This window comes from Solanum stenotomum, chromosome 12 (genome assembly GCF_019186545.1).
Source record: "Solanum stenotomum isolate F172 chromosome 12, ASM1918654v1, whole genome shotgun sequence".
NCBI classification, from domain to species: Eukaryota; Viridiplantae; Streptophyta; class Magnoliopsida; order Solanales; family Solanaceae; genus Solanum; species Solanum stenotomum.
Window position 1 is genome coordinate 15,708,263 of NC_064293.1, and position 144,179 is coordinate 15,852,441.

Genomic DNA, 144,179 nt, shown 5'->3' on the forward strand with positions numbered 1-144,179 from the left:
AAATTCGAATAAATGTGATGGGTAAAGGAGAAGAAAAGGGAAGAAAGACGTAAGAGAAAGATGACTAGTGTTTGTAATGCATAACTATTATATTGTGGGTCTCATTTTTTAGCCGGAAAATTATGCCGTTGAACCGTTCTTCACTGACCAACAACAACGCTTTTCTCGCAAACTGTCTCCGCCTCACACAATCCTTCATTTATGGAATCCGACAATCATATTTTTTTACTTGTGTTCAATTCATTAAGCATAAAATTTAATTTGTCATATAAAATAGTAAGGTAATTAGAGTTAGTTATAAATCATTTAATTAAAGCACAGTATTACTAAATAAAGAAGGATACTCCATATTTATTTTTCTTACTAAAGGGCTCATATTTATCCCTTATTATATTCTTTTTGTTACTTATATTATTCTTTGTCATTCAATTTTAGCCACAGTTTTTCCTATAACTTAGAGATTTCTGTCAGGAACTTCGTTCATCTGTTTTTTTTTAAAAAAAAAGTTATTCCCTTTATAGGAATCTACTAGTTTGTCAAATAAATACAGTAAAATCTTACTAAATTAAATAGAATTTAAATTAACAATTTCTCTAAAATAATATTTTCTTTCAGTTTCGACTCAAGATAATAGAAAAAATCATTCATTTCGATAAGATAATATATTTCCAGAAGACCCTTTTATAAATATATGGTGCCATTAGTATTATAAATTAATAATTCTTTAAAAGTACAAATATATCTAACACAATTTAGTGAAATATAATTCTACTGTATTTTATTTTTTTGTTAAAATCTAAATGTAGTTGAAGCTCATATCTAACTTCTCTTATTGTATCCAAAAGTTTTGGTGTTGTCTCTTCGAGCCGCATCATAAAATTGTGAGTTCTAGATGTGATGAGTGTTCCTTATACGTAACTGGTTCCTAAGGTAAAAAAAATATATTACAATGAATTATACAAATACATTGTACGGTATGTATAATATTTTTTTTAATGTAAATTCAATAATTTTGATACCTAATTTAGTAAGATACAAATTTTGATGTATCCATTGTACTTTATGAATAATAAATTTATTTTTTATGTGAACTCAAAAAATATGATATATAAATTAGTAAGATATCATGATTTTGATATAATCAAAATTGACCTTTATTGAATAATACCTCTATAAAATAATAATATTTCATGGTTTCACCTATATTCATTTAAGAGTTAATATCTTAAAAGGTCATTGAACTATGAGAAATTATTTAGCAAAGTCATTAAGTTTTGTTTTGTTTCAATAAAATCACTTAACTTAAAGATTTTATCTTTAAAAATCACTCAACATTAACATAAATTTGACATGACAAAACTAATTATTTTATATACCATGTAAATATGGACGTCATGACAAATAAACAAAATTTTAAAAGATCTCCTTCTTAATTTATCTTTGCTTCTTAATTTATCATTGAGATACATCTGACATGATAAATAATTTTTTTTTTACCATATAAATTTGAATCCCATAAATTAAAATTTTGTATTTTTTAATCGGCTCGCCCAGTATAAATTCGACTTATACCCACATTGCTTCAATTTTCAATTTCTACATTGAGCCATTGTTCGTAGAAGATTATTTATTTATTTTTTAATTAAAGTGATCATTATATATTGGTTACTTTAGTTAGATACTCCAGTACATATATGTTGATTCAAATAAATGAGTAATAATGTATACGCCAAAATACAAGTAATAATGTGCAACCCTAATGCGATTTATAGAATTTCATTGCATATATTCGCTAGCTAGTTGTAATGTGATATTGAATCTCTTATGAATTTGAATTTCATATTCAAAATTTGATAATAAAAAAAGAACGGGAGTATTGATAAGCGGGATAATTTATTTTTTTATATATTTATTTATTGGGTCCATGTAATTTATATGGCATAAAAAGTAATTTATTTTGCTATGCCAAATTTATTTTAATGATAAATGTAATTGGTGATTTTTGTAGATAAATATCTTAAGTTGAGTGATTTTCTCTTATTATATAAGAGGGAGTTTATGATGGGACATTGTAATGTCCAATCATAAACTCCCTATATAATATATAATATAATAAATCATTTTTTCTACCATATAATATATATTTATTTTTCTACTATAAGAGAGTTTATATAATATATAATAATATAATATAATAAATCATTTACAAATGACTTAAAATATTTCATATTTAAAGGATATATAATAAAATAGGTTCACTCTCAAAATTCTATCCGGGTCACATATATTGGGACAGAAAAAATAACATATATCATTTCAAAATTACCAAAAAAGTATTATAAATAATAATAATTAACAACTTAAAATATCTGAAAGACATTTTAAAAGGGTTAATTTTGTAAGTTTATCCATATCACATAAATTAGGACAAAGTGACCAGCAATGTAAGTTATTTGAAAGTTACATAAAAATATTATAAATCACAATAATTAATAACTTAGAACATTTTTTTTTTAAATGCAAATTTGGATGACTCTTCAAATTTCATTTGTGTCACATAAATTGAGACAACAAAAATAACATATATTGCGTCCATTTTAATTTATTTGTCTTAATTTTTTTTTATATTTAAAAATTGCGTAAAAATACTATAAATCATGATAATTGACAACATAAAATATTTCAAAAATAAATACATATAAAAAAATTCGATTAATTCTTGAAATTAATCTATCGTTAAAAATTATGTATAAAATACAATAAATCGTGATTTTGACCACTTAAAATATTTATTAAAAAAACAGAAAAAATAAATTGACTGATTCTTAAAATTAATCTATCAATGTCACATAAAATGAGACAAAAGTAGTAATATGTATTGTTTAATGTGAAATTATTGAAAACTACGTAAAATGTATTATAAATGTTAACAATTAACAACATTTGATTGAATCTTGAAATTTTATCAATGCTACATACATTGAGACAAGTGGAGTAATATATATTAAGTATTTAAAAATTACGTACAACCATATTGCTTTCTGTAGGCTTCGAATTATCGTGGTCATTTTTTAGGCTGATACAAGTTTTGTACTTTTTTTTTAATATTATAAATCGCAATAATTAATAATTTAAAATATTTTTAAAAATATATTAAAAATTTAGTTGGTTTCGGGAATTTTATTTATACTATATAAAATGGGACAAAGGAAGCAACATATATCATTTACAAATGACTTAAAAAAAATTAAAAATTACAATAATTACCAATTTAAAATATTTAAAAGCTATATAATAAAATAGGTTCACTCTCAGAATTCTTTCAGGCTCACATATATTGGGACAGAAAAAATAACACATATCATTTTAAAATTACCAAAAAAGTATTATAAATAATAATAATTAACAACTTAAAATATCTGAAAGACATTTTAAAAGGGTTAATTTTGTAATTTTATCCATATCACATAAATTAGGACAAAGTGACCAGTAATGTTGATTATTTGAAAGTTACATCAAAATATTATAAATCACAATAATTAATAACTTAAAACATTTTTTTAAAAAAAATTCAAATTTGGATGACTCTCCAAATTTTATTTGTGTAACATAAATTGAGACAATAAAAATAACATATATTGGGTCCATTTTAATTTATTTGTCTTATTTTTTTTTGGGTTTTTTATATTTAAAAAATGCGTAAAAATACTATAAATCATGATAATTGACAACATAAAATATGTTTTGAAAAAAAATACAAAAAATTCCACTCATTCTTTAAGTGAATCTATCATAAAAATACTATAAATCATGATAATTGACAACATAAAATATTTCAAAAATGTTGTATGTGGGTAGTCTTATTGTGCCTTGAATAGCGTCAAAGAAAGTACAAGTTTGTGATAAAAAAAACTTATTCCTTTATCCATGCAAACAATCGCTTCAAAATCTCCATTATTAGCCCCAAAACATACCATTTATATTATTGGGCCCGTGCCCGTGCATAGCACGGGCAACATTATAGTTATTGATATAAAACAAAGTTTCATGACTTTGCTAAATAATTTTTCATAGTTCAATGACCTTTTAAGATATTAATTCATTAATTTAATGAGGTTTTACTGTAAACCAATATACCAATATCTAAATGATTGCAATTTGCATGTTTGTTTAGTATGGTTTGGTATGAGATCTATTTAGCTTGAGACCATGATAACTTGCTAACATGTCTTGTTCAACTAATTGATAAACTATATATAGGCCTAATGTTATTTTACTTTAGCATGAAAAAAATGCATTTCGTCTCTTTCACAGTAATGGTATTTGGTTTAGGTGGCTGTGTTATCTGTCAAAAGGCAGTCTTAAGTTCTTTAAAATAATTTTATTTTTTTATAATGACAACTTTTTTCTTGAAATTTATACTTATGTTTTTTTGGGAGAATATTGGTAATGTTATACATATAAAGATACCACCAGAAAGTTAATATTTTGTTCAAAGATAAAACATTAGAGTGTCTAGATATTCAAATTTACTTTTTTTATTTTAATTTCAAGTATTAAGTAAATTTAGTTTGTTATTTATTGTCCCTTAATTCAATTGAAATTACTCCAGCAAGTGTTACTATCCAATCGTGGCGGAGTCAGAATTTTCAGTAAGAAGGTTCAAAATATGTATAATTAGACACACGAAGTATTCAAAGGGGATTCAACATCTACTATATATACATAAAAAAATATTTTAACCATGTATAAATAATATAATTTTCGGAAAAGAAATGTATGATCAAAATTGAAAAGAAATGTATCAAGGAAGAAAAGGCTAAGAGCCTGTTTGAATTGGTCTTTAGTTTTTGACTTATAAGTTAAAAAATTTAATTGATGATTTTTGACTTATTTTTATCATTTTAACTTAAAATCAAATGCTTATAAACACTTTTATAATTTATGCAAACACTAAAAAAGTGCTTATAAATTATTTTGACTTGAAAAACACTTTAAATAAGTCAATTTAAATCGGCTCTCAAAACAAGTGCTCAAAAACACTTTTTAATCTTATTCAAACACTTTAAAATTAAAATACTTAAAAACTATTTTAACTTAAAAAGAACCTTAAACAAGCCGATCCAAACAGACTCTAATTAAGAATCATACATTCTTGACATATAATAAGGTATGGCAAAAATAAAGAATGCGATTATCTTAGGGTAGCGTGAAAGAAACAACATAAAAAATCAATGAAGGATAGTTCTTAATTATATTTGTTCGAAAGTTAATTTAACTTTGGTATCATAACACATATTGTGGATAGATTTTAATGCAACAAGTCATGTAGTGTGTCTATGCAGTAGTTTGAAGAATATGTGAATATTATGATTTATGACAAAGGTACTGCTCGACTATAAGGGCAATAAAACATGTGCAATTAAATTTAAAAAGAATTAGAATTCTTTGGGATGAAAATATAATAAATTTATTTTTTACTTTTTTAATGTGCGATTTGTTGTAATGATTGAAAAATGAAGTAATTTTTATGTAATTATAATATATATATGTATATATATATATATATATATATTTATTTATTTATTTTGTTACCTTATTTATGTTTTGAAAACTAACATGAACCCATTATTATTTTTATATTTTTTTTTTATTCTCACTTTCACAATTTTTATTATCTTATATTATTAAAATATTCAAAAATAAATTCCAAATGGTCAAACCTAGGGATGTACATGACTGAGTTGGTTTGAATTCTTCAAATATCAAATCAAGCGATTTGTGTTAGAATTTTAAATTCATAAATCAAATCAAATTAATAAAACTCAATTTTTTAACCTCGACTTTTTTTTGGATTTTTCTAATAAAATATTCATACAAACATATAATTAACTTGTGCTCCAAATATTTCTTTAGTCCGACAAAAATACAACTATATAAGGTGTTTTTTAAAAAAAATATATATATATGAGATAGGTGATGACACTAAAATATTCAACAAAAAATAATAATGAAATCGCATAAAATAAATATTACAAATTAATAAGTCATAATAAAAATGATCATAATTTAAAACTATGTACTACATCATGCTAAAATAAGTCTAATAAGTATTACATGATTAAACATTAAAGAAAAATTAAAATTAGGTTATATATTTTAAATGTCAAAACCAATGTAAAGCTAAAGAACAAATATTCAATATTATTGTTATTTTTAGTGTTGAATCAATTTTGTTTTGTTAGCATTAGCATTGATTCGATTTTGAATTGAGCTTTATTAATAGCATTACTAATATCTATGAACTATAATCTTTATTGGACCATTCAAAATTGTAAGTCTCAAAAAACTTGAAATAATATGTTAAAAAAATAAAAATTATGAAAAAGTATAAGAAATATTTAGAAATTATATCAACATATTTATGTATTAGATAACATTAAAAAATTATATATATAATGTGGGGTTGGTTTGGTCTCAGGTTGACTTCTTTTAGATAAAATCAAACCAACCCAAGTATAGTCCGTTTTTTTCCAATATCAAATCAAGTCAAATCAAATGATCATTAGTCAGATTTTTTTCGATTCGACTCAATTTGCGATTAGATTAGATTCAATTCTCAATTTGATTTTGTACATCACTAGTCAAACCTTCTGCATTCTGCAAAATCTATTGTTATCTATACAAACACATCAAAATTTGCTTTTGGTGTCCTCTTTAAAATTATAAGTATTGCAATAAGTAATCAAATTATATTGAAGCAGAACAATACAACTTAAATATTATTATATCAACTTTTCAAATTTTTAAATCACGTTATTCTTACTTTGTAAGAATTATATACATCTTACCTTCCACATATACCTAATTGTAACATTAGGTTGAATAGGTTATTATTGATATTGTTGTTTAATTTATACACGTGAAGTTAAAAAAGAAGAAGATGTTAATAGAACTTACTTTTCACCCCAATCTAATATTTTGCCAAGTTATATATTATATGTATGACTAGCTTGCAGTTTTTTAAAGAAACTTAGGCCCGTTTGGCCATAGATTTCCCAAATAATATTTGGGGGAAAATTTGGCAAATAGTGTTTGTCCATATAATTTGCCATTATTTGGCAAATATTTTTGCCAAATATCCCAAATTCCCAAATACTAGTTTTTTCTAGTATTTGGGCCAAATCTCATTATTTGGGATCTTTTGAAAATTGAAATTTTACACCAAATTTTTATCTTTTACAAAAACACCCTCCATAGTAATGTTTACGTTGTATTACATATTTTTTTACGTGAACACCAAAGTAGTGATGAAATATTCAGTGAATATGACAAGTGATTATATGGTTATTGATGAAAATGATGAACAATCGGGTCATGGTAGCAAAGTCATGTGTTTTGTTGCTACTTCACGATGTATGGAATGATGCTTGTTGCACTCACTCCAAACTACCACATTGCTCTAGTGTTATGGACACTACTTGTTATTTGTTGCAACGAAGATTCAATTGACTTGTAATACAAATTTATGGTTAGTTTTGATAGTTTTTAAACTTATGGGTATAAATCATATTTTTCTGAAAAAGTAAAATATATTTCCCAAATACTATGACCAAACACATGGTGAAATTTCACCCAAATTTTCACCCAAATAATATTTGCCAAGAATATTTGAAAATCTATGGCCAAACGCTAGCTTAGTATGCCATCAATCATTCTATTTAAAGTTTGTCGGTTTTGGTGACACTAACACATCCGCCCTTAACTTTAACTTGTACTACATCCGTCCACTTTTAATCCGTCAATTTTTAATTGTAATAGTTTTTTCTTTTGAAGTTAAAATTTAAAAAAATTTAATTAATATTTTTCGATATATTTTTTCATCATATTGATATGTAAAAAATTGAAATTTATAATACTTTTCGTATAGTTTTTGAATATCTAAATTTTTTATTTAAAATATCGAATTAATGTAATCTAATTTAACTTTGAAAATTAGTCAAATTAACTTTCGAAAAGCATAACATGACAACTAAAAGTAAACGTAGGGAATAATATTTTTTTTGTAGTTCCAGGAAATTTCAAAGTTGGAAATTTCAATAGAACAACAATTTTGACTTTGAATAAACTGGCAAGCCACATAATATAATAGCTAGCCCAACAATTTTGAATTTAATGAGACAAAAGACACTATATATAACTAGATCAACTAATAATGCAATATCCATCAGTATTAATTCCTTCCAACTGAAAAATAATGGAGATTCAATTCACTAACTTAGTTGCATTTTTGGTATTTCTCTCAACCATATTTCTTCTATTCAAAAAATGGAAAACTCAAAAGCTAAATTTGCCTCCTGGTCCATGGAAATTACCTTTTATTGGAAGCTTACATCATTTGGCAGTGGCAGGCCCACTCCCTCATCATGGTCTAAAAAATCTAGCAAAACGCTATGGGGCGCTCATGCACTTACAACTCGGAGAAATTCCTACCATCATCATTTCTTCACCACGTATGGCTAAGGACGTACTAAAAACTCATGACTTGGTTTTTGCAACGAGGCCGAAACTTGTAGTGGCCGACATCATCCACTATGATAGTACGGATATAGCATTTTCTCCTTATGGTGAATATTGGAGACAAATTCGTAAAATTTGCATACTTGAACTCCTTAGTGCCAAGATGGTCAAATTCTTTAGCTCGATTCGTCAAGACGAGCTATCGAAGATGGTTTCGTCTATACGAACGATGCCTAATAATCTTCCGGTCAACCTTACAGATAAAATATTTTGGTTTACAAGTTCGGTAACTTGTAGATCAGCTTTAGGAAAAATATGTTGTGACCAAGATAAATTGATAATTTTTATGAGGGAAATAATAGCATTGGCAGGTGGATTTAGTGTTGCTGATTTTTTCCCTACATGGAAAATGTTACATGACCTTGGTGGTTCGAAAACTAGACTGGTGAAGGCACATCGTAAAATCGATGAAATTTTGGAAAATGTAGTGAATGAGCACAAACAAAATCGAGCGGATGGTAAAAAGGGTAATGGTGAATTTGGAGGTGAAGATTTGATCGATGTTTTGTTAAGAGTTAGAGAAAGTGGAGAAGTTCAAATTCCCATCACGGATGATAATATTAAATCAATATTAGTCGTAAGTTTTATATATCAAGCTTGATATGGTAACCTGAATGATATCATAGTTGTTTTATTCACATTTTTTTCATCATGTAGGACATGTTCTCCGCGGGATCTGAGACATCATCGACTACTATAATTTGGGCATTAGCTGAAATGATGAAGAAACCGAATGTTTTAGCAAAGGCACAAGCTGAAGTGAGACAAGTCTTGAAAGAGGAGAAAGGTATTCAACAAATTGATCTTGATGAGTTAAAGTACTTGAAGTTAGTAATCAAAGAAACTTTAAGGATGCACCCTCCAATTCCTTTGTTAGTCCCTAGAGAATGTATGGAGGATACAAAGATTGATGGGTACAATATACCTTTCAAAACTCGAGTCATAGTTAATGCATGGGCAATTGGACGAGATCCTGAAAGTTGGGATGACCCTGAAAGCTTTTCACCAGAGAGATTTGAAAATAGTTCTGTTGATTTTCTTGGAAGTCATCATCAATTTATCCCGTTTGGTGCTGGGAGAAGAATTTGTCCAGGAATGCTATTTGGTTTAGCCAATGTTGGACAACCTTTAGCTCAATTGCTTTATCACTTCGATTGGAAACTCCCTAACGGACAAAGTCACGAAAATTTGGACTTGACAGAGTCACCTGGAATTTCTGCAACAAGAAAGGATGATCTTGTTTTGATTGCCACTCCTTATGATCCTTGAGTTTATTGAAACAGTAGTAATTGTTTGGGGACTGGGGTATTATATTATAAATAAAGGTTTTTGATTTTTACATATGTATTTAAATGTTTGTATAAGACAAACTTCTGAATGAAAAAAATAAATCTAATCGAGAACTCATTTCTGCAGTTTATAGTATCAGCTAACCTTCTTGTATTTATCTATGGATTTGGCTAAAGGGAATTTTGTAGAATGATTTATGTTGTTGTTCTGTTTTTACAAGGGCAACTTATTTATACTCACTGTGAATCAGTTGATTGGAATTGCAAGATGTTATACTAATCCCACGATGCATGCAAACATGAGACACATTGATAGAGAATACGAGTAAGTGGAAGTAGTGAACACTATAATAGCTCAATTTACAGGTAAGTAATAGTCTACAACAACCAAACTTGAAAAAGCACATACTTGCCACTAAATACACAGGTTTCCTTGAAAATTGGAGCAAGTGAAGAAAGACAGCTAAGGAAACCATACAAGCAAGTATGAAGAACTTATATAACCTTGGTATAGTTTATGGAGCAATTACAGATCCCTTCTGCACATTGGGCAAGAGCCATGTCTCAACAGCCATGTGTCGATGCATGGCAAGTGAAACATGTGATGACATTGTGGCAAACATCTAACAGTTTCTCCCAGTTGAAAGTCCTGTATGCATACAATAGCGAAAAGGATTCAGGATCAACAAGTAATGCAGTATCAGGACGAATAGCAAACAAAAGGTGTAAATGTATTTCACCTGAAGGCAGACGGAACAAGAGACTCTCTCTCCAGAATCATCCAAGTTGTTACCTTTTGTGATTACAATCTTGGGGATCTTTTCAACAGAATCTCCATGCAAGCCTTTAGCCGCACCCGTATCAAAAATGTTAGGGACCTCGTCATATGCAAGTTCAACAGCTCCCATCTGATCAACAAGAAAGAGTCAAGACAATGAAGGGAAAGTACGTTGCTGGCAATATTTTAGATGGCCAACAGTCATGTAGCATATATGACATACCTGACTCTGGACTGCACTTAGCATTGCTGGGCCAATCCTCTCGCGAACCAATCGACCATTTAACAGGCTTGTGAGTACATCAATCTGTTTAGTTTAAAAGTTTCATTTTTTTTGAGATAAAGGTAACAAGTTTAAAAGTTTCATCAATCAAGGATAAACCTTAGAGCCACAAAAATGATCTTAAGATTGTAATAATGCTCTCTCTCTTCGCTTCCTCATTTGATGGGAGGGGGGGGGGGGAGAGAGGATTTCTACAAGACAAGTGTCATATAAATGTTGATGTTAAAATAGCACACATAAAGGAGTAGAAGAAAGGTCACTTGAAATATTTTGGGACCTAAAACTGTCTCTAGAGATCTACAATCTCTGAATCCATAAAGACTAAGGGAAGAACATAACAGAATGGAAGCAAAAAGTACTAGTTGGGATTTAGGTTTTAGTCGGGTTGGTACACTTGCATTAGATCCATATTTGCGAAGTGTCCTCTACATTATCTAGAGATTTGAATGTCAGTATATATATGGATAGATGTGAGATATAGAGAATTTTTGGTGTCAGCAAATGCCTAAATTTTCTTATAAGATAAAATTATTAAATAGGAATGAAAGCGGTCCAATTGAAGCTTCATGGATATAAATGATTCATATAGCTGACCTTAACTAGTTTGGGACTATGGTGTCGTAAGTTGTTGGTTTGTAGCTAAGTTGTGCGGATTCTTCACTTTTGATGCTGCACCCGGGTCGGATTCTCCAAAAATACAATACTTTTGGAGAATCCGATACGCACCCGCTAACATTTTTGAAGAGTCCGAGCAACATAGGTTTGCGAGAGTCAGATGTAGATTGACGCCAATATTGGATCAGGACATGATTTGCCCATCTATTATTATCCCATATACTCAAGTTATAATATTAGAGAACCAATTCTCAGCATTATCAGTGAGAAAGAATCTATATTGCTTACCAAGTAAACAAGACATGTTATTCCAGATTCATCCGACTGCCATAGTAACAGAGATGACTCAAAGACTTCAAGAGAGAAAACAGCACCAGAGATGGCACCAACTGCAGCACCTCTGACAAATCCACTCTCCGTCTCCTGGCCAATCAAAGCTCCAGTCAATGCTCCTAATAAGGTGCCCACTGCAAGAAGCCAATCTATCTCTGATTAATTCCAGCTATCAATAAGTAGAGAAAGATAAAACCCCATATTTTTTAATCTAAACAAGTCCGTAAACATTTGGAAGACAATAACATATCTATCAGTCAATCAATCATTCAATTCAACCTAAATCCTAAACAGAGTTGGGGTGGTTATATGAATGCCTATAACCATTCTGGTCTAACAACGGTATCAAACCCTTTGCTCATTTACTTCTAAACCAGGGTGCGAACGTAGCACGCCTAGGAGAGTATATCTCAACCAATTCATTAAAGAGAGCTTAATATCTTTTCCATACTTTGGAAATCAAAAAGGTACAATTGTCACGTCACGCTATGCATAGAAACGCCAAAAAAGATTGTTTTTTCTGCTGCTCATAAGAACAAGCACCCTGAATTATCATAGCCTAGTTTCAACAAGGCAACACACCCCCCTGATTAAACATATGCAAACCCCCAATACAGAGCATAGATACATACATCAAGAATTATACACATGCTAAAAAGCTAAATCAAATTGTGGTAGAAATTTAACAAATTGGAAGAAGGGAAAGCTATACCCAATACTCACCTAATGCAAAGAAGAAGGTGAAGATTGCAGATAAGACGCTGCCAATGATTGCAGAAACCGCAACGGTAAAGAAATCTTTAGCCCTATCAACCAAATCCCTTATAGAAAACGAACAAATAGAAGAGGAAAGAGGGAAAACACGAGATGGGTATGAGTAGAATTCCATTTCCATGGATTCTTTTGAACGATCAACAACAAAAGACTTGGTCTTTTCTGATTTACATGAATCAACTGCTTGTGTATGCAGGTGAAAATAAGGAATCATACAAAAGAAAAGCTCGTTCTATTTCTTCCAAAACAAGGAAAAGAAAAAGTCTTGATCGAATGAATCTGTCTTTATTTTTCAAGAAAAAAAATGGAGTTTTGATGTTTGCTCGAGAGTTGGAATGATCTACAAATTACCAAAGCGCTTTAGATGATCACTCGTTTTTCTCCACAGCCATAGGGGACAAAATCGATTTGAGGGTAGACATAACTTGTATTTCCAATAAATTGTGATTTCGATATTCGCTAACGAAGCAAAAATGATAGGTTGTAATTTTCACCTTTCTTTCGATGGTTTGTTACTTGTTTCTATGCTGCTATTATTTACATTATTTTTTTTTTATTGTTACTTAAATTCTTATTTTTTAAGTATAAAAATTTCATTTTGTATAAAAACCAACTTGATGTGATCGTCTTCTTATTTTAATATTTTCTTTCTCATTTTGTTTTCTACCTTTTTATAGCAATTCTATTCGTACCCTTTTATTCTTTTGTAAATTTATCTTTCAAATTATTAATGTGTGACATTATATAGTTATATTCATTAAAACAATATAAAGGTATAATATAATATATTATGAAATAAATACAATATAATATATTATGAAATAATACGTAACAACTATCCAAACAGAATGAAATGATTCACTAGTGAAGCAAAAAGGCATAGAAATTCTGCATAAGGGTATTTTTTTTTTCAAAAAGAAAAACACTTTAGGTAAATAGAAAAAAATGAAGTTAAAAAGAAAACAGAAAATCATTTCAAAAAATGAAATTTTATATAGAGATTTACTCGCAAGAATTTAATTATTTCATCTCTTACACGGTATACAACAACAACAACAACATATCCAGTGAAATCCCACTAGGTGGGGTCTGGGGAGGGTAGAGTGTATGCAGACCTTGCCACTACCTCGTTGAGGTAGAGAGGCTGTTTCCGAAAGACCCTCAGCTCAAGTACAACAAATCCAAGTAAAATGAAAAGGGAAACAGTGTATAAAGCATCAATAAAAAAAATATGTATTATTACTTATATAAAATTTAAATATATAAAATTCTCCATAAGTTAAATATGTATTATATAAAAATTTAAATTATAAATTAAATATAATATTACTTTTATACAGAGTAAAATAAAAACATAATATTACTTATATAAAATTTACCTCTTGGCCGACTATCAAGTCGCTATTGAGTTGGTGAAGGGCAGATAATAGATGGGGAATTTATAGTTGGGAAGAGATATTTTGTGAAGAAGGTAGATAGGTCATAAGTAAATTAGGTAGTATTATTTTATTTAATTATAAGGATTCAGTGGGATCCAAAGTCCATCCAATATTCTGCCCATCAAAACAAGGCATTGTTTCTTTCTTATGTATCAACACAAAGCACCACGTGCCCTTTTTCATTGGCTACTCTCGTCGTATTGTTATAATTTATTTTTTAGAGTCAACATTTAACTAATATTTTATGATATTTTTTTAATCATATTGATATGCAAAGAAGTAGAATTTGTATGTAGCGTTTTTCGTATAGTTTTTGAATATCTAAATTTTTTATTTAAAATATCGAATTAATGTAATATAATTTAACTTTAAAAATTAGTCGAATAGACTTTCAAAAAGCATAACATGACAATAAAAAATGGATAAAAGGAGTATATAATAAAATATAATATAATATAATATACTCCATATGTCCCTAATTACTTGTCCACATTTTCTTTTTTAATTGCTCTAATTACTTGTCCATTTTGACAAATCAAAGAAAGACAATTTTTTTACTTATTATACCCTCAATTAATTACTTTGAAAAAGGTAAAACTTCCTGAAAATCTTAAAATTCATCCACTTCATAATTAATAGGAGTAAAATGATAAATTCACTATGTCAATTATTATTTTCTTAATAAGTATATCAATTCAAAAGTGAACAAGTAATCAAAGAGAGAGTAATAATTACTATAAGAGAAAGGAGAAAATCCTCGTACTTGCAATATTCTCCATGTCCCCTTCAACTTTTCTTAGTTCCTTCACATCTCACTTTAATCTTTCTGCTATATACAACTTGTATACATCAATCAGAGTTGTTATGGAGGAGTAAGCACTTTTTTATTATTAATTAAAAGTTTTGAGTTTGAGGATATGGAGACATTTTTATAATTAGGAAGTGTGCTTTCCATTTAATGTGAGATGTTTTGAAATATATTAAGATTTAATTGAATTTCAATGTCGATATTAGACATTTAATAGGATTTTTAAAAAAAAAACTTTTATACAATTTATACTAGACTTCTAACATTGAAAGAGGAGGAATACTTTATTAGTTGAAGTTTAAGTGCATTTTAATATTAAAATTATAATATTAAAATGCTATTTCTTGTCATGTTTGTAGCTATAAAACCGGAGCAATTTAATCAAATTAATGGCCCTAAAATCAAATGTTAATGAGAGGTTTTCAATATTTTTTTTAAAAAAAATATATAATTTTATTTAAAATTTATTTTTAGCTTCTCTAGATACAAATTATTGATTAATTTTTTATAATTATTTTTCAATCATTTATAAAGCCAATGCATTACTCTTGAGATAGTAGGCAATTTTATTTTATTTTTGAGAATCTCTATTAGCCTTTTCACTATTTCATCTTCGGGTTGGATTTTATTAGCATCTAACTCAACTAGATTGAGTCTTTTAAAGAATTTTAATCCATAGAAATAACACAAATGGGATCTGGAGAGGGTAGATTGTATGCAAATCTTATTACTATCTCTTAGAGGTAGAGAATCTAGTTTTCGGAAGATCACTTTGTTTTGATTCTGCTCAACTTGAATCCCTTAGACTCCAGCGTTTGTCTCCTCACTTCTAGGCTTCAGCCTAGTATTAACTCCATTGTGTGTCTCATTAATCAGTACTATATCATCTACAAATAACAATGATATTAGTTTTCTCTCCATTAATTTAGGGCTTGATTTTAAGTTCTTGCAATTTTGTTGGTATCCTTAGATTTTGAGTTCAATGTTGATGTGTTACTATATTTAGGCTAGTTTACATTCATTAATTTAGTGTTTTATCACATTATTGATGCGTATGAACTTGTATTAGTGATAAATCAGAAATTTTGTTTGCCAAAAAATGTGTAGTGATAGCTTTTGACTTTTAATTTTTTTTTCAAATAATGATATTTTATGATTATTGTCAATATGAATGTGTTAGTTAATTTAGTATCTGTAAATTTTAGGTTTTTGACATTGTTAACTTGTGGCTTTGTTAATTATTAATTTGTAGATGCATCTTCAACACTTTGTTTATTTGAAATTTATAGATTTTGAATAATTTAGGTTTTGACATTGAAAATTTGACAGTTATAATAATTAAAAGAATACTTAAATTGACATTGAGCGATTTTTTAGTTTTATTCATCTTAAAAATACATCTACAAAGTCATTAAATGAAGAGATCTACTATTTATATTTAGACCATTCATTGAGTAGATCAAATACAAGGATAAGATTATTGGAGCAAGTAATATGTAAAGAGAAATTAATAATCTTAAAACTTTTGATTCTGAAAGATAATCCTGGCATATTGTATACATTTCTTGCTAATTGCAATCGACTTTTATAACACTATTGCAAAGAAATATCATGATGTGAATAATATTAATTATTTTTTTTTGACATTTTTGTCATTGTTTTAAGGGGAAAGGGCTTGGCATACCCCTCAACTGTGTCATTTAGAGTCGATATATTCTTTGTTATGAAAGTGGTTCATATACACCATACACTCTTCCTTTAACGGAAGTGAAAAAAAAATATTTTTAAATTAATATTTATTAAAAGAATAATCCATGTAGGGATATATTTGATGCTTCTCACACATATTTTTTTACTTTTTCATTCAACGGCTAATATTAATTTATTATTTTGAGGGCCAGACTTATTTTTTTTTACTTATTTTCTTGTAAAATTTATTATTGATGCCCCCAAATGTTTTATACAAATACAAAAACTAAATTATAATATAGTCGCAAAAAATTAGTTTTAATTTTTTTATTTTTTCATTCACACTTCTTTCTTTTTGTTTCTCTTATTTTTACTCTAAGGAATGAAAGAAAAAATAATTACAAAAAAGAATAAGAAACTCAAATAATAATAATAATCAAAGAAGTCAAAAAATAATTTGTCTGAAAAAGATTAAATGCATGTTTTTTTTTTGAAAAAAATGATTTTTAAAAAAAATTAATTTAAAATTAACTTTATCATTTTTCATAACTATAGGTGTATTTGAAACTCAAATAATAATAATAATCAAAGATGTCAAAAAAAAATTAAGTGTGAAAAAAGATTAAATACGTGGGTTGTTAAAGAATGAAAAATTAATTTTATCTTTTTACATATGAGTCTCTTTTGTAATGGTAAGGGGTTGTGAGCCAATTTTGTAACGGTAGGGTATATGTGTGTCACTTTTATAACGATGATATATCAGCTCTAAATGACAAAATTGAGGGGAATATTAGACCCTTTTCCCATGTTTTAAATATTATTTGGAGGCTCTTTTAAGCATGGGTAAATACTATAAGATGGTCAAGCTGAAAAATGAGATAAGTGTCAAAAACACAACTAAACTATCATTTTTTTGAGTTTCATACCTAAACTATTGAAAATATGAGTTTCATACCTAAACTATTAGTTCATACGGAAAATGAATTAAATCATAAATTTGAACTTAAAAAGGCCTAATAATAGTTGTTAGGGATCTTATCTTAGGATGATATACAACTTTATTCTTTATTCTCGTCAATTATTCATATATTGAGAATTCTTGCAAATTATGGCGTCAATTATGAGGTCATCCATGCCATATATTGAATTTAATATTGAAAATTGTGACAATTACATATGATTTTGCAAAGAAAATATCAGGATATTATTATTGTTATGAAGCTTGTTGATTTCATAAGAAGACAATTGTAATAGATGAGGAAACCTAAATGTGTCCATTCTTAGGTAGAAAACATCTTCTTATTTTGTGAAAAGAATGATATTATGAGTAGTGTTACACGTCTATGAGGGATTGAGGGTGATATTAAGTTCACTTTGAATAATAAATGTGTAATAGGTCGCCATGATAGTTTAAATGTGTCTTCAATTTTTTGGGACAAATTTAGAAGTTCCCTTCATTATTACAAAGATATTCTTGATCATAGTTGCTTGGAGGATGATAAAATGCATATATAAATAAAATATTAAAAAATATGTTGAAGTATATAAAATTAAAAGGACATATATACTTGAAAATGAAATATTTTTTACCTTCATTTCATATACTTCTTTTTTATTACATGTTAATTACTCACGAACCAATTTAATGAAGAAGAAAAATGATAACCTCGAATGTAAATCTGTATGAATTTAAATATGAATTTATATATACCTAAAATAGAGAAATGCCATAAGATATTATATACTTACAAATTATAGTTTGAACGTCATGAACATGAAAATTATGAGAGTTATGATATTTTTAAAAGTAAAATTAAAGAGGTGTAACTCATGGATAATCAAGGTAAAAAAAAGAGAATACAGAAATAATTTGATTAAGATTAGAAATTAAAGAGATATGAGTTATGGAAAGTTACTCCTTGTAAATATTATTACAAAAGACATAAAATTAGTTAACGGTTATATACTTCTATATTACGTGTGAATTTCTAATAACATATAAAAATAGTTTCCAATCCTAAAAAAAGTCGGAATGTTTGCACGCTTTCTCTCTATACATAGCAAAGGGATTCGATAAATACGCAAAGGGCAAGTTGCAGTATTAATTTTGTTTTCGGTAAAATATGGAGATGAATTTAGACGATGAACAACTTATGATCTCACTTCTCAAATTTGTTAGTGGTAGTAGCTCTGTTCAATTTCAAGTTGTCGACTTGTATGGCAACAATAAACCCTCTCATCGATACCACCACTACTACTGCTACTGAATATCATGTTTTTACTCAGTTAAAGAAAAAAAAAAGGGAATGGTAAGAACTTCAACAGGGGAATTGTTGTGGAAAGGAGTTGACAATAGTAGACCAGTTTACGACAAGAAGAAATCGGTGATTGGGTTAAAGAAAACTTTCCGTTTTGAGGAAAATAATCATGTCTGGATTATGAAAGAATATCGTCTCTGTGATAAAATACTCAAGGCCTTAAGACTACGTGGTCATACTCGACATGAAGAGGAATTTGTTGCATGTCGCATTACGAGGAGCGTCAATTCTTCTAAGGTTATCATCCCTTCAGATCACAATGTAGAGAATTTCTTGATTCTCTACTGATTTCTTCATCGCAATGTCAAGAAACTTGTGGAATCCTTTCCTCAGTATCAGTTTCAAGAAAATCAAGATTTGGGACATTCCAGTGCTGCCTTTGCCCAGAATAGGTTTCAAGAAAATCAAGATTTGGAACAATTAAGTACAGCTAATGTAATTCCATCTGATAAGTTAAAAAATATTTTGAATGGGAACATGATCACCCCAGTTAGTTTAGTCTTCAAAGAATCAAAATTGCCTGCTGCAATAGAAGAGGAATGCTCTGTTCCTGTGGTTAATCAAGAAGCTCCCTCTATTAGCTAGTCCCAATAGAAGAAGAATGCTCTGTTCCTGTGGTTCATCAAGAAACTCCCTCTATTAAAGAAGTAGAATGCTCTGTTGGTCATGATTATGACATTGCTAATTACCACAAAGAACTTGATGCATATGCTGCCTCTGTACTCGAAACAATGGTTCTTTACATTCCGCAACAGCAAGAAGATGAAGCTGATTCTATCCCACCATTTTACGAAGATTTTATATGGCTTACACAGATCTCTGGAGTTGAGAGTTGGTGATAGTTGATACAACTTAAGTCTTACAATTATGTTTGCCCAATTGTATTTTATCTGTCAATGCACTTTCACTTTTCCTTTTACACCCGTCCTTTACTTTGTGATTTAGAATTATTTTTTTATGACAATACTGCACTGCATGGAAAAAAATGCGATTAATGGTTAGTTGCAAATAAACTCAGTTGGTTAGAGCGTCGTGCTAATAACGTGAAGGTTGCAGGTTCGAGACCTGTCATCTTATTTTTTAGCTTAATTAATTTTGATTGAAAGATGGAGGGTAAGGTGTATTACCATATGAATGTCTCTTTGTGTATATAGCCTCTTTTTGGTTCACAGGCTTGTATAGATGATTTGTAACTTTTGTAGAGAAACAAACATGCTTCTCTACTTTTTGGTATACTGCCTGCCTAGAGGAAAGAATTTTCCCAATAATTCATATATACCTTGGATCTGACAAAGGAAATGCGACTAATTTTGATGCGGTCTCACTGTACTCCTCCACATTAGGCATCAATACACTGCACATCTCTCTTCCGATCCAACACCTCCTCCATCTTCTCCCACTTTAAAACCATCTCCTTTGCCACCACGGTCGTTTGAAATCCCAGTGATATTTGCGGATTCTGGAAGTAAAGGGACAGATAATGGATCTACTATGCACAAGGACCGTCTCCCCGGTTCATCATCTCATCCTCAACCTCCAACACTGTCCCAGGAAAAGTTGTCATCATATTCAGAGTCTGAACAAGGTCCTGATTCCAATGAGCAAGAAATTATTCATCAACCGTACTCTGTCAGAAAGGTTTTTACCTTTGATATTCACTCTTCAGAAAATCTGCATTACCAGGTTTACGATGAATTCTATATATACATCACGTCAAAACTAACTCTTCCTTCTAGTGTGGCTGCCTGGACCACAACGAAGCCACTCTGTTTCACTGTCTCTCAAGCTAACATCTATTGCACCTCATCAGTATCTTTAGCTTGATTATTATGTATCGTCTCAAATGCATGTGTCCGTCCACACATTGGTGATTTCTGTTGGCAAACCCACCTGTAGATTATTCTTTTGTACTAATAGTTTTCAGGTCAACTTGTGTGTGTGTAGCTTGACTATTCCAACGGGAACTTGTTGCCTCTCACCAGTATAGATATCGACTGAGTAGAGTCTGCAGATTATTCAATGTCATCATCCGTGTTATTATCACTGCCTAATTTGTCATACTTTGGCCTTGTCAACCTCAGCCTTTGCTCCTCTCTCAACCATGATCCCAGGGTTCTTGCATTTTGTGCTAGTAGAGGTTTTAGGTATAGAAAAAGTAGAATTCCTTGGAATGCTACTTTTTATCTGGAGCATTGTGTACTGAAAGTTGCCAATTTGGTATTGTGGTGGTTTCAAGGTTTTGATTCATGCCCCAAATTGATATACGCGTGGGAGTATGTTATTCATTACAATTTTTTATTTCACAGTGAAATACCTAAAAAAAAAATCATGGTCGGGAAGGAGGGAAATAATTACAGCAGCCAAAGCCATTGAAATTTTTATTTTATGCATTGGAAAAATCCGTTTTGTTATTAATAGACTAGGAATGGGGAAATTAATAACAGAAAGAAACCAGTCAATTAGTTATTCGTCAAATTTTTATTTAATCAATGACCAGATTTAAACGAGGATATATAACTTGGAGACATAGAATAAAAATTCATTTATTTGCATCAAGCTTTCGAGGGGCTCATTCAAGGCTTACTAGAACTATTACTCAATAGAAAATAATAGCTTTAGATTCAGCTCATTGGGATAGGGATAGAAAAAAGAGAGATTTTCATCGTTTGTGGTGTTGGGATGTATACTATTAACCATAAGTTAAGATATAATATTTATTATAGAATAAATATTGCTCAGTTTTAATATATCATATATTCGTTTATGGTGTCTGTTTACTTATATAGTAGATGATTTAGTGTGTAGAGTTTTAGCTTATATACAGAAAATTAAATCATCGGTTCTTATAAGTATGAAGTTTTTTGTTCACAATCTAGGATGAAAATTGGACATGCCATCGGTACAATTGTAGCACAAGATTATATGTAATATATCTTGATTATGGGAACAGTATAGTTCCAACTTCTTGTGCTAGTGCATTTTGTATGTATTGAACGGGACCGAGTAAAGATAGTTTTTTAGACTGGCTGACAAAAACATATTCTCTAAACTATTAAATGTACTTATATTCTTAATCTTGATATAACTATTATAATATGTATATATTAATTATCGTTTTGATTTATTAAAAGGTTAGATTCTGAGATGAGTCAATATGCCTGGTAGATTGGATAATAATAATATATATTGGTGAAATAATAAGTTAGTTGATGGATTTCATGTCTCTCTATAGAGATTGATTGATATGCCTTTTTTGAGAAACTTATAAGTTTTCATCATGTCAAACCTTGCAAGTAGTTTTATGAATCTGACACATGAAATAAGTTAAGTAGTGCTCTAAAGGAAATTAATCATTAAATTAAAATCGTCAGTAATTTAATTTATTGATTAGTATATGTAATCTTAACATGGAGAATTACATAAGTGTTTAATGGAGAATTTTGAAATATAAATAGAGGAGTGCAGTTGGAATGATTTGTAATTTATTATGGTAAGAATAAATTCAAATTAATTATTTGAATTATTTTCATAATAGGAAGCCTCAGTACCTATCGTGCCCATATTTAACTAGAACTCAGAATCCTATTTCTTAGGAAAAAAGGAGTCAGGCGTGTGTTTTCTTGTTTTTTCAAGAAAGCTGGATTTTCCTCTCCTTTTTGAATTGGGGAGAAATCTCTATAAATAGAGATTCTCTGTAATGACCTCTGATGGAAATTTTGACTGCGCCGTTGAGTCTGAAATATCGAATTTGGTATGGTTGCATATCTCGTTTGCGNTTTCAACAAGTTTATGTGTTTTAACATAAACGGTATTGGTTATCTATTATTCATGTAAGTAACATGATTCCGCTGTGCATATAGTTTACCAACACGTGGATCACTAGGTAATACACAATAATTTGCGAAAGGCGAGTATTAGATCAATATACGATCCGTACAAAAGACAGTTATTTCTTAATCGTAAAATTGAGGGTTTGCATCAAAATCACATTAATTTATCAAGGTTAAGCAATAAATTAAGGTGATAATAAATATATTTATCAATCATGACTAGTACAAAGACACCTGTATAGGATTAGATTAAAGTTAAATTAATCCATAATGTTAATTAGGCTCCCTTACTCAAAGTCAAAGTAGTGTCTTGAAAATTCTAAGCAGTGATATCTCCCAGCCTTTATAATTTTATTGTTTGATAGATAAAATACTATATTACATTACATTACATTATTACATTACATTACAATATATTAGAAGAGAGAGTTTCGGACAGTTTCAACTTTTCAACAATTGGCAAATAGGGGTATTCTTCTCATTCTGATTTTCCATCTGAAAGTGATAACCCAGGCAGCGAAATTATTGCCATTTCAACTTGTCAAAGGCTGCATTGTCTGTGCACGTGTCTTCTCTCTATATAATTCATCAAACATGTACTCTTCTTCAATTGAGCTATAATTTTGAAGGCTTTGGCCTCATCTCCATTTTGTTTTCTCTGCCATACTTTTTGTTTCTGCTTTTGCAACAATAACCACACAGTTATTATTATTATTTTTTTTGGTTTGGTTTGGTTTTAGAAATTTTAAAAACCGATAAGATTTGTTTAATTTTAATCAAAATAACTGATCTAAATCGAACCACGAACATCCCTACGTATATGTGACTGTTTATAAAAAGCAAGATTAATATTATTATTATTATGAGAAATAAGGTTAGATACATACTATAACTTTTCAACAATTGGCAAATAGGGGTATTTTTGTCATTCTGATTTCCTATATGAAAGTGATAAGGCAGGCAGGGAAATTATTGTTATTTCAACTTGTCAAAGGCTGCATTGTCTTGCACGTGTCTTGCTCTCTATACATTCATCAAATATCTACTCTTCTTCAATTGACGTATAATTTTGAAAGATTTGGCCTTATCTCCATTTTCTTTTCTCTGCTATGCTATATACTTTTTGTTTCTGCTTTTGCAACAATAATTAAATCGACGGTTATTTTTTTGTTTGGTTTCGTTTCGTTTTAAAATTTAAAAAAATTCAGTAGATTGATTTAATTTTAATTTTAATTAATAACCGATTCAAATCAAACCACGAACATTTCTGCGTATAAATAACTCTTTATAAAAAGCAAGATTAATATTAATATAATATGAGAAATAAGGTTAGATCATATTATAACATGCGTTAACAAATATATATATATAGCCTTCCAACATCTCTGCTATTGGTCATTCAATTGCCAAGGATATTTTTGTCATTCTGATTTCTGAAAGTCATAAGGTCAATAGGGGTATTATTGTTATTTCAGCTTCTTAAAGGTTGCCTTTTGTCTATATTACTATTGCTCTCTGTAAATTCATCAAACACGTACTCTTCTGTAATTCAGCAATAATTTTTAAGACTTTGGCGGTCACCTCCATTTTCTTTTCTCTGCTTTTTGTTTCTGCTGTTACTTTTTACTTTCTTGTTGCTTCCTTGTATATACCACAAAAAGGGAAAATTGTTGTGTGTTTTGTATAATATAGAAGAAAAGCTTGCCTTTCTGTCGAAGCTGCTTTGTTTATACTATTGTTATCAAGTCTGCAATTTCAAGTTGTTGTTTTTTCCTTTTTTAATTCAATTAGATTTCCATATTTGTTTGTGCTAAAATTAGGTTGGATTATAAATTCCGTGTGGTTAACCTCTATGCTATACCGAATTATGTTTTTGGAATTTCAAGTTTGTTTGATTTTATTTGGGGACTGCTAATTTTTGCAAGCTCTTGAAATTACAGATGAATCGGACTTTAACATTTTGCCTCTGTATGCGTTGCAACGACAAATCCCTTTTCATTGATTAAGCTGGATGAAGCTTATGTGTTTGTGTCTGAGTTGTTGATGGGTTTTGGATGAATTGATATTATTCATTGGATTTGGTTTATGTTTCCTGGATCTTAATGTGTTGAAAAAAATGAAAAAAAGTTGCTACGTTTATGATGGAACTTTGATTGCGTACTCTTCTATAGTTGGACTGTGTATATGATAGAATGAGGATTTTTCTTACTGTTAAATCACAGAGAATGATGGAATTTCGATTTTTTTGGAATGAAGCTTGTATTTTTAATGTTGATTTTGGACATGATTTTCTACTATTTTTAATAGTTCTCCTGTAACTACATAAATGGAACAAAATAACCAATTATTTAAGTGCTTCTGTTTTGTCTTTTTATAGTTCGCAGAGAGAGTTACTTATTTTGTTATCTTCTTTTTGCATATCAATGACCAATTTTAATACTTTAGAAAACTATTACAAAAATTTCATTAGTAGTTGTACACTAATCTCTGGTGAAAATGGTATTGGTAATAGAAGAGAAGTGAGCTTAGTTTCTGGATTTGCTGGTAAAAAAAGAAATAGACAGATTGGATATTCTTGATGATGATATGTAGGTGAGTGTATTTAGTGGTTCTTGAACTTCAAATCTGTTATCACTTTGCATAAGGATAAATAAGAAGATCAACAAAAATGAGATATAATTGGTAATTACTATTATATAGTGGCTATACAGTCATATGTTGTGAATAACTTGAAATTAGCTGTATATATCAAATGCACAAACTTCTAACTCGCTTAAGTGGTAGGGAAATAATTCACAAACAATAGGAGCTGAGGTTAGTTTGCAGATCATGCAGACTGAAATTTATCCCACCGCGTCTAAGTTTTCCACTTTCCCTTTCGATTGAAATTGCAGAACAAAGTCCAATAATTTGTATAATGATACACTTGAGATTTCTTCTGTGTCAACTGTTATTGCTGCTACATTTTATTGCACACTTGAGATTTAATAGTTATTACTGTTACTTATTAGAGGATTTACAATGTCAATAATGTCCAAGTTTGAACAAATTAATAATGTAGAATAATAGGGATGAGGAAGTGATCAAGTATTTTTAATTCAAAATATTAATAACAAAAAAATAAATAAGAGCGGCGATTTGCAAACAACTCCGAGAGGGACGCCTCATACACCTAGATTTTAAAAATGCAACTTCTGTGGGAATAGGATGAAACGTCGTCATGTTGCATGATTCATTGAATGTTCCAATAGGCTTGCATCAACTCTCACCAGGTTTATGTTGCTGTTTGGGAAAAAACTTTGTTTTTAAGTATTGTACAAAGTCTATATATTCACTTTTGCCATTGGTAGCTAATAGTTTGATCTCCTTCTTTTGGTCTGCCCTTTTTGTAATACAGCTTCTTCGTTCTCGCTTTGTGTTCGTGCGGTTGTATAGGCTTCTACCTACAAGGTAATGCTTTCCCTGCCAAAAATAAATTTATGTCAGCATTACGTGCATTTACAACTTTATAATATCAATACTTCTTGCTGATATATTTATTATTCCGTGTGATTATTAATAACTGACAGAAACATACTATTGAAATGCCGAATAAAAAAAAACAAGCACATCCACACTCTGACAAAGCAGAGGGCAGTGAAAAACCTCGACGTCATGACTTATATAAAATGAAGCGCCTTACCAAAAAAGAAGTTGTCTTGCCGAGAACCCAAACCAATTAAACTGGATTGAGCAGACAACATTTCACTGCTGACTCAACCATCTCTACATCTTCCCTCACGCAGCTACATTCTGCTGAACAACATCCTATTCAGCGAGAAGATTGCTTATATCAATTTGAATTAGGTCAGAAAATTATATTGATATTTCTTTAGAAAAATATATTATATAGATATATGCTAAATACATGTACATGACAGGCTCCACATCAACTGCTGATGAACATTGTAATGAAAACACTATAATGACACAAACATCCATAAATTACCATATGTTGAAACCCGTTCCAAAATGTAATTTTTGTGGTGCAAAAAGATTTGAATATGAATCAGTGGGTTTCTATTGCGCCAAAGGTGCTATTAAACTAATTTCTCACCAACTTCCATCAGACTTGCAAAATCTTTACCTACAATATAACGAGAAATCAAAGCTTTTCCGAACTTATATAAGAACCTACAATAACATGTTTGCATTCACATCTCTTGGAGTAAACTACGATAAAGATTTAGCGAAAAGAAATAAAGGCATTTATACATTTAGAGTTCAGGATAAGATGCACCATTTTATAGATAATCTAATACCAAGTGGTGAAAAAATGAAAAATCTTCAGCTATACTATTTTGACAGAGAAAATGAATTGAAAAACCGAATGGCATGTTCTGATAAACTAAATCAACAAATTGTCGAAACTTTAATGGAAATATTACAAGTTAATCCGTATTCTATATTCTTAAAATCTTTAATAAATATTCCACAACTATCTGATTTCTATATTGCTCTTAAATATGATGCTGGTCTAAATCAACGTATATATAACTTACCAACTACATCAGAGGTTGCAGGAATATGGTTAGAACAAAATATTAACAACCATGTTTCCACACCTCATATCAGAATATATACTAAAAGTGATACAAGTCAATTAGTACATTATTATTATGGATTTTATGATTCATTACAATATCCATTATTGTTTCCTCATGGTGAAAATGATTGGCACTGTGGTATTAAAAAAATTAAACCTCTAAGTCCTCATTCGACTACACAAACACACTGTTAAAATGAACAACTACCAAATGTTAACAATATGGCCTCGATTGATGGATTTTTAAATTGAGAAGATGAAATTATGCAAAAAGGTAAACAAAAAAGAGAAACTGTTTCTTGTCGTGAATATTATTGCTATAAACTTCAAATGAGAGATGATGAAAGCATAATTCTGCATTCGGGTAGATTATTCTAACAATATGTTGTAGATGAATGGATCAAAATCGAAACTCAAAGACTTGATTTTACTTATTTTAACCAAGACTTCATAAGAACTGATGTATTAGGAGGGCTTCTGGATGTTCTACGCCGTGGCAAAAGATATGCTTCCCAAGTAGGTAGAAATAGAATAATACCTCCTAGTTTTACCAGTGGTTCTAGAGATATGCGGCGTCGATACATGGCTGCTATGACTTTGGTTCAGCGTTTCAGAAAGCCTGATCTGTTTTTAACTATCACTTGTAATCCCTCTTGGTCTGAAATTAAAGAAAATTTACTGCCAATTGATGAAGCACAAAATAGACCTGATCTAATTTGCAGAGTATTTCGAGCAAAGTTAGAGGAATTAAAAAAAAAATATTGACTGCGCATATATTTGGTAAAGTTGTTGCATATATGTACACAATAGAATTTCAAAAGTGAGGTCTTCCTCATGCTCATTTTCTTATTATACTTGAAGAAAAATACAAAATATTAACACCTGAAGCATATGATCAATTTGTTTGCGCTGAGCTACCAGATCCGAAAAGAAATCCTCATTTATTTGAGCTTGTTCGTTTACATATGATACATGGTCCATGTGGTGCATTAAACCCAACATGCCCTTGTATGAAAAAAAAAAAGGGTTATTGCAAATTCAAATATCCAAAAAACTTTTGTGCACAAACAACTAAAGGCAAAAGTTCATATCCAATCTACAGAAGATGAAATACAGGACAATCTGTAAAAATTGAAAGTCATATTCTTGATAACTCATGGGTGGTTCCTTACAATCCTTATTTGCTCAGCAAATTCAATTGTCATATAAATGTTGAGATTTGTTTTGACATTAAAATTGTAAAATATATTTATAAGTATATATGCAAAGGACACGATAAAATTGCATTTAATTTACACACCAATAATGCAAATATATAAATTGATGAAATAAAAGAATATCAATCAGCTAGATGGGTATCTCCACCTGAAGCTACATGGCGTATATATGCTTTCCCTATTAGTGAATTAACCCATGTGTATACCATCTTCAACTTCATCTTGATGGACAACAACTTGTATCTTTTAAAAGCACATACAATATTGATAAAGTTATAAATAATCCTATGATAAAAAAAACTATGTTGACTGATTTTTTTGCAATGAACAAAGTCAATAAAGAAGCTATCACTTTAAATTTATTATATAGAGAATTTCCAGAATTTTTTGTATGGTCAACTTTATATAGAATGTGGACACGTCGCAAACAAAGAAATGTGATTAGTTGTGTCGTAACCTATCACCCAACTGAGGGAGAAAGATATTATCTTAGGCTGCTTTTAATGAATGTAAGAGCACCTAAATCATATGAAGATTTGCTGACTTTCAATGGAGAATATTGTAGTACATTCAGAGAATCAGCAGAGAAAAGAGGATTGTTACTTTGTGACAACAATTTAACAGAATGTATGTCTGAAGCGGCGGCTTATCAAATGCCATCTAGCTTAAGACATTTATTTGGTGTGTTGCTAGCTTACTGTAATCCAAATAATCCTAAAGAGTTATGGAAAAAATTTGAAAATTCAATGTCTGAAGATTTCAACAAATACCCAGGTCTATCTTCAAAAGAAGTTCGTTATAAAGTACTAAATCATATTAATGATATTCTTTATTCAATGGACCGTGATATTAATGAATTTGACCTAATTTCAGAAATTAGAAAACCTTCTGCAATGGCTAAAGAGGCTAAAGATGTACTTTCCGAAAGAAATATAATTGTTAGTGAAAAAGATTTGCTATTACAAAGGCAATTAAATATAGACCAACAAATAGCCTACAATACAATTCTGAATAGAGTTTTTTCGAATAAACCAGGGGCTTTCTTTATTGATGGCCCAGGTGGAACCGGTAAAACTTTTTTGTATCGTGTGTTGCTGGCTACTATGAGACATCGAGGATTTGTTGCTTTAACAACAGCAAGTTCTGGTGTTGCAGCCTTGCTTCTTCCAGGAGGTCGAACAGCACATTCCCGTTTTAAATTACCTATAGAAATTGATGGAAATTTTAGTTGCAATATAAGTAAACAAAGTTCATTAGCGTCTTTAATTCGAGATGCAAAATTAATAGTATGGGATGAAATTTCAATGGCAAAAAAAGAAATGATTGAGGCACTAGACTGAAAGATTTAATGGAAACAAATATTCTATTTGGTGGAAAAGTTATTGTATTTAGTGGCGATTTTAGGCAAACTCTGCCTGTTGTTCGTGGTGGTAAAAGAGAAGATTTTGTTTCTGCAAGCTTACTTTGCTCTAAAATTTGGAATGAACTTGAAAAACTACAACTGTCCGAAAATATGCGAGCAAAAATAGATCCTGCCTTCAGCCAATATTTGATGAGAATTGGCCATGGAAAAGAAAAAATAAATAGCCAGGGAAAAATTGAAATTCCACGTTCTTTTGTTCTTCCTATTACTGATGAAAAGGATTCCTTAAATATTTTATTCAAACTTGTTTATCCCAATCTATATACATCTGCTTCAAACATTTCTTTCATTACTTCCCGCGCTATTCTAACAACCAAAAACGATTTTGTTGACGAAATAAATGACATGTTGATTATGCAATCTCCATCTAATATTAAAGTATATATTGTTGTTGATGAAACTCTAGACCCAAAAGATCAAAGTGAATATGAAGACTTTATGCATACTTGTTGACACCCGATTTTGACCCTCCCCGATAATAATTAATCTCGAGCTTCTTACAAATGATTTAAAGTAGTTAATTTTAGAAATTTCGAAAAAAAAATATATATAATAGAATAATTTGCGAGTTATTTCAAATAATTTCTCACTTGTTATAATTGTTAAATAATAATATGCTTTTTATATAATTATGTATATAATTAGTGCATTTTATAAATATTGGAAAATAGTCTCAAAAATATTTTGTTTAATTAGATATTTGGTTAGTTTGTTTAGTTATCTAAATAGTTTACAATTTTGAGTTGATTAGTTAGTTTATAATTAAGTTAATTATTATATAATTATGTGTCTAATTAGTATATTTTACTAATGTTTGAAAATTGTCTCGAAAGGATTTTAGCTTTATTTAAATATTTGGTTATTTAGTAGTTTATATTTTTGAATGATCATTTTGTTAAGTTAATTATTTTATTTTATTAAAATTAAGAAGCTCGTTAGTTAATTATATTAATTCATCTTATTTAATTACTAGTCGAATTTACTAATTGACCCAATTTGACTAAATGGTTAACTAACTCTCTACTACATGCCAATTCTCCCAAACCTCACCAAAACCGACCCAATTCCCTAAATGCTCAACCCACCTTTTCTCAATGCTTGCAACAACAATATATATATATATATATATATATTTATATATATTTCCAGCAACAATGCAACAACAGCAGTACCAAAACAGCCCAACCAAGTCAATTTGCCAACTTTCCAGCCCACTCCAACTTTCCCCCCTGACCCAGCCCAAAACAAAAAAATAAATAAATAAATAAATAAAATAAAAACAGACCACTACCAATACATACTAACAATACACAATACATTCAACAACTCCAAACAACGTACAGCCCATAACCGAGTATATACATTGCACACATACAACACTAAACCGACAAACCCCGGCCCACATTTTAAACCCCACTCAGCCCTTTCTAATTCGCAAAAGAAAATTAGAAGAGATTTCCAGCAGCCCCAACGTTCTAAAGCAGCTGGCGGACGGTGTCTTCACATTTTCCGTCAATTAGACGGAAAGCGGTAGCGGCATCAGTGTGCAAAAAACGTACCCTGCGATTTTTTTTGTCTCCTTATTCACGTCCCTCTCAATCCGTACAACACGAGTTTTCTCCCCTTTCCGTTTTCGGAATGGGGCAAAAATTTCAGAAAAAGGATGTTTATCCTTAATGGTGAAAGGATTTTTAGGGATTTTTGAATTTCGAAATGGGCTCTTTGAACCCGAAAATCAGCCCTTTCCCCCCATTTTTTCCGAACCCTAGTTTCTTCTATATATTCCCTTTATTCATTGTAGAGAAAGGGGGTTTTTTTTTTTTTGAGTTGGAAAGTTTTAAACTAAAGCATAGAGAATAGCTTAAGCAAATAGATATAAAATACATACAAAAATACATCTGAAAAGGGGAGAGAAGAGTTGGTTCGGTCAGAGTCTCATTCTTCTATCTTGTTCATCATTGTCCCTTAAGTTGGTTCGAATTCGAGTTGCTGCCTAAGTCTCTTGTTTGTTGTTCATACTCAACTTTTGTGGTGGTGGAAGCTCTGCTGGAGTTCGTTGTCTCAGTTCACTGCCCGAAAAGAGGTAAACTCTTTCTTAGTTTTGTTTACTTCATAGTTCTTTTATGTTTTTCTACTCATGTGTTCCTTGACTAAGTTAGATTTTGTGGTTAGTTCTTCGCTATTCTTCTCGCTGCATTACTTAGTTCATTCTATTTTTGACGAATGTTTAACCTGTTTTGGTGTGGAATTACTATCTTTTGGTTTTTTTTTTTCTGTAGCATCGACAGTTGCTTTATGCGATAGAATTGAGAATGTTTCATATTTTGTTTGCCAAAATTGATCTCTGTCCATGTGTGATTTAATTTAATATAAAATAGAAATAAAGGTCAATGCACCTCAAGCTAGTTCTCTTCCCGTTCTTTTTTTTTATTTATTTATTTGAATTATGTCAATGCTAATTTATTTACTGGTTCCCCTGGTTTCTGTTTTCTTTCGAAATACGGGAAAATTGTCGGAGCTTTGTTAAAGTGATCTTTGCTTTATTCTCGGGGTTAGTGTTCAATGTCTTAAAATGTCTCAAAGTCTGTTTGTATACATGGATTAGCTGTTGTATGCTTTCTTGGCGTTGGTCATAGCCTTCGCATATCTCCTATGTTATGTAAATTAGTCCAGTTGCATACTTAAAACTAGATAGTTAATTATTTTCCCAGTTCTTGCACATAATGAAAACATGAATCAGTGTTTCTTTGCTATCCAAACCATTTCTTTCCTTGAAGTTCATTTAGAATTACTCTTACATATTTTTATTGTCAGGTTTAACTTGAATAAGATGGTAACCTGAAATTTGAGCATAAAATGATTTGTTTCGAATTGTAGTTCACTGATTTTATTTAAGTCTAGTTAGTTTCTTTCTATTTTATTCAACTGTTCTCCCTATTTGTATATTATAAAATGAAGCCTTAGAGTTCTCCATTAAACTTTTCTTCAATTTATATGGGGTTTGCTCAAGTTCTGCGTCCATTTCGAATTAAGAGTTCTTTCCTTTTATTTATTTATTAATTATTGATATGTCAAGAATTCTAGATGTCTGCCTTGTTTGATAGCAAAGCGTATTGTTATTTAGATATGGTTACTTGTATAAGATGTCTACTTATCCTTTTCTTTTCTTTCTTTTACATGAACACACTCTCGTTTGAGTCCAATTGGACTCCCCATCTCTTTGATATTCACCTCTTCGAGTCAACCTCCTTTAAGCCGACTGAAATGGAAGCTATTTTCATTGGGTTTGAGCCTGAGAGACAGCAACAAAAGGCTGAAAATGAGTGGCAGAAATGGGCCAAAAGTCCAAGTTTTGTATTTGTGTTGTAATTGGGCCAAAGGCCTATCTTTTAGTATTATTCTGCTAGTTTTAGGACAGGTGAAATTGGGACCAAAAGCTCAAAGAAAAATTAGCATCTATGTTAGTTTAGGACAGGTTGAAGTGGGCTAAGAATCCCAAATCCGAACTAGGCCCAAGTGTTGGTCCAGGCGAACAGAAAAACCAAACTTGGGCCCGAGTCTCTTTCCCTTTCTATTTTATTGTGTTTGTGTGCTTATTGATATTTGCCACTAATCTTAAGGTCGAAAAATTCAAATCCCCGAAAGACGCTCATTTTGATTTAACAACTTAACTAAATCAGTCGTCATTTAACAAAACTTAAAGAATAAATGTTGCAAATTATCTCACTTAGGTAGTATTCCTGTATTCCCCCTTGTTCAAATCAAATTAAGTCAAACGAATTTAGCCAAATAATTAATTGTCGGATAACCACATTAGTGGACATTCTAGGTGCTTTTAAAACCTTCCTAGAATGTTAATAAGAACCTCGAACCCTTTTTAAGTTTTCACTAGATTTCTGTTTGTCTTTTGAAAACAACAGTTTTCTTGATTTTTCTTAAAAATTAAGTGGCGACTCTCTAAACCAATCAAAATATATTTTCCTTATAAAACAATACTTTAAACCCTCCAGGGTTGCCTCCTTACAAATTTTCTTTAAAAAAACAATGTCCAATTATATTACTAAGAAATCTAAATCCTTCGGTGGGTTTGTGTAATGGAACACGATCAACATGCGATGACTTTAAATCAAATATTATCCGTGCCACAATTTTTAATGGTGATTTCACAGATACTCATGTATTTATTCCAAGAATACCACTATTAACATCACAAGATGAAAAGATACCCTTTCAATTTAAGAGAACACAATTTCCAATACGCTTATGCTATGCTATGACTATTAACAAAGCTCAAGGTCAAACACTAGATTTTGTTGGAATTTATATGAGAGAACTTGTTTTTTCTCATGGCCAACTATATGTTGCATTATCGAGAGCTAAAAGTTCTAACTGTGTTAAAGTATTAATAAGACCGCCAACAGTTGAGGATAAAAATGATTGTTATACACATAATATAGTTTATGATGAACTTATCACAAAATCTTTACTCTAAATTGATACTGCAACAATTTACGGTAAAAACCTCCCCTTATTTGCTTTGACAATTTTACCTTTCAATCATCTTATATTATGTTATGCAATTTTGTTACTATCTATATTCTATTTGCTCATATTCTTATTATGCACTAACAACATCACAATATTATAATCGCAGATCATCTCATGGCAGAAAGATTAACCATAAATGCCGTTACCAGCGAAACCAAAGAATGGACAGTTAAGGTGCAAGTCGTTGATAAGGGCCGACCTAGAGATAACCTGCAAAAAACCAATAAGTATCAACTCATGATTCTTCAAGATGAAGAGGTATGACATTGCTTTCATCACTTCAACTTACATTTTCCTTAATCTTCTTTATCTAGAACTCAATCCTCACTTAAATTAGCTTCACAATTACATTTATCCATGCCTAAGACATTTGCCATTCTCCATTGGTCTTCTCACTGCCTTCTTTTATAGCTCTGTTATTTTTAGCTCACTCATTTTTTCATGAGTAAAGCAAACGCAAGCTCTATTAGTTGTCAAAAATCATAGCCTGCAACCAAAATGGAAATACAATTCAAGTAGAATCCTCTCATTATTCCTGCAGACAATACTAACACTTCAGATTTGACAATTTATTTGAAAATGCTCTTTGCCTTCTGAAGACTATATTTACTTTTACTATCACTTAATATATACCTTCATGTTGCTGGCATACCTCGATGCTTTTCAATCATAAGGTCATATGCAAAATCAGTGAGATGAAATGAGTTTAATTTTACTAATAACATATACATTACTCTTTAAACTTTGTTCATTTACTTTCAACTTCAGACCCCACTCATGGGATCAAATAAGGTATATGATTTTGTCGTCGTCAAATTAGTAATGTTTTGCTCCATTTTGAACATTCTTATTTTTTAATTTATTCATATGATGTTTCTTATATTGTGTTCCACAAGGTCTGATTCAAGTGCTAAGACATCTATTTCAAAATTTCTTACACAAGACAGACACAAAGCTTGAATTTCATAAATAAAATTTTCAAGCTTTAAACTTATTTTATTACACTTTTGAGATGCATCTTCATTCCAATTAATATGGAATGATGTTAGAAAGCTAAATGCATTGTCAACTATATAAAGCTCTCAACATGTAAAGTCGTTGTTGAGAACTCAAATAATAGCATCCACAGCTAAAACAAATAAAAACAATATGTTTATTTGTTGAAAACAACTTTACCTATTAGCACTTCGATTATTATTTTTGCCTTTAAAGCAGTGGAAAACAACTTTATCACATGTTGTTTTATATTTTTTAAATTGAAAATTACCAAAAGCTAAAAAATAGATGTCAAAACAAAATGTGTGGAGAAATGACCCTCGGGCCTTTTGGACAAACTTGATTCTGAAGAAGAAGAACCAGGGGGATGTCTAGACATTTCGATTTGAAAAATCTAATGCCAAGTCACTGTTGGTCAAACTGTCTTAGAATATATGTGCATTCTTCTTCCTTTTCGAGTTCTTGATTACATCCATTATCCCTTCTACAATATCCATAATGTATTTGATATTCTATCATGTTGGTGTCAACTTGAGCTGCTCCAACCTGGCTGTTTTGGTGACAAAACGTAAAATCTTGCAACCATGCCATTGATATGAGTTGTACATTCTTGCATCAAATCTTGCAGATAGTAATGCTAATTTCTCTTTTCTTTCTACACAAGCTTGGAATGAGACTATTATCTTGACTCGCTTTTGGTGGGCATTGTAGTGAACAACTTTTCCTGATTGTTACTGGAATAACTATTCCATAGTAGTGGAAATTGTAAGAAAATTTCTCTTTATATGGGATCATATTTATTCCTAATTGAGCTTGTAAATTACTATCTGCCATCTTTTATAGAATTAAATAATCTCATTGATTCTTAAGTTCTTATATAATTGACCATACTTAATACCAATCGTCATTAAGTGCATAATTATTTATTGCATTATCTGATCTTTTTTTTAATGTGTTTAATTTTTATAATAACTTTTGTGCTCAGTTTTAGAAGAAGAATTTGTGTTCTTCAAATTGTTTACTTGATCCAAAGTGTATTGGTTGAATCTCATGATTTATGATACTCTATTCATCCTAGATATTTCAAATCATTCCGCAGAATTCTCCTTAACATTGTCGTGCATTTGGCATAAACAAAAGATATGAGGTTACATAATCTGTATCACTAATGATCTTTACAGAAAAGTCATTAGTCCAGAAGAGCCAAATTTTATTATTAATGTTAGAATAAAATCCCTGTAGCAGTCTCATGTAGTAATCTACTTGACTTGCTTGGACAAAAAGTTCTTGGAGACTAATAAAAGTAATATTTTACTTATTTTTGATAGTTATGAGCCTTCCAAAAACTGTCAAAATTATTGCACTCCTTGTGTTTCATCAGATTGTATTTATAACTGGAAACTAGCAGCGTTAGACCTATTCATATCTCTTTAACTTCCTTTTTATCTCTCTACATAGGAGTATCTTTATGAGTTAAAGATATTCATTTATTGATGTACATTCTCAGCAAAATTCACCGAATCTTGAATGATTTACCTCTGTTCCCCAAGTAATTTAAATGGTATTTATGTAGAAACCAACACCTGCTTTGTATAGCTTAGCCATTTATGTAGTATTTTTTCTCAACAGTACTAGCCTCAATGAATATTATGTTTGTTCACACTAATTTGTACTTGCAAACAAATAAAGTTCAATAATAGTGTTGCCATGATTAATCATCTGAATACAACAATCGTCCCTTTCTTTATCTACAACACTTCTGCCTGCTACCATCCCTTCCCAGAAATTTTATTATGTGTCATAAATTGACTATCTTCAGACGACATTTGTCCAATGTGTAGCATGCCCCTTTTATGCATCTTTAAGCTATATTCATTGCTGGCACACACATTTTGAAGTTAAAACTTTAAAATTTAAGTTTTGGAAATAACCATGCTTTCTACTTGGAAAAAATTCAACTTCTGCAACTAAAAAAAAACCTTACAAATTTTAAATTAAACACAAATTTGCTGGCCACAAAATAATATAATATGTGAGATTTAACTGACTCAATTGTATTTTCTCTTTTCCATAGGAAACACAAGTCCAAGGAATTATGTATGGCAGCGATATAAAGAGTTATGCTGAATTGTTTCTTCCACACCATGCCTATTTGATATCAGTTGCAAGTGTTACCGAATCAAACCATGCATATGGAATTCCAATCAACACTTTCCTTTGGACAATTGACAAAGGCACTCTCATTGAACCAATAGAAGAAGTTGAGCCACCAGAAGATTCACTGCCACCACCAACACGACTTACTCTTACAATGTTCGACAACTTCCACCATCAACCTGAAGGATTAGAATTTGGTATTACAAAAGTTAACAACTTATACTTCTCATTAACTATAATTGTCTAACAACCTCAATTCTTTTCTAATTTATACACTACTTTTCTCCAAGAAGTCCTTGCCATTGTGGTTAACGTCGCCTTGCCAACATGTGCAGCTAATGGATCAAGAATTTAAGAATTGATTATAATGGATAATCAGTAAGTATACATTTATTATTATTTTCAATTTTTCTGTTCTTCTTTTGAAACTTTTATAACAAATTAACTCCCTTACAAATTCATCCTGACGGCTCTTCTAAAAGAAAAGTCACTCTTAATCAAATCTTTTTACATTTGAATGAACAATACAGAAGGTAAGCTTCAATGAAAAACAACTTTGAATTCTCCATATGCTCACGTCTCAAACTCTAATGGAATCAACTTTTAATATATTTTTTTTCCTCTATTGTAAGATGAACAGTAGCTCTCTTCTCTTTCTATTAGAACACCACCATAAGTTTTTCTCTCTTTTTTCTTTTTATTGTCCAGTCTTCTCAGACATCAAACTGTTAATTTAAGTTAAATTCATTAACTAAGTTATTGAAAAAAAAACTAATCTTTAGGCTGAAAAAATTGATTTGAGTTGCATTTGTAAAATAATTGTTCAAAAAAAAAAACCAATCTTCAGGCTGAAAAAATTGTTTTGAGTTGCATCTGTGAAGTGACTATTGGGTAAAAACCTTAATCTTTTGGCTTAAACAACTATTTGAATTACATTTCTAAAGTAACTATTTGAAAAATACTTATCTTTACGCTGATTGCATACGAAATGATCTCTCTGCCAGCTCATATATAAGTCTGTTCCTTAGCTAAATAGATAAAAATTGTCTTTCTTTCGGTTAATGTCATTTATGAGCTCTTTCATTTTGCACTATGGTTGTATTATGCTTACATTCTCCCAATTTTCCTCCTCCAATGGCTTTTTACCTCATTCAATTTGATTGCAATACTATTCTCTTTGTAAAAAAACAATACAACAGCTGCAATCTTTTTTTATTCTTTTTACCCCAGGAAGAAACCCAAAAAGCTTACACTTTGGGAAAGCTTCATTGATCATGTTGGAATATATATTGCGGAACAACTTAATCAATATCCAATCATCCTGGCCAGAAAAATTGCAAAATCAAAATCATATGCAGGTAAACTCACACACTAATATCATATTCTTACAAATATCAAAGCACTTAACTTACATTCAACCATTCCAATATATAGGATTAACAAGCAGGTTTGCCACAACAATTCAAATCAATCCTCCATACCCACAGGTTGTTGCACTCAGAAAATGGTATTTACTTCCACAAAAATTAACTACCAGCAAATACATATGCATATCCATAAACTCACATTTACTTGTTTAAATTTATATTCCTGGGGCCACATCAAATGAACAATTGTTGATCGCATACACCAAAAAGAATATAACTTCAACGGGTTCTCTTCAGCTTATTCCTTTTGAAGATGAGATCATATCAATTGCCGATGCACATCAACATCTTCTGGTAAGAACAAATGCAAATTCCACAGATCATCATGTTGTATGTTTCTTCACACTTTCCCACAATCTTCCAGGGCCAAATAGTTTGCATACAAGCTGAATTTTCGCTATTGGATGAAAATCAACAATTCTATATTTTTGCCTGTTCAACATGCAAACAAATCTTTACTAGGCTTCGTTCACAGAGGAGATTCTATTGTGCAACTTGCCGCCGTTCCGCAAATCTTATTCCAAGGTATAACAATCACTAAGATATCTTTAATAAAACTTCAAGCAGTGCATGTTCAATAAAAAAACATTTTTTCCCTCTTACTATCCACGTTTATTATCATCACTAACCTGCAGACAAATATCTTCTATTTCTAAACCATTCAATTCTATTTTTCACTTACTATAGAAGTTTATCTGCACCCTAAATTCTTCTTTTTGCCTTTCCACCTAAATGCATTTTTATATGCTTTACTTCCCGACTAACAGCTTTAAATCATCCTCTTATCTACTCTTACAACAGATGCCAATTTGACATCACCATCACAAACAACAGTGATTCAGCAACAGCACTAATCGCAGACGAAGCTGCTGAAACAATGTTTCATCTCACTTCAGAAGAAATCTACGACATTCGCTGCACTAAGGTATATATTACAGCTAATTAAAATAAATACAATATAAATGCCTATTGTTAACTAATCTTTTCTCATCCATCAAAATTCAAACGCCTCCCAGAAACAAATGTTGCCTCTTGCAAATGTGACAAGACAATTAACTGGAGAGACATTCACCATTCAAGTCAAAAAGTCATTTGCTAAAACTATGGATGGAACTCTTGCAAAATTAATTATCTTGTCGTATGTGGAAAAAGAAAACATCATCACCAGCTCCAATGAACACAGCAGCAAGCAGCAAAAGGAAAACTGGAAAAGACAAGGAAGAAGCTACTTCCCATCGTAGGCATGCTCCAGAGCCCAAAACTCCCCCTCCAAAACACTATAACAAGGTATATAAACTTCTGCATAAAACTATGCCATTTTAACTTTTCAGAACTCCTACTTCCTACTTTCAAAACTTCAACTAACAGCTGCATTTTAATTTTTTTATCAGTGAAAAACCATGCCACCTGCGTTTTGCAATATGGTTGGAGCCATTTTCTATCGCTGCAGCAACCATATCCATAACAAATAGCTTTCCTTTTGCCTATGTAAATAAAATGTACATACCTATATTATAGAACTTGGCTCCAACACCTAATATATAATTTTGGTTGTGCCACAGTTGTTATATATTTAATATGCCATCTTCATATATGTGCCTCCCTTGAAATGTTGGGCACGTACCACCCACTTCTAGTATGTTAATACAACGCTGTTAATATCTCACTTTTATTTGTTGTTTAATAGATAAAATGTGATTTTTCAACGTTTCTTGTTAATATCTCACTTTCGCTCTCTTCTTCTCTGTTTTCTACTCCTCTGTTTCTTTTCTTTTCGATAAAAATATGGGGATGAATATTGATGATGAACAGCTCCTCAAGTATCTTATCAATTTTGTTACTGGTATGCATGTTCAATGCTATGAAATTCGTCTTGTAGACTTGTATGGCAACAAGAAGCCATCTCAGTTATTCGTGACAACGACTACTTTTAATCATCATCATCATGTCTTCACTCAATTAAAGAAAAAAACTAAGAACTTCAACAGGGCAATTGTTGGCTCATGGAAAGGAATCGAAACCAGTTTACAACAAGAAAGGATTAAAGAAAACCTTCCGTTTTGATGAAAAAAAATCATGTGTGGATTATGAAAGAATATCGTCTTTGTGAGACTACGTGGTCAAATTCGACATGAGGAGGAATTTGCTGTATGTCGCATTACCAGGAGTGTCAATTCGGATCAGAATTTTGTGTCCCAATTTCTTCATCACAATGTCAAGAAATTGTGAAATCCTTTCCTCAAGAAAATCAAGATTTGAGACGATCCAGTGTAAATCCATCTGATCAGTTAAACCGTACTCAAGTTAGTTTAGTTTTCAAAGAATCAAATGTGACTGCTGCAAAAGAAGATGAATGCTCTATTCCTCGTCCTGATTATTACAAAAAACTTGATGCATATGCTGCCTCTGAACTTGAATCAATGGTTCCTTACATTCCGGAACTTGAAGCTGATTCTATCTTACAATTGTTAGCTGCAAATGAATCTTGTATCACACTTTTGTAATCTAAAAGGGGAACTTAGTGAATAAAATGAGTTACTGTTAGAGAACGATGTTGAGCACACTAAAGGATGCTCTCTTTCTTGGGATTTCAAAAACAAGGAAGACAAGACAAGTTGCCCTTCTAGCAGTATTATCAAAACCGTGCTTAAGTCCTGAAGTGAGGCTCAAACGTGTTAGCACTTAGTCTCGCTTAATGTACGCTTTAATGTCATCATTAAGATGCTAAGACATATTTTTCCTTACCAACCACTTCTAAAGAGGCAACACTAAACTATTAGATCATATATTTGTCATTCATGCTTATAATTATTAGTCTTAGACTATACATATATATTTGTATTTTTTTTCTCCTCCTGCGCCTCTTTTCATTAAAGAAAACGTTTTCTTTACGCTTTTTTCTTTTGATAACGCTGCCCTCACTCTTACATAAGGAAGGAGAGAAGTAGAAAAACTTTTGAAGGAATTGAAAATAACTTTGTATATTTGAGGTAGTCTCTTGTCTTTAACCTCTTTTTGGTTCACATGCATGTATAGATGATTGTGTAACTTTTGTAGAGAAACATTTTTATAGTGGATTCTCTACTTTCTGGCATACTGCTTGCATACAGGATTTTTTCCAAAATTAATCTATACCTTATCAACCAAAGAAAATAATGCGACTACTTCTCTAATTGTTTGACATATGTTTCCTCTACAATTTGCCAGCACACATAATTCATGAAAACAAGTGCACATCATCAGTGATAGAAATTAGTTACACTCAGAGGAACCAACGTCATTGACCACTAGACCACACCCTATCCTTCTAAATCTGTCTCTTGCTTATTGTAATCAATTAGATAAGGAAATAACTGATATCTTATTCCATGAAGTAACAAAATTATATGTATAAAATACAGAAACCCCAACAATTTAGGTGCTAATTACATTCTTTCCTGAAAGTTTCTCAAATTACAATAATTTCGGATTTTTCAGAACTCGCGGATACATTGCTCCTTCACCCGATACATAACAAGTGGTAGAAATTTTTAGAGATTATGTTATCTTATATCGTGTCAATATATATTACAAGGAATATAACTATATTCATTTTTCAACACTCCCCCTCCAGTTGGAACATAAATATTGATCATGTCTAACTTGTTGCAAAGATACTCAACTCGAGTTTCATTTAAAGCTTTTGTGAGCAATTCTATCAGTTGCTCTCCCGTCTTCACATAACCAGTGAAAAGTTATCCTGAATCTTCTAGCGAATAAAATGACATTCAACCTCAATATATTTAGTTTTTTCATGATACATTAGAGCAACTTGATTATCACTAATCACATCAAAGTTTTGTCGGTGTATAATGCTTCAACTCAATTTCAATTAAAAGATGATGTTTCCAGATAATCTCATACATAGACTACCACATAGCATTGTACTCGAATTCTGCACCGGATAGAAATATGACATTTTGCTCCGTATTCCTTTATAATACTATGTTCCTTCCAATAAAGACACAATAGCCAATAGTAGGTTTTCTATTAATTTTGAATCCAATCAATCCAGTCAATATTTTGCAAAACACTCAACACGAGTATGAGCGTGGTTCCTATACAATATGCCAAATTCATAAGCTCCTTTCTCCTTTGGTCTAAAAATACCATCAACCCAAATTTAATTTAATTGAACTCCTTTACTACTAATTAGTCAATTCATTTATTTGTTCTAAAAGACAAATTATTTTTTTTACAAATTCTTAATTTTAGCTCATCCCAAAATATTTAAATCATATTTGAAATGAAAAATAAATTATTCATGTTATCACACTTTTTAGTAACAAAAACTAAATAAAATAAATCAAATTTAGCTAATTAATATATTCATAGACTTCACCATTTATCATAACACTAACTAAAGAAAATTTTACTTACTATACTAAAACAATAAAAGGCATATTTTTAGTTAACGGTCACTAACTAAAAATTATGTGTGAGTTTCTAAAAATGGATTCCAATCCTAAAAAAACTCGCTTAATCCATTAATTTACACGGTTTGTCTCACTATACATACCAAAGGGCCAGTTGGATTTTTTTCTTAAATATCCGTTTCTTCTTTGTTTGTTTTTGGTAAAATATGGGGATGAATTTTGATGATGAACAACTCATGATCTCTCTTCTAAAATTTGTTAGTGGTAGCTCTGTTCAATTTCAAGTTGTCGACTTGTATGGCAACAACAAACCCTCTCAGTTATTCGATACCACCACTACTACTGCTACTGAATATCATGTTTTTACTCAGTTAAAGAAGAAAAAAACAGGGAATGGTAAGAACTTCAACAGGGGAATTGTTGGTGGTGGCGGCTCATGGAAAGGAATTGACAATAGTAGACCAGTTTACGACAAGAAGAAATCAGTTATTGGGTTCAAGAAAACTTTCCGTTTTGAGGAAAAAAATCATGTCTGGATTATGAAAGAATATCGTCTTTGTGATAAAATACTCAAGGCCTTAAAACTACGTGGTCATGCTCGACATGAAGAGGAATTTGTTGTATGTCGCATTATGAGGAGCGTCAATTCTTCTCAGGTTATCATCCCTTCAGATCACAATGTAGAGAATTTTCTTGATTCTCTACTAATTTCTTCATTACAATGTCAAGAATCCTTTGCTCAGAATCAGTTTCAAGATTTGGGACAATCCTTTGCTGAATATCAGTTTCAAGATTTGGGACAATTCGTTTTTGCTCAGAGTCAGTTTCAAGAAAATCAAGATTTGGGACAATTAAGTACTCCTAATGTAATCCCATCTGATGAGTCAAACAGTATTTTGAATGGGAACCAAATTGGTCCAGTTAGTTTAGTGTTGAAAGAATCAAAATTGTCTGCTGCAATAGAAGAGGAATGCTCTGTTCCTGTGGTTCATCAACAAACTTCCTCTGTTAGCTTACTCCCAATAGAAGAAGAATGCTCTGTTTATGACATTGCTACTTACCACAAGCAACTTGATGCGTATGCTGCCTCTGTACTCGAATCAATGGTTCCGCAAGAAGATGAAGCTGATTCTATCCCACCATTTTACGAAGATTTTTATATGGGTTACACAGATCTCTGGAGTTAAGAGTTGGTGATAGTTGATACAACTCAAGTCTTACAATTTTGTTTGCCCAATTGTATTTTATCTGTCAATGCACTTTCACTTTTCTTTTTACACCAGTCCTTTACTTTGTGGTTTAGAATTATTTTTTTTATGAAAATATTTTCTTGTACATGAAAAGAAAACTGCACTGTTTGGAAAAGAATGCGATTAATGGTTAGCTGCAAATCAACATCTACGCCCATCAGTGATTAATTTAATTGAAAGAAGGAGGTGAGGTGTATTACCATATGAATGTCTCTTTGTGTATAGCCTCTTTTTGGTTCACATGCTTGCTTGTATTATGTATGTATAGATGACTAGAAAGGCCATACCTTTTGATCCACTTCAATCTATCTGCATTCTGCAGTAACATCTCCACACCACAAAATACCCTTTTCATCCAGCTCCTTCAATATATAATTCCTCCTCTCCCTTGGAACCAAACCAATATAAATTTGCAAGATTATCACTCGAACAAATCTGTTGAATAGCTATTTCACCATTTTGTTGAAGATCATGTGTGAAAAAGAACTTATGTAAAATATATTTTGTTCAATCTCCTATGATGAATCTTTCCTTCAATTGAGCTATGCAAACGATACTATCTTCATACAACATTGTTGAAATCTTTGTTTTTAAAGAAAGACCATATAATTGTAAAGTATGTTGAGTTATTGACCTTAACCATACACACTCTCGGTTGCCTTTAAAATAAAACATACTACATAAATAAGAACCTTAACTTGGCTTCAAATTTTAATTTTGACCTTAAACTTTCAAAGTGCACGAAGAGACACTTTAACTATCCAACTTTAAAATCACATAAATATGCAATATTAAAAAAATATTTACCATTTATGGCAATATAATTTTTCTAACTAAATATAACAAGAATTAAAAAATTGTACTGTTTATCTACCTTCGCCTCTTTCTCTGCCCTTTTTCTCTTCCTCCTCTTCTTTTTTTATTTTTCTTCTTTGTCGTCTCTTTCTGTGTCATTCTTTCTCTTCCTCCTCTTTTTTTTTTATTCTTCTTCTTCTTCTTTTTTGAAATTTTCATTTAAATAACTGTTTTTAAATCAGTTTTTGCCCATATTTCATTATTTTTATCCAAAAACACGACGAAAAGAGGAATAGAAAAATCAAAAAATTGTACAATATCATGTTCTCAAATAGAAATTTCAAATCTTTAAAATTATAGAAACAAGAGTTCACCATTGATGGTCATTATAAAGCTTCAAATTTTGAATTCATTAGTTGAATTTTACGAATTTGTGATTAGTTTGGATATGTTGTTCTTACAAATAATTGTAAATGTCGTTTGGAGTTTATATCTCAATTTTAAGAGGGTTTGGTTAAGTTTATAATTGATTTTAGGAGAAATATTAGATTGAAACTCGAAAAAGGTGAAGTTTATGAAACAGTATCACGATTGTATTAAAGTTGTATTAGATATGTTTCATAATTGTATTAAAATCACGAACAATACATTTATAATACAAATTACAAACTTCACTCCTTTTTTAGTGATATCAACCAAAATAATTTAAGTAACACACTTGTAATACATTTATAACATATGCACAATACATTTGTAATACATATTGCAAACATCACTCATGTTCTTAGTGATACAAACTAAAATAATTTATAAGACACGTATAATACATGTTTTATTCATGAATAATACAAGTTTAATTCAGTCTATAGATTATTGTCTTGTCTTTCGTTAGTTACATTTTTCATTTATTGTTAATTTTCTCTTCTAATTCAACTTTAATATTGTGTAATACACTTTTAATGCAAATTTAATTCATTTTGTAGGTTATTATTTGTTACTATTAGATTACTTGTTTAATTCATTATTGATATAAGTTTAATTCACTCTATTGATCATTGTTTGGTGTTTCATTAGTTACATTTTTTATCCATGCTTAATTCAACTTTAATATTTGTGTAATGCACTTTTAATACAAGTTAATTCATTTTGCAGTTTATTGGTTGATTTGTTATGATTGAATTACTTGTTTAATTCATTATAGATACAAGTTATATTCAGTTTACAAATCACATAATGCTCTTTCGTTTGCTACATTTTGCATTCATGTTTAATTTGCTTCTAATTCAACTGTAATATGTGTGTAATACATTTTTTATTCAAGTTTAATTCATTTGACAGTTTATTATGGTTCTTCATCTGTTACAATTAGATTACTTGTTGTCACGACCCGATTTTTCAAGTCATGATGGCACCTACTATAACCCACCAGTAGGTAAGCCAACCCGTAACCCGGAACAACAAGTAATGGGTCTGAGGGTAGAAACTAAACAAGAGTAGGCAAATAACAATATAAATAGGCGGAAACAAACCAAAAACATATATACAAATAAAGATCCCTCCCAGAACCTGGAAGTCACTAGTACAGAGCTACTAACAAAATGAGTACAAGTCCCAAAAGTGGACAACAAAGACTGGACTGTCTCAAAAGGTAAAAGACAAGTCTATATATACAGATGGAGACTGAAATAGTACAAAACGTCGTGTGCTCACTCCCATCTCCGGATCAGCCTGCTCCAAGCTCGATCAACGCTAGCTACTAGTGCCCGGACCTGTATCACGAAATAGATGCAGAGCGTAGCATGAGTACCAAAACAATAGGTACCCAGTAGGCATCATAGGCCGATTGAACTTGAAAAGTAAAGGCAATATGAAAAGAAGGAATAATACAAACCGAGGGTCAAGAGCGGAAATCTTAGTAACAATGGAATGCACACGAGTGTACAAAGAACTAACTAAAGTAATCTATAAGCTAACTACACCTAACTGGACCCCCATAAGCCCAGAAGGTACACTCGTGCGCAAGTTAAATAAAAACCTGAACGGACCCCCATAAGCTCGACGAGTACATAGAATAACTATAACTAAAGAGAATTGCATAAAAGAACCCAAGAACGAAGAACATCGAACCAGAACCTCAACCCTAATTAGTAGAATCTGACAGTACGAAGGCCGGACCTCGAACTGGATGCTCACCAGAAGTACCTAAGTAACCAATCACAAGTATCAAGTATGAGGCCGGAACTCTAACCGGATGCTCTGTATAGGTATCTGAGCAATAGAGGCCGGAACTCTAACCGGATGCTCTATATAAGTGTCTGGGCAAAAGAGGTCGGACCTTAAACTGGATGCTCTATAAAGGTGCCAATGTAGCTGCTGAAAAAGTCCTAATCGATCCACACTCATAAATGTCCGTGGAACGCCGTCCATACTTATCCAATCATTGTAAGTCCTTGAACCAAATCAAAAATCAAATTCAAACCGAGAAGTAGAACTAGTGTCGCCGATGTAACTCGTGAAGCCGTAACATCGGGGAAAATAAGGATAACTATAGTCGGAGAAAGAGTATCGCCTAACTAAGGCCCAAACTATCAGACTCAAGTCTGCTACACCAGTCTACAGGGATCTAAGCCGGTCGAGCGATGTCAGGGCAAAACTAAGGCCTATCGGATCCGAATCATGTATTTCTAAGGCAAGCCCTAGTCAAACCTAAACTAAGGCCCAACATGCTTCAAATAAACAATAATTAAGCATGCAAGCACTCTATATAGCGAGGAGGGTCCCTTAATAACACAAAGCATGCTCACAGCTATCCGATAATTCCCGAAATAGGTCGAAAACATGATTTCTTAACACCTATGCAAGATTCAATAACTACCCAACCCAAATCCCAACTAATCAACATGCATTCACATTCTCAAGCTCAATCTAAGAGAGGAAAAACCGTAGCCTACCTGTAGGCCGATCACACGCGCTCTAAAATCACTCCTTCAGAGCTTTCCCTTTCCGAACGGTCTCGAAACGCTGCCCCGCTATCAAAAATAGAGTCACAATGTTAATACGGTCATTTAGACACCAAAATCACAACAAACGGAGACGGGTCAATTTTTGGAGTCAAAACGGGAATCGTGGGACCCGCGCAGAAAATTCCGAAATTAACCCCAAAAGTGGGTCCTAACCATTTCCCCCAGCTCATGTCCCAAAATGGGACACAATTCGGGGCTCGGGAACAACACAATATCAACATGCAACTAAAACCCAAATTTTCTCAAAAATTAGAAATGGGACAGCAGTTGAATCAGTGTATTTACCAAAAACGGGAGATCTACCGTAAAATCTGACAACACCACAATGTTCTCCTTGAAAAACCACTCAAGATAGCCTCAAAAATCACTGAAATCGGACCTAGAATGGCTGAGAAAACAAGTCTAAAAAATTTCCAAAATCAAGCTCACAAAAAGGGGTGTGGCAGCAGGTATTTTTCGAAAATTACCTCAAACGGGGACTCCAAATCACTATCCGAGCTCACCAACACGTTGTCCTCAAAAAATCTCACAACTTTGCCTTTTGAATCGCCCAAATCGGTTGAAAGATGAGAGAGTTATGAGGGTTTGAAGTTTGGAAATATGTTGCTGTTTTTCTGCATTTATTGCAGAAAATCTGCAATTTCCCAAAAACTAAAAACTCCGACGGGGTCCTCCGAACTCGTTTGGAACCCCGTGCACGCAAACGAGATATGCAACCATACCAAATTTGATATTCCAGACTCAACGGTGCAGTCGAAATTTCCATCAGAGGTCATTTCTATAAAAAGTGGGTCCCACTTCCAAAAGTCATTTTAAGTCAAAACCCACAAAAGGGCTCGAAAGATATCGAAAACCTCCAGACACAAAAGAAGGGTCAATCTAGACCAAACTCGACATTTCGGAGCTAACCACGCTGACGGAATTCTCATCTGAGCGCGTTTACTCAGAATGTTGACCAAAGTCAAACTTAGGCTTAAACTTAAAGTTAAAACGCCTAATCGCACCGACACACACTGAAAACCTCGGGAGTCATGACGACCATGCTACTAGTCTAAAATGACCCTTCCGGAGCTGATGGAATCGTCAGAATTGGATTCCGATGTCATCTTCTTGAACTTTTGATCGAAAATGATCGTTCAAGGTTCATAAGCTCCAAAACACAAAAACTCGCACCAAGACCAAACGAACGACCAGGTGACCGAACTGTCAGTCCCAGCAAATGACTTGGGGTCGCTATAGGAACGCTCTAAACGACACAAAGAAGGCAAGACACAGAAATGACCAAGAGGGTCATTACTCTTGTCTAATTAATTATCGATACAAGTTTTATTCAGTCTACGAATTATTGACTGCTCTTTCGTTTGCGATTAATTTGGATAGGTTGTTCCTACAAATAATTAAAAATATCGTTTGTAGTTTATATCTCAATTTTAAGAGGGTTTGGTTAAGTTTAGAATTGATTTTAGGAAAAATATTGGATTGAAGCTCTAAAAGGATGAAGTTTACGGAATTATATCGCGTTTGTATTAAAGTTGTATTAGATATATTTCATAATTGTATTAAAATCATGAACAATACATCCTACATTTATAATACATATTGGAAACCTCACTCCATTTTTAATGATATCAGCTAAAATAATTTAGGTAACACGTTTATAATACATTTATAATACATGCACGATACATTTTTAATACATATTGCAAACATCAATCACGTTCTTAGTGATACAAACCAAAAGTAATTTATAAGAAACATATAATACATGTTTTATTCATGAATAATACATTTATAATACGTAGTGCACACTTCACTCATTTCTTACGGATACCAACAAGAATAATTTAGGTAGCACACTAATAATACATTTATAAGACATGCACAATATATTTTTAATACATATTGCAACCATCGCTTATTTTCTTAGTGATAAAAGCAAAAATAATTTATAAGATACATATGATATAAGTTTTATTCATGAATAATATGAGTTTAATTCAATTTATAGGTTGTTGTCTTGTCTTTTGTTAGTTACGTTTTTCATTCATTCTTAATTCTCTCTTCTAATTCAACTTTAATATTGTGTGATACAATTTTAAAGCAATTTAATTTATTTTGCAATTTTTTGATTTATTTGTTACTATTGGATTACTTGTTTAATTCATTATTAATATAAGTTTAATTTACTCTATAGATCTAGTCTTTCATTAGTTACGTTTTTTTATTCATGCTTAATTCTCTCTTCCAATGCAACTTTAATATTTGTGCAATACACTTTTAAATACAATTTTAATTCATTTTGCAATTTATTGGTTGATTTGTTACGATTCTATTACTTGTTAAATTCATTATTGATACAAATTCATTCAGTTTACAGATCATAAAATGTTCTTTCGTTTGCTACATTTTGCATTCATGTTTAGTTCTCTTCTAATTCAACTTTAATATGTGTGTAATACATTTTTAATTCAAGTTTAATTCATTTTGCAATTTATTATGTCTCTTCATTTGTTACGATTAAATTATTTGTCTAATTAATTAATTATTGATACAAATTTTATTCATTTTACGAATCATTGACTACTCTACGAAAGAAAGTGAGAGAGAAACAAAAGGAAAAAAAAAAGCAACAGAAAGAGAGAGAAAGAGCAGCAAAAAGAAAGCAAGAAAGAAAAGACAACAAAAAGAAAGTAAGAGAGAAAGAGCAACAAAAAGAAAGGAGCGAGAAAGAGAGAAATTAAAAAAACTGAGAGAGAAAAAAGAGAAAGAGGCGAGAGAGAGAAAAATCTAATAAAATATATAGTATTGTTATATATTGCTATAAATAATAATAATAATTAAAGAGTATATCTAAAATAAGTAATTATTTTTTAAAAAGGATCCACTCAAGTAATTAATCCAATAAAAAACACTTGAATATTGCAACCCAAATGCGTGAAATGTTGACGCTCCAACATGGATTAGTGAGCCACTCAATGACTGCCAACTAATAAAAAAAATTACACACAAATATTAGAATTAAAAATAAAAACAAAATTAATATTCAAATGAATACACTTGTATAGGGTGAAAGATTCTTCCATTTTACCTTGTTTCTCTCTCCAAATCGCGAAACTCTAGTTGGGGATTTACAACAAAACTCGTGAATCAAGGGGAAAATCGTTCAAGATTTGTGCTAAAAGTTCATATACTCTGATGTTTATCTGTTCATCTTCCTCAGTTTAGTCCAGGAATGTTTAATTTTGCACTTTTGAAAGTTTATTTTTGATAGAAGGTAGAATCTTTACTTAAATTTGGATTGTTTGCAGACCAACGACTTGAATTGTTTGCAGATCAAGAAATCTTCATTATAGCTCTTTTTGCATAATGACAAAATAAATTAGAAGCCATTTGCACTAAAAACGAGCAAAAATCGTGCCAAAGAGAGAAAAAGCTTGATCCGAAAGAAAAGAAAAAAAATGGGATTTTGACTTGAAAATACAAAGATATATATAAAAGGGATTCATTAAGGGTATAATTGTCATTTCAGCATATTTTTTAACTGTTGTGGGCCTCGATATTTACTCCTGACACTCGCAAATTGAGTGCATATCACGTGTTTTGTCAGGTGACATTCGAGTGTTTTTTTTATTTAAGAGTTGGATAGTACAAGTGCCTCTTTATGCACTTTGAAAATTTAAGGTCAAAGTTAAAATTTGAAGCCAAGTTAATGGTCCTTTTGTGTGATATTGCCTTGAAATAACTATTATCTCTACATACTTTGAAGAAATGACAATTATTATTTGTTTCATCGAACATCATGATATAAATGTACCTCCATATAAAAATAAATAGTTTGTCTGAGATCAGATTTTATCTAGGTTAGATAAATATCTCACATCTACATAATTAATCATCTCTGACTTAAATTCATAAGAATAAAACAATCTCATATCAATTGTTCCTCAAAAATGTCTAAATATATTCTTAATACTTTTTCAATGTCTTCTTGTTGGAGAGAAGCTAAATCACACCAATAAACTTACTCTAAAACAAATATATGACCTGGTATTGTTGGCAAGGTACACTAATGTCTCAATAGCACTGAGATATGAAGTTTCTTCACCAAGAAGCTTTTTATTCTTTTCTTGAGGTCATAATGAATTTTTATTTAATATCAAGCGATTTTACAATCATTTGTGTATTTAATGGACGTGATTTGTCCATGTAAAAACGCTTTAAAACATTTTCAGTGTACATATATTAATTGATGGATAAACATTCTATTTATCAAATTCTCAATGTGTAGTCCAAGAAATTATTTTATCTTACCAAGAAAGATCTCAATCATTTTAAATTCCTACTTCAAACACTCAATATTTTTTGAAAGCTCATTTAAGAGTACCATCAACATACATAGGTAAGGATTCCTGAAGCGTTTCTTGTTAATTTTCAGCACAAAATTACTCAACCGTAACTATATATTATGTGTGAATTGTTCAGCGTTTCTTGTTAATTTTCATTCTATAATATCCTTACTCACTCGCGCTCTCTTCTTCTTCTTCCTCTGTTTCTTTTTTTTCGATAAAATATGGGGATGAATTTTGATGATGAAGGACTCCTGAAGTATCTTATCAATTTTGTTACTGGTATGCCTGTTGAATGCGACCAAATTCGACTTGTAGACTTGTATGGGAACAAGAAGCCATCTCAGCTATTCGATACGACTACTACTGATCATCATCATGTCTTTACTCAGTTAAAGAAAAAAAATAGGAATGGTAAGAACTTCAACAGGGGAATTGTTGGTGGTGGCGGCTCATGGAAAGGAATTGACATTAGTAAACCAGTTTATGACTGGAAAAGATCAGTGATTGGGTTCAAGAAAACTTTCCGTTTTAAGGAAAATAATCATGTCTGGATTATGAAAGAATATCGCGTTAGTGATACAATACTGGAGGACTTGAGACTACATGGTAAAATTCGATATGAGGATTTTGTTGTATGTAGCATTAGGAGGAAAGTCAATTCAGAGAATTTTCTTGGCAGTTGTTCATACAATGTCAAGAAACTGTGAAATCCAGTGCAATTCCATCTGATGAGTTAAACAGTATTTTGAATGGGCACATTAGTCCAGTTAGTTTACCTGCAAAAGAATCAAACGTGACCCAGTTGCCTGCTGCAATACAAAAAGAATGCTCTGTTCCTGTGGTTCATCAAGAAACTCCCTCTGTTAGTTTCGCCGCAATTGAAGAAGCATGCTCTGTTCCTGTGGTGCATCAAGAAACTCCCTCTGTTAGTTTCGCCGCATTTGAAGAAGAATGCTCTGTTCCAGTGGTTCATCAAGAAACTCCCTCTGTTAGTTTCGTCGCAAAAGAATCAAATGTGCCTGCTGCAAAAGAAGTAGAAGAATGCTCTGTTCCTGTGGAAACTCATCCGGATTATGACATTGCTACTTACCACAAAGAACTTGATGCGTATGCTGCCTCTGTACTCGAAACAATGGTTCCTTACATTCCAGAACTTCCAGAAGATGATGATCCAATCCCACTTTTCTGCGAAGATTTTTATATTGGTCATACAAATCTGTGGAGTTAGAGTAATCTGTGATGGTAGATACAGCTCATTCTTTGAAGAATTGTATATGTTTTTAATTGTTTTTATCTGTCAATGCATTTCAGTTTTCTTTTACACCAGTCCTTTACTTTGTGGTTTCTGAAGTCAAATTGTTTTTTTTTTTATAATTGTGGTGTCGTATTCACACCTTCACTAATTCCATGCGATACGTGTTCCACAATGTAGACTTTGATGTTCCTTTTGTTAGTTCAACATTACTTGTTTAATGTGTTCTTCCTCATGAATTTGATTCCACGATTATTAGTCATCACTCATCAGCAAATGAGTTGTCGAGGGAAGGCAAATGACAATGAAAACAACTATTCATGAGATTAAGGGGGTAGGAAATGGTGTAGATATTGTGCCGTGGCAGGTCATAAATGGCGCCTGAGCAATTAACATCCTTCACATGTACTATATACGCTAATGCACATCAAAACTAGGAAATAGAGAAGAACATCTCATGGATATCATGATTTATTGATCATTTGCATCTCTGTTACAATTGCTTTCAGGAGATATTGCATATGTATAAAATGATATGTTAACATTTATTAGTTTCAAAGAATGTCGATATTGTTATCTCTCTTCTCCATACCACCAACATGGCAACCATGTTGCTGAGGTTTTTCAGGGTTATCTGAATCAGAATCACTTGCTTCAACGAAAAGGCCTTCGAGACATCTTCTTCTGATTGTTGGTTTGGATGTATGTTTCTGGGCACGGGTAACATTATATTCGGCCTTGTGCCTATGATATCCACTCTTCAGAAAATTAATCAACCACTTTGATCAACAGTACTCTGTCAGAAAGGTTTTACCTATGATATCCGCTCTTCAGTAAATCTACATTACCAGGTTTTCGATGAATTCTATATATACATCAAGTCAAAACTAAATCTTCCTTCTAGTGTGGCTGCCTGGACCACAACGAAGCCACTATGTTTCACTGTCTCTCAAGGTAACATATGGTGCATCTCATCAGTATCTTTGGCTTGATTATTATGTATCGACTCAAATGCATGTGTTCACACATTGGTGAAATCTGTCCCTGCCTGAAATGCATGTGGCAAACCAACCTTTAGATTATTCTTTTATACTAGTGGTGTTCATGTCAGCCTATGCGTACCTCGACTATTCCACCAGGTACGTGTTGCCTCTCACCAATATAGATACCGAGAGTGATCAGTAGAATCTGGAGATTATTCAACGTCATCACCCATGTTATTATCACTGCCTAATTTGTCATACTTTGGCCTTTGCTCATATTGCATCCATCTTTGATTCTCTCTAAACCATGACCCCGGGGTTCTTGCATTTTGTGCTACTAGAGGTTTTAGGTATTGGAAAAGAGTCATACTTGAACTTTAACAATCAAAGCTCAGTTAGCCTTTCTCTCAAGCTCTTTGAATGCCATTTTCAACTTCTTCTGTGCAAGCAGTGTAGGCATATTATCACAATTTGGTTTGTACAAGTGAGTTTGGGTTTGAGATTATGGTCGTTTCAAGGTTTTGATTCATGTCCCAAATTAGGCTTGCTTACTCAAAGACAAGGTATCTCTCTCTACCTTCTATATGAGATAGTAACTAATTAATTGATCATCTTATCGATAAAATACTATACGTCTTAAGATAATATTATCTTAGTTAACACCAACATTATTATTCTTATCCCACGTATCTCACTCAAACTTTGTTCATTATGATGTAATCTATTTCACGAAGCACTAAAATAATCAAAATTTTACTTCCTGTATTATTATATTACAAAAAAAAAAGGGCATAAAATTAATTAACGGTAACTATATATTAAAAAGATAAATTTAGCAACAAATATTATTCAACACTAATTCAATTTATTGAAAAAGTTGTATATATATTTTCTCTAGAATTATCATAGTCACCAACTAATTAATGAGAGGAAATACTCTCCTGTCGAAAATAGGATACCGAAAACCAAGACCAACTGTGAATCCTTTCAATTTTTGGTAAAAGATAATTAAAGTCCTAATTGTCTCATATTTATATTTAAATATTAAAAGAGAAAAAAAAGTTACCTAAAATAGTTATCCCAGTTCCGAATCATAGAAGTAGTTCAGCGTTAGTTTCTCTCTATATATATATTATATACATAAGTTGAAGTCTTTCTACGAAAACTAAAATATGGAGATGAATATTAATGATGAACAACTCATGATCTCTCTTCTTAAATTTGTTAATGGTGTTTCTGTTCAAATTCAATTTGTCGACTTGTATGGCAATAATAAACCTTCTCAGTTATTCGATACTACCACTACTACTACTACTACTGAATATCATGTTTTTACTCAGTTAAAGAAAAAAAAGGGGAATGGTAAGAACTTCAACAGGGGAATTGTTGGTGGTGGTGGCTCATGGAAAGGAATTGACATTAGTAAACCAGTTTATGACTGGAAAAAATCAGTGATTGGGTTCAAGAAAACTTTCCGTTTTGAGGAAAAAAATCATATCTGGATTATGAAAGAATATCGTCTTTGTGATAAATTCCTAAACGCCTTAATAAAAGGTGGTCGTATTCAGGAGGAATTTGTTGTATGTCGCATTACAAGGAGTGTCAATTCTTCTTCTCAGGTTCTCCCAATTTCTTCATCACAACCACAACAAACTGTGAAATCTTTTGTTCAAGATTTGGGACAAATCAGTGCTGCTAATGTAATTCCATCTGATCAGTTAAACAGTATTTCGAATGGGAACATCAGACAAGTTAGTTTAGTCACAGAAGAATCAAAATTGCCTCAAGGCTCTGTTCATCAAGAAACTCGTCCTCATAATTATGACATTGCTACTTACCACAAACAACTTGATGCATATGCTGTCTCTGTACTAGAAACAATGGTTCCTTACATTCCGGAACCACCACAAGAAGATGAAGTTGATTCTATCCCACTTTTCTCCGAAGATTTTTTTATTGGTTATACAGATCTCTGGCTTAAGAATTGGTCATAGTTGACACAACTCAATTCTTACAATTTTCTTTGCAAGATTTTAAATTTTATCTATCAATGTACTTTCAGTTTTCTTTTAACAGTGTGGTTTCTTAATTTGGTTTAGAATTATTTTTTATGAAAATATTTCTTAAAAGGTCTTATACATGAAAATAAAACCACATTGTTTAAAAAATAATCTATTGATGTTAGCTGCATGCATGAAACACTAAGAATAAGTTCCTTATGGGTTTTCATCCACAAGTAATTATACCACCAAGGCTAACTGATCTGCTACACTACATATTTATAACAACAACACCAAGAAAATTAGAGTTTGCCAATTTGATGACTTCTGGTCAATGTGAACTAGAATGGAAGCACCGAGGAGATGGAAGTCTTGTTAAACTATGACTGACGTGAACTATTGTTACTTACACCAAGTCCAGCGATTCATCTATTTCACTATAACAAATAACCAAATCTTAATGTTAAAAAAAATGGAAACCTACCAGTTTACAAGTTCAGTGATTCATTTAATTCCCTATAACAAATAACCAAATCTTAATCTTAAAAAAGAAAGGAAACCTACAGTTTACAGCAGGCGGTTGATGCTCTCACTAGTATATGTACACACATACACGAAAATATGAAGAGGTCAGAGCCAATGCATGTAATCTCGAGTCACCTGCGATGATAGGTCAAACAAGGTCACACTAATAAGTGACTACTTGGAACTCTTAGCCTTCTTATCAGCTGCAGCAGCCGTAGCAGCAGCTTTAGCAGCAGATTTGGCCAGGGCAGTGGGCTTCAAGGCACTTTTGGGGTTCAGTGCCTTTCTGATCTTAAAAACAGCCCAGGCAGTTCCAAAAGCATGCCCGGCAGCATCAAGCCCTTCCTGGTTGCCTTAGCTGCTTCTTCTCCATACCTACAAAACACAAATTTCACTTTTAATTCAGAACTGAACCATTAGAGCTTCATATCTTTGTCTTAGTCTATAACCCCACTGATAGTGTGTAATAGCACTTAGTTGAGTGCTTCCCTCATGCCCATACTATCGTGAAGAGTAAGAGAACGTGACAAAAATAAATGATAATGTATTGCGATTGAAAGATGGAGGTCTGTTACCATATGAATGTCTAGTTTTGGTTTCTAGTAAATAACAGAAAAAAAACATATCTAGCCAAGATAACTGATCAATTAATCTAGCTGTCAGCAATGCTAAAGTAGTAAAAAGGCGAGGAGGAAGAGAAGTTTTTCTTTGGCAATTTTGCAGATATGTAAAACTCTAAGATAACTAAGCTTCACCTGTGAGAAACAAATTCAGTTGTCACAGTGCCTGATGTAGACATCACATTCTTCCCAGCTACTTCAACGGCATCACATATTCTGCCTATTAACAAGAATATCTGCATTAGACTTCTTCCAAATTAAGTCACTAACTTGTAAACAAAAAACAAATAAATTGCATCTACTTCTGTGAAAGACAAATTGCATTGCTATGAGAACCAGTGCATTTACTTGTGTTGAAACCACCAAACATGATCTTTCGGGTCCTCAATATACATATTGTACTCAAACTGAAACACAAGCAAGATGCATAAAGTTTATGTTCTTGTCACCCTTATGCCACCTGGCATCCTGAGTGAGAGGGGTTGGGGGAGGAAGCAGGAGCCCCTAGTGACCCAAACATAAAATAGTTACTCAAAGTAGTCTGTTTGACAGCCCGAATGGGGCTGACTTGATCCTCTTTTCATGCAGAAAAGTGCTTCGACCAACCTTGTCATTATATCCTAAATCGTCTATGGGTGATCAACTCATTCTTGCCATGCAGGACAAAAATTTAAAAACAACCACAAGAATCCAGAGACATATAATGAGCAGAAATTCCCCCTTATATCAATGAATTATACTGCACTCTCCTCCATTCAAACATTACATACTACACCATTGTGCACGGCGCCGATTTTTGCTAAATTCCTGTAGCATGCAGCAGTAATACTATGTCTAATCTAGGAAAATTGATGACATGTTTCATTTTTTAATTGAACAATTAGCTGAGAAAGGAAAGGAGGGGAATGGGAGCGATAAAGATTTTAAAGTTCTGATGGACTTTAGAAAGAGAATAAAAGGAGAGATGGGAAGGGAAAGGTACTGAAATAAAGATTGAATCTTGTATCACCTATATCTAAACAGCAAAACTAGAAAATTGAACCTGTTTTATTCACACTGGGGTAATCTAAAAGGGGAACTTTGTGAATAAAATGAGTTACAGTTAAATGTTGAATTATACGATAAGAAACCCAACGAAACAATAGACTATAACCGAAATCCTTAATTGAAAGATCAATAACTCAAGGCCTCCAAAGCCAGTAGTGGTGTTCAAAGATATCCAATAAACCGAGAAAAGAACTTGACTAGTGATTTGGTCTGACTTGGTTTGGTGTTGGAAAGAAAAACCTGACCATAATTATTTTATTTGGTTTTAACTAGAAAAAGTCAAAGCGAAACCAAATCAAACGAACAATATATTTATACAACATACCCAGTGTAATCCCCCAAGTGGAGTCTGGGGAGGATGATATGTATGCAAACTTTACCCCTACCTTGTGAAGGTAGAGCGGCGGTTTCCAAAAGACCCTCGACTCAAGTAAAGCAGATATATTGATACAAATTTTATAAATATCTTATACTTTAAACATTTATTGTGTAATATAATTTGTAAGTATTTGTTACACTTTTTCAAAATTCATGTTTCTTAACATATTACTTCAAGTTTTAGCTTACAATTTTTGATGGTACAATAAGTTTTTATAGAATTATAGCCTATAAACATCTAGTAACTCAATTAAAACCCAAGTCAAACAATGTTCATTTTCATTATCTCTTATTAATAGTACTTGTTTTATGGGCTTTCATCATCTTTGTGGTTGGTGACACTATATTTGGAAGTATTGTAACAAGTTTTGTGTTGCGGAGACTATACCGAAAACCCTGCAAAAAAAAAACCCGAAAAATCCAAGATCGAAAAACCCCCAACTCTTGTTGGTTTGATTTGCCCCCTTAGCTCTTACATGGGTTATATGGGAGGAGAGAAGTAGGAAAGCTTTTGAAGGGAGTAAAAATGACTGTATATTTGAGGTAGTCTCTTGTTTATAACTTATTTTTGGTTCCCTTGCTTGTATATATGATTGTGTAACTTTTGTAGAGAAACATGTTCTATAGCTGAGTTACTTTACCATTCTCAAAAAAAAAAAAAAAAAACATGTTCTATAGCTGAGTCTCTACTTTTTGGTATAATGCTTGCATAGAGGAATTTTCCCAATAATTTATCTACCTTATCCCCCAAAGAAAATGCGACTAATTTTCTGATTGTTTTATATATGTTTCCTCTACAATTCCCCAGCACTCTTTATTCATGAAAACAAGTGCACTTTACAAGAGGCTTTCTTTTTACTCATGTCATTTTATTTTACCTTTTTTTTCTAGGCGACAAGGTTAAATTATTGTTTGAAAGTTTCAAGAATGAGTCGCTTATTGAGTACAGGAAAAGAGGAAGAATTAGGAGAAAAAGGAAAAGAATATAATATCACTCATTGTTGCTGATGTATATGCACTGAATATGCTATTTTACTGAATGGTAACACTGTATAATGAATAAATGTTTTTTCAGTTTAACTTAGTTGATTTACTTTAAGAAAATCTATCAAGGTTTATTCCTTTCCCATCAGACATGTCCTTGATGCTATGAACGGCCCTATACAGTCTAAACATGATATCTTAGCTAATCCATTTGACTGTGATAATGATAATATAGGTGCTACAAAGCTACAGTTGAATTTCTTTTTTGTGACCTGAAGCAGCTGGGGAAGAAAAGGCAGAAAAGCAAATAGCGGAACTTACAGACATACAAATTCCACAAAATTGGTCAGAACAGAGAGAAACCAAAAGACGTGACTTACTAAATCCATCAAGAGTGGCAAGAACCATTTCCCCTGGTAGGAGGCTAAAGAACTTTTTTCCTGCTTTGGTATTTGCAAGGGACCTAGTAAAGAATCCTGAAACCTTCACAGCTCCAGATAGGACTCCAACTGCCACTTTCTCCGTCATTTTTGTCACTCGCTTAACCCTGAAAAAAACATTCGAAGAAATAAGTCGGTCTTTTTTTTAATGGGTAAAAGCTTTTATCCATATGGTACCGAGATGGTACAGGACCAAGTACAAGACAAAGCTACATCATCTCCACCACATTCATACTACATATACCTCCCCCCCACCCCCCAACCCTAATATATCCAAAAAAAATCCAAATATTGGTCCCATCCTATCTAGACTGTCATAACACCAAAAACAAGTCTTTGATACTTCTATTTTTTACTCTAGCAATCTGCGGTCTTTTCCCCTCAAAGCATGTCTTGTGTCTTTCCAGACAAACAGTCCAAAATATGCAAATGGGAATAGTCCTCCATATCTATTTCACACTTCTCTTGACTCTTTGAGCTCGCCAAACTTCCAACAGATTACTGATCTTCTGTGGTATAACCAAAGACACACCCATAATGTTCAGAAACAATTCCCAGCATTGTCTTGAGGAACTGCAAAGTAGGAACAAATGCGCACTGTTTCCTGCTTCCTGTTACAATAAAAACATCTGCTGCACATGGAATAGCCTCTCCTCCTTTGCAAGTAATTTTGGTTTAAACAACCAATCAAAGCAGGCATATGATAATTTCCCTTTCTGGGAGTGGAAATTGACGAAAGAAAACTTTTTGAGCTGCTTATTTCCATACTTACCATTAAAATCTAACATGGTAGTTTCTAATGCTACAGTTTAAGTATACCAGATTTTAGAATTTATAGGCATTTGTAGTAACAAGGAATATCATCAGTAATAGAAACTAGTCACACTCAGATGAACCAAAATTATCTTGGTCCGATAGATGGACTTTAAGGACACATTATTAAAACTGAATAACAGTTTTAACACATTATTTTTTTTATGACAAGGGAAACCTGCAGCCGCTACCCTTTGGGTGCGCACAGGGTAAAATCCCCGCTCCTATGCAATACCTCTCAAACCACATAGGAGAGGTAACCCGCACTAGGCAAGCCCGGTGCGACGAGCTCGACCCAGAAGGCAAACCCCTTGCTTTCGCTGGCAAGGGGTTTCGAACTTGAGACCTCCAACATGGAAGTCCCAATCCCAAACCACTGGGCCACTCCGAAGGGTCAGTTTTAATACATTATAGCCAAAACAGTTAACAAAGTCATACATAAACTTTCATAGCCCAACAGTTAACTTGGATTAGCAAAATCTCTAAACACCACAAACATTTCACATCATCCTATTCTGGCAAGTGGATTATTGCATCCCCTTCTTTCCACATTCAAAAACTTAGAAACCATTGTATCCTCGTATTTGTTGTTCTATATTCAATGTAATCCCATATGTGGGGTTTGAGGAGGGTCATGTGTACACAGTACTTACCCCTACCTTGGTAAATTAGTCAAGTGATATATAAATGAGCCATAGTCGATATTACCTTGTAATGACTAAATAGAAATTTCACTCCAAATGACCTAATATCAAGCAACCATCTCTTCCACCAATATCCTATCACTCAATGAAAGTTTGTCACAAGAAAACAAAAGAGAAAGCCTTGTGTGCACGAAAGAAAAAGGCTAAATTTTTCTAAATTCAACACTTTCACAATCACACCTTCAATTGACATTGACTCATCCCAATCGTTGAAATACAACAGGCAGTCATGTATTAATGTGGGGAAACAAAAAATCTCTTCTACTTCAATTTGCCTGCTTTCCCATTTGAAGAGAACAAACAGAAGTACTTCCTTCACATTCTACCTACATAGCCCATTAAGAATTCAACAGGTAGTCTCACTATACTTGATCTTACTTTGCAAAACAGTCAAGATATTTAGCTAATCATCGAGCCAGCCAAAATCCTAGAAAGGACATACCTTTTGATCCTCTTCAACGTCTCAGGACTGACCTCAGTCTTCGAACCTGTCTTAAATCTATTCTTCAGAACCTCATTCCCCCACTTCAATCTATCTGTAGTAACATCTCCACACCACAAAATCCCCTTTATCAAGTGTCCTGAGCCTGAAGCAACTAACTTTGCCGCAGTCGCATTGTACTCCTCCACATTGGGCGCCAATGTGGTCCAATACGCCGCACATCTCTCTTCCAACACCTCCTTCTTCTTCTCCGACTTTAAATCCGCCGGTGACAACTCCTTCGCCACTGGTCCACCTAATGCTGCCGCGGCCTTCTCCTCCACTTTCTGCATTGCAAAGTTACTGTAATTTTCCAAAATGCCATCCAACTCCTTCAATAACTTGTTCTGTCCTTTGGAAGCAATCGTCAAACCATAATTCAACGAGTCATTGGCCGTGTCACTGACTGATGATTCTTTATCCAACTCATCGTCTTTGGGAGCTTGAAATGAGAAAAAGTAATGCGAATCATCGAGCTTTACCGCGGCGAGGTCCTTAGTCAACGGCCACTGGATTTCATTTCCAACACGAACAAGTACTGCGACGATATTGTTCCCTTGTCGGAGACGATGTAGGAATAAATCGCCGGTGGCGAGTTCAACGGAATAGTGCTTGTCAATCAAGTGAAGAATGGAACCGGGGATAACGAGAAGGGTTTCTTCAAGGATTTCAGGAGGGGCAGATGGTGAATAATGCTGTTCTTCAGGGGCAGTTTGGTCATTTTGAGGGAAGAGATTTTCTACAAGGTCGTTCATGTCAATGGTTGGATAAAGGTTTTGGCGAGAGGAAGATGAAGGGAAAGGGGCATTTTGGTCAACTGCTACTTGTGGATACATTGAAGAGGAATTAGGGTTTTTGGAAGCCATTGAAGTAGGAAGAATGATCAAAGTGAAGTTGAAGATGAAATTTTCCGAGAAAAAAATAAATAAAGAGAAAAGGTACTTATTGGCCAAACGCGTAAAAGTACGCGTCATTGGTAGTTGGCCAAATTAACTGTCTTGGGAATTTCCCGCTATATGTTTTCGAGAGAATATAATATCATAATTTCGGAATAGAATTTGCGATGGCTTACCCAACCCAACTCGTTATTTGGGTAGGGTTGGAATATAGTTTTTCAAGCCCATTTAAAACTAGGGCTTATAAGCTTGATCCATAAAAGTCCTTGAAGGTTTGATCGGGGTCGTGTCGGGGTTGGCTCGTGGGCTAAAACTATTTATTTAAGGTCAAATTACAATAATCTCACTAGTGTATCAGTTAATTACTTAAATGCACACTACGTTGTGATATTATGAATTTGACCAGATTTTGATACAATCAGATACATGTATATCGAGATACATGAACTCAAAATTAGGTTAAGTTGTTCTAATTACACTTTATCCAATTGGATTCACTTGTATCTAGGATATATAGACAAATCATGCACCCTCGCCTCCCTCCCATCTTGCTTGCCACTCTCTTATCCGGCACGCGTATCTGGGATTTAGATACATGCTAATTACACTACATTTTTTGCTAGTGTTATTGAAACAACACTATTGTTTGTCATATTTTATTTGAAAATCTTTTCATTTTCTTGATGTTATAGAATTCTAAATTTGAAAAGAAAAAAATAATAATAAAAAAAAGGCTAGCTCGCCCCAGCCCTCAGCCCTTCTAGGATTGGATAGGGTTGAACATTTTCAGGCCCTTTCAAATGAAGGGCCGACCCGCCCTAGTCCTTCAAATTCCCTGGCCCACAAGGCGTGGGTCAGGTGGGGCTGAGCCGACCCTTTTGACAACTCTATTAACTTTGTACCATATTTAGTTTGAAATATTAGTTAATTTTGAAATAACATTGATAAAATAAGTTATGCATATACTTTCATTTTCATTTGTAAAAACCAAATAGTTGAGTTTTAGTTACTCTACTTATATTCATTTAGAAAATGTTTTATACAATCTTATGATATTTTATAGGGTGGATATCCTATAAAATATCCTATGGGACTTTTTGAGATTATACCAATGAACTGTATTTATATTAAAATTGCAAATTTTAAATTATGTGGGATATTTTTTCTTTTTCAATTATTAAAAATAGGACAATGATATCCTTTTATCTAAGTTAGGTTCTAAAATATTTCTCATGGTTTGCCAAACTGGCGTAGTTATGTCCTCAAACTATGATTTAGGTTCGATTTTATTTTTTTAATAAAGGACAAAAAATATTTGTCTATCATTAAAATATGATAATTGTAACTTTTTTATTTAATTTTAGTACTAAAAAACCCTCTTCATCATTAGCCAATTTGCAAAGTAGTTGCAAAATCACATAAATTACTAGAAATTATTAGTGTGTTAATTTTAATAATGTGTATATATATGATGAAAGATAGAAAAGATCTCAAGAAAGAACTTAGTAAAGCAACACAAAAGAAAAAAAAACACAACTACCAATTCATCCGTCCTTTACACTTCCAATTGATATCATATCTATTTGTTTTATAACAAGTGAGAAAAGATGATGTCTCAACAAATCACCAATGTAATACAATTTCAAGAAGAAACTTCACAACTCAGCCCCTCTTTACTTTAATGAAAAATATTGCTCACACTGAAAAGTAAGAACGGAGACCTTCATCAAGTCATATGATGTTAAGATATAGAGAGCCATCAAGCTTGAAGTTATTACTATTCTCCTTACTAAGAAAGATGACAAATGAGTAATGATGGACAAGCATAATACAATTTTTGGCAAAGGGAACTCCTCTTTGTCTTATATATTTATTATATTTATCATTAATGTAAAGAAGTTATGATTTGACTAACATATCCTTAATTTCCTTTAACAAATTCTTTAAGTGCTATTTCTCCACAGGACAGGACCTCCCTAGTCCCTACCATATCGTTATTGCAAACACTGATTTTGTTCCACGTTCTTCTTTCGTTTCTTGTTGGAAGAATTAATTGACTAAAATGGAACATATTCAGAGTTGTAAAGAATGATATTCTATTTCTTTATAATTTAAAAATGACAATGCTATAAAGTTGTTGCTTTGAAAGCTTAAAAGTAGAAAATAAAGCAGAAATACTCATTATAATTCAAATAAAACATTTTATGGACTCCAGAACAATAACTAAAGTATAGTAATGTGTCAAAAGAAATCTTCTTGAAAAGAATAATATAAAAAACAAACAAGAAAATGAAGCATAAAGAAGGAAGTTGCAAGCGTTGGAGCCTCTGACGATACCATCTCAAGGGAATGACAATTCCTAATAACTCAACAACAATAACAATATACTCCATGAGTGAGGTCTCGAGAGGGTGGTGTACGCAGATCATAGCCCTACCTCGTGGAGGTAAAGAGAGTGTTTCCAAAGGACCCTCAGCTCAAGCATAACATATCAAAATTAGACTAATCGGCTCTAGCAGACAACCCACATTCTTTTATTCTCTTCTTTTTTCTTCACGTTTCTCTGATTTCCAGAAAAAGGCGAAGACTCGACTGGTTGCAAATTGATACTTGACATTACAGCGCGAAAAATTGCATCATTATACAAGTGAAGTTTATTTACTTACAAAACAGTACACACATTTGGACTAACAACAAAACAATAGCTATAGCTTTCTGTCTCTCAGTAAAATCAAAAATTGGCTTCCCAGATCTATCACAAAGAAAAAACGCCACTGCAATACCTGTGCAAATAAGAAAGTAAACATGAGACCAACAATATTCCAAAGATAGGGTTAAACCCTTTTCACTGCAATAGGTTTACTGGAAAGTCTAACTTATATATACACAGTGCGCGAAAGAAATTTCAATGAAATTCGTAATCTGAAAAACAAGGTGGATTGTACTTGCTACAATAGGTTAAAATGTATATATTTTTAGGGCCAGATATATGTAAGTTAAATCCTATTGGAAACATAAGAAAACAGGGAGCTCATAGAGAACTTATTGATGCACATGTAGGTTCAAAAAATCCTTGTGATTTCAGAAGTACTTCATTAGAACTTAGAAGTGAAAATTTTCAGTAAATATGATTTTGGCTTGGAAACTTCGCTGGTGGAGATTTTACCTGTCACTGAACTTTTCAACAGCCTCAGAAGCGTAAAGAAGGGTTTCATTGGCTTTCTCAAGTACCATATAAAGCTCCTTCCCTCGTGTCAACCGAGAAATCACCCAAGCACCATTTTTTGCTCTAATGCATATTTCTTGGTCTTTCTCGCAGTCAGAGTCATCACATTTAGCTCTGCTCTTTTCTAAGTCAACCTCTTCTCGAAGCTTACTCATTGCAACTAAAGAATCCTGCACACGTAATCAGACTTTTTAGAGTAACAGTTAAAACTAATATTACAGTACACAAACCTGATCACCATGGCTAAATCATCCCATGAGAAAAGAACATTACCAATTCATGATAAACTCTCATTAAGCAAATGTTTTGTGAACTTAACAAGAAAATGGTCACGTGGTAAATGTTTAGTAACACAGGCACTCATGCATCAAGGAAAATGTCAGAAAGTTATATTCAACATGTACAGAGAGTGTGTATCTAATTACGACATAAATATTGATTGAAAGGTAATTGGGGCTTAATAGGTCACCTAATACAAGAACTTTAGGAGTAGATTTCGGTTCTATACATCTTTAAAACAAGCTACCAAATAGATGTTTGTCAATAAGTGGATGAGAGTCTTCAAAATAACAAGCAACCAAGCACCGAAATATACGGACTGTGTGGTAGCCTATTTTTTCTTTTCTAATTTTCAGTTTTACTCGCTTGTGGCAGATAGCTCATATATATTTATTTTTTTATGACAATGGAAACCCGCAGCCGCTACCCTTTGGGTGCGCATAGCTCATATTAAGAGTGCAAGGTAGCCAAAAAACTCATTATGAGCCACATGCAAAAACCTAAGCATCATGGAAGCCACAACAAACACCTCACTTCCAAAGGAAGCTAACAAGAAGTCTCCAACATATCAAATTACATGGGCACCGAAATTCAACTTATCCAAAAATACAAAAACCCCAAAATTAATGTAAATTCACTTTACCAATACTTAATTTTGTATAAGCCTTCCAACAGCAAGCACAGAAAGATGCAATTTAGCTCAGCTATACCGATATAATTATAACTCCAATAAATATCTTATCTTCAAAATTTCACTAGTAGTGAGATTCTAAAAGCTTTGACAACCAAAATAAGGAAAGAGGAAGTGATCCAACCTTTGTAAGCGTTGTTACTTTTCCAGGTGGGGATGCCCGAGAGATGTATTTATCACCATCCACAAGTAAGTAGCGGTAACCACTCACATGATATGCATTCTCACCACCCCATCCTCGGGATAGTTTCTCTTCAACTTTGAATATTTTGGGTGAGGCCTAAAATTACAAGATATGTCATTAACTGATCAATATAATAATTCCATCTATCACAATTATGCTCCCAAAGGAATATCAATCTCAAAAGCAGAGAATATTTTCAGCAAACGAAAATGGGAAGGGAAAACCCACGGAGAACACAAAGAAACATAATCTTGATAAAAGCACTATGATTGATATTTATTTCAGTTATTTTCACTTGAGCTCATATATTTGTTTTCTGTTTTTCTTCTCAAGGAACTTGGCAGAATCTTCTTGCATCAAGTGATTATCACTTCTACTTGTGCCCACTCGACTTATGAGGAGTCAAACCAAGATTAGCTTCGCTAGTAACCACTACTAGCCACTATTTAAAGTCTTCTAAGAAGGCCTGTGAAACCTAGAGCAACAATATACAGATCGGATATGTATTTGTCAACTAAATAAGGCATGAAAACAAAAGGAGAAGAAACCCAGGACCCAGTACAGTGAGCTTCTTAGTAAGGAAATGTCGAGTTTAGAATACAATTAAGTTGATACTATTATTAAGTTTGTCAACTAAATAAAATATAGAAGAGGCTTAAGCAGTTATCTCCTTTCCTAGTCAAGAATTCACAAGAGAAAAAACATGGGATACAAAATGTCTAGGACTGACTCTACTTTTGTACACCAAGGAATTGAGTTAATAACCAATCTTAATTACGTCAGAATGATTTAGTAGTTTGTAACTTCTAATTTTGACAAGGGTAAATTATAGATTTCCTTCCATTTTATATTTGCAGTCAGATTGACCTAATGTGTCAGTCTGAACCTACAGTAAAATGCAAGATTGCACATACTGAAACAAAAAATGAAGAATTGGTGGGGTGATTTACAATCCACGACAGTTCAAAATTCCATGAGATACACAAGCTTGGGAGTTGCTATAGATCGCCATGAAGGAAAACTTTCAATCTATTGCCAATATAAACTGAAAAGAGTTCCGATTTTCCTGCTCATAAGAGATTGGCATTTCCCCTTTCTTCGTTCATCCCAGCTGCAACAGTACAATAAACTTTTATTTCCTTGATTGTCCATTCTGTCACCAGATAAATTAGGTTTTGCCAGCAACTACTCAAATATCCTCCCACCTTCACCCTTGCTAACCATTTATCATTGTACATATCCCCAACAAAAGAAGAGGAAATAGAGACACCTTCCTCCTTATATAGAAGGTGTGAGGTATAAAAAGGTCCAAGCTCCCTAGCGACTTTATGCAATTACTTTCTTTTCTGAGAACTGGTAAGTTCTTTATGCAATTACTTTCTTCTCACATCCACCATTGTTAACGTTAACCAAATGCAGAAAATCAACAAGAACCAGGCAGATATTACTAGGCTAACCCTTATCCATAGCAACACAACAACAACAACATACCCACTGAAATCCCACTAAGTGAGGTTCGGGGAGAGTAGAGTGTACGCAGACCTTACCACTACCTGGTGGAGGTAGAGAGGTTGTTTCTGAAACTCTTTCAATGTTTCAAAAGATATCATAGAAAAGCTTTAAGATATAAAGATAAATTTAAACCCTTTTCAAGCCCTGCTGCTATAAATTCCAATTTACAGAATGATGTCCTAAACAAAGGATTCCTAATTTGGAAGTCAGTGAAGGTCAAAATAAACAGCCTACAACAAGAAGTGAGTTAAACAAGGACCAATTTATTTTCAAGAAAATAAGACCATTTGTTGCATTAACTTACATTCTCCAGAATTTGCTGCTTCACCACTGACAACCCTTGCTCCCCATTGTGTACAGATGTCACAGGAATGAGAAGTATTATGGTGAGGCTCTTATGCTGAAAAGCACAAAGATACATCCTCTCCTCTGTTTGCTTGAGCCAAATTGTTGGACTGCTAGGACTCAAGCTGCCAACTTCTGTGCCCCAAATATCAGTAACAAGGAAACCATCGTTCCCTTTGGACCATTTCTCATGCTGTAAGGGCCTAACAACCTGATAGCTACGAACTCCAACTGGAGAAGTATCATGTGAGTTGTAGTACCGGTCCAGAACAGAGTTAGAGCTTGTTGATAAAGACGCAGAAGCATTAGAAGTAGTACTTCCTTTGCGTAAATAGGACCAGGAGCTAGGTCCAGCGGACAGAGCATTTGGGGTCAACCTCATGACAGTGTACGTGAATAGGTTAATCAGGTCATCCTGAAAAGATGAATAGTGACCATTCATGATTAGAGCAAAACGTGCATTTAAAGGATCCCCCATATATAGTTGGTCAATGCAGACATTATTGGTTTTGAATTGCAACTGCTTCTATAACAAAGTTACTAAAGATAAATCTGGGAACTAGCATAACCTGACCAAGATGATCGCCTAGTTAAGTTGGGACCACCCTGGGTTGAACCAGCCCAAGCTGGTTTCAACTTAGCGCTGGGCTAGCAAAAATTCTTATAGTTTGGGTCCGGACTAGGACCAGGACCACTAACCGATTGTACCGGTTCTTTGGTGGGCAGGGCCGGGATTTATTAAAACTTTTATCATTGTATCTATTTAAATAGATTTTGGCAATAATTATTTTTAAAAATGTGAACTGTAACTTTTAAAATTAATCTATTTTTTAAAAAAAATATTATTGGAAAACGTAAATGTGACATGTATTTGTTTAATAGTTTGTAAATTAAAACACGAAATACTTGAGGAAAAATAAGTAAAATAAACAATAGCTATTAGACTATTAGATTTAACGGAAGTACAAATTTTAAAAAAATCATTTCATAAACAAAAAGTTAACAAAAGAAATCTCAATCTAATATAATGAGATAGCATAATCATGTTCGAATATATTTCGTTCTTTTGTGTTTGAATCATTGTTGACAACTTGATTTCTTAGTTCAGCTTTAACCCAACCTTCTAAGTTAACAAGAACCTCTGGTGTATTCCCCGAGAGTAAGCTCACTTGTCCCTGTACAGATGCAACGGCACAAACTGGAATCACCAGTTTTAGTTTTTATTTTTGGTTTGTAGTGTTCTTTTCCCTGACGATCACAGACTGTCCAATTTGGAAGTAGTTTCCCTTTGACCCAATTCATAGGCTAGAAGTCCTGAAATTGGCCCAAACCTAAGCCTGGACTAGCCAGGCCCAGTAAACCTTCCTGGGTCTATTTTCTGGGCCAGTTTCCTAGGCTAACCCTATCCAACTGCCAGGTCTAACAAGACTAGAAGTATAAAGAGGGAAAGTTCAAGTAAAAATGAGAGAGAGAGAGAAGCCTACAGGAGAAAGAGTTGTGGACACCAGCAAATCCTGGAACATGATCAGTGAGTAGCTCTGTTTGCAGCCAGCACATGATTCTAGCACTCTTACAAGTGACTGCGAATGCCAAATGCAAGAAACTGTAATTAGAATGGCAATAGATCAAAAGATGATGGCATCTGCACAATAACGTTAGCCTAACTAACAAAAATTACATTGAGGCATTGGATTTCATACACACCTCAATCAAGAGGGGACATAAAAAATAGAGTTCAAATAATCAGTTAGGCCATATATTATTTTTGAGAATTGATAACATTGTCTATTTCGGCATTAAGGGTATGCTGGAAACCTTTTAGAAAATCAGAAAAGAACAAAAAGTAATACTAAGAATTCTACAAATTGATCTGAATCCTCCAATCCTATCTCTTTACACCAAAAATATAGAGATACAATGCAATTCTATTTAACCTTGAATTCGATATATCTTCAAAATTCCTATTATTCATCTCTTTCCACACTGTCCAGCAAATGGAATGTGGAATTAAATTCCACTAGGTCTTCTATCCCTTTCTACCTCCTCTCCTAATCCAGCACCTCATCAAATCAGTTGTATGTTCTTGCATTGTCCATTTCACTTCTGAAAAGTTGAGAAGCATGGACCATATTTGTGATGTGATAGTACAGTGTAAGAATAGGTGACTAGTAGTTTTCCCTATCTTCCCACATAAAGAGCACCAGGAAAGTATGATCCTTCCTTTCCTCCTCACAACTACATGTGTCAAACATGCCTTTTTGATGACCAACCAAGTAAAGCACTAAACTTTTGTTGGTGCTGAATTCCTCCAAATCTTTTTCCATAAACTCTGATGTCCGCTGCTTTGCAGGTTGCACTCCTCCTTGTATGCCCTGCAAACTATGAAGATCCCATCCTCACTGTGAGACCATCTAACTATCTAACTGCATCATTGGTTGTATTAGTACCTGCAAAATCCCCCACTTCCTCCAACAATTTGGCTACTCTCTCTATTTTCCAATCATTTTGTAGCCTTTTGAAATAAAAGTTCCAACCTTGTTCTATCCAGCAAGCACTGATCATTGCCTCAGAATTAGTGCACAAAATAAATAGATCAGGAAACGGGTCCATCATGGATGCCTGTTTGATCCATACATCCCACCAGAATCTAGTTTTCCTTCCCTCCCCCACCTTGAAATGTAAATTTGGTTCTAGCTTGAGCCATAAGTTTCTAATAGCTCTCCTAGCCCCCACTCCAGTCTCCATAAGCATCCATGCTTTCCTTACTACACCAGAATCCATCCTCCCCATATTTACATTTAATCAAGTCTTTCCACAAAGTTTGCCTCTCCTCAGTATATTTCCACAACCATTTTATCAAAAGGTAGTTGTAATGCTTCCTCAAATCTCTGATGCCCAAACCACCTTTATCTTTTCTATGCTAAACTGCCTTCCACTTGACTAGATTGTATCCTTTGATCTCTTTGCAGCCATGCCAAAGGAAATCTCTCCTAAGTTTGTCCGATTTCATAGCCATCTTTGCAGGTAGAGGAAAAAGAAACATAACATATGTTGGGAGAGAGAGAATCTAGGACAAAGTTGATAATGATGTGCTACTACCAAGGGAAATATATTGTGTTTTCCATCTAACTAGTCTCTGTTCAGTCTTATCTACTATGTTGTCCCATTTCTCCAAATCTTTGTGTTTATTGCCTAGAGGCATACCTAAGTAGGTTGTGGGAAATTTTTTCACTTTGCAACCCAAAATGTTAGCTAGCCTCTTGATGTTTGTCACATTCCTGATGGGATATAAACTGCTCTTTCCCCAATTAATGTTCAAACCTACAGGAGCTTCAAAAAAACAACAAAATTTGTTTGATGAATCTAAGTTACTCCATGTGGCTCACAGAAGATCATTGTGTCATTTGCATAAAGTAGATGACAAAGTTCTTTACTATCACCATTGTTACCACTAATCTGGAAACCTCTCATCCACCTGTTTTGAGTAGCAATCCTCAGCAAACTATCAAACCCCTCCATTAGCAGGATAAATGAGAAGGGAGATAGATCACCCTTCCTGATTCCCCTGCCTGAAGAGAAAAATCCCACAGGTTCGTCATTTATAAGAATTGAGAATCTCACCATGCTTATGCAGAATTTTATCCATCTCACACATCTTTCTCCAAAACCCATTTGTCTCAAATTGTTCAACAAGAAAAAAAAACCCCAATTTACATAATCATATGCCTTTTCAATGTCCAACTTGCACAGTATCTCTAAGGTGTTCCCTTTCCAACTAGACACAACACACTCACTTGAAATGAAAGCAACATCCAATATTTGTTTTCCTTTAATAAAGGTCATTTGGTTTTTGTTGACAAGCTTATCAATCACCTTTTTCAACCTTTCCGCCAGTAATTACGGTATGACTATATAAACTACAGTAATCAGACTTATTGACGTGAAGTCCTTTAGTTCTGCAACACCTATTTTTTGGGGATGATTGCTACAAAAGTAGCATTAAAGCTCTTCTCAATCTTCTGAATAGCATAGACTTCCTGTATAGCCTTTATGATATCCTTTTTCAAGATCTCCCAAAAGGAAAAATAAAAGGATTATGGAAAGACCATCAGGTGCTTTCTCCATAGTACAGAGTTTTAAGCAACCCAAGATCTCTCTCCTCAAAGAGACTAATTTTATTTGCTCCTCTACACTGATGTTTGCGATCCCCTATAACTGTAGCTCAGGCCTCCACTCCTCTGGTTCTTTGTACAAATTTTGGTAGAAGCTTTTGATGGTCTCTTAACTGATAAAAGGGTCATTTTAGTATTGCATCCATCCACCATGAGAGACTCAATGGAATTGTACCTCTTGTGAGAAGTAGCTACTCTATGAAAAAATTTAGTAACTTTATCCCCCTGCTTCAGCCACAAACCCGGTATAGTCCCTAATGCGGGATTTGAGAGGGTAAAGTGTACGCAGACCCTACCACTACCTTGAGGAGGTAGAGAGGTTGATTCCGGAAGACCCTCGGCTCGAGTAACGATTATCAGAGTTGCTAACAGAACAATACAAAGGTAAAGAGTACATAGAAAATAATAATGAAAACATAACATACCGATGAGGGGCAATAACCATAACTAACTAATGTGATAACTGAAGTACAGTAAATGATGAGGAATAACAAAGGTCGTAAGATAGGCCAACTAAGAGACAAACGCTACTAGTACTAGTAAAAAATAAGAATCAGGAAACAAATGCAATGCACCAATCAATCCTACTAGGAAATAAGACGACGCTCAACTACCTATTAACCTTCTACCCTAATTCGCGACCTTCATAACTTCCTGTCTAAGGTCATGTCCTCGGAAAGTTGGAGGAGTTGCACCACAACGAGGATTCTTGATTTATTCCTCCACCTTATTTCTTCATTCTAAACTACTTACTCATAGGTGATAGCCAATTTTTTTTTGTTGGACCTCCTCCACTATGAGCATTCTTTTGTTCCTGCACAGCTTCCCATTTGGCCAACTCCTCCATAATCTCCTCCTTCCGTGCTTTACAATTGTTTCGGTTATTCTTACTTCATTCCTTCATCTTTCCTTGTAACAATTTCAGTTTTTCTGCTAGAACAAAACCTGGGTTCCATTTATTGCAAAGACGCTGCCACCACAATTTCACCTCTTCCTTAAATCCTTCCACTCTCATCCACCAATTTTCGAATTTGAAATAGAACTTCTTGAAATTCAGATCCCCACATGCCTGTAAGAATTGGGTTGTGGTCAAATCCCACCTTACGCATTGTAGCTTGCCCGATAAGAGTGACTGCTCCTCTCATTGTGAGCAATAAAAGCAACTATCAATTCTGAAAGTTGTATGTTGTTGTTGTTGTTGGAGAGATTATATCATTCAGTATGTTTGAATTCTAAAACTCCATTAAAGTTGTGTAGCACATTACTCTGTTTAAGAGTGTGCCGAAAAGGTGGTAATGGCTTGCGGCCCTCTTAATACACAGTGCACTTTGAAGTTGAGACATTCCAAAAAAGAAACATAGTTCACATGAATTGCCCAAAAGAGAAAGAAACAAGAATCAGGAAGGTTGGAAAGACCACAAAAAATGTTTAGATTTACTGTCTAAGATGTAACCAAATTACATATATTATCTATTTTCCTATAGTATAGTAGCTGTAGGCAGAATCTTTTACGCAACTCAAGATGAGAGTTTAAAATTTTGTTATCTCACAAAAGAGAGATGGAGAGAACGTTAAGCTACAGTTGTTCATTATTAAAGCTGTTATTAGCTTAAGTTTTAGCTTTGTCGCTATAAACATATGTTCTAATAATGTTAATGAGGTCATGGTGTACATGCTAAAGGTGGAAGATAAAGCAAGTCCACCAGATGTTTGATATACTGAGACTTTGGAGTTTTTGGAACTATTCCTCCAACTACACGGGGCTAGCCGATTAGAAGGCAAGCGTAATAGCTAAAGGAAATGGTGATAACCAATTTTTTCTTTCATTCCTAGAATGTGAGTTCCATTACATGAAGATCTCCCGGCAATCAAGTAGGGACAGCTAAAAGTGTAAAAGTAGTGAACAAACATGTGTGTAAACCTATATGCTTGAGCTAATAATCTTTATTCTTCCTTACACAGTGGACTGGAACACTTAATCTTTATTAAGGCATTCATAAAATAGAACAGCGCCAAGTGTTTCAGTAACGACATCATGATTAATTTCTAAAACGATAGTAGCTGGGATTTTCTTGGACATCAAGATGCCATGACCTTTTGGCAGAAGCTATCATGTGAAAAGAGTGAATTATGGTGGCTTTAGATTAGACCAGAGAAGCCAGAACTTGCTCCTAACTAGAGCAAATCAAAGCAACTGTGCAAACCTGATCATTTTTTGTCAACAAGATGAGCACAACAGACACAGAGCTGAGCAATATAATGAATAAATCCAGCAAAACAAATAAATCCACAGATTTATGATTTATCTATTCGTCCCAGTATGGCCAGGCCTTCAGTGTAATCAATAAACTGACAAGACAAACCTGAACTTCAAGTGCTGCCTCCCTCCCAATAGTCAACATCTGTACCATTCCACGCTCCTTCAAAGAGTCACGGAAATTTGGCAAGTGAAGCTTCTTCCCAGAAAGAAAATCTGCCACAGAGGAAAATTAATAGGCAAAGCATTCAAGATGCAGTCTAATGTTCAAATTGCACAAACTGAAATGAACTTATTAGATACAGAAGCTACAGTATTACCCCAGCAGCGAAATTCCAATGAAGGCCGCTTTTCAAATGCTGACAATCATGACTTGCAATGAAATAATTTGAACAGGAATATTTTCTTATAAAAGTGATAAAATGCATATTTTCAAGGTAGCTAATGATGCCTCACCACTTAAATAATCCATGATGAAATAATACAAATGTGTCCGGGTAAGCCCTCCACTTGGTTCTCTATCAAGTAATGCTCTTATGGACCCATGAAACATCACAAAGAGAGAGTGAACTTCTTTAAGAACACTTCGTAAAGTAGCAGTCCGCCATATGGCTTCTGACTCACTTTTTTCCACAACCTAATACCACCAGAAAAGCAAATACATAACAGAAGAGTCATAAAGCATAATAAATTTCTTCTGCAATGGAAATAAAACGTGAGGAAATTTGAGTTAGTCCAAAAGATGTGTGCATCAAGCCTTTTTGTTTTCATAAGAAAGTCATACTTAGCTTCCTTGTCAAAAAGAGGCAAGTCATACTCACCTTTTTTTTTTTTTGAAATTGATAACTTGCCATACTCATCTTTTCACCAACAAGAAATGATAGTCATACTTAATTCATTCCATCTTGTCCAGTCAAATTTATTAAAGAATTTCTGGGAAATCTATTTCACAGCCAACTACATATACAAATTATAGTATTGCATTAAGCACCCTATTGAATTAGAGATATTATACTCATCGACATCATAGAAAATATTGATACAACTCCATAAATCACTGGTGTCTCTCAAGGTTGTTATGTCTATGTCCAGCATGAGACCAACCTTACTCCATTGTTAGACCGTTAACGACATGTCTGAGCATGCCAAGAAGTAGGGACCTGCCATGGTCAGTACGGAAGTTTTGCAACTATGATGTTTGGCAGTTTATTTAGACTTCAACCAGAAGTATTATGGAACAAAATTTCCTTTTGAGTTACCACTTCTCTAGTTCTCTTTTCATTCTCCCTAATCTAGTCCTCAATCTTCTAGACTTCAGTTCACTCCATGTGACAGTCCTGGAACTGTTCATACTAAAATTATTCAAGTATAGCAAGGACAATACAAGACACAAGTCAGGATGTGATGTACAATTTTATTTTTTTTTTTCGTTGGATGAGGTAAATTTTTATTTAGAAACAGTACCAAGATGGTACTTCAGCAAATATTAAAAGCGGGACTTGTTTCCGTTATACATTCTGATTCTAACAAGCCTGTTAAATTATTCAAATTCAAAAGTAAATTCCGGTTCATACTCACAGCTGTCAAATCTAATGCTATTTAATCTGATGGTACAGGATGTAGATATCTTAAAAGGTAACTGAACTATGAGAAATTATCTAACAAAGTCATTGAATTTTATTTTGTATCGATAAATTCACTCAACTTACAGCTTTTATCTTTAAAAATCATTTAACTACATTAATGATTAAAATAATTTTAACATGACAAATTAAATTAATTTTTATGCTATTTAATAATAAACCCAAAAATAAACAAAATTATTGAATCTATTTAAGTTATTCCATTTAATCATATACCCCGTGAGTAAGCAAAATTGTAGAATTTTTTTAATTTTTATGCCGTGTATATTTTTTCTCCTTATTTGACATGATTTTCTTTTTTCAAAATAAGTAGCTGCGTTTTTCTGGATTACAGAAGGTTACAGATGGTCAAAGTTTAATATTTTATTTGAAACACTTCTTGCCAACATTGGAGATGAAATTAAAGAGAAATAAATAAATCCAATCTGTGACATTCAGCTTAGAAGTAAAGAAAGAAGTTGAAGAAGCGGGAGATTTAGCTTTCCAGAGGAACTATGGTTTTACTCTTGAGATGAATCTAATTTACGGGGAGATTGAATATAAATAAAATAGATTTTATAATTTTGTTTATTTGTGGATTTATTATTAAATGGCCTAAAAATAATTTAATTAACCATATCAAATTTATTCTAATGATAGATGTAGTTGAATGATTTTTGAAAATAAAAACCTTAAGTTGAATGATTATATTGATACAAAACAAAGTTCAATGACTTTACTAGATAATTTCCTAAAATTGAGTAATCTTTTAAGATATTAACTCCAGGATGTAGCATCAGATCTATGAAATTTGTGAGTTATATATCCACTTATATCCAACAAAGCTTACATCATTGAGATTATAGCCAGCCTCCATAATGATCATACTTTCAAATTGTGGCAGGTAGGACAGACCAACATCATATAATCTCCCAAAACCAGTTTAGATAATCAGTGATCACCACATGTAATTATTTAATCATATAGTTGGCAGAACTTTCCTTCATCCAGTTCACCAAAAAATTCTTTACAATTTAACCATGACAGGTAACATGAAATGGCAGAAAAGTTCACTAATTGAATAAAGAAAAATGATTATATGAGTGCAAGAGGTCATACCATCACCATCCAGATATCACGCTCTGCCTCGTAGAAAACATGAGAGTGCATCTCTGCTTCTATAACCTCACATGGAGCCTCTGGAGAAAATATTCTGCGAATGAAAAAATATAAAAAAGATCATCATATCACATGAAAGAGTCATCTAGCATACAACTGCAAGAAGTTGACAACAACATCCAGATGGCTCAGTTCATATATCAAGGAATATCTACCTTACAGAGCAAGAAAATGAAGATAAATATAAGATGAAGAACTACTCTTGGTCTTAAAATAACCCATCCACGTCAGAATCACATTGCTCTTCATTAAGAAAATCAATTTCAATTTAGGTACAATCATCAAGCTCTTTTTTTAAAACAACTTTAATGTCTCTAATATGAGAATACACAAACATGAGCACAGCTATCTTTCTACCTAATGATATGGCTGAAGAATCCTTTGGATAAGAATGACTATTTATGAAAGGAGATGAACAATGAAAAACATATGCCTAAAGATAAGAACTGAAGCTATATCCAGGAATACAGATTTAAAATCACATTGCAGATCAACTATCGAAACAACATTAAAGAAGTAATGTAAAAATATAAAATCATAGCAATCCAGATATTCCATCTTTAAGCAAGAGTTTTTCGAAGAACCACATGAATCTTTTATTTATTTTTTTATTTTTGATGGGTAAAGAACCACATGAATTTTTTATTTATTTATTTTTGATGGGTAAAGAACCACATGAATTTTTTATTTATTTTTGATGGGTAAAGAACCACGTGAATTTCTACTCATTAATAGATACAGGTTTAGATGTGAGTGCCAGTTGCAACAAACCTGGTGAATGTTATGAGTCCTTCACTAAGCCCTATCACAGAGAGTTGGGTGGGGAAAGGTAAATCAGCAGGAAAGAAATATAAAATCTTGTCCAACTCCTGCCCTTCATGTTGACCCCTTCTCAAATCAAATATGCACAATTTCATAGCTTCACGAACAGAGCTTGCAGCCGAAATTCCCATTTATCTGCTTCCTTCCTATGACTGAGATATCAAGTTTCCAAATCACAAATTAGACTAGGTTCACAAACAAAACACAGCGAATATGAATTATCATACAAGATTTTATTGATGTAATTTTACAACACGCATGCATTACGTCTACATAGTTAACCCCTCAGCTTGTAGCCAAATTCCTTTTACACATCCCAGTTCCACAGGAACTTTTACACACCAACCAAACGTGTGTCTAATAAACACCTCTCTAAATATGTAGCAAGTGCATATTTCACACAGAAAAAGGGCGAGTGCATGGACCACTTAAAGTATCTTATCTAACAAACAAAAAAACAATCTCCTTCCCCAAGACAAACAAATCCCACCCTTCTTTTATGGTGGTTCAGCTCAAGTTTTCAAACCAAGGTATTGATCCACTGTTTCAATCTGGTTTTCAAGCTTCCAATCAGTAATAGGAATTGAACTCAACACAAAAAGTCCCAGTTCCAAAAAAGGAATCAACCGCAACTTCGAATGTTACAGGACCCAACTGCTATAAGTCTATAACCAAGATCTTGAATCAGTTCCAACTTCAATTCTTAACACACGGGAAGAATTTTCAAATAAGTTTTGTAGCAAAATAAGTGTATCCAATCAAAATTCAAACTTCAAGAACACGAATTTTCAACCTTGTAAGGACCAAGCAGAAGAAGTTCAAAAATATTTCTATACAAACTCTTTAATCAGCAAATTATTTAGCTCAAACAATAAGGGGACTGAAAATGTTGGAATCGATAATGGGAGAAAATGGTGGAATCAATGATATCTCGGATATATTTGTGAAAATGTCTATGTAAAAAAGAAAAACCAGTAACATACAACCAGTAAAGTGACAGTATATGGTAAAGCACTAAATCTTCATTCAGTTCTTTTGCTTTATGATTATCCGAAATTCACAGGATTTAGTGTTCGTCAACTACTTAAGTCCAGAACAATAGTTACCCAGTATCACATATTAGAGTAGAAATAAATAAAATTTATCAACTAGGCAAAATTTCGAGAAAGAAAAAAAAACCCATACCTAATTTTTATAACAAAGCGCAATTATCATTGAAATTGACGAACTTTACCCAAAACCAAAAATAAATAAAATATTACTTTAATAAGCAGGAAAAAAAAGAGTGATGATTGTGATAAATTAAAGAGGACCCAGATGAGATATGGAAAAAAGAAAGAATCTTGCTAAACCCATAAGATAAATCAAAGATGAGAAGGAAGCTCACCAATTTGCGGTTCATATTCTTGTTGTTTCCACTGGTGATTGATCGAAAACGGAAGTGATTATTTGGTTGTGATTAACATTTTGCGATTGTTTCGATAAGGGTTCAGATTAGGAAATTACAAGGAAAAGGAAGAGGAAGTTGAAATCCGAACTGAACTTCCTCTCTCTGCATTTGGAGTTTGGACTATGCCTATGTGTTCGTTCAATTTTTGCGCTCAGGATTTATGTGAACCCAGAACGCAATTACATTTGTTGACTAAAAATTAACTTTTTAATTTAGTATCCAATTTTCATTGAAAAATTACTTTCTATAAAATAAAAATTAATTAAGAGCTCTTTTGTCCAAGTGATTAAAAATTACTTATTCTGATAATTTGTATTTGATTAATTTATTTTAAAAATACTTTTGATAAACATATTATGTTTAACTAATATTATTTTAAAAAGTTAAATCACAAATAAGAATAAGTATCTATGCACCTTTACTATTAAATTTATTTTATAGAAAGAAAATTAATATAATTATTATAAAAAACTTTAATGATATTTTACTTTTATTTATTGAAAAGTATATTTCAAATTTTCAATACATTATAATACATAAATAAATTAAATAGTGATATATTATTAACATGGAGATTTAGCTATAATAAAAGATATCAACCAAAAAAATATTTAAAACTATTTCACAAATTAAATCAGTACGATAAATTCACCATAATATAAGTAGAATTTGTTAGCTGCAAAGGTAAAACTATGAGTTATGCTAATAAATTAATAAGAGATATATAGTAAATATATATAAATGGTATGACATTGTTAACTTGAAAAAAATAATTCTTTGCTCCGCACAAAAACTGTTTCTGCTTCTATTTAAAAACAATTTTACACCTCATTTCTCAGAGAACAAAAAAGAAGAGAGTATTTTTTTCTTAAAAAAAAAAAAATGTTTTTGGCCTCCCAACCGCTTGCCTAAACAGACCAAGTAAAGGAAAGTTATGCATTTCTCTTTCAGCATCTATAGAATTGTTTATCCTCTGAACATGTCCCTTACAAATGAATTATCTTCTAGTACTATACAAAGATAGGGAAAAGGCAAGAGTTCTATTATATCTTCAGTTACAAAAAGGGTTGGCTGCTAAGTCACTCGAATAAGTAATACAACCATGACAAAGACTAATGTCATGACAAAGATCAAAAGCCACTGGAAGCATGTTGTCTTGAAACTTCGCGAATACACATCCATTGCTCTGGAAGTTGCATGCCCTGTGCTTGCCAGGCTATGCTCAACTGCTTTCTCAGTTGAATCAAGTATCTGCATCCACATTATATATGACAACAATGAGGACAATATTTACAAAGGGACTAGTAAAACCAGAGACTGAAGTAAAAAGTTTGTAACTAGACAAGATGAATCAGAAATCCAGTGAATCTGAACAAACTGAATACCACAGTTTTTTATTTCTTTTCCGCACTGAATTAGTATAGAATCTTCAAACATGTAGTAATATCAGAGATAGACTAATAAAATATTGTTGTGTCAGAAAAGATAGTTTAGGTTACCAATGGCCTCAATTGCCTCCCAACAGGAAAAATAGTTTAGATTGGAGACACAAAATTATTCTCAAAGCAAAAATTGTTAGAGTAAGTTCCCAAGTCCCAACAATTTAAGCAAAATGAAACGAAACAAAGACTTACTTTCTCGGTGTTTTTGATGGATTGATTCATCATGAGACTGCTCTCTTTGAGCTGCCGTGCCAAAACAACCATTTCATCAGTCAAATCCTCCTGAAGTTTCCTGCAAAAGATGAGAACGTCTGATAGTTTATCAAGTAGACTCTACCTAACTAATCTCACCCCTCTCTGAGAAAAATAAATATTGCATAAATAAGTGATTAGTTTCTGTGGTTACTTCTCTCCTACAATGAAAAAGACTGGACAAACATATGGTAGTGGCAAAGATGCACTATGGATCATGTAGTAGAACAGTTGGGAACATGCATCTAGTTGAGGCACATATACATACATCACTTCAGATGGAGGCCTAGGCTTCCTAAGAGCCCCAAACTCTCATCTTCAGTTTTCAAATATATGCTTCCAAACAACTCTCTATCCACATGTGTTAGTTGCAGAGATGATGTACAATTCCCTTACTTCTGTGCAGTGTCTCAGCTCAGTGATAAAAGTAGGCCTCACAAGTGTAGATAAGCAATTTTACTTGGATCATTACCAAGTAAATGTTTCAAAACAACCCTTTTACAAAATAGAGCCCTACTAGCGTCCTTGTAAAAAATGAAGGTTGCTTACACAATTCATTAGTTCATCTGCACTATTACAAGTCTAAATGTTTCATCTTACGCTAAAAAAACGAAGACAGCAAACAATTAGACTTCAGGGTTATGAACTCAAAGCATCTCTTATTTCTCTCCCTCCACAAATTCCATACAATATTGTAAGGGATGGTGTTTCGGATCTTCTTGGTGGCTTTTCCTATCTTTCTTACATACCAGCTGAGATATGCAAACTTAAACCTGTTTAGCATCCAAAAGAAGTTCAAAGACATATCCCACCTTTCCAAAGCAACTGCACAATGTAAGTACAAATGATTGGTATCTTTCATTTCTTGACCACAAAAATGACACCTGTCGCATATTGTAGATCCTCTCCTTCTGAAGTTTTCTTCTGTAAGGCGTGACTCATGAAGAACACCCAGCCAAAAGAATAAACTCAAAAGGGTACTTCACATTTTGTTCATTATTAGAGACTACTTAGGGGCCACCTAAAGGGGGTTGGATTGGGCAGGGTTGGGTATATACCTGTACCCGCATGGGTTGTGGAGGTCCACTGGGGGACCGTACCAGTAAAACACCAAATCAGCTCCAGTAATGAAGAACCGGACCAGCCCGGTTTGATGGCAACTTTTTTTTATAAAAAAAAAATCCGTTTCAATTTGACCGTTGGGCCCCCCAAACAGCTATGTTTGCAGTTTTTGCAATTTAAGCCTTTTTTTTGTTTTTTGTTTTAAAAAATAACCCCTCCCCTTAATTTGCCCTTTACAAAATCTATAAACCACCCCCACCCCATCCCTCACCCCCCTTTCATATTTTCCCACAACTCTCTCTCTCTAATCTTTCAACTTTCATCTCATTTCTCTTATATATCTCTTGAAGTGCTAGCAAGATTTAATAGTTTTCTTAATTATGAGTTTATTTTTAATTTGGTTTATTTGGTAATTCAATAGTAAAGAGCAAGTTGCACTTGTGCTACCGTCCGAGTCAAGTATTCAACTTATTGCAGCCCCTTAACACCCTTATCTAAGAGTCTCTTGACTTCCTCATGTAGTGTACCCAGTTTTCACTGTGATATACTCAACCTTTCCAGCATCCCTAACAAGATTGATTTTACTTCCCCAATCCAAGCAATGCAGTTTGAGTTTAAGGTCCCATCCTCCTTTCTTCCTACATGGTAACAATAGTGAAAACCTGAAGAAATTGTTTCCTTTAAGGGCATCTCCGACCCATAACACCAAACTTTACACCAAAACAAAATTTGGTGTAAAATTTCGTGTTGGGCTGGAGATGGACTATAAGAGTATGCCCCAGTCTAGGATTTTATCTTACCATCTCTAAAATTATTAAAACAGACCTTAATTTTGAGTTCTACAGATGAAGCCTTATCTATAGGAGGAAACAACAGCCTTTGTGCACCAATGTTCATCTGCTTACCATAATTTGCATTAACAACCTTCCCCACAAAGTTTCATCTTCTTGGTTCTATCTCCATAACCATTTACATAGCAAACATCTACACAGAACTCACACATTCACACACACACCCCTCTTCCTTTTTTTCAGTATTAAGACAACTTTTGTGTTGTGGTTGCCTTCCCACAAAATGTTCTTTCTTCTTTTGTCCAAATATTTCAAAACATTATCAGGCACAAGAAACAAAGACATAAAGTAGGGAGGAATGATGTCCAATCAACTGTTTATGAATTAATCAAATGATGTCTAATCAACAGTTTATGAGTTAATCTTCCCCATATTGACAAATTATTTTTCTTTTGAGTTGCTAACCTTTTTCAAACTTTTCCTATACTAGAAAAACTTCAATAGAATTATGCTCATCTCCTAAAGGGAGCCCTGAATGCATTGAATTCTCCTGCTTTTGCACCCAGATATATTTACAAGTATTAGCTTATTGCCTTATCATCCATACATCAGACGTTGCTTAGGTTTATATTCAAACCTGAAATAACTTTAAAAGCCAGGCGGCCATCTTAAGAAACATCATATGTTTTTCCTTGTTTCACACACTAACAGTGCACCATTGGCATAGAAACTATGTGAGTTATTATGTTATTGTCTTTTTATTTTCGAAAAGACAGATGTTAAGTTATTGTCCTCTGGACCTACCTTAAATCCACTTAAACATCATTTCTCCAATGCCTAGTCCAACATTCTATCAAGACATTTCAGTAACAGGAATAGGAAGAAGATCTGCCTGGGAGTCGAGACAAGAAAAATCAGCATAACTCCTATTTATTAATGTAGAAAACTTAACTGGAAAATGCAATAATTTACCAACTTCTCCTCTATTTCTATCAAAATCCATCTCTTTAAAGAGAAACCGACCACTTCACATGGTCATATGCTTTCTCTACATCTAATTTACAATGGATACCTATTTTTCATTGTCTCCTTCTTCAGTCCAACTTCTCATTAGCAACTAAGTTGCTCCTATTATCTGCCTCCGTTCACAAAAGCATATTGAAAATCGAACTACTTCTGTAAATATTAACTTCAACCTTTCAACTACCTTTGTAAGGATGTTATCCATAAAGATACACCCATAAAACTTTTTGAGTTTTTTTCGTTCTTACACTGTTCTGCTTATTATTATTTAACTAGCTTAACTACACCATAAGAGCACACATCTACTATCACTTCTAGTCACACATGGCAAGCTGTACCTTTTCAGGAACAGATACACATTGGGGAAGCCCTTGGTGGAACAGAAGTCAACAAGCAAAACTGTCTATAAATATTAATACAGAAAAGAAGTACAGATAGAGCACCTGTGCTTCTCAATATGTGTCCGTGCAGCATCATCCAGTTTAACTGCAGCTGATGATTGATCAGAAGCAATGGTATCTTGGGATTTCTCCTCATTGTTTGAATGGACCCTGTTTCACTCAAAGAACAACGGTCAAGAGAGATAAATATAAAATGACACATTGCAATGGCTATAAATGAAAAAAGACCCATGCAAGTACCCAAATCTTCTTCTCAATCCTTCAGAAGCAGAATTCACACTTCCTTCTGCTTTAGGAGTTCCACTGCTGGAAATCTCACCCTCAGGTTCCTTGGGTGTATGCACATCAGACTGGATGTGGTTGAAGATAATTTTGTTGTTAATCATACAATAGAAGCAAGCAATATTTTCAAAAAACAACTAGCATGTGTCTATAATAAGTTGATCTAATATAAGTTGAAAGGTGACTCCAGAAGAGAAGATTGAACCACGTTCAAAAACATCGAAAGGACAGAAGTATGACAACAAAAGTAACAGTAAGACCAGAGGAATAATGAAGTCTGAAATGCTGAGCATTATGGACTAAAGGCAAACAATGAGGCACTAAACTTTAAGGGCAGTCTACTGATAAAAACAAAAGCCAGCTCTTTCATATTCCATAAAAATCAGTAAATATACTGCAATATGATAGGTTTTCGTATAAGAAAGCAAGGTGAATCTGAATGGTAAATCACAGGAAATGAAACTAGCACGTGCATACCGTGGGCACAGCTAACTTGGCAGCAACAGCTTCAATGTTCTCAGCATATTCATTCACCTTGGCTTTTGAAATCCTATTTTGGGAGACAACATGAAAATGGAGCACACATCAGGAAGAAAGCATCTAGTGAATTTAAAAGAAATAGAGATCCAATAAGAACATACACCCTCAAGCAAAATGTTTCAAGCATTAAATCAATCTAAATTAGTTTTTTTTAATACAGGAAAAACTCACATGACTGGTTTATAAAAGTTTAAAATGTTCTCATACAGTAAAGAAAAAAATTGGAGTTGTTATAAGTATATTGCTGAAGTTCTAATCTAAACACATGAAGATAATAATTCCTTTTATGCCATCCCTGTCCATTGCACGGATAACAAATGCATCAAAAATGTAGAAAATAACTACTTCCACACATCACCAAACGGTCTGCACAGAGATTACTAATACTAGCATCATGACTTCCTCCTTAGAAGGAGACAAGATAGACTAGTCATACTGTCAGGATGCGATGTTTTTCATTATAGGCAGGATATTAGTCCACTGTATAAAAATATAACTAAAATATGTCCAATGAGGAGGAGGGTAAGCGGAGTTGAGATCAAAGGAGGGTGATTTTCCATCTAATCGACCATGATAAGAGGTTTCCAACTTATTGCTTATGAAATAGGTAAAGTGAAATGTCTAGGAAGCATACGTTTAAATTTAAATGACAATTCCAACCAAACGAACAGAAGGCAGGGACTTTATAAAGAACAGTCACATATGGAAACCAACAGTCTGGAAATTTTGTAGCAGCATGTTATTTTCTTCAAATTAACTAATTGAAAAAGAACAAAGTATACAGACCTTGGTAATCCATCAGGATTCCTCTCTTCAGCCAACTGCTCCAGTAGTTCCCTCAAAGTGGCAACATACTGTGAAAGATGTACCAAAAGGAAAAAGTAAATGCATATGCCCATTGAAAGAAAAATATCAGATGAAAAAAACTGTACAGTTCCCTACATAAGCATTTGCAATGCCATGATTTCTGAAAAGCTTTTCATAGAAACAACCTATACCGCAATTTGGCTGTGTGCACAGAAAATTATCAACTTTCACAAATAACAACTACGTCAGAGAACATACAGAAAAGGCAAAGATCAGCTTCCTGAAATAACTAGAGGCTCCACCAGAGACATCAAAAAAACAGTTGATGCATGATTGTTCAGAAGATTAGGGAAGACAAGGAGGTATTACTATGACTCTTTATCTCTCATCCTACATAACTAAAAATATTCAGTAGGTGGACGAGCCTTTCTGAGCCCTGTTCATCCTAGATATGGTGATATTGCAGTACTACTAATCTTAATCACCATGTCGAGATCAGAAAAATACTATTGCTCCAAGAAATATATTGACAGGTAAATGTGTTGAAGGCATGCAAGTGGGGTACAACACTGTACACAAAAGTATTGCAAAGCCAAAAGATGCATCCTTAAGAACGCAGGCCTTTAAGGATTAAAATCATCTAAACAAGAATATAATATCTTAATTAATATGTATCCAAAAAACCAGCACAATCGAATTAATGAGCTGATAAATTCACCATGTTTACGACAAGTCTCACATAATGCAAACCCAAGCAGGGAAGAATGAAAAGAAAAATAAGCAAACGCAACCATCAATTCTCTATAAAGAGTTGAACTTGAATGACCTGTGCATACATGTATAAGCTTTGCTTGATTTTGCTGTTGTGGTGCAGTTACAAGTAACCTCTTCAAGTTCACTTCGGTTTTGCTCATCCCCATGACACCCTCTAGGGTACTTTCTGTAAATAGCTGATCAAGAAAATCAAGCCTTTCTGAACCCGTTTGTAATCTAGCAGAACTGTACAAAAGTATGCAAATTTTCTACTCTTCACATCAGATTATGTTTCTTCTTTATTTTAGAATAATCATCTAGCTCTATCATGCACTTCTAGCATCTTCACACTATAAAATTACGAAATAATGAAGTGTACATAGTCTTAGTTTAAACGTTCATTTTTCCTACTTCAATTGCTTAATAATCACATATCCAAAATATTTGAAATTCAAAACAAACTAATAATTGAAGAAGATTAATGGAGTGATCAACTTCTCTACATAATGAATGCACCATAATCCAATCAAACAAAAAGGCCCACTTGAACTCATACTAAAACCAACTCACGAACTAGTCAATGTATAGGATCCAATCACACAGAGAAACAGAAACCTAAAGAAAAGGTTTATTTTTATAGAACCAGTAGGAATCTGGGTATCCAGTTAATTTGATGCAGATTTCATATCAACTTTCTCTTTTTCGTTAAGAGGGATTTGGATTTCCTAAAGGATTTTGTCCTTGTTCACTGCCAAATCCAAGTTTTTCAAGGAGAAAGAAATAGAAAAGAGAATGAGAACTTACAACTTTGTTTCTGAATCTGTATTAAACAACCTCTTTTCTAAAGCTTTGGTATGTAAAAGGTTCCTCGTGAAGTAGAAACACGTAAATGGATTTGACTACAAGCTAGGGAAACTATGTATGAACCCAAAGTCTTATCGAAGAACAACAACCAATTTTTAAAGATATTGTCTCTTTCTTCTTCTCCTCTTATCCTTCCCTTTTTTTTTGGGTAGAAAAACTAGTTTGTAGTACATCTGACAATATGACTGACACACAAAAAAACAAAAAGAAAAACCAGTATTTTTACGTACAACCAGTAAAGCGACAATATTTGGTAAGAAAAAACACTAAATCTACATTCAGTTCTTTTGCTTTATGTTTATCTGAAACTCGCAGGATCTAGTGCTCGTCTACTGCCAAAGACCAGAACAATTCAGCAGAGCCCAGAAAGCGTGGGTAGAGTTACCCAGTATCACGTACTGGGAGATAGCAGGTAGCCGATGAAAGCGAAAGCTGACAAGTACCACCATTATACTTAAAAAAGATCAGTATGTTCATCAGAGGCAATAGCTTCTATGATCAGATGAAAGGTTTCATTTCTTTTTTTCATCATAGGCAACAACAAAACAGTTCTTGCATAATCTTTTTGGTTATCAAAAAAAGAAATGTTCTTTCATCTATTTACATAATAATGCATTGTGTGCTTGATTCAGTGGAAACTCATTAGTAGAGTAATTAACATATAATGACCTGCATAAAATAAGCTCTTTTCTCCATGATCTCTAAAATTAGTAAGTTATACCACCGTAAGAAATATGTATTCACCTAAACAGGAATATCCACTAAAAGTCTAGTCCTTAAATCACTGTACAAGGATGAAGGATATACGAACCTTAATTATCATTACAAAAAAAAAAATGAATTGGGAATTTGGGATTAGGGCTTTTACATTTTCTTCTCTTGAGTATGATGTAAAGATACTTACAGAGGATCGCCGGTAGCCTGGGTCTAGCCGGAACCGGACTACCGAGCGGCTGGGTAGGGTCTCGCCGGAGCTGGACTCGGGGTTTATTGCAGGAAAGGCAAAAAGGAAAGAATGCAGAAAGGGAAAGAAAAATCGGAAATGCTTACTTCAAATTACTCTCTTTTTTTTTTTCTTCTCAAACTTGAAAATAAGATGAAACAAAATAAAAACACATTTCCACATAATTTTGAGAAGAAAAAAAAGAAACATTTTCATATTTCTTGTTACTTAAAAGGATAATATGATAATATGTAACTTGTTGAAGTTGTTGGATCATAGATGATTAATTTTTTTTTATTATTATTATTTTCATTCGATTTTCAATATCCACATTAGAGCTTGACTAATTAAGTTCGCGTTGTGTAGGCTATAATTTAGGGAAGGGCTTCCTATCAATAATTTTTTTCATACCCAGGATTTGAATCAAGAAAAAAACAAAAAAAAATTTATGAATCCAAACTCATTTATTCAAAGAAATAACTATGAGATCTACCCTAAAAAAATGATATATTTTTATAAATTTTATTCACTTGATTAAAGCTTATATATCCCAAGACATTTTATCCATAATCCAAAAGAAAATTATAGCTTTCATAATAAATGACAATAATATACTATAAGTTGAAAAATGATGAAAAAAATATTTCCTAACAGTAGGAAAAACAAAATGAAAGATAGAAATATCATTAAGTTTATTATAAATTGAAAAACTGAACCAAATCCATTTATTTAACTATCTTAGTAAGGAGTCGCCAATGCCTTCTTACTAAGTTCTTAATGATTTTTTCTTTTGATTTTCCACTCGAAGTGATGCTCCGAACAAAATTTTTTCCATATTTATTTGATGTTATCACATGCTGACCATAAGTAACTCCTATAGTAACTATCAATAAGTTTTGACTACCTTAGGGAGAACAAAAGGCTGAGTCCAGTATGCTTGGATTCTAAATAGCACTGATTGAACTAGTTGAGTTCTGCTAGCATAGGAATGTTTCTTTGAAGTCTATGAGGAGATTTTGGCTAATCATTTTCTGAATCAGAGGTTGCCACTGGATGTATTTGTGGTTAGATAACAACAAATATAACAATAAAATAAAATTTAAGTAATAATAATAAAAAGCATTGCACTAAGAATAACAATCCAATGCATACCAACGAGAGTTGTGATAGACTTGCAAGGACTGGATACGAAAACACATTTGTTAGAGAGCGCTTTTATCTTCCTGGGAGACTTTCAAGCACAAATGCAGATTTAGTCGGGCCACGGTGTAGGTACCAAACACCAATTGGACAACCAAAAAGAAAAAACAAGACCCCCAATGTGGGACTTTACGGCGCGAGTCCAGATTTATGTGCTCCAGTGAAATACCGGACACCGAGTGAAAAACCAAAAAAAAACAATACAATACAATACGACAGGTAACAACCATCCAAACAAGCTGTCTCAATTAGTATTACACCTGATTCCTGATATACATGTTTATACACTAAAGCACAAGGCATTATAGGGAATACACTTTACATAAGTATGTTCAAATGGACAAACATTTCATATATATGGAGGTTCATCCAGAAGTATGTTTATCATCCATACCCCTTTAAAATCCAACTTCCAAAGGGACATTAATTCCCAAAACACTGTCACAAGAAAAATAAATACGAATTTTTTCGTTAAAAAAAAGATCTAAAAATATATAATAATTACAAACCTACATATCTACATGGATGCAGAGCAGAGAAACTAACACTTCGCTCATATTTGTACAAAGAAACCCAAAGTTTTAGTAGACTTCCACATTCCATTGTTCTGCCTTCTTCAACTGCTTTTTGTAATCTGCCCAGTTAATACCTTTCAAAAACATAGGTAAGAATGTTAAGCTTTGACTAATATGTATAGTGGATCAAGACATGTATATCGGATTTAAGTTATATACATTGACGGCTTGACTGTAGTAGGTAGTACTTACTCTACCTTACAGTTTAACTCGACACAGTGCACAAAAGTCGAATTCTTTTACATATGTATGTATGGAATAATGAGATATTTGAACTTATGTTACCATCTCTTTCAGCAAGTGAAGTCATAATGTCATCGATTCCCTGCTCCATGCCTTTGAGTCCACACATGTACACAAATGTGTTGTCTTTCTTGAGTAATGTCCATAGTTCTTCAGCATATTCAGCCATTCTGGTCTGGATGTACATCTTTTCGCCTTTCTCGTTAGTCTGCTCCCTACTCACAGCAAAGTCTAGTCTGAAGTTTTCCGGGGCCTTCTCCTTCATTTTCTCGAATTCCTGCAACAGGTTATAAATCTTAGTCCTGCATTGTAACATAGTACTAAATTTTGTATCCAAGAAGCATTGAAGACTCAAATTACCTCCTTGTAAATAAGTGAGCTGCTTGTCGGTACGCCCAAGAAAAGCCAAGCTAAACCATTGAACTGCATAAAACCAAAACCATGTCATTCGAGGAGGTAATGAATAAAGTGAGAAGAAACTATCAGTCATATAACTATCGTGAAACTCGAAGCTGCATAGTTCAAAGCTTTGGATTAATGGAGATTGAATTCTCTCAAAAGTGTCAAAACTATTCATCTTTGACACATACATCACATATGTTAGATTCACCATTACATTCATCTGATCAATTCCACTTCTGTCCTCATTTTGACATGAAAAGATAAAATACTAATGATTTCTGGTTTACCTTGTAATCCTCATGCTTCTCAAAGAACATTTTCCACAAGAATCCACGGAAAGGAGCAATTCCAGTTCCAGTGGCTAGCTGCAAGATGAAAAGATCAAAGTATAACAATTAACAACTATGCTTAGTCATATTGAAGGGGAGCACACAGAAATGCCTAATAGTGATAACAAAGGAGCTAGCACGGACCATTATAACTGTCGCGTTGGGATCCTTTGGCATGAGCATTTCTTTTCCAACAGGTCCAGTAATCTTAACTTCAGCTCCAGGTTTCAAGTCACCTGAATATTAACATTCCAAAGTAGGTGCAGGGCTCTAAGCATATATTCTTATATTCATTAAGAAATGTTCAGGCCAAGTACATGAGAAAAGATGAAATGCACGAGCTAATAGCTAACATTAATGTTTATAGGTTTAGGGAGTCCTTGATTCTTACATAAGAAGTTCGAGCAGACTCCTTTAACTATTTCCCCTTTGTCATTTGTGTAGACAAGCCTTTTGACACACAGAGATACCTGAATGAAACCTCTAGTTAATTCAAATACTAGAAGAAGGATAATAGCTAACTAACCAACCTATGTTAGTGAATTTCAAATAGGGCACCCTTCACTAAGAAGAACGTCGATTCTACAAGATAATGTATGTATACAAATAGGTCAACACCACTCTTTACAGGACAAATTATAGCAATAGGCCAACACATCTTACAGAAAATAATGTTTACATCACTGCATCATGTAGTGTTTTGGATAAAATTTGAAGGAATAGGAAGTTTAATAGCTTACGGTTTTGGAGTCTCCAAAGTCACCAAGGGCACTGCTAGCAATGGAGTACAATCTGAGTTTGTGGGGCTTCCCATTACTGTCAACACCATTAGGAATCACTCCGATAGATTGGCCTTCTCTGTATGGGATCTCTCCTGATCAACCCCAACACAAAAACCTCAAATGATCATTTTACAAAGAGTTTAACTTCTATACACTAGCTGTATAAAATAATCTTTATGCCACCAAGTTACAATTACATGAAGTGTCAAAAATACTCATACTGTCATTACATATAAGTTAAGTTCATTTAACAAATTCACTAAAATCAAATGAACTACTCCCTCCATTTTAATTGTTTGTCTTACTTCCTTTTTTAGTTCGTTTAAGAATGTCTCTTTCCTTATTTGACAACTCTTTATTTTCAACTTTCAAATACCACAAGATTAAAAGACGGACATTTTGGTACATTCTACACATGTTTAGTTTAAGACCAGAAGATTCAAAAGTCTTCTACTTTCGTAAACTCTATGTCAAGTCAAAGCCAGACAAACAAGTTCCATACCCTCAGTGGAAAAGACCATGTGCCAAGTTTCTCCAGGGGCATCATCTCCAGTGATCTTAGTGTTGAGAAGGCATCTGCCAATATAAGGATCCTTTGGCCTGAACTTGTTTACAACTACACCTTCATCCTGTTTCTTCGATACCTTCGCAACCTTTGCAGGTACTTCTGTTGTGAGTTGAGCTCTAATGGGAAACACTTTTCCACCAGCTGATACATTTCTGTTGCATAAAGGAACCTGTTCAAACAAATATAACTTGTGTACACTCAGAGTGTAGCTTTTTTTAATTATTATTTTACACTATGAAGTATAAGTCATTAGAAAAGTAAATAAAATGTACTAAGTGAATTGCTTAGTAATCTTTTACAACATCTTAAATGAAAATTCTTTTATACTGTCAATGGATATAAGTTAATTCTGTGATGATCTCCAAGAAAAAAGGAAAATGAATCGAAATTTACCTTGTTGAAAGTAATATTTTCAGGGGAGATGAAGATGGTTTTGATGGAAAGAGAAGTTGAATTCGAGGATGGTAGAGAGAGTGAAGCACTTAATGCAGCAGCCATATTGGTTATGATGCTGAGAAATAGTAGAAGAAATTGAGAGTGGTGAACAAAAGAATTTTTTTTGGGGGGGTTGGGTTAGGGGGGGAGTGAGGTTGTTAAGAAGAAAATTAGGAGAAAGGTAAAGAACTAGGAGCTTTCTGGAGAGATGAGTTCATTTAGAATTAAATGTGTGGAGGAGATTGGAAGATCAAGATGTGAGGATAAGGAAAAATGCACAATTTAGGCCTAAGGTCTTTTGACAAAATTTAAAATAGTGTAATTTGAAGTGGAGAAACAACACAAAAGTTATCTTCATGTGATCTATAAATCACGTGTTTGAGTTATTCAAGCAATCATGATTGTATATCACACTCTTCAGGGTGCGGTCCTTCCCTGGATCTTACTAACACATAATGTTTTGTGCACCAGACTTTCTTTAGAAAAAAAATTAGGCAAAAAAATAAATACAACTTGATTTATAAATGTTCAGTATAATTTACAAACTAGAGATCCTTACGAGAATGTATTACTTTTTTGTAATAAAATTTACATATTTAAAAATTATGTTTAAAAGTAATATGAGTGTAATTGTTAATAATTCAAAATATTTTTAAAACAGTAGTTGTCAAAGAAAAATTTCTTTGATGTCATAGATAGTCACATAATGAGAATTTTAATTTTGATAGGCTATTATATGCACATGATTAGTGGCATACTAAGCAAATTATTCCAGTAGGCCAAAAAAAATTTACATTTTGTTATTGTAGTGTTATGAAGTTTGGTACATCTACAAATATTGGTTTGGTTATTACCTTTCTGAAGTACCGGTAAAATATTGCAATATGTTTGAGAAGTGTTTCAAGAGAAATAAGGGATTTTTACTCATAAATGTTCAACTTTATTTCAAGTGAGATTTATGTTCATATACAATTTTAAGTCTTGTTTGAGTATAAGATGTTGATAAAATGCTCCCTGGCACATTTAGTAAGCTTCAAGTCTTACCAATACAAGAAGGGGTGACTCAGTGCATTAAGCTCCCACTATATATGTGTGGCGTCTGAGGAAGTGCCAGACCATTGGGTCTATTTCTGCAGACATACATTGTATGTTTCCAATGACTCGAACATTGTCGAAAGACTACTTACTCTTTCTTGTCAAAATTGGTTAAAGGACTATTCTAATAAATAAAAAAAAGAGAGGGCGAAAATGCCCTTGAGCAGAATGAAAGAAAAAACTAGAAAGCCAATGAAAATGATTATTCATATATTGCAAGAGTAACAGATACTGTGCCTTTTCCTACATAGAATATCCCTGAAGTCTTTTTTACACAAGCTTTGATGCAATCAATGGAATCCCCTGGATCCTCTGGACTGGTAGAGTTCCAGCCTGCTTTTGGATTCATGCAACATTGTCTCCGTCTTTTCATCTCGGTTCAAGTGTGCCTGCTTTGATGCCCATTTGAGCACTGAAAGCACCTCGGCTTCAGCAAGATCTTCGCTATTAGGGACGTGCAATGCAATGTCGCATAGCAGAAGCAATGCAGAAAACTGAACTACTTTTTCACCAAAGCAAACAAGTTGAACCAAATGTCCTGCACCTCCAGCGCTTATTATTGCCTTGCAATGATTCAGGTGAAGGTAGTTCTCATTGCAAGAAAATTTCTTGAGGGAAATGGCTGCTTCATTTGAAATCTCTGGTTCTCGTTGATCGAGCAGCGTTACTAATGGGCTAATCATCCTCGTCTCTGTAGCTCGAAAAGTCGTGGCCAAATTCCCAATTGATCGAATGCATGGAACAAGCAGGTTCAAATCTTCTTTCTCAATGATTCTCAACAGTTGATCAACAACAGCTTTGCAAGCAGGTGAATTAGGCTTGAACACTGACTTTCTCAAATCAGGATCTTTCTCCGCTACAGCTGTGATTTCCATTACTGCCATCGCCGAATGATACTGAACATCTTCATCCCCTTTCTCCAAGAGTACTGCAAAGCAAAGCAGTGCTCTTGAATCAGTAATGCTATGGCAAATAGTTGAATTTCCCTTTGCCAGTTTCCATAAAGCTCTTGCAGCCATTGCCTTCATATAAGCCTTGGTATTAGGGTCCTCCGATTCTCGCCCTTTATTACTGACCCCTGTAGCATAATGACTCTGCTGATGATATGTCTGGTTTGCATCATTGACCGGAATCTTCTGAGACGCTTGCATAGCCGTGGTGGCAGTAACCACAGTGTGCATCTGAGTAGGTTTCTTATTTCCTAAAGGATGTGGAATGTGGCTCTTATCATCATCCTCATTCACCTTGTGCACACTACTCACATTACTAGCTGAAAGAACAGCATCAATCGACGTGGATTTGCTAACAATAGCATACTTGCTATGCTCCTGAACCGTCTCAAACGCGAGATGGCTAACAAGTAATCTGATTATGTTATTCTGATGAAAAACATCTTGACATTCGGGGTAATGTGCAGCAAGTTCAGAAACTGCCCAAGCCACCTCTGCTTGAACTTTCATTAGACCTTCTTTGAGGATTTTCACAAAAACTAGACACACCCCAGCATTCACCATGTGTTGGACACTTCCAGGGTCACATCCTAGTAATCCAATTGCCTTTGCAGCATTCTCCTGACCCTCCAATTTCCCTTCCTTCAACAATTTCAACAATGGTCCTACACCACCTTCTTCAATGATCAATTTTCTGTTCCGATCATTATCTCTAGCCAATGAGACCAACGATGCAGCAGCATCAGATCGATCATTAACCGAACCAGTACACAAAATGGCTATATGCTCCCAAATAAAACACAATATAGGCTCATTAGTAACAATAGGAGGAAGTCCTAAGTACCTATCAGCACCCTCTTCAGCTGAGGCAGAGACGCGGAGTAGCCACGACACATTACTAATAGAATTCTCTACCTGTGAAGACAAGTTACGGAAATCTGCAGAAGGTATGATGGTAAATACGCGCTTCACTAGTCCCTGAGTGCAGCATTTGGTAACAATAGACATAGCTCTTTCCAAAGTTTGTTCAGTATCATCAATAATTCGGCTCATGGGTCGTTGATAGAGCTCGTTGCTGGCTCGTGCTGCTTGACGAAGCAGCACAATCAGCTTCTCAGTCTTGGACTTTAGCTCAGCACATTCTTGACTGAATAAAACAGCCTCATCAGCTGCCTGGATCACCTGATCAGCTAATTGAATTGGATTTGCCAAGATTTGCTTAACTAAATCCGCCATCAACACTATACTAGAATACTTGTTTTATTACAAAGGGGATTCAACAATTTATAAAAAAAGAACTTACTTTTGCCTTATTTAGAGCAAATTGAATTCTGTTGCATTCATTCAATATATGATCTGTTCAAGATGAGGAACTTTTGCTCTTCTTTGGCAGAATTGCTAGATCAAAAATTCAAAAATGAAGTTTTTATTTAGCCAACTCAAGAATCTTGCCGACAAAAACCAAGAAATGATGAGAAATCAATGACTAAAAAACTTTAAAACTTTTGAGAAAGTGAGTAATTGATGTAACTTTTGCTTTGTCGTACGTACTACTATAGTCTATATCAAATGAAAAGGGAAATGAAGATTGTAAGGGATAGAAATAAAGAAAGACTTTTTGACTTGGGTTTTGCAAGACTAATAAATAATAGTACTAAAAAAAGTAGATGAACTTCTATTGGACGTTTGGCTATGGAAGAGTTAAAGTTTTTGGTGACTTGACTTAAAAAAGTGATTCTTATCATGATAAAACTTAAAAAGATATTTTTTTCGTCCCATTTTATTTTATGTGATATCATTGGATTTGATACAAAATTTAAGAAAAAAATATATATAGTATAAAACAATTTTTTTATATATATGTAATTATAAATCATTTCATTAAAGATAAAATGAGGTTTTTAAAGTTAAATTGTTTCTAATTATAGTGGGTGACACTCTTTTGCAACATACTAGAAAAAAGACTGTGTCACATAAAATGAAACGAAGAATCAATTGGTTTTACTAGGGTTAACCTTGTCTTTTTGACGAAAGAAAGGACAAGAAGAAGAATCTTAGCTAGCGTTTGGCCATGAATTTCCAAATATTCTTGGAAAATATTATTTGGGTGAAAATTTGGGTGAAATTTTACCATGTGTTTGACCATAGTATTTGGGAAATATATTTCACTTTTTAGAAAAATATGATTTATACCCATAAGTTTTAAAAACTATCAAAACTAATCATAAGTTTGTATTACAAGTCAATTGGATCTTCGTTGCAACAAATAACAAGTAGTGTCCATGCCACTAGAGCAATGTGGTAGTTTGGAGTGAGTGCAACAAGCATCATTTCATACATCGTGAAGTAGACAAAACACATGACTTTGTTAACCTGAGCCGATTGTTCATCATTTCATCAACAACCATATCATCACTTTCATTCACTGAATATTTCATCACTACTTTGGTGTTCGCGTAAAAAATTATGTAATACAACGCAAACAACTACAATAGAGAGTGTTTTTGTAAAAGATAAAAGTTTGGTGTAAAATTTCAATTTTCAAAAGATTCCAAATAATGAGATTGGTCCCAAATACTAGAAAAAACTAGTATTTGGGATATTTGTCAAAAATATTTGCCAAATAATAACAAATTATATAGACAAACACTATTTACCAAATTTTCTCAAATATTATTTGAAAAATCTATGGCCAAACGGGCCATTAGTATACAAGGACTAAGGAGCAGAAAGTCAGAGGACTATTTCGTTCCTTACGTCCTCTTGGGTATGGCCCCACGCTACAAGACAAAAGGTGAGGAACATATATTTTACCACTCCCTTGCGAGGATCCCTTTACGCTCCGATGAAAAATATATAAAAGCCCGTTGGATTGACTTAAAAAAGTAGGTTTTAAGTAATAAATAAAAAGTAAGAGGAGCCCTACTTTTGATTTTTAACTTAGAGTTTGTTTGACAATATTGTTGGGAGCCTAGAAGCACTTAGTTTGAGAATTTTTTATTTTTTTTTAAATTAGGTGTTTGGCAAACTTGTAAAACTACTTTTAGATGAAAGCAGAAGTAGAAGCAATTTTTCTGTAGTTGGTGAGAAGCTAAAAAAAAAAATCTTCTTTAAAAAAGCAGAAGTAGAAAATTATTTTTTTTAAGACTAAAATATCCCTTTCATTTATATATTTTTACCAATATATCTATTATTAATTAATTAACATATCTCACATGTCTCGGTAAGTTTCATTTGATAATTTTATTTTTATTTTTATATAAAAAAATATTTTTTTTTACGCTTATGTATTATTATTTTATTTATTATTTTGCAGAATTAGAAAAAAAAAAGGTAACAACAATATTTTTGCAAGATTAGAAAAAAGAAAAAACAACAATAAAAGATTTCAACCCTCCAAAAATGTATAATATTGATTGAAAATTTGAATATGAATATTTAAATTTAATTTAGTTTTTTGTTATAAATGTTTAAACTAGTTTCTCACTATAAAATAATCTTAATATTAAAAGCACATAATACTTTTCCTTTATGGTAATTTGACTCTCAAAAGCATTTTTTAGAAAAATTAGTCAAACACAATTTACTAATAAAAACCCCTTATCAAATGAATTAGCCAAACACAAATTGTTTTTTTTTTAAAAAAGCACTTTTCTAAAAAATTATTTTTAAAAAGTGCTTCTGAAAATAAGTAGTTTTTAGCATAAATGCTAAACACACTCTTATTTTAAGTCATTTTTAACTTATTTCAAAATATATTTTTAATTTTGTCAAACATTTTCTAACTTTATTTTAAGTCATTTTTGACTTATTTTAAGTTATTTTTATATTTGCCAAGCAATTTTAGAAGTTAAAAACTGACTTAAAAGTAAGTTTGACCAACTTATAAACCAATTCAAACACCCTCTTAGTCACTTTGATCAATTTAAATTTAAAAAAATTATATTTTTTTAAAAAAGTTATATTTAATTTTTTTTTGAAAAGTCTCTCTTACTTCTGTTTTTTTTGTTCAAACTATCCTGTCTTTTCTCATTAATGTTGTGTTAGGCAAGCGAGATGTTCAAGATAGGTAGGTACAAACAGTAGTTTATACAAATATTATCATGATGGAAAAATGTTCAGCAATCGTAAAGACAACTAATGCACATCTCGTTGCGAGTTACAACTTATAAGGTATGAAAGGGCAAATTCAGGATTTGAAACGATGGGTGCACCATCAATGATTAATATACGTTAGTTAAAATATGTTATTTAATTTGTATGATAATTTTATTAAACATAACTAACGTATAAATATGAATTAAATGACCTAATTAAATAAAATTTGCTTTGTTGATTGATGATTTTAAATTTCACTTTACACCATGAGGTCGCAAGTTCAAAACTAGTCATCCCCTTATTCACGAAAAGTAGTAAATGGGATACAAACCCAAATCTCTCACCTCAGAGTATGCAACGTCTAAACCAGCTCAACCAAATGATTTTAGTCTTTGAGTGCCTAATAAAATTTATATTTATCTCTCTCTATATATATATATATAAAATATTTTCCGATGTTAACAGGTACATGTGTACTCGAAAACATATGTGGTTCCACCTATATATACATCCATTTTACTAGAGAGAGATTTGGTCATACTCTTTCGTTTATTTTACTTGTTCGGTATTAACTTGACACACCACTTAAAAAGCAATAAATAGAATAATAATTTTACTAAATCACTCTTTGAATGCAGTAAAGGAATAATAAACTCAATGCTTTAAAAAAAATAACTATCTATTTTTAGTAGTAAACAAGTAAAAATGAGATGGAGGGAGTACCAACATCTGGGCCTATATTAAAGTCACTTAGAAGAGTATATACCTTTTGTAAAAAAATAATAATTAAAATTGGTAGTGTATATAATTTCATTACCAATGTAGTTTAACCATATAGCAACTTATTTATTTACTAGTGTACTTGACGATCTCGTCAAAGTATCAAAATAATGTAATGTTATATTATGTATAAATTTATATGAATGAAATTTTTTACATAAATAATAACTGTGTTAACATAAAAATGGATATATAAAAATATTAAGAACAAAGTGAAATGAATTAATATTTTTTATCCCAATTACTTCACTTTTTAAAGCTCCAAATAATTGAATTCAGAAAAATAATTGTCTGATATGGACTAATAAAACAAAATATCTTGTAATAACGTTTACTCCCACTATTCCATATTAACTAATATTTGAGGTGTTTTCTATTGGTGAAAATAATTTAATTTTTTAAAATTCTAGATGTACGTTTATATTTTTTTTCTTCATATTTTTTCATTCATTTATTTAAGTTTTATATTTTCTAGGAAATAAATTACACTAATTATGAAGTCATATTTATAATTATATAAAGGGCAATGTGAAAACTATAGTTTAAATTATGTCTTTGAATATTATTCTTAATATGTGTGCGTTTCTCAAAATTTACTTATCAATTATTTTCTAATTTAATTTCCTTTTTTACTTGTATTTTTGATAAATCCTAGAATGCGTTTAGAACTTGTGTTCTATCATTATGATAATTTCACGAATAAGGTTATAAAGACTATATCAATTTTGTGTCTTGTTTTGATCAATATGAACATATTATATTGTTTAGAAGCATAGAGTCCTAGTTGTATTTTAGAAAAGTAAATCCTAAGTGTTTCTATTTCAGTTTGGATTATGGATTAATTATTTTGTTTATCATTCCTATTCATATTTAGATAAGTGAAACTTGTCATATTTATAATTTAAAATCTAGATTAAATTAATTGAACAAGCCTCCTAATCATAGTTAGAGAACAAATTAGGAAAACACTCACCAACTTTGGTAAGTTTCCACTAGTTTTGACTCCTCATTTGTATCATCAAGTTAATTATACTTTATGATTTCTTGTTGATATAATTTAGATTTTATTTAAAAATTTAATCAATAAAAAAAAATCCTTAATAAAGACAAATACACAAAAATAACTCGAGATAATCTCTAAAAATGTAGTATTAAAATAATATTTTAGATCATATATTCTAAATTAATTTTAACACATACCATTATATATATTATTTTTATTGTAATCTTGTAAACTACCTCTGAAGAAAAAAAATCTAAAGTATTTTTTATTTAGTAAAAAGATAAGTATTTTCCAATAACACAACTTAAGCCAAAAATGAAAATAAAATGGACAGGAAAGAAGATATTGTATAATAGTAATTGTAAAAAATTTAGGATATTTTCTGTTTTCCAAAAAATAAAGTTGGTCTCCTCTTTTTTTCTTAATTATTTTGCTTCATTTTTTGGTCAGATATAATTTTTTTAAAAAACAACGAAGGATATTCTTAACTTTAGATTAGGAAATGATACTAGTGTAGAGGTAAAACATATATCATAATCAGAAAAAGGTCAAAAATACCCTTGAACTATTAGAAGTGACAACAACCATGATAGCTACAACACTAAAATGAATTCATACTTTAACCAATTGGCAACTTTCTCGAAATAGTTATTTTATAGTGTAAAATTAGAATAATACTTATCAAAATATGATATAAATAATCATGATATTACCATAAATACTTTATAGTACCCTAACAACTAATTTTAGTAACTTAAAACTACCAAACAAAATCAAATTTCAACTTCTACTAGGATTAGGCTAAATGAAACACCTATAAATACGTTACTCTACGATTAGGTTTCTAATATGCAAAAAAAAAAAAACTTATTACTTCTAACTACTTTTTTATTTTCTCATACAAGTGATCTTATTATTAGCTTTAAAAAAAATGGCAATATATGTCCCTACTACCAATAATTGGCACTATGTCCATTTTCCCGTTATTGGATATGTCACTAATGTTCATCGTGTTCGACCCCCCATTATTGGATACGTATCTAATGTTCATGATCATGTTCACTTCTTAGTTAGACATGTTAGACAGAGAGGGCAATATTAGTTGGTCATTTCCTCCGTCCGGATACATTAAGATCAACACAGATGAAACTTTTATGCAGAATTCAGGGTTAGTGGGATATGGAGGCATTGCAAGAGACGATAGGGTAGGTGGTTAGGAGGATTCATGGGGCGATTAGGTGTGGTAACAACGTCGTGCCTCACGGCGGAACTGTGGGCCATACATGGCGGGCTGACCCTGGCGAAGAACTTCAACATGAAGAACGTCATCATCGAGACGGACTCTCATGAAGCATTGAAGCTCATGAGTAAGAGAGGTGCTATCGACAATCACCCCGATTGTGACGTCATAGAAGAGTGTCGACGTATTCTATCCGAACTTGGGATCTCCATGATGCATACTCTAAGGGAAGGAAATAGTTGTGCGGATCACCTCGCGAAACTGGGAAGAATGCAACTGGATGAAGACCTTGTAACACTATATCGTTCGCCACATTCAATGCGCCAACTTCTTTTCGCGGACATGACTCACGTTGCATACCCTAGGTATCGAAAACATGTACGGTAGTTTAGTATATATAGCACAAAAGAAAAAATATGAAGTTACGTTGTATGTAAACATTTGTAAATGTTTATAACAGTATTACTTTGAAATATTTATTTATTAATTAATGTTGTAAGTTGTTATGATGTTGTCCGTGAATATTTCTCATTTTAAATGTGAATTTAATACACCCGTTGTTATTAATAAAACATTTGCAATATGATGAATAACAAAGGTACCATTTCAATTTGGAAACACTAGAGATAAGAGATAATAATCAACAGAGCTACTTTGTTCAATTACATTTTTTTGAATCACTGTGTCAGGATATTTGTAGAAAGAAAACAAAGGAATGTTAAGGCTACATTTGTAAGGTGCAAGAGTGATTCTGCAATGATATACTCCCTCCGTTTCAATTAGTTTGTCATACTTTCCTTTTTAGTCTGTTTCAAAAAGAATGTTTCTTTCCGTTTTTGACAATTCTTCAATTATAACTTTCAGATGACATGTTTAAGACCATAAGATTAAAAATTGTTTTAGTATATTCTACATATCTTTAGTTTAAAACTACGTATCGTTATAGTCTCAAGGAAAAATGACTTTTTAGGAGGACGAGTAGGTGATGGAGAATTGGGAGTTTTAAGTAAATAAAAATGATATATTTGGTCATATTTTTAAAATTCGAGAATTGTTTTGCAGTTAAGTGAAATATTATAGGATATAACGACAGTTAAAATAAAATAATAAAAATAATATTTAGTTAAGTCAAAATTACATTGGATCACATGCATATATATTTGGGAAAATTGTAAGAAATAACAAATTATTAATTCAAATTAAATGTTATAGCCATAGTTTATTTTAATTGTAATTCGCAGCAAACCTCCCACTTTTTTACCATCTGATTCGGTATACAATTAGCCATTTTATACATATCGGTATAAAATGTGTTTGTGTTTGTATAAAGCGAGAGAAAACTGTATATACAAATACATCTATTTTCGTCATATACACTTATAATTATACAAATACAGATCTTATTATACAAATTACAATGTAAATGAATTTATACAAAACTGAACAATTTATATAAAATTGGATGTTTATAGCGAGTTATACAAATCAAAAGTTCCATAGCAAACATAAAATTTGCTATGGAGTGCAATTATGCAAACTATAGTTATAACATACAAATATGATTTTTATGTTTGATATATGTGAAAACTGCTCTATTTATTTGTCTGACAAATGGGTGGCAACGGAACCGGGAGGTACCGGTACCGGTTCCGGTCCGTTCCAGTCCGTTACCGGTTCCGTCTCGGTTCCGGATAGTGCCGGTTATATCCGGACTTGTTCCGGTCCGGGAGGGGTAACGGGACGGAAACCGGGATTTACCGGTCCGTCCCGGTCCGGTTAGTCCCGGTTCCGTCCCAGTCCGGTCCGGTTCGGAACTCTTTTTTTTTTTTTTTTTTTAAATCTGAAATTTTGAAAAAATAGCCGTTGAGAGCCGTTGGGCAACGGGTTTTGGGCCCCACCAACGGCTCTTTCACCCCATAACCCCCCATTTACACCTCCCTACCCCCCAAACTTTTTTTAATACCCCAAACTTCTTAAAACTACATTTTCAACCTTTTTTTTAACTATAAATACCCCTAATCTTTCATTCTTTTCACTCACAAAAATATCTTATAATCTCTCTACTCTCTACTCTCTAAATTCTCTTATTCTCGACTTCTCGTTAAAATTACGAATTTGATCTTTGGAAATTGGAGCTTCAAAATTCAACTTTCAATTTTCGCCTTCCGGTCATACAACGTCTACTTTTTTAAGTAGACGTTTGGTACATTCGTTCCAACTCACTTTTCATTTAGTTATTTATTTGTTTACATTTAATTATTTATTTTGTGAGTAATTAATCTCTAGTCTCTACTTATTTAGTTGTTTATTTGTTTAAAACTTTGCTAATCATTTTCGTAGTATATATAATTTGCTCACTTTTTATATTTTGAATATGGATTTTGGAAAAAACATTATTGAAAAGGGTAAAACAACCATAGTTAATTCGTTCACTAATTTATCTAGCTCAAAATCCAAGAAAAATAAAAAAATCGGTAGTACTTCTCAATCTAAAACTAAAAAAACTTCTCAATTAAGAATAAATACGGATGATTATACGCATGTTGATGAAACTGTTTTTAATATTGATAGTAATAGTGGATTAGATCCTTATCATGAACATTTACAAAGAAGATTTGGTAATTTTGAAGAGGAATTACCTGAAGATGATGAACATGATGTTAATGATTATGTTGATAGTTTTGATAATAATGTTGATGAATATGATGATGATGAAACTGAGCCACCGTCGGCTACTAGTCCCCCTCCCAATCCCTCTTCCCCGGCTCCCGCTCCCTTTCGTTGTCCTGCTCCCATTCCCCCCGTGCATCCTAGGACTAAGGTAGAACGCGCTAAAAAATCAGTTGTGTGGCAATTTATGACTCAGAATGAAGATAAAACACAAGCTATTTGTAATAAATGTAAACATAGAATGAATCATAAAACTGTAGGAAAACAGGGTGGGACGGGACATTTGAGTAATCATTTAATGTCATGTTGTAAAAATGAATTTTTGCATGCTAAAGCTGTAGCCGAAGCTAAAAAAAATGGTACCACCCTTCCTGAAAATGTAGGAGTAGATGGCTCTAATATGGTCCAAACACAATTAAATCCTTCTAATGTTTCTGGTTCTAGTATACAACGGTCATATAGTAGAGAAAAAGATCTTGAAGAATTAGCTAAAATGATTGTTGTTATGGGTTTGCCATTTAGTTTTGCTGAAAATCCCGGTTTTATTCATTATATTCAAATTGTGTATAATCCACATTTTAAAGGTTTTACTAGAAATACAATTAAAAAGGCTATCTTTGATTATCAAGCTCAACATTTTCAATATCTTCGTTGTTTATTTTATTATAACAATTGTAAAATAGCTATTACTTCTGATATGGGCCGTAGTGTAAATGGTAATGATTATTTCACAATTACTGCGCATTGGATTGATGAAAATTGGACTTTGCAAAAAAGAATTTTAGGTTATAAATGTTGTGAAATGCATAAAACCGGTAGTTATATAGCTCAAACAATTATAGATGTTTTGCAAAACTATGGAATTTGTGATAAAATAAGTAGTGTCACATTAGATAATGCTTCTAATAATAGTAATGCTGTTGAAATACTAAAACCGTCTCTTTGCCCTATTTATATTGATGGTTTTCATATTAGGTGTGCTGCACACATATATAATTTGATTGTTAGAGATGGTATAGCAATATATGATGATGGTTGCACAAAAGTTGAAACTGCATGTCATTTTATTTTTAAATGTCAAGTTAAGTCTAGACGTAGAGATTTTGAAAATCGTTGTCGTGAATTTAATCTTCCACCTAGAAAAATTCCAAAATCAGTGTGTACAAGATGGAATTCTTTATTTGAAATGCTTGAAGTTGCTTATGAATATAGGAAACCTTTACAAATGGTTTGGAATGCTCATAATTCAAATATGACATATAGACTTGATGATAATGATTGGAATGACATAAAAGAACTTATAGAATTCTTAAAAGTTTTTTATTTAACTACAAAAAAAATATCTGCACTTTATTATCCAACTATTTGCTCTGTTTTACCTAATATTTGTGCTATTTCTACTAAATTTTATAAATTCAAAAATAAACCAAGATTTGAACAATCTGTTAAGAAAATGATTGAAAAATTTAAAAAATATTTTATTCCTATTCCTCAAATTTATTTAACTGCTTGTTTGTTAAACCCACATTACAAAGATGAAGGTGCATCACGAATGGTTGATAAAATATATTTTAATTTGGGTATTGATAGTGAAGATGATGAAACACCTAGTTGTCAAGATGTTAAAGATAGTATAAAAATTGAAGCTAGAAAATTGTACGACTTGTATAATTCTAATATAAGGAATGTAGTACATAACGAAGAGCCTCAAAGTTCTAGGAGTAGATATAATAATGAAGATGATATTGATGATATGATAGATTGTATTATTGAACTTTCTCATAATGATAGAAATGATTTTGATGCATATATTAATCAAAATACAGAACCTACTACTATTGATCTTCTAGAATGGTGGAGCAATCGCGGCAAAGGATTTCCAAAACTACAACCGGTTGCTCGAGATGTGTTAGCTATTCAAGCATCTTCAGTAGCTTCGGAAGGCGCTTTTAGTGCAGCAAGATTTCAAATTGGAGAGCATAGATATTCATTAGCAGCAGATAGCTTGGAGATATCCGTACTATTTAGAGATTGGATTAATGGCGAGAGAAGGAGTTATGGTCGTCCACCTCTACCGACCAAATTTGAAAATGACGTTGATGAAATAATGCTAGATTTTAGTGATGACGGCATTGATGCAATGGAAGAACTAGCTAATCAACCAATTCCAGAGCATGTTACTAGAGAAATGTTAAATGATTTAAAAAAAGATTTCCTTGGTAGCATGAACTATTAAATTTAAATGTCTATTAGTATGAGTATAATAATTCGAGGTCTAATTCAAACAGAACCCTTCCTAGAAGGTGGCTGTGTAGATTAGATTTTTTAATACTCTACTAATATTTTGTAACTCAACTTGTACTATTTAATTAATATTAATAAAAGTATAGGCTATTCGCCTTAATTTTTTTTTATTATTGTCTTCAAAAGTTCAAATTTAACTTTTAAAGTGTGAAATTTAAACTTTTATAGTTTTAAAGTTTTAAATTTTCAAACTTTTAAAGTGTGAAATTTAAACTTTTATAGTTTTAAAGTTTGAATTTAAATTTTCAAACTTTTAAAATTTAAACTTTAAAGTGTGAAATTTAAATTTTTATAGTTTTATAGTTTTAAAGTTTATAATTCAAATTTAAATTTTCAAACTTTTAAAGTGTGAATTGTGAAATTTAAACTTTTTATAGTTTTAAAGTTTGAAATTTGAATTTAAATTTTCAAACTTTTAAAGAGTAAAATTTAAACTTTTATAGTTTTAAAGTTTGAATTTAAATTTTCAAAGTTTTAAATTGTGAAATTTAAACTTTTATACTTTTAAAAGTTTGAAAGTTTGTATTTAAAACTTTAAAAGTATAAATTTTTAAGTGTAATATTCCTAATTTTTTAATTTTAATAAAAAAATATAATTTATAACGGTTGGACCCGGTTTCCGGTCCGGTCCGGTCCGGTCCGTTACCGGTCCGGGACGGGTACAGGTATTTTTTTCCGGAATTACCGGTTCCGGTCCGTCCCGGTTCCGGTTCGGTTCCGGCCCGTGGTGCCCGGTTCCGTTCCGGTTCCGGAACGTCCCGGTCCAGTAGTTCCGTTACCGGTTCCGTTGCCACCCATAATTATTTTGTCACTTTGTTCATTACTAGTGAGATAATGTCCGTGCTGTGCACGGGCCCAAGAGTTAAAAGTATAATATTTAAAATTACTTTAGATGTTTTAATTTTCTTTGTTGTACTTATATACTTCTGAATTAAATATTCAAAAAGGAGAATATTTGACTATATTTTGAGCTATACGTAATAATGATACAAATATATTATAATTCCTATTTATTTTTTCTCTTTTGTGGATTTATAGTAGTATCTTTTAAATATAACTAATAATATTTTGTATCACAATTTATGTAGTCTTTTTATGCTGATTTAATATGTTTTGTGTGCAATTGATTAACGAAGGAAGTTACTTCTACTTTTTATTGAATATACATTTCTATGTGTAAGGTGTTAGTATGTATGATATACTCCCCTCGTCCATTTTTATTTGTTATGTTATGTTTTTCGAAAGTCAATTTGACTAATTTTCAAAGTTAGATTATATTAAGTTAGATTATATTAATACGATATTTTAAACAAAAGAATTAGATATTCAAAAACTATACGAAAATTACTATAAATTACAATTTTTTGCATATCAATATGATGAAAAAATACATCATAAAATATTAGTCAAAGTTTTTATAGTTTGACTCTAAAAAGAAAACTATGACAACTAAAAGCGGATGGAAGTAGTAATTCTCTATTCAGAATATATATAAATTGAAAACTTGAAATTGAACAAATAGTAATTATCGATTTACCGTTAATTTTTAAAAGTCATAATTCTCTATTCTATGAGTATATATATAAGTTGAAATTTTGAAATTGAAATAAGTTATAATTACCGATTTACCATATCGCTAAATATTAAAATTAAATTTTAAAATATGAACTATATCAAATTAATTTTTAAAAGTCATGATTTTCTATTCTAAACTTAAAATTAAACAAATTATAATTACTGATTTACCACAATACTAACTATTGAAATCAATTTTGACATGAAGAAATAAATGATGGGTCCCACATATAATCACAATATTGTTGGCTGGAGGTGAAGCACACAAGTTGACGGTGTGTTGCCTGCTAAATGCTAACTCTCACTTATAGAATAAGAGAATTTATTCCAGATTCTTAATACACGTTTCCCGTTACGTACTATACACAAAGTTACAACTTACATTTACACATTGTAACAATATTTAAAATTCCTTAAATAATTCTTTTTGCTGTGACTAATTTAAGAAAATTAAACTAGTTTAAATATAATAACTAAGCAATAATATAGAAGCCGTAGCAGCATTATCAACAAGTTGACTCCGTGGCCCAATGGATAAGGCGCTGGTCTACGAAACCAGAGATTCTGGGTTCGATCCCCAGCGGAGTCGTACATTTTTATTTTATGCAGCTTTTTAACAAGGAAAATTGGCTATGCATATTTCGTGCTGTATTTATGGACACATTTCATTTTTTGAATGTAAGTTTAAGTTTGATCGAGAATTTACTCATGGATTCTTCAAATTTTTAAAATAAAATTTATATATTTATAACTATGTAAAAGTATTAGAAGTTACAATAATTGATAATTCAAAATACTTAAAAGATATTTGATAACTTGTTTGAGTCTCAAAATTCGAAATGTGTCTGATAAATTGAGACATCGAGTAATTTTTTGCACTTCAATTATTTTTGTTTGGAATAACACATTCAAGTACACAACATGCCATTAAGAAATGTCTAGTACATTTATTTTCTAAGTGAAAAAAAGAGAGCATAAATATCATACTCTAATAGTACAATATTTTAAAGTAGATCAAGTGTCATTGGGATTTCATAGGGAATCCATTCATGTCCATGTAGAAAATTTCGAACAGTAAAATTAGAAACATCATACTCTGAAAGTATTTTTGCCCATTTCACTCTTCCATCCATGTTAGCTCCTGGTCCTCTGTTATTATACTCACCAAAATATATATCTTCTGTATTCCCATTCCATTCAACCCAACCTTCTGGATCAATGAAATCATCTAGGTAACTTGACATCACGATCGCTCGCGAGTGATTCTTCCAAGGCCTTCCTAGGAATACTCGTACCTGTAGTGACAAAATCAGAAATTTATTATTAGTAATATATATAAGGGAACTTGAAAAAATGCAAGAGTATATATCGGATTTAAACATGTGACTTACAATATATTTTGTAGAATCTCCCCTTATGTATATCAAAGGGGGGTCGATAAAATTATGTATAACAAAATGAACATGTTATAACCCTATTGCATGTATATTATAACTTGTACATTAGAGGTGCGTCCTTTCCATTCTACTCGTACTAGGGAAAGGTCCTTTCAATGCTATAACGCCCACACCAAATACCGCATAGGGGACTCAATTGAAGTATTGAACCCCTTCCCTTGGACATTTGGACAATATTTGGTGAAGTTCAAAAAAGGGGGTATTTGAACTTAGATTTTAAAATCGATTTCATATTTAGACATATTTTTCTCTTGGAAAAAAAACTTCATATATATATCTTCTTAAAAATAAACTAATATTTCACTTGAAATACTCCTCAAACAAGTATTTCAATATCTTACTAGAATTCAGTAGTTGCAAGTAATAATGACAGAACTTCAACTCGCAAAATGTCAAATTTTGCAAGTGAAGTCACAAACAAACACTCCTAACTAAAAAATGTATTATTCTTAAAACTTATATTTTAAATGAGGCGATCATACAATTTAACTAATATTACCTTAGGTTCACGCTCGCGCAGCTCTTGTGACACATTTATGGTGCAACCTTGAAGGACAATAGCAGTATCTTCATGTTTACGTTTTCTTCCTTGGGCAGTTATAGTCACTTCATTTTGAATATCTTCAGGTTTTCTAACACATATACTACAATTTTGAAGAATGACTTTTGCGTTACCAAATATAAAGTCCACCGTACCATAGACTTCACAATCTCTGAAAAATTGTACACCTTTTCTTGCGTAAAGTGTATCTTGATAGCCATCGAACTTGCATCGATAAAACGCAACGTGATCAGCTGAAATACTCGTCGCGACCGCTTGATGCATCGATGCTCCAGCAGTATTTTGAATTGTAATGTCTTGTGCTACGAATCCATGGCCATGTATATCTATTTTGAACCAACAACAAAAAAATATCGTATCAATTTTACCTAAAAAAGATAATTGGCAAATGTATATTTTGGTATACAATTGTGTATATTTAGCTAGCGTCTATAATCAATTTTGATCGATGAGCAAAAAATGAAAAATTCTAGTGTAAAAGAAAATAATTTTACTTAAACATGTTACCTATATATAAGATAGTTGTAGAATAACAAGATAGGCAACTTATGGTAAATTAAAATAAATGAGTAACGTAAAAGATCTTTACATTATAAGTTTTAGAATCTAGTTGGATAAAAAGAAAAGATTATTTCAAATGATTGTGTATTTAACTTTTTCTTCTTTCTCTATCATTCAAAATGAAACGAAAAGTTTTATAAGGTAACTGTTGACTTTGAAATTGAAAAATGTTCTAGGCAATATATATGAGTTAAATTCAAAGATAAAATATGTCAGGTAACCGTTCAGTTATAATAATCTTGAAAATAAAACAGACGATTACTGACCTACAGTAGCAGTCTCATTTGTTTTGAATCCCGTGCCATTGCTTTTACATCCAGTAATAATGGTACGGTCCATTCCTTCACCAATAAATGTTATATTAGTCTTATTTTTATGAACAAAAACATGTTCATTATATATCCCTTCTTTAATTTGTATGGTGTATCTCCTATCACTGTTATTTGGAGCTGCTTGCAATGCTTCTGTTATGGACATGAAATTTCCACTTCCATCTAGTGCAACTATAGCATCGAAAATCGACGACGACGCAGGTGGAGGAGGAAGAGGGAGAGGAAGAGGAGGAGGAGATTGGCTCTCTAAACCCCAAAATAGTGTTGATAATAAAGCTAATAAACCAAGTGTCATCTCTTTTCTTTAAATATATATATGTAGATGAAATATTTTCCTTCTCTCTCCTACATCCAAAAACACCAAAAAAGAAATAAAATAAAATATTATGATTAAGAATAAAAGAAATATTAATATGGGAAATCTTTAGTTAATTGAATTTGTTTTTTCTTTAAATATTCGTTTGACTTTGACCTGTAATCAGAAACTTTCTCTCACAAAACATCAAAATCTATGATCAGATGGGAGTTAAGTAATCCAGTTGGTTGACTACTAATAGTTACTTACTTGCTGAGAGTTCAATTTAATCCTCTTCCCCTCCCCAATTTTCAAAAAACTACTAATACTATTCCCAAAAAGAAAAATGAGAAGAAAGAAAAGTATAACTTTTATATTTTATTTTCAAATTATTAATTAGCTCACTTAATAAAAGATAACAAGTAATTATTATAAACTAATGAGAATATTAGTTATATATTTTATTTTAGTATTATCCTTATTAATGGTACTTTAGAAATTTAAATTTAACTATTAATTAGTTTTCAAAATATATACTTAATAATATAGAATACTTATGTAAAAAGAAGCAAATGAAACTAATCTATATATATATAAAAGTTCAATCCCAAAAGAAAAAGAACTTACTTAATGCCTTAATTTAGTAATTAGGGCAAGTATAAAGTTGCCTGGGAATTATGGATCACTATCTCTTACTCCTCAAAATCTGACATCCTGGACAATTACATAGAATTACGTATATATATATGGAGAAAATTAATTCAAGTATTCAACAATTAAGTAACATTTTTAGCATGGCTAATTCATTTGTTCTTACTTAATTTAAGAATATATTTATTTATGAAACTTAACTAATTAAACCATCAGTTACCCTACAGGAAAATGGAAACGGACACTGATATATGTTGCACTTTAAGATAATATGCTTTTATAAAAGCTAAACATATAATTAAATACAAATTAATTCATCTGTTTAATTAGAACTTTCTGAACTTGGTTAGGAACTTAAGCATCAACTGATTTATGAGTTTGTAACTGTAGGTAGTAAACTACTCAAGTCAAATTAATTTATGCACGCATAACAAAAATCTGTTTCGTTTTGGCATAATACATAAATGTATCATTTATGTTCTGACTTTAGGTGTGTACAAATATGCACTTTAACTTGTATAAAATTGAACAAATTGATACAATCGACCTACATAGCAAATTGTGTCCTACGTAGAGTCCTACATATATTGTGTCACGTAGGACACATGTGTTTACTTGTTCAATTTTATACAAGTTTAAGTATCTATCTGACATACCCAAAATTGAAAGGCATAAATGCAAGTTGAAATCAAATTAAAGAACATATTTATGTATTTTACCTTTTTTTTTGGCATTCATATATATCATTGACAAGTCGTTTTGTAAGGAGGTATTAAAGAAAATAATATATGTATTAGCTTTGATAGTCCTTGACATATATTATTACTATGGGTAATTTTATTTCCTTCAAAGAAAACAATATACAAAAATAGAAAATGAAATAATAATAATGATTTTCGGTACCAAAAAGGGAACCATCTGAATGAGGCAATCAAGTGGTAGGATTTTTTTTTTTTTTGAGATTAAGTGAAAGAAATGTGGATCAATTTAACTTGTTAGCTTGTTCTTAAGCAAGTAGTATATGATTAAATAAGCTTATTAAAAATGAAAATGTAAAATATAAATTACTGAAATAATAATGTTTGAGTTTGACGGAACTAGCTTTCTGCAATAAATTTTGAAATCATAGGTATAAATATGTGTGTTCTTGAGAGCTAGCTAACTATATTACTTAGTATTGGCGAAAACTCAATCTTTTACTAGTGAATGAAATCACTATTTATAAATAATAAAAGAAACATATCAATCAATGAGAACGCTCGATTCAAGCTCAATAGTACGCCGCTTAATAGAAATGTTTCATCTGAAATATTGTTATATGTGTTAGCTATTATTTTCTTGTTGTATATTAGCTAGCGAAATCTTGTATATTGGGCTTGGTTGATGTGTCTTACCTTTTAACACATCTTTGGGCCACGAGTCCTTTTCTTCATTTTTCATGACTTCAAGCCACGAGTTCCCTCATTTTTCTCTAACAACAATCATTTGGGTGATCCGACAACAAGATGAAAGTAAATAAATTGGATATGCAATAATCTAGGTATTTAAACAATAAGACCTCACACTACAATAATAACAATTTTTAGGGATAATAACTATGAACATTAATAAAAAGTGCTAAAGTCTTTACCGGTATTAGTTAATTGTCATTGGATCCAATGCCGCTATAGGCTTTAGGGACATTTACAAAGAGTGATAAATGCCTCTAAAAACATATTTGGCGGCAATTAAATTACTATCGTAATTAATTGTCGCTAAAGATTATTTTTAATGTAGTGTCAAAGAGAATTATATTGTTTCCGCTGCCTCTATGCTAACTCTTTCTCCGATATTACTCCGATGCCAGGTGTTTCTTGTTGGATTTTAAAAGGTGTGAATGAAAAATGAAGAGTTGTGACCTTGATGAAAAGTTGCGACTTTTATGAAGAGTTGTGACTTTTATGAAAAGTTGCGACTTTTATGAAAAGGTTGTGACTTTTATGAAAAGTTGTGACTTTTATGAAAGGTGGTGACCTTTCCGAAAGATTGTGACTTTTCCAAAGGTTTGTGACCTTTCCGGTAAGGCACAATAAGAACCTTTTCACACTACCCTTTCTTTTCTATAAATTGAGGAATTTCCTCTCATTTTAAATATAGAATTTTTCTGGACTTCTTCTACTACTAAATCTAGTATTCTAAGTGTACTTTACTGCCGTTGAGTGGCTCGCTGACACTAGTGTTTTGGGTATCAATACACTGGTGATTGAGATCATTCTATCCTGGGAGGACATATTCCAAATCAAACCTCGGATACTAGAGGGGAATAATTTCCTTAAGGGGACACTGTGCATTCAGTGGGCTTGATCTTCTTTCTGTTTTTCCAGATTCTGGTATGTGTTACAGATTTTAGATTTGTGAATTAATTTATGTTCTTCTGTTCTTCACAGGTTCATTAAACATTGGTAACTTCGTGTTTCTGCAAAGTTTGTTGAAATCAGTAAGATTTTTTAAACACAGATTGACAACAATTCTTCTTTAAGAAAAATATTTCGTATATTTTTTCTAATCTGTTTTTGATTCTTGTTTCTCTACTAGTTTTAATTTTCTAGTTGTGAAAATGTTCTTAAACTTTATTGTGTCTTACCAAGTTCTTCAAAGTTTTGTTCTAAGTATCTTGGTAGTACAAGACGAATAACATTTCTTAGTTTGTTTTATGCAACTACATGTACATGATTCTTTCCCCAACACTATTTTTCGAGACTCATTTTTATGCAATAGATCGCAAATCACACCAGAAATATAAATTACACAAGGCAAATTCAATACGATAAGCTTGACTGAAAAAAGGTTAGCAAGAAAACATCATATCTTATGGAATAGTACATATTGCACCAATGCAGCCCCCTTACGGGATCAAATGAAATTATTTTCAAATAGAATATAAATATTTTGTCTTATTATGTTAGTAATAAATAAATAATCTTAGACCAATAATGAATAACTTTGTATTGATTATGTTCTTGATTTTCTTGCTGGTTATAACATTATTTTCTTGCTGTTTATAACAGGGTATTTATGCTGTAAAAAGCACATAATTTTTTAGAATTCTTTGAGCATCTTTATATGCAAAATGCTCATTTATTTTAAGCAATTTCATTTCATGAATGGCTATAATAAGTTTTGTAGATCTTAAGCAAATACTTAAATATATTTTTTCCATTTTAGGAATTGCTTTGTTTATATGATGGATAGCTATGCGGTGTTTTCATGCTCTCCTTCTAATTGAATGCAAATGATATTGAATATTCTTCATAGCAAGAATATAGATATGATGTTGTACTGATTCATGATTATATTTTTCAAAATAATTTTAAATTCCCTATAGATACTAAGTATTCCTTTCTATGTTTAGGTCTAAACGTAATATAATATAGTTTGCATGTAAAATTGATAATGTGTAATAATAAAGCGTGCGTGTATACCTTCATTCTTTTCGATCGATGAACAGTCATATATGTAACTAGTATACATATGTATTTGTATATCTGGTGAGCAAGATCAGAGAGGGAGGAGAAAGGCGATCGAGATTGGGAGAGGGAGGAGAGAGGCGATCGAGATTGGGAGAGGTAGGAGAGAGACGAGTGAGATAGGACAGAGAGTGGAGCGAGACTAATTGTATTTGTATATCTGTCATATAATTATATATGTATATGTATAATTTGTATTTGTATATGTATAAAAGAGGAGAGAGGCAAGAGAGAGGAAGAGAGGAGAGAGGCCACGTAATTACAACTAAAATTAAGTTGTGAGTCATAATTAATTCAAACTATCGCTATGTTAACTAATTAAATATATGTTTGCTTATCCGTATAATTTTCTTTTTACTTTAAGATTTTAGAATTTTAGTAGGCCCAAACACAAGGTATATATAAATATATATATATATATATATATATTGCTATATATAAGGTATAAATTATAATTATACTCTATTGTTTTCATATCCCAATTTGTTTTTTTTTTAAATTTAAATTTTGTTGTTCTCCATCTTTTGTGGAGGTCGTAGACTTGTTTAATTCTAAGAAAATATTAGTATTGTTGAAATAGTGTCTAGCACAACTAACGCTAATTTATATATCAAGTCATAAATAATATTTAGTGTTATATTTTTTCCTTGTTTCTCAACAATTCTATCATGCTTAATCCTCCACTAATTATATATTGTTCCTTTGGGTCTCTATCCACTGCCACTACTTTTTTTTTTTTTTTTTTAAAACACTGCCACTACTTGACTCTCTTTGTCCAAGAAAAAATGCGAATTTAGAATTGGAATTTTATAAATTTTTATAAAGATTTAAATTAATATATAATATAATTAAGTTTACACTAAGATAAGGGAAGGAGCATAATATAAAAATAAATAAGGAAGGATTCACCTATATTAAAGAGTGAGATTATAGTTTATATATATATATATATATATATATATATATATATTTATTTATTTATTTATTTTTCGGTAACTAACATTTTATTAATTACCTGAAGCAAAACATTACATTCAAGCAGCTATCACATCATGCTTTGTTCTCAAAATTAGTCTTATCAAAGCTAAAACTCTAACACTACAACCTATTGCTTAGAATTTAAATTCATTTACAATATTTTTAATGATACTAGCTGGAGCTCTAGCAATAGTCACATAGGCTATATCTTTGGCTACACTTTCTTCCGTTTTGCTCTTTTTCTCGAATATTCTGTTATTCCTCTCAATCCACACCCCATAGACACCTTCGGTCAAAATAATCTTGAATATTTGAGTTGTTTTAGTCTTCCCCTTTCCATGTTTAATGCACCATTGTATAAACTATCTCCATGTCATTGGAACTACACTATGATGATGGATCCATGTAAACAGCCTTTCCCACAACTTTCTAGCAAATTGGCATTGGATGATCAGATGTTCTATAGTCTCTTTTGTATTCTTGCATAAGACTTAAGTCTTGTTTACTTGTTTTACTCGAAAAATATAAATAAAATAAAAATGACTAAGTTTTGAAAGATCGATTAAATTTATGATTTAAGAGAAATCGAATTTCCAAAAGAACAGAGTCGCCACTTAATTTTTTAGTAAAAAATCAAGAAAAAACTTAAGATTTTTCAAAAGATTCAAACAGATAAAATCAATTGAAAAAGGGTTTGAAGTTTAATGTACATTCCGAGAAGGTGTTAGGCCCTCGAAATGTCCGCTAACTTGCGATTGACCGGTGGTTTGACTAAAAATGACTTTGACGAATTTTTTTAAAATTTTTATTAAGTAAAGAACTCATTTTATTTTATTTATTTATTACTATTATTTTTCTAATTGATTTTTTTTAAAAGGGGAAATAAACTAAAGGGGGATTATTCTAAAGGGGAGTAACTTAAGTGTTGACAAGATTAATGATAAAATAGAGCTAGGTAATACATAAAATATCTACAAGGAAAACAAATATTTTAACTTTTGAATATAAAGAGAAACGACTATCTTTGGAAAATTAATTAAGTTAAACCATAAGTGTTAGTCAATAACAAATAAAGAGCAAAGTAAGGAAATATCAATTCATGAACCTGTCCTAAATCTAAAAGTTGCCCAATACAATGGTTTGGGCCTATTTAATTCATGATTCTGTTACCGGAATTTCTTTTCTTTTGTGCCCATTTACACTTGAGATTTTAGAGCCTTGTTTTTGCATTTTCAGCTCCTGCATGTCACCATTTTGGACCTGTATATTGTATTGTATACCATGTATACAACAAGCATATTCAACCTTTCTTTTGGACCTTTTTGGAATTCCAACCCCTTTACGTCCTTTTTCTGTTGGCTAACTCGATAGAAGATAGAATTGGGCCTCTAGGGCCCAACCAACGAAATGCAAGATCAAAGAGTCTCCAAGGACTCGGGAGGAGCCGGTTCATGCATAGAAAATAATGAAACAAGATAGAGATTAATAATAGAGCACACTTTAAATCTATATAATGCAACCAAGACACATAAAATAGAAATAAGGCAAAAAATGCATGCGCTTAGTTTACTATATCACAGTTATATAAGAATGACAAAGGAATGCACACAATTCTTAAAGAATCTTCACTAAGATTTAATCTAACCTCACATGACAAGATAACACTAAATAAAGGTGATAAATAAATAAAATAAATATACATATAAAAAAAAAAGGGGGGGTGGGGGGGCAGTGATCACATGAAAAAAAAAACGGCATGCACAATTGTTGGACAGGAATAAGAAAAACAATTATCAATTTGGACAAAAGCAAGCTACTGGAATTGTCTTCTATCTAATACTACTATTGGAAAAAAAGTTTAAAAAAAAAAAAAAAAAAACAAGGACACATTCATGGTTCCAACAACACCGCAGAGCAAAAATAAAGCAGATTTTGATTAATACTAACAAGCAAGTCATAACTACGAGCGAAAATTAAGCTACTGCTTTGCTAAAATATAGGACAACCAAAATTCATTTATTTTTTTTACAATCATAACGCTATGATGAGGTTTAAAAAAAAAGCAAGGAGACATTCAATTGAAACTCAAAATTTAGCATGATGCATGACGGAAATGTGGGGGAAAAGAATACAATCAAACCAACTTAGAGTAGCAAAAATGGGACAAAACACACTGACCCAAGTTAACCTTCTAACAATTTACCAATTCATTTTTTAAAACTTAGTTAAATTAAGATGGACTTAAGATAAATCGACTCAACATGAAAGGTGATGAGGACTATATGATTGACAGGGGCGGATCTACGTAGAGCGTGCCGGGTGCTTGAGCACCCATTGACCCTGACAAACTTTTTGTATATTTATATAGAAAATCTGCAAAAATAAATATATAATAGATATCAGCCATTAAAATTTTGAACAAAAGCACTGATGGATGCTTTTGGTTCAGGGCCCGATCTTAAAAGTCATGCGTGCGGGGCTGTAGGTCAAGGGATCGATTCTCCCCAGCACCAGCCCATTTTTTTCTCCATAAATTATACATTTTTCATAATTAGATCTCAACCTTTTACAATATTCATAAATGTTCTTCCATAGTCTTTTTTAGCTGGATTTGACCACACTACATAATTTAGGTTGGAAGTTAGATCTCATTCTTGAAAATTAATTAATGAAGCCTTAGTAATCTTTAGAAACATATCTCTCATTCACATCATGTATTTTCTAGTACATAAAATAAATTATTATTTATAATATCATATTAAAATGCATTTCAAATTGATTCATGAGAAATTATAGTTGAATGTTTTGAAAAAGACATTTGTAATTTCTCATGAATCAATTTGAATTGCATTATACTAGCCCAAATTTAAAATGGGATGAAATAAACCGATCAAATGAGTCCATATAATAAAATAAGCGAATTATTAACTTATCCAAACATAAATGAATTAGATGAATCATGAAAATTTGGACTGATTTTTCCCACCCCTACCAAAGACTGATTTGCCTGACTTGTGAGTTAACAGTAGGTGATCAATATCTGATATAACATTTAAAATTTTATTTGCAAATTATGTATCAATATGTATAGATACAAAAACAAAAATAACCTTTAGCGACAATTAATTAACGATAATAGCTTAATTACTGTTAAATGTGTATTTTTAGCGGCAATTAGCACTTCTTGATGTTACATTTTCATTAATGGTAGATACTTTCCAAGAAAGTCCAAGCGTAAATCTCTTGATGTTATATATTCTCATCATTTGCGTGTTGATATTTGTTATGTCTTTATTAATTTACATCTTCAAGAGCTTAATAATTGTTTATATGCTGTGAGTAGTGACTTACTTCTTGGTATGACTAGCTTGAATTCAGTTAGTTAATTTGGTGGTTTTGATAAGAACATGATAATGATATTGACTGAGTATTATAAAAATGAGTTTGATAGATTAAGCTTCGAGATCTCAGTTGTTAGCTTGATAATTTTATAGTTTATGCTCGTAATTTTGATAAGAGGTTCTTCAACTTGAAGAGAATTAGTGACTTTGCTAAAGTATTGGTGAAGTCAAATCTGCATCAAACTTGGCTACTTGTTTATTTGCTTATCAATTTGACTCTCATTCTTTGTGTTGCTACTGTTTCTGTGGAACGAGCTTTTTCATCCATGAAGTACATCAAAAATGAATTTCGTAATAGTATAGGTGATGAATTTTTAATGGTTGTGTAGTGCTCATTTCCTTGACATAAAAATAAATGAGGAAAGCTTGCAAGAGTAAATTATTAGTTATAAATGGTCAGAGAAGCTAGGAAAATTTGGACTTCATTTCTTAATTTTTCTAAGAAATGAAGAGTTTTTAACTATAAAGTTTAAATAGTTGTACACTTATACAATGCATTTATAGTAACTTTATAATAAGAGAAGTGAGCACCCACGAGCCTAAGATCCTGGATCCGCCATTGATGATTGATACTAGAGCCGTCAATATGGGCTAGGCCCGTTGGGCCGGCCTGGCCTAACCCGGGATTTAATAGGGCTGGGCTAAGATTTTTAGAGCCCATTTAAGAAAAAGGCTTTTTAGCCCGGCCTGAATAAGCCTGTTGATTTGTGGGGCTTGAGAAATATAGGCAGGGCTGGCCCGTGGGCCAATAAAAATTAATTAAAAATATACTATAATATAATATAATATTAAAATTTAAAATTAAAGAGAGTCCAAACTCAAAATCTATTTAAAGTTTAATTCCCTAAAATCTTTAGGGAATCACTAATAGACCGTAGTTTATTTATTCACCATCCGCAGCCGTCTTCTCTATAGTTCTCTTACTAGTTTGTTTTCTCTTGGTGGTAGTAGTCCAAGTAATTTTCTAAGGAATCACCATTCAAGCTTATTCTTTGGTAAAAACAAGTAAGTTTACTTTTCCCTCTTTATTTTACAATTCTTTAATTTTGTTCTATTTTTAATTTATTGTTTTTTATTCGATGTTCATTCTATGTGCTCGATGTACCCTAAACGCATAAACAAATTCAAAATTTGACATTATAAGCTCTTACAATAATCTAAGTTAATATTGCAATAGCAATTGCATTTATAGTCAAACATAATTTGTTACGTAAAAATTATTTGATACATATAGACTAGATCTATCACTATCTAAATGATGTGAATTATTTTTTTTATGAATTTTATTTTATTATCTTTTTATTTTATGTTATCATAGGAAAATAGAAAAATTAATGGATGACACAAATATTATACGTGAAGATAGTGGTGAGGAAACTGAGCCGGTAGAACCAAAGCAAAAAAAAACCAAACCAACAACATCAGATGTGTGGAAATATTTCACAAACATTGGCAAAGGGGAAGATGGAATTGAAAGAGCAAAATGTACTGGTTGTAAAATTGCAATTTTTAAAGTTGGTACAACTCCCAAAGGTACAAATTATGGGACATCACATTTACGTCGTCATAAGGAGGTATGTCCAATGCTTAAATTTCATAATCTGGGTCATATGTTCATTAATCAAGAAGGCAAATTACAGTCTAGAAAAGTTGATCAACAAATACAACGTGAAATGCTTGCAGAAGCTATTATTAAGCATAATTTGTCATATTCTTTTGTTGAATATGATGGAATTAGGAATTGGATAAATTATATAAGTCCAGATGTTGTGATGCCTTGTAGAAACACAGAAGTTGCAGATATAAGAAAAATGTATATTAGAGAGAAGGAGAAATTGAAACAAGAATTGGCTAAAATTTCTAATAGAGTATGTTTGACTTCTGATTGTTGGACATCATCTACTTCTGAGGGATACATTTGTTTAACGGCTCAATTTGTTGATGAAAATTGGAGGTTGAATTGTAAAATTCTAAACTTTTGTCGTATGTATCCTCCTCACACTGGAGTTGAAATGGCTGCTGTTATATACGACTGCTTGAAAGAATGGAATATAGAAAAGAAGGTATTTTCTATTACTTTGGATAATGCTACTGCCAATGATAGTTTGCAAACTATTTTAAAAGGGCATCTTAATTTGCAAAATAGTTTGGTGTGTGATGGTGAGTTCTTTCATGTGCGTTGTTCTGCTCATATTTTGAATTTGATTGTTCAAGAAGGGTTAAAGGCAGCTATTGATTCCTTGATTGCAATTAGGGAAAGTGTTAAGCATGTTAGAGGATCAGATGGGAGAATGCAAAAGTTTGAGCAATGTGTTAAGCAAGTTGGAATTGAAACTAATCTTGGTTTACGTTTAGATGTAGTAACTAGATGGAACTCAACATATTTGATGCTTGAAAGTGCTCTCCCATATGAAAAGGTTTTTTCTAGTCTACATTTACATGATAGAAATTATACACACTGTCCTACATTTGATCAATGGAGAAGGGCTGAAAAAATATGTGAAGTCTTGGAGCCATTTCATGAGATAACAAATTTGATTTCTGGTTCAAGTTATCCAACCTCTAACTTGTATTTTATGCAAATTTGGAGAATTGAATGCATGCTGAAAGAGAAGTTGAATAATGAAGATAAAGTTATTAAGGATATGGCTTCAAAGATGCATGAGAAGTTCGAAAAATACTGGAAGCAATATAGTGTAGTACTTGCATTTGGAGCAATTCTTGATCCCCGCATGAAATTACAATTTTTAAGTTTTTGTTATTCTAAGTTGGATTCTATTTCCACACAAAAAAAGATCTCACTTGTGAAGAATAAATTGTATGAGCTTTTCGATCATTATACAAACAAGCAAAATGTTGTTAGTGCTTCTTCAACTATTCGGACTACACCAAGTGAAGCTAGGAGGAAACCCAAAGGATTCAAAGTATTTAATGTAAGTAATTTTCATCTTGTTAAAAATTGAATATATTTCTAACTATATCAAATATTTTTTCTTTGTGTATTACTGTCTTTACTATTCTTACATGTATTAACTATTTTCATGTTTTTAACTTCATAGGAATTTAAAGCATTTGAGAATGAAACTGTTTCTAGCAATGGAAAGTCAGAATTAGATCTTTACTTAGAAGAACCAAAGCTTGATTATGAAAAGTTTCAAGATATGGATGTTTTCATGTATTGGAAGGATTACTCTAAAAGATATCCAGAACTTTCAATAATGGCCCGTGATGTACTTAGTATTCCTATTACCACTGTATCATCAGAATCATCATTCAGCATTGGTGGACGTGTTCTCACTAAGTATAGAAGTTGCATCCATCATGAAAATGTCCAAACACTTGTTGCTACTCGAAATTGGTTACATGGTTTTTCTCAAACTGGTAATATATTTTTGTGTACATTTAAATATTATAATTCTCAATTTAGTTATTTTTTAATATTTAACTAATTGAAACCGCATATAAATTGCAGATGAAAATGAAGATGTTAAGACAACCTTCCCACAAGTTGATTCAGATATGCTTCATGAAGTATTAGATACGCCATAAGTTTCATGATTTTTTTAAAGAGTTTATTTTTTTTCTTTTTTATGGTTGGAATATTGTCATATTTTTTGTGTTTTATTGTGATCATTGCAAAACAATTAGGTTAATATTTCTATTTAGATATTTATACTTTTACTTGAAAAAAAACTTAATAAATATTTATAAAGATAATTTTATTTGTGGATTTGATTAATAAGTAGTAACATTAACACCATGTAATATTGTTTTATCGATATTTATGATAATATTTTTAAATTATAATTTATAATTATAAAAAAAAATTATAATTTTTAAAAAAGTGGGCTTGCCCGGCAAGCCTGTAGCCCACGTACTTGTGGGTTGGGCCGATCGTTTTCTGGCCCACACAAAAAATGGGCTAGCCCGGCCTGGCCCGTAAAATGTCAAAGCCTGTATGGGTTAGCCCGAATGGGGTGGGCTAGCCCATATTGACAGCTCTAATTGATACTATTACGAATGAAATTTTAAAGTTGTAAATAACTAATATATGAACCGTACTATCAAAATGAACATGACTATAACAAACACCATGAAAGAAGAGGTAAAACTACTCGATCTATATGATTCACGCTAGCTAAATGAAATGAAACAACCACCGCATACTAGACTGTAAGGATCAACATTCTAGATTCAGAAATTTCACAATCACACTAACCCACAACCAACCAACAAAGTTAACAGTGAAATGATAAGAAAATAGAAAAGAAATACAACCCAGGACTACATAGAGTCAGCAAGACTTCTAACCAAACGAACTAGAAAACTTAGATAAGCAAAACAAAGAAACACCACTAACTTTGATCTCAAGAGCAAGTCAAGGTTATTTCCAAATTTCAGCATTCACATAGCTTACGACCTTCAAGCAGTGAACAACCTACACCTTAAGAAATAAATGACACAAACAGAAATGGAGTTTACCTTTCTAAGTGTAGTAAACAAGACAACAACGAGTAGAGCAGCGAGGAAGAGCTTTCACCAGTGAAATGGGATTTCGAATACTCCGGTGAACTCCGAGGATATGAGAAAAAGGAAATCGAACTAAAAGAAAAATCAGATCCTTTTGAAGCTATTTGAGAACGCTTTTGTTCAGCTATTAACTATTTATTTGCTAACTTATAAAATCCTTTTTTTTATGAACTATAATTCTCTGTAAGGATACATCAGTAAAGAATGAGCAATTTTTTTCTCAACCAAGGAATCACTCAAATTTTTTAAGTAGAATTTTTGTTCACTCAAAAAACGAACGCCCCTTTTTTGACTTCTCAATTTTCCAACCAAAAAAAATCTCCCCCTCACAATCAAAAGAGGGCAGCCTTTAAAGGGAAAATTAGGGTTCGAAAATGGGGGGAAAGGGATCAAAAATCGGATTCACGGACCCATTCGAAATTCAAATGTCAAAAATCTTTCACCATTAAAGGGAAACACCCTTTTCTCTGAGAATTCAACCCATTTCAGAAGAGGAAAGGAGAAATAGGCGTCTAGGATTAGTCGATTGTCCTTCTTGTGCTACGTGGTTCGATCTCAAGCTATGCAAGGATGAAAACGCAGGTGGCTCTGATGAAAAGCTGTACGAAATTTGAGGGACGATGCATAAAAGTAGTTGCATAGACACCGTGTAGAAAGTCAAACGTTGAAGGAGAAAATCATACACACCGTCTTCTCTCCTTGCTTGACGGCATTTAGTTCTGTTTGTTGCAGCGTCGGTTTCCACGCATTAGAGAAGATAGGGCGCGTACGGGGTCGATTAGAGTGGGACTGGGTCGGCCATTGCTGTTGTATTGAAAGTTGGGTTCTTTTAGAATGGAAGAGGTTGGGCCGGGTCGGGGGATAATAGGGATTGGGCTGGGAAATGGGAACAAGGTATGGGTTGCTGGGAATTAGAAGTAGGGTTCAAAACTTTTAGTTTTTTTATATGGTCAAGTGAATTACTAATTTAGCCAAGTCGAATTGTAATTGACCAATCGAGATTATGAATCTTTAACCAAATTGAACTCATTTGTAAATTCGGCTAAACATAAGTAAGATGAATTAGTATAATTAATTTATGAGCTTCTCATCTTAACAAAATAAAATAATGAATTCAACCATAAACCAATTGATTTTTAAAATTAACCACAATCTAAACTAAACTAATTTTAATATATTATTTAAAATAAAAAAAATTTGAGATGATTTTCAAATATTCATTAAACATACCGATTGTATCTATAAAACTATATGAAATATATCCACTTATTTGTAAATCAAGAGAATCGACTAAGATCACTTAAAATGAATTTGAGTATTTGAATTTTATAAAATTAATTATTCTAAATTATTTGGGAATTAAGAAGCTCGTGAATTAATTTCTATCGGGGAGGGTCAAAATTGGGTGTCAACATTACTTCCACACCCCATTTAGCTAGCCTGTTAATGATTGCTACCTTCTTGTTAAGCATGAGCCACATAGTGAAATAAGCTTTTGGTCTGCTGCATTCTTGAACATGAGACATTTCTAGTCAGGCCTTTGCTGCTCCCCCATCATGTACATATAAAATTGTCTGGTCATGCTCCCTTTCTTGAACCTCATCAGTTGAATTTGATTAGTTATATGTTTGGCACTCATGACTTTTCTTATCATCCAAATTGCTTGTTTGGACTCTGGCCATGTGCTCTGCCCCTTTATATAGTATGCATGTATTCATCTGATCCAAAGTTTGTCCTCTTATTTGCAAGGTCCCAACATAAGTTGACAACTGTTACATTGTTCCAAACTTGCATATTAATCAGTCCCATGCCTCATGCAGATTTAGGACAGCACACACTCTCCCAAATAACTAGTGCCTTTATAGTAATATATCCAACCCCTGACCATAAATAGATTCTACATAGCCCTTCAATCAGTTTTATTATCTTTGCAGGAATAATGAACAGTTGTGCCCTATGATTTAATTCCAAACAACATAGTCTGTACCATTTCTGTTCTACCTGCATATGACAATTTTTGAGATGTCCATGAGTTGATCCGGGCCATGATTTTGTCAATGAAAGGGTACCATTGTATTACTGTCAGTTTCTTAGTAGAAAGAGGCACCCCAAGGTACTTGAATGATAGCTCTTCCATTTTGTAGCCAAATTGTTGTATGATTTGTTGCCTCACCTCTAGCTGGACTCCCCTAAAATAAATGAAACTTTTGTTAAGATTTGCTTGCAATCTTGAGGCTTGTGAGAACTGTGAGAAACATCTTTGGATGGCCTTGATAGAGTTGAGATCTCCCCTAGAGAATATTAGCAAGTCATCTGCAAACATAAATGAGTGATGTACAGTTTAGAGCATTTTGGGTGATACTTGAAAGTTGTCTCTTCCTTGAGTCCCTTGAGTAATCTACTTAGATATTCCATAGGTATAGAAAAGAGGAAAGGAGACATTGAATCTCCTTGTCTGAGCCTTTTAGCTGCTACAAAATTATGTTTAGCGTACCCATTCACTACTATAGAATAGTTCACTGTGCTCACACAACTCATTACCCATTGTGTAAACATAACAGGAAATCTCATTCTATTCATCACTTGCTTTAAATAGGTCTATTCCACTGAATCATAAGCTTTTTGGAGGTCAATATTTAGCATGCTTCTGGGAGAAATGTTTTTCCTAATATAGGCTTTAACTAATTCATGAACTAGTAAGATATAATCGGATATCTTCCTCCCTGGTATGAACCCAACATGGCTATCACTAATGACAGAATGAATAACATCATGCAATCTGTTTTACAATACTTTGGATATGATTTTATACAACACAGTACAACAAGCAATTGATATATATTCTTTCTCAATTTTGGGGCTTTGTACCTTTGGGATAAGAATTACTAATGTGCAGTTGACAGGTTTGTAGAATTTTTCAGTTTTGAAAAAACTATGAACAACATCAATAGTGTCTTTTTTAATGATCTTCCAAGTACAATTAAAGAAATAGGCATTATAACTATCTATATCTGGAGCTTTGTCAGTCCCAATAAATTGCAACCCTGCATAAATCTCCTCCTTAGTTATATCAGCACATAACTTAATCCTTTGTTGTTTTGTCAGCATGGACCCTTGTTTCATTACCTGGACATCTATAATTGGTAGTGTAGAAGTTGAAGTTCCTATCAGACCTTAGCACTTTCCTCTATCAATATATCTTTTTCTTGATCAATTAATTGCCTGGATGCACAATTGTTCTTTGATTTTGATGAGTTCCACTCTAACCTTCTCAATCTGCTGGCTAATATATTTGAACTCTTTTCTATTTAGTTGTCTCAATACATGTTGGAGAACCATTACTTTGCACCATACATTCTTTATGCTATTTTTGCCAGAATCCTGCTTCTATATACTCTCCATTAAGCCCATGAAAGACTCATGTTCAATCCACACATTCAAGAACTTGAAATTCACTTTTACACAGTGCTGAGTTGTTTGCAATATGAGTTGCATTGGGCAATGATCTGATATGCCTGGGCTCTCATATAATAACATGTCCCCATTTATCCATTCATTCATCGATTCCAAATACTTTATCAATCCTGCTTGATATTCTATCATTGCCATGTTGTTTGTTGGTCCAAGTATAGTAATTCCCCTTCCATTGTAATTCAGTGACACCAATGTCTTTCACACATTCTGCAAAATCCCTTACTTCATTGATGGTCACAAGAGCTCCAGCTAGTCTATCTTGTGGGGAGAGTAGAGCAATAAAATCCTCTGCAATGAGCCATGGTTGAGAGATGCCTTGGGCCAATGTGTTCAATTCTAGCCAGAGGTTTTTCGTCTGCTCTATAGTATTATATCCATAAATCATAGTGAGCATAATTTCGTCTGCTCTATAGTACTACTAATAAGAATGGTCTCATACCAATTTTCATCCCATATCACCCATATCCTACCATTTGAGGCTTCATTATAATTGTTCATTATCCCCAGCCTGGTGCTATCCCCTTGATTGTTGCTTTCATATTAGGCTCATTTACCCTTGTTTCAATTAATCTGCAATACTTACTTTATTATTTTGCAGATAGGCTTTAAGTTCCTTCTGCTTATACCTTTTATTCATACCCCTCACATTCCAAATTATCCACTTCATCAACATGTTTTGGGGGCTCCACCTCTATCAATAGTCAATGAAGCAAGCTTGTTGTGTATGCAGCTTTCAGAACTATTCCTAGTTGGTATAGCTGCCAGTATAGAAATTTTTGTATAATTGAAATCCAGATGTTTACCTCCAGCATTTGGTCGTAGATTAATCTGGCTCAACTCCCTTGGTGTTTGTTTGTCTTGTACCTGATCTATCTCTTATTTACTCTTCTCAGCAGTGGTGTAGGAACTGTTTTCCCTTGCCATTTGTTCTGGTTCCTTATTCTGCTTACACACTTGCTCTTGTGGTTGGATTGGTCCTTTATATTGCCAAGTTTGAGTTGCTTTTTTCCATGGTCTTCTCTTCTTTCGTAGATCCTCCTTTGTTGGTACAACTGGTTGGCATTAGTGGCCAATTTTCTGACATTTATCACAGTTCCTCCATTTGGGTCCATAATTGTTATTTGTTGTGGGATAGACTTAGTAACATTAACTTCAATGAGCATTCTAGCGTATGAAATTCTTATTTGCTTTGTGGTGCACTCATCAACAAATAACGGGACTCCAATAGCACTAGCAATTCTACTTAGAGAGCCCACACCCTAACAGTTAAGTGGCAGTTTGGGAAAAGTTACCCATACGGGAATTTCAGCTAAAAATTCACTCCAAAAGTCAAATTTAGGACACCATTGTTATAGAATGATAGGTCGATTGTTGATAGTGTAAGGTCCAACATACAATATCTCATTCATGTCACTGAGATTCTGAAACTTGACTATGTAGTAACCTTCTTCATATAGATATACATCAGGTTTAGACACTGCTGTCCAATTCATTTGTTATAAACCTACTCATGGTGTTGTACCTAGGGCATTCCCCAATCACATATGCAAAGAGTGCACACTTCCATTTATCTTCTTCAACTTGTACCTCATTTTCTTCCAGCTGAACCATTGTTTGCCCATCCACTATTTGTGGAGTGAAATAGGACAAGTTCATCCCATTATTTGTTGCTCGATTATTTCTGAGCATATTAGTCCATGGATCTTTGTGTTCTTTAATATGCTCCTTCCCTGTAGCTTGGTCTCCAGTAATCCCTTCTATATCAACAATGTGTATTGACTCTTTCTCTGCATCTACTTTTACCACTACAAGAAAAGTGTGAATTATATGAGAATTTTCCTGGAGATTAGTATGAAAATTTGCATGAAAATAAGTTTCTTACGGATTTTTATACTAATCCCCAGGAAAATTCCCATGTAATTCTCACTTTTCTTGTAGTGTACTGTTCCATTGCTATCAACCCCTTTCCCGTCATCAAAATTTTCTAGATCTGATTCCTCTTGTAGCTCTGCATTAGTTGGTGGAGTATTTAAGCTCAGTCTCCGAGCTACTTCAGACCTTGATGTTGTTCCCTTTTCTGTCGTTGCCCCTTCGTTCATGGGAAGGGTTTTGGATTGTTCTTGCGCTTTTATCTCTTCTCCTTCCACTTGAGTCCCTACTGAGCTTCCTATTGTCATTAATGGTATTTACCATCCACGTCCCCGTCCTCTTCCTCTTCCCCTCGCCATTGCTACCACCCATGCGCACGTTAACTATCGTATGTTGAGAGCATTTTTAGAAGAAGCGTAAAAATATGGAATATCCCCTGTTATGAGAATTTTGAGATCTCGTGCTCATAAATATGCACAAAAAACTGTGTCGAGAATCGACAAAGACAAAACTTACTCCACTTATCGGGAAAATGGTGGGGTCCACTTCACTGCCGCTGGCAAACCTCTCCGATCGCCGATCGGAGAAGTATCCGGAATCCAAACACTCAGATTTTTTTCCCCAGAAAATTTGAAACACTGTTTCGCCGATTATAGTTTATATATTGTTTGTGTTTACATTGTTGTTGTTGTATCGTTTGAGTAAATATTATTTTACACTATTAAATTATTCAAATGATATTCATAAACCTTTTTTAAATAAAAGATATAGAATTAAATTATAAAAATAAAATATATTATCTACTATAATAAATAAAAATAAATCGTTTGGTAGCGAATTAGAGTTACACTAGTAAACATGCAAATTAGTTATAAAAGAATCTATATATTATTTTATGTAAAAATTAATTATTCATGTATTAGTTATATAATATGTTAAAGATAAAAATTATAAAAAAAAAAATTAAGAAATATTTATAAGTTACATTACAATAATATTTTTTATGCATAAAATATTATTTAATATTATATACCTTTATTGTCGGTTTGGTTTGGTTCGATTATATTTTTTAGTTAAAATCAAGCTAATTATGATTGAGTATATATTTTAAATTCTAAACCAAATTTTTAACTGGATTATTTTCTCAAATTAACTCTCATTATCGATTGATGTGATTTATTGATTTTCATTTTACACTGCTATTCCAAGGCATAAATAATGGTACTATTATATTATAGATCATAAATATGTGTTACATTCGATATTCTCTTATTAAATATGAGAAAATTGAGGTTGATGCAGACAAGTCTCTATCAACGTACCCGCTTTAGCTAGACGATTTTTGAAAAAAGTTCGCAAATTTTCTTAATTATACTTCTGAATTATGCTTATGTGCTAGATAAAGCCACCACTTTTTTTTCTTTTAATTTGGCTTCTTCAAGCAACTAACTTTCCTCCAACAAAGGTCAAGTAACTTTGATGTTGATATTTTTATCTGTTTGCACTTTCAACCTATGGCCATCAACGATTTTTGGTAAATGGTGTTGATATTTAAAAATAAATAAACAAATAATAATTGACTAGGAATTGGAGGTTGGAATCCCTACAACTTTTGAGGATCGAACTCGGCTAGATTTGAGAGTATGACTGCTCCATCTTTACGCAACAAATCAATAAGTCAAGAAAGCTCACTTGTTAATGAAGCAGTATCGATCGATATCCAGACAACTTTAGATATTGCATAGTGATTGACCCCATACATATTGTTGATTCAAAAATAAGGTGTGCTCAACATTGCTTTCACCTCGTTTTTCTTCAAGGCCAAGCCAAAGCATCCAAATTATACCCACTTATTAAGACACTCCATGTGATATTCATCAATCTAGCACACATGCATATGCTTTGTTTATACTACAAGTGAAAGTAAAAAAGCAAAATAGGGATTGAGTCAGAGCACGATAAGTATGATTTTGACACAACTTCATATTTGATCGATTTTTATTACATTAAAATTTTAATAGCTATTTAAAATCTAATAAATAAATAAAATTGTGATTTAAAATTCATAAACTAAAATAATTTTTTATAATAATAATAATAATAATATATCTAATAAAATTTCACGAGTGAAATATATTTTTATGAATATAAAAAAAGCTAAAGAAATTTTCCATATCTTAGATATTCCTTTTGTTTACTTTTAATTATCTTATTTGGATTGAATATACCTATTAAAAAAATAGTGGATAAGTAAGGAGTCGTTTTGGTGTGAGGTATAATGTATAATAATTTCATGAACAAAATATATGACTATTTTATTCGGCGTGTAGTTGAAAGTATTAAGTAGTTCTTAAATTATTTATCCCACCATTTATATCATAAAAATGAAATAAATTATCCTATATATACATGGTGTAGTAACTAATTTTGAGATAAATAATTAATTTTGAGATAATTTATTTAATTTCCAATCAAACGATCACGTACGAGAGTGAATACAAACTACAAATAAGCAAGCATTCAGCCCTTGCCACTACTAGTGTTTATTAAAAAAAAATTAACTTTCCTTAAATTTTGCACCTTTAAAGCGTGTGATAAAGTAGTTAGTTAGACACCGTGACTGTGTAAGTGTAATCTGTTAAAAAAAAAAATATAATATTCTCTTTGTCTAAGAATAGTTGTTCATCGTTAACTCAACACATCAATTAAGAAACAATAACTAATATTGATAATATGTACTATTTTATCTTTTGACTACTAGTTAAGGAATTGATTCGACTTATAATTAATACAAACATAATTAATATCAACATTATTAACGTGTGCATTACTTATAAACCTTCAGTATTATTCTTATACAGTACCAAAAACTGAATCCTTTTTTTTACTGTAATACCGAGGATTCAATCAAATACTCCGAATATACGTAACAAATCCAAAAAAAAAAAAAAAAACTGAAAATCAAAGCCATTTTCGTTTTCCAACTTTTTTCTTTTTAAATCCCTTTTTTTTCCTTCAGTTCCTCACGAGATTTACAACAAAGAGAAACGAACCGGAATTTCTACCAGCACTGATCTGTCTCCCAGTTCCGGCGAATATAGGCAGCAGAATACAAATTACCGGTCCAGCGCCTTGGGTAAAGTGATCGGTCATATTGGGCGCGTTTATTGGGATCTGAGAGAGTACAGTAAGCAGCACGAATTTTCATGAACTCATCCGTATAGGAGTCCTTCTGATCAATTGCAGCCACATCAGGATGGTAAACTCTAACTAATCTCCGGTACGCAGCATTGATCTCCTCGATCGTTGCGCCGATCGGAATTCCGAGAATTTTGTAAAACGAAGTAGGAGAAGCAGAAATTGGGACGCAGGTGGCCACAGAAGTGTAGCTGGTCGCAGCAACGGAGAATGAACCAGATTGCCGGAATCTGACACACGACGGTGATAGCATAGAGTTGTCGCCGGAGGTAAACGTATTTTCCGGCGTCGGCAGTGGAGATTGATGGAAAGAGGAAGAAATCATTGTAGAAATGGAGTCCGCACACTGTAGGGAGGAGTGTTTTGATTTGAAATGAGAATATGGAAAGCGGTTATATATATATATAAAATATTTGCAATCTAAGGTGTACTCTATGTTCTCTCCGTTCTCATATTTCGAGAGTCAAATAATTTAAATTTGATTCAAAATTTATTTATGAGAATTTTAATTTCTTAAATAAATTTTATATATTTGTAAATTACGTAAAAAATATTATAAGTCACAACAATTGACAATTTAAAATATTTAAAAGATAAAATGAATAATTTACTATTAGAGATAGACTTGTTTGAATCTTGATATCTAAAATGTATCACATAATTTAAGACGGAGTGCGGGAGTATTTGATATGAACGAGGATTTTTTTTCTTTTGAGAAAGGATTTTGTTGAAAAATAAGTTGAGATTTTTAAATTTATTTTTTAATCTTTGAAAAATAAATATTAAAAACATTCTATATAGAAGACGAAGGAAACAACGATTGAAGAAAGGAGGCTACATTCCTACATCTAGAGCTGTCAAAAAGGGTCGGCCTAAGCCTTGTGGGCCAAGAAATTTGAAGGGTTAGGGCGGGCTAGCCCTTTTCTTTTCTTTTTTTCTTTTCAAACTTATAATTCTATAACATCAAGAAAATGAGAAATTTTTTAAATCAAATATGATAAACAATGGTGTTGTTTCAATTACACTAGCAAAAAAATAGTGTAATTAAGTATCTCGCATACCAGATACACGAGTGAGATAAGAGAGTGACAAGCAAGATGGGAGGGAGGTGAGGGTGCAAGATTTGTATATGTATCCTAGATACATGCGAATCTATTTGGAAAGAATATATCTAGAACAAATTAACCTAATTTTAAATCCATACATTTCGAGATACATGTATCTGAGTACGAAAATTCATAATATTACAACATAGCGTGAATTCAAATAATTAGATTATATACTAGTGAGATTATTGTAAAGTATAACTTACATAAATACCATAGTGTAAAATCTAAATTACATTCTATCCCTACTCTTTTTCTAATTACACAAATCCCATGATTTTAGGCATTTCAAATACATAATTAAGGATCCAAATACATTATTGTTGATTATCAATCTATTGCACTTATTAAGGGAAAAAAACTGAAAAATCAAATGAAGATCACGTAGTATCCATTTGTTGCACTAATTAAGGGGGGAAAAAAAAAACTGAAAATCAAATTAAGATCCCATAAATTGTGTTATTTCATTTCAAATTATTGTCAAGAATTTATTCATATAGTGTAATAAACCAAAAATTCAAAAATTAAATTTTTTCTTCTTGTTCATCATTCTCTCTGTTTCCTCTATTAGCCGAAAATTTCATACGATACATAATGAATATTTCAATCTTCTTACGTTTCTTCTTACTTTCAATCATACAGAGATAAACCCTAACATAACGAAGAAATTCAATTTTTTAAATTGCTTTGGCCCCCCTTTTTAGCGAAGAAACCTTTCAGATTTGATTCAAAAACTTTTGTCGAAATTTTGGATAAGCGAGGTGAGTTAGGAAGGATACAAAAGTGATGGAATTGTTGTTAGACAAACGATTTCTTTTGTGAATCTTCAAGTTCATCAAAGATCCTTTCAATTTTGATTTAATATTGTCAAAAATTTTGAGATTCAATTTTTTCTCCTAGTTCATTGAAGATCATTTCGGTTTTGATTCAAAATTGTTGAAAATTTTGAGTTTCAAAATTATTCTCCTAGTTCATTGAAGATTCTTTCAATTTTGATTCAAAATTATCGAAAATTTAGAGAAGATACATCATGAAGATCCTTTCGATTTAAATGATAAGTGTTGTATTTCTACTAGATACATTAAATAAGAAAGTTTTGCCATAAAATTTTAGGTTTGAGATCGATTCATTATTGTTTGGTAATTGTTATGTATCAGATACATTTAGTATGAATTCGAATTTACATATCATGCCTAGAAAATTAGTGTATGATACATTATTATTTATGTATGTTGTTTTGTTTAGTGCATGATACATTACTATTTATGTATCTCGTTTAAATTGATAAGTATTGTTTTATTTGCCTTGAAAGATATGTATAACTTACATAATGTATCATTTTGTAGTTGATAATAATGTATCTGATACAATAAAGTTGTGAAAGAAGGATGTATGTAAGCTGAAATCGAGTGTATTAATAAATGTATCACAATAAATAAGAATTGAGTTATCAATTAGATACATGAACAAACACAATCCATTAAAGAAATTTGATTATGAAAAACACTAGAAAAAAAAAGGAAAATATTAGACTGTTTGAAATTTTGGTGAAATTGAAACTAATATTATTATGAGACAATGAGAAGATTAAACAATAATACAAGAATCCTAATCATTTTCAACGAATGATTAGTTGTTAGAGTTCATAACCAACTCAAATTATGAAAAATTTCTAAATATTATATTAATTATTACCAAATAATATGCAACTAATCAAAAATCAGCCTAAAGTTAATTAAGGAAGTGTTTCCAACAAATCCATTTAATCGTATAGGATTATATTAAAGAGGAAATACACCTCTTTTAATTCAATTTTTACTATTATTGGACGTGATTAGTATGAACAAAATATGAAAAAGAAACGAGGTTTGTATCTGGTATTATGGAAAACATTTTTCGTATTTTATTTTATGTTTGGTTAGTTTAATTTTTTTTTTAATGTTTTGTTAGTTTAAACTTGTTGAATATCAAATTTGAATATATATTTTGTAACTGCTAAGAATTTGGAGTGAATTTAGGGAGAGAAAATAGGAGAGAAAAAGAGAGTGGTGAATGTAGATTTGGCCGGTGACTTTTATGTATCAGGTAGTTTTTAAAATTAAAAGAAAGAAGGGATTTAAGTAATATTTTTAAAAGGTAGGGAAAAATAGAGAATAAGTAAATTAAACTTGTGTATATAAGTAATTTATCCTATTGTAAATTACTCTTAAATAAAAAGTTTTGGCTCATAGGCCGACCCCGGCCCAACCCCGATCAAGCCTCAAGGGCCAAGGACTTATATGAGTCGGGCTTATAAGCCCTAGTTTTAAATGGGCTTGAAAAATCTTATCCCAACCTTAACCCAATAACAAGTAGGGTTGGGCCGGCCCCATGGGCTAAGCCCATTTTGACGGCTCTACCTACATCACTATGCAGAGATAATTGCTAGATTATGAAAAGGCTGGTCCAACGCAAATTATAGTTCGGAAAAATTTCGTGGAAAAGTAAATATATACTAGTTAATTAGTTAATATAATTATAACTTGAATTAATTACGGCTTGCAACTTAATTTTAGCTTTAATTACGTCACTTGTCCTCTTTTATACATATACAAAACAAATTATACACATATATACACAATTATATACATATATACAAATACAATTAGTCTCTCTCCACTCTCTGACCTTTCTCGCTCGCCTCTCTCCTCTCTCTCCCAATCTCCTCGCTTGTCTCCTCCCTCTCCCAATCTCTCTCGCCAAATGTACAAATACATATGTGTGTGTGTGTATATATATATATATATATATATATATATATACACCCAATTATCTGATAGATATACATATACATTTTGCCCCTCTCCACTCTCTGCCCTCTCTCCTCCCTCTCCCAATCTATCTCGCATCTCTCCTCCATCTCCCAATCTCCCTCGTCAGATATACAAATACATATGTATATTAATTACATATATACATTTATTTGACAGATATACATATACAATTCGATAAATATACATATACAATTCGCCTTTCTCCACTCTCTGTCCCTCTCGTTTGCCTCTACCTCTCCCAATCTCGCTCGTCACTCTCCATCCTATAATATGTAGCTACGAATCATAATTAACAAATTATAACTATGGAGCGTGATTAATCTATTTTGAGTGGCTACCTGTGAAAGTCCCCCTAGTGTAATTAAATGAAAAAATTACTTAAATACACGTCTTATGTTTCCTTTATTTCTAATGTTCCCTTCTATTTCTAAAAACTTCTAAAATCCCTTATTTCTCTCCTAATTCTAAATTATTTTACAATGTATCCGAGCTACATATTATGTATCCAGTTTATTTTATAATGTATTCGAGCTATTTTTTAATGTATCCGAGCTACATATTATGTATCCGATTTGTTTTACCTTTTCAGGGATTAATGTAATTACAAACTAAATATGGATAGATTGTAATTTCATATTAAAATTAGGTTTAATTCATCTGTAGCCCCTTAAAATTGTCTGAATAATTCGTTTAAACACTTCAACTAATGTTTGTACCTATTGAACACCTATGCCTTAAAATTGATACCTATTTAACATTTTTTTGACAGTCTGCCAAAATATGAGATGTGTGTGCTATACTCGCTGCTGTGACATGACAAATTGATGAATTCAATGATATGACATATGGCATTTAAATCAAAAAAATTATTTAAAAAATGATATTCTAAAAAACCACTATTTTAACCTATTTAACTAACTAAAAAAATTAAAAAAGAATTTTCTAAAACACCCACCCACCCACTCTACGGCAACCCCACCTTTTCCTCTCCAGTGAATCCCAACCGTAACATTCCCAACACTCCACAAGACAATCCCTCCCTCAATCTATTTTTCAACTGTAAATCTTTTTTCTCCATCTAGTTTGGTATAGGAAGATGAATAAGATTTCACCAGAAAATTATGAATTCCTATCACCATAGCCGGAGAAAATGGAGTTACTGTAAATATTTTTCTGTATTTCATAACTGATGTTTTTTTAAGTTGAAGAACTCTTCATTTATTTTTAACTAACAATTTTAATTAATTGATGTGATTCTTTATTGTTGGATTATATTGATATAAGTATATGTTGAGATCAAACCTCGTTGGAAAAAATAAAATTTTGCTAGAAAACGATGTGCTTAGGGGAAGGGAGGGGTAGTTAAAGAAAAGAGACAGAAGAGAAGGTGGATGGCAATAGGGGTGACGGCGGTGAAGTCGCCGGAAATTGGTGGAGCCAGAAAAGTGTTACAACTAAAGATAAAGAAGAAGAAAGTTCTACGTCTGTTTCACTCTTTTTCTTTTTTTTTTTTTAAAATAATTTTTCCTTTTTTAAAATTAATTTAGGTATATAAGTTAGAGGAAAAAAAAGAAAAAAAATTTATTTTCAGCAGTTCTACGTGCTTAAAAGAGAGTGAAACACACGTTTTTGCCATGTCAGCATTTTGTGTCAAATAGAAATGACTTTTCAACAAATAAGGTGTTCAATAGGAACAAATATGTTAAGGTGTTCAAATAAAATATGCGGACAACTTTAAGAGATTATATATGACTTAAGCCAAATTATGTGATTCCTAAAATTTATACTTATTAAATAGTTTCTCCTATTGACCCCTGCAAAAGCTAACATAACAACTTGGGCCTAAGAAGCTTGTAGACTTTATAGCAGCCCCCTTCCGGTCCTAACGGCTAGTTTTATAGCATTGCTATTAACGGTCGTATTTTTTGCCCCTTTTATCCTATAAATAAATATATCAGCAAAATCCCCCAATAACGATACCTTTCTCTGTTAACGCTCCGCAATAATCTTTCATTTTTCTTGATCGAAATAATGGAGACTCCATCATCCACAACAACGTCAAAACTCATTGCAATTAAAGAATCTGAAAAGAAGGAAATGACGAAGAAATCAGCTCTTTTTGATATTACAAATGGGTCACCAATTGTTGGCCTAGCTACTGGGATTTTGAAAACCCCATTATCTGCAGTGTCTAGGAGTACTCAAGGAAGAAAATGTTGTACTCCTGGTTCAGGGGAAGCATTATTGAGAGGTCAAGTGAAGAATTTATTGCAAATGGTTGAAGAAGAAGCTGAAATCTCATTGGGGAAAAGGACTAATATCTTTCATGTTGAAGGTCTTGTCGCCCCAACTCCTGCAAACACTCCTCTTATGGATCTCTCTGCCAATGAATTGCTGCCACCTGTCACCGCATCCCCAGTGGAAGACAAGTTTGTCATATCTCAGGTAGATCAATTTTTTCAATTTGTTTGTGTGATTGTGTTAATTAAGAAAGTAAACAAAAACTTTTAAATCTCGTGGAACATATGTAAAATTGTGGTTAAAAAGGGGAAAGAAACATTCCTTTTTTTTTTTAAAAGGGAAAAAGAATTGCTAACATTCTATGTGTGTTGTAGATATTGAATAAGATTGTGTGTGAGGGGAAGAAGAAGCAAGAGAGTGTTGAAAGTGAGACGAGTGTTACAAGATCTCTACTGCTGGATTTTTGTGACAAGTCAGAATCATCTGTTGGTTTCACACACCAAGAAGACGGAGAAGAAGAAATTGATGAACTATGCGAAGCAATTAGCAGTATGAATGTTAATGGAGGAGGACAGAAATTTGCTGGCAAACGCACCAAGTTTGTGTACAATAGTGACGATGAATTTGTAGGAGTTGAGGAGGAATTTGCAGCTTCACCAGAAAGGATTGACTAATCCTAAAGAAAAAGGAACCTTTACTTTTTTAATTTTTTTTTTTTTTGCTGTTGTGCCAAGACACCAAGAACTGAGGTGTTGTGATTATTGATTCTGTAAGTTTTGGTTCATATTTCATTTGGACCATTCAGAATAATTTATTGTCAAGTGAAATAATTCATCTCTCAAATTCCATGTTTTTTGTATCTTTGGGAATTTGCTTCAACAAAATTACAGTGTTAAAAAAATAAATAAAAATATAAGCTTTGTTGGAATTGCCTTGAATGCAACTATATTTGAAAAATGTTGAGAGTATCTATAGGAAGATTCGGTATTTCATTAATCTGATACAAGTAGGGAATGTTGCTTGAATATGTTTCATTTCGAAAGGGATATTCATTATTTTATGTCTCCGATTGGAGGACTAAACATACTATCTAATTTGTGTTTTTGTCTCTTCACCATAATGTAAAAAAAATTCTATCACACGAACATCACAGAGACACACACACCCTACCTTGAGAGGCAATTTCCGAAAGACACTTCAGATAACTGAAATGCTAACCCAAAAAATTATCATTTGTGCATTTCACTTGGTCCTTATCCACTATTGTATACGCGTATAACTCTCATTTCTGCTAGTAGAACACAATCAAAAGTAATCAAGGTTGACTTTTCTCACCCAAGTTGCAATTTTAAAGTAGGAATGAGACCAATTTCCACCAATATTTCTCCAAGCTGCAAATTAGCATGGAAACTCAAGATCACATATCGAGCCTAAAGCAGATCCATCCGTCCATCTCCAGGTTTAAATGATAAAATGAGAACACAACAATCAATACCAACAGTTTCCATAATTGCAGAAGATGATGGACCAACCTGCATAGCCACGACATGCGTCTAATCATCTATATAAAACCTGACACTTCCCCTATTTACAGGTCCTTGTCAATTTCGATTTATGTAATATGGCTTTGAATGATATCTTTACTTATTTCCTTATTCTTCCCAACTGTTTTCAGGTCCTTGTCAACTGCTTTGAATGCCATGGTTTATAGGTTTTTGATTTCTCATATCTATCTGCTTCATGGGATAAAGGCTGAAGACCTAGTAGATCCTGCTCAGGAGCACATCCAATTGGTCTTCTAGTTTCATTCATTCTCCTAAATGTAATTGATATTCTGTGCATTGTAAAGGTTAATGACATGTTGACATCTTTAAGTAAATAGTTGACCGAAGATTAACCAAAAACTCGAAATTGAAGTTCCACACTTTCAGTATATACCTTTTAGTAGGAACAGCTGGCACACAATGTTTACCCACATCAGCTCCATTCCCATTCAAGACGAGTACAGACCTG

At 32.4% G+C, this 144,179-nt stretch overlaps 13 protein-coding genes, 1 long non-coding RNA gene and 1 other non-coding gene across 21 annotated transcripts in view; 4 read left to right on the plus strand and 11 right to left on the minus strand.

The window, feature by feature from the left end:
* Positions 1 to 162, minus strand: part of LOC125849340 (rac-like GTP-binding protein ARAC1) — a 4,175-nt gene extending 4,013 nt beyond the window's left edge. Inside the window, exon 1 of the mRNA XM_049529411.1 lies at positions 1 to 162. This exon is cut by the window's left edge and continues 259 nt beyond it. The gene's annotated coding sequence lies outside the window, so the exon portion shown is untranslated.
* Positions 163 to 8,256: 8,094 nt separating this feature from the next.
* LOC125849314 (premnaspirodiene oxygenase-like) lies at positions 8,257 to 9,854 on the plus strand. The gene is made up of 2 exons (XM_049529382.1): positions 8,257 to 9,157; positions 9,238 to 9,854. The coding sequence occupies exons 1-2, from the start codon at positions 8,258 to 8,260 to the stop codon at positions 9,847 to 9,849; spliced, it is 1,512 nt and encodes a 503-aa protein (XP_049385339.1). The 5' UTR covers position 8,257; the 3' UTR covers positions 9,850 to 9,854.
* A 343-nt stretch (positions 9,855 to 10,197) lies between these two features.
* On the minus strand, positions 10,198 to 13,053 carry LOC125849331 (NEP1-interacting protein-like 1). The gene is made up of 5 exons (XM_049529402.1): positions 12,602 to 13,053; positions 11,834 to 12,012; positions 10,871 to 10,954; positions 10,610 to 10,777; positions 10,198 to 10,518 (listed from the first exon to the last, which is right to left on the minus strand). The coding sequence occupies exons 1-5, from the start codon at positions 12,864 to 12,866 to the stop codon at positions 10,396 to 10,398; spliced, it is 819 nt and encodes a 272-aa protein (XP_049385359.1). The 5' UTR covers positions 12,867 to 13,053; the 3' UTR covers positions 10,198 to 10,395.
* Positions 13,054 to 26,136: 13,083 nt separating this feature from the next.
* Positions 26,137 to 37,909, plus strand: LOC125847155 (uncharacterized). The gene is made up of 3 exons (XM_049526840.1): positions 26,137 to 26,186; positions 34,616 to 34,767; positions 37,580 to 37,909. Exons 2-3 carry the CDS (start codon positions 34,624 to 34,626, stop codon positions 37,907 to 37,909), a joined length of 474 nt encoding a protein of 157 aa, XP_049382797.1. The 5' UTR covers positions 26,137 to 26,186; positions 34,616 to 34,623.
* A 9,289-nt stretch (positions 37,910 to 47,198) lies between these two features.
* Positions 47,199 to 49,166, minus strand: LOC125849354 (uncharacterized). Its single transcript, XR_007444612.1, has 3 exons — positions 49,040 to 49,166; positions 48,501 to 48,578; positions 47,199 to 47,318 (listed from the first exon to the last, which is right to left on the minus strand). It is a non-coding gene; the product is annotated as an uncharacterized LOC125849354 (long non-coding RNA).
* Positions 49,167 to 57,420: 8,254 nt separating this feature from the next.
* On the minus strand, positions 57,421 to 64,056 carry LOC125849317 (protein EARLY-RESPONSIVE TO DEHYDRATION 7, chloroplastic-like). Its single transcript, XM_049529384.1, is given in 5 exon segments — positions 57,421 to 58,031; positions 58,034 to 58,056; positions 58,437 to 58,521; positions 61,091 to 61,257; positions 63,110 to 64,056. Coding segments are annotated over 5 exon segments (1,356 nt in total). The 5' UTR covers positions 64,015 to 64,056; the 3' UTR covers positions 57,421 to 57,855.
* A 2,733-nt stretch (positions 64,057 to 66,789) lies between these two features.
* Positions 66,790 to 81,951, minus strand: LOC125849313 (vacuolar fusion protein CCZ1 homolog B-like). Of its 2 annotated transcripts, XM_049529380.1 has the most exons (11): positions 81,721 to 81,911; positions 80,283 to 80,485; positions 79,452 to 79,545; positions 77,167 to 77,347; positions 77,031 to 77,069; positions 76,817 to 76,926; positions 71,766 to 71,861; positions 70,241 to 70,696; positions 68,365 to 68,520; positions 67,211 to 67,440; positions 66,790 to 66,827 (listed from the first exon to the last, which is right to left on the minus strand). In XM_049529380.1, the coding sequence occupies exons 2-11, from the start codon at positions 80,462 to 80,464 to the stop codon at positions 66,800 to 66,802; spliced, it is 1,572 nt and encodes a 523-aa protein (XP_049385337.1). In that variant the 5' UTR covers positions 80,465 to 80,485; positions 81,721 to 81,911; the 3' UTR covers positions 66,790 to 66,799. The 2 variants fall into 2 exon arrangements, with proteins under 2 accessions (XP_049385337.1, XP_049385338.1); XM_049529381.1 differs by lacking the exon at positions 77,031 to 77,069 and having other exon boundaries at positions 81,721 to 81,951.
* Positions 81,952 to 82,712: 761 nt separating this feature from the next.
* Positions 82,713 to 91,062, minus strand: LOC125849335 (uncharacterized). 3 transcript variants are annotated; one of them, XM_049529407.1, is made up of 8 exons: positions 90,905 to 91,062; positions 89,220 to 89,382; positions 88,363 to 88,430; positions 87,514 to 87,586; positions 86,995 to 87,104; positions 86,797 to 86,904; positions 83,418 to 83,517; positions 82,713 to 83,034 (listed from the first exon to the last, which is right to left on the minus strand). In XM_049529407.1, the coding sequence occupies exons 2-8, from the start codon at positions 89,301 to 89,303 to the stop codon at positions 82,858 to 82,860; spliced, it is 720 nt and encodes a 239-aa protein (XP_049385364.1). In that variant the 5' UTR covers positions 89,304 to 89,382; positions 90,905 to 91,062; the 3' UTR covers positions 82,713 to 82,857. The 3 variants fall into 3 exon arrangements, with proteins under 3 accessions (XP_049385364.1, XP_049385363.1, XP_049385365.1); XM_049529406.1 differs by having other exon boundaries at positions 89,220 to 89,333; positions 90,905 to 91,052; XM_049529408.1 differs by having other exon boundaries at positions 89,210 to 89,333; positions 90,905 to 91,047.
* A 1,295-nt stretch (positions 91,063 to 92,357) lies between these two features.
* LOC125849326 (ferredoxin--NADP reductase, leaf-type isozyme, chloroplastic-like) lies at positions 92,358 to 95,643 on the minus strand. Of its 4 annotated transcripts, none has more exons than XR_007444602.1 (10): positions 95,436 to 95,643; positions 94,977 to 95,211; positions 94,433 to 94,566; positions 94,084 to 94,162; positions 93,837 to 93,928; positions 93,651 to 93,728; positions 93,322 to 93,384; positions 93,004 to 93,238; positions 92,665 to 92,792; positions 92,358 to 92,581 (listed from the first exon to the last, which is right to left on the minus strand). XR_007444602.1 is itself a non-coding variant. In XM_049529396.1 (10 exons), the coding sequence occupies exons 1-9, from the start codon at positions 95,538 to 95,540 to the stop codon at positions 92,725 to 92,727; spliced, it is 1,089 nt and encodes a 362-aa protein (XP_049385353.1). In that variant the 5' UTR covers positions 95,541 to 95,643; the 3' UTR covers positions 92,358 to 92,581; positions 92,690 to 92,724. The 4 variants fall into 4 exon arrangements, 3 of the variants coding, with proteins under 3 accessions (XP_049385353.1, XP_049385352.1, XP_049385354.1); XM_049529396.1 differs by having other exon boundaries at positions 92,690 to 92,792; XM_049529395.1 differs by lacking the exon at positions 92,358 to 92,581 and having other exon boundaries at positions 92,592 to 92,792; positions 95,436 to 95,642.
* A 1,098-nt stretch (positions 95,644 to 96,741) lies between these two features.
* Positions 96,742 to 99,014, minus strand: LOC125849307 (uncharacterized). Its single transcript, XM_049529370.1, has one exon. It carries the CDS (start codon positions 98,756 to 98,758, stop codon positions 96,863 to 96,865), a length of 1,896 nt encoding a protein of 631 aa, XP_049385327.1. The 5' UTR covers positions 98,759 to 99,014; the 3' UTR covers positions 96,742 to 96,862.
* Positions 99,015 to 111,708: 12,694 nt separating this feature from the next.
* TRNAR-ACG (transfer RNA arginine (anticodon ACG)) lies at positions 111,709 to 111,781 on the plus strand. Its single transcript has one exon. It is a non-coding gene; the product is annotated as a tRNA-Arg (tRNA).
* A 415-nt stretch (positions 111,782 to 112,196) lies between these two features.
* LOC125847156 (probable pectinesterase 56) lies at positions 112,197 to 114,399 on the minus strand. The gene is made up of 3 exons (XM_049526841.1): positions 114,039 to 114,399; positions 113,149 to 113,537; positions 112,197 to 112,487 (listed from the first exon to the last, which is right to left on the minus strand). The coding sequence occupies exons 1-3, from the start codon at positions 114,397 to 114,399 to the stop codon at positions 112,197 to 112,199; spliced, it is 1,041 nt and encodes a 346-aa protein (XP_049382798.1).
* A 21,437-nt stretch (positions 114,400 to 135,836) lies between these two features.
* Positions 135,837 to 136,343, minus strand: LOC125849344 (chaperone protein dnaJ 11, chloroplastic-like). Its single transcript, XM_049529416.1, has one exon. It carries the CDS (start codon positions 136,329 to 136,331, stop codon positions 135,870 to 135,872), a length of 462 nt encoding a protein of 153 aa, XP_049385373.1. The 5' UTR covers positions 136,332 to 136,343; the 3' UTR covers positions 135,837 to 135,869.
* Positions 136,344 to 141,904: 5,561 nt separating this feature from the next.
* LOC125849336 (uncharacterized) lies at positions 141,905 to 142,996 on the plus strand. The gene is made up of 2 exons (XM_049529409.1): positions 141,905 to 142,370; positions 142,541 to 142,996. The coding sequence occupies exons 1-2, from the start codon at positions 141,957 to 141,959 to the stop codon at positions 142,838 to 142,840; spliced, it is 714 nt and encodes a 237-aa protein (XP_049385366.1). The 5' UTR covers positions 141,905 to 141,956; the 3' UTR covers positions 142,841 to 142,996.
* Positions 142,997 to 143,197: 201 nt separating this feature from the next.
* The window catches only part of LOC125849308 (RNA demethylase ALKBH9B-like), a 4,634-nt gene continuing 3,652 nt past the window's right edge, over positions 143,198 to 144,179 (minus strand). Inside the window, 2 exon segments of the mRNA XM_049529371.1 lie at positions 143,198 to 144,000; positions 144,105 to 144,176. Coding sequence (XP_049385328.1) covers positions 143,838 to 144,000; positions 144,105 to 144,176 — 235 coding nt within the window. The 3' untranslated portion in view covers positions 143,198 to 143,837.

Coding starts and splice junctions, on each gene's coding strand:
- LOC125849335 (XM_049529407.1), bottom strand. CDS start 89,303: ATGGGGATGAGCAAAACCGAAGTGAACTTGAAGAGGTTACTTGTAACT. Junction 86,905..86,994: donor GGATTGAGAAGAAGATTTGG/GTACTTGCATGG, acceptor TGAGTGAAACAG/GGTCCATTCAAACAATGAGG. Junction 83,035..83,417: donor CCATCAAAAACACCGAGAAA/GTAAGTCTTTGT, acceptor ATGTGGATGCAG/ATACTTGATTCAACTGAGAA.
- LOC125847155 (XM_049526840.1), top strand. CDS start 34,624: ATGGCAGAAAGATTAACCATAAATGCCGTTACCAGCGAAACCAAAGAA. Junction 34,768..37,579: donor TGATTCTTCAAGATGAAGAG/GTATGACATTGC, acceptor TCTTTTCCATAG/GAAACACAAGTCCAAGGAAT.
- LOC125849344 (XM_049529416.1), bottom strand. CDS start 136,331: ATGATTTCTTCCTCTTTCCATCAATCTCCACTGCCGACGCCGGAAAAT.
- LOC125849336 (XM_049529409.1), top strand. CDS start 141,957: ATGGAGACTCCATCATCCACAACAACGTCAAAACTCATTGCAATTAAA. Junction 142,371..142,540: donor ACAAGTTTGTCATATCTCAG/GTAGATCAATTT, acceptor TGTGTGTTGTAG/ATATTGAATAAGATTGTGTG.
- LOC125847156 (XM_049526841.1), bottom strand. CDS start 114,399: ATGACACTTGGTTTATTAGCTTTATTATCAACACTATTTTGGGGTTTA. Junction 113,538..114,038: donor AAATGAGACTGCTACTGTAG/GTCAGTAATCGT, acceptor GGTTCAAAATAG/ATATACATGGCCATGGATTC. Junction 112,488..113,148: donor TGCGCGAGCGTGAACCTAAG/GTAATATTAGTT, acceptor TTGTCACTACAG/GTACGAGTATTCCTAGGAAG.
- LOC125849326 (XM_049529396.1), bottom strand. CDS start 95,540: ATGGCTGCTGCATTAAGTGCTTCACTCTCTCTACCATCCTCGAATTCA. Junction 95,212..95,435: donor AAAATATTACTTTCAACAAG/GTAAATTTCGAT, acceptor TTGTTTGAACAG/GTTCCTTTATGCAACAGAAA. Junction 94,163..94,432: donor ACTTTGGAGACTCCAAAACC/GTAAGCTATTAA, acceptor GGTTTCATTCAG/GTATCTCTGTGTGTCAAAAG.
- LOC125849313 (XM_049529380.1), bottom strand. CDS start 80,464: ATGGGAATTTCGGCTGCAAGCTCTGTTCGTGAAGCTATGAAATTGTGC. Junction 77,070..77,166: donor CATCATGGATTATTTAAGTG/GTGAGGCATCAT, acceptor CATGATTGTCAG/CATTTGAAAAGCGGCCTTCA. Junction 66,828..67,210: donor GTTGAAAAGTTCAGTGACAG/GTAAAATCTCCA, acceptor TTATTTGCACAG/GTATTGCAGTGGCGTTTTTT.
- LOC125849307 (XM_049529370.1), bottom strand. CDS start 98,758: ATGGCGGATTTAGTTAAGCAAATCTTGGCAAATCCAATTCAATTAGCT.
- LOC125849331 (XM_049529402.1), bottom strand. CDS start 12,866: ATGATTCCTTATTTTCACCTGCATACACAAGCAGTTGATTCATGTAAA. Junction 12,013..12,601: donor CACCTTCTTCTTTGCATTAG/GTGAGTATTGGG, acceptor GGCTTCTTGCAG/TGGGCACCTTATTAGGAGCA. Junction 10,519..10,609: donor CTTGTTCCGTCTGCCTTCAG/GTGAAATACATT, acceptor GTATGCATACAG/GACTTTCAACTGGGAGAAAC.
- LOC125849314 (XM_049529382.1), top strand. CDS start 8,258: ATGGAGATTCAATTCACTAACTTAGTTGCATTTTTGGTATTTCTCTCA. Junction 9,158..9,237: donor ATATTAAATCAATATTAGTC/GTAAGTTTTATA, acceptor TTCATCATGTAG/GACATGTTCTCCGCGGGATC.